Source organism: Vanellus vanellus (assembly GCF_965231255.1).
Source record: "Vanellus vanellus genome assembly, chromosome: 3".
NCBI classification, from domain to species: domain Eukaryota; kingdom Metazoa; phylum Chordata; class Aves; order Charadriiformes; family Charadriidae; genus Vanellus; species Vanellus vanellus.
This window is the reverse complement of record NC_138907.1, coordinates 47691801-47823245: the sequence shown is the minus strand read 5'-3', so window position 1 is coordinate 47823245 and position 131445 is coordinate 47691801. Positions and strand designations below refer to the sequence as shown.

At 43.5% G+C, this 131445-nt stretch overlaps 1 protein-coding gene across 1 annotated transcript; it reads left to right on the top strand.

Annotated features, from left to right (window-relative positions):
• Positions 1–52623: 52623 nt before the first annotated feature.
• Positions 52624–120599, top strand: PGBD5 (piggyBac transposable element derived 5; the record flags this gene model as incomplete). Its single annotated transcript, XM_082480832.1, has 7 exons — positions 52624–53080; positions 83373–83800; positions 92320–92454; positions 105473–105653; positions 112720–112917; positions 118766–118871; positions 120404–120599. The coding sequence occupies exons 1-7, from the start codon at positions 52636–52638 to the stop codon at positions 120597–120599; spliced, it is 1689 nt and encodes a 562-aa protein (XP_082336958.1). The 5' UTR covers positions 52624–52635.
• Positions 120600–131445: the final 10846 nt, after the last annotated feature.

Here is a 131445-nt window from a genome sequence, read left to right as displayed (position 1 = left end):
ATCTCATTCCTCACACGTACGTTTTATGGATTTAATTTTGTCATAGTGAGCTCAAACGAGGAGCGAGCCCAGCGCCTTACCAAACAGTTGTAAGGGCGCATCCGCTCTAGCTGTGCCAGTTGCTCCACTAACAAGAGTGGAGAACACCCCCCAGGTGTGATGGATGTCGGTCCACTGGTGCTGGGGTGGTACACGGAGCTGGAGACCATCAGAATTCCTGGGCAGCTATGGTTTTGGCAGGGCCAAGGCATACATCCCCACCTTACTGTGGCAGTGTCTCCGCAGAGCCTGGCTGGCCTGTAACAAGCAGTGATCTGTGCCAGTGATTCACAGCTGGCACGTGACTTCATTACGAATTCCCTAGGTTGTTGGAAGTATGAAGAGCCAAGCAGTTCAGTGATGACCACGGTGGGCACGTGCAGGTGCTGGCTGGCTCCTCATGTTACTAATTGCCCCTACTTGCTTTCACCCCATCCCTTTCAAAAGATTTCAAGACTGACATTGCATGGTGTCCAACCCTCTCAGACATCTCAAATGTTGGCAGGCATGGTTTATAGCCATCCTGTGTTATCAGCTAGAGAGCTGAAAAAATACACCCTCCACATAAATCCACACTGGCACTTTCTTGAGATAGCTATGACTATATGTATCAGATCAAAAAGGTTTTCTTATGTTCTGATACTGAAATGTCTACATTCTGGTACAGGAACAAAGCCACATTACTGCTCAGATGTCTTTAATGAGGTGGATGCTTCAAATTAAAATTCTAAACAGTTTTTAGTGTTAAGTCCTTAACAAAGGAGTTACACCTACTGTATTAGCTAAGACAAATCTTGCTATAAATAGACCTACTGTTGCCATTTATGTTTTTGTTTACAAAGCTCTTATTACAAAGTTCCTTGAGGAAATAAAAAGTATGCTTCCACTTGAATTCATTTATTGGTGAGCTCTTTACGCTCTTCGTGTTTATTGATGTCATTGTAAATAAAATATGAAGTTTGTGGAATTTAATAATTTTCCAATGGAAACTGTGATATAACAATTTCATTAAGTTAATACTAAATCCAGAACTAGGACTCGTGGGTTATTTCCACACTCTGTCCCTGAACAGCCATCTTCACCCGGGGCAGTGGTGCACAAAGTAAAGTTTCTCCAAGACAGAAGAGACTAACAAAGCACTGAGGGAATTAGCTGTTCCAAAGAGTCATACGAAGCTCTCTTTACTTCCACTATTTTTGTGCAAGGATTACTTAGTTCTTTTCTTCTACAAGCTGCTTCATCCCTTTCCTTTCCTGACTCTCATCACTGTTATTCCAAGATTTCCAGGCTTAGAAAACACAGGTTTGAACTCTTTTTCCCATCATCCTTTCCCAACCGCGAAGGCAGGGCACTTAATAATTTTGTGTGAAAACTGTAATCACTATTTAATCTGCAGGTTTCGGATAACATATCATTAATGGACTCATTAGATGAACAAAGAGAAAGCATCTAAAAGTCTGTCTCAGTATTGCTATTATCTGAATAGGGATGATGTAGGTGCCATAGAGTAGAAGAGCTACATTTAGCTCTTATGCGGGTGCTGAATTTTATTGGAATATTCCAGCATCCCATCTCATTCTCAAATAAAGAACGTTTCAAGGGATGTATAATGATATGACAAATGATGTTTAGTATAATTGTATCATCATTTTCCTGAAGGCTGCCAATGACTAATCCACTATCTTGGAAATACTTCCATTCCAGTATATATCAGTTAAATTGAAAGGAAAGCAGCTAAGTTTACGTCCCACCACATTCTTAAGATTTCTCTCTGGTTTTGTTATTTTAAAAAGCTGAAGGCATCGTGTACAATTTATGATAAAGGAGAAAAGCGTGACAGTGTGCAGCATGCAGGGACAAAGATACTAATATTAATTTTTAGTAGACACTCCAGGTACCAAGAACCTTCAGGAAATGTAGATAGTATTAGACTAACATGCCAGTGCTGATTATTTTTAGTATCTTGCTTTCCTAAAATTATATCTCCATCAATGTATCACTTGGTTGTCTGGTCTGCAAAATTGTGGAAGAAAAGTTCTGTGTTAGCTGCTTTCAGTAAATGTTGAAAACAATGAACACCAATTAAGAAATAGAAGTTCAAGGCAGGAAAGGGTGTTTTCCTCATATTGACATCTTACTGAGTGACTTTATTTTGTTTTCTTTTGGGAATGGAATTGCTTACATGAATAAAGGTAGAAGAGTTTATGTCCCTGGTTGCAGTCCTGAATACAGAAGTCAATAAGTGAATGCTGCTGATTTCTGTGATAACTGCCAGTCATCACAAGACGTGCCTGACTCCAAAGATGTAAATAATCCTACCGCAGCCAGTGAGGCTACAGTCATGCTTTAAAAAGCCTTGGTCCCAAATGAACAAGGTAAAGAAGTTGTTTGCTAATTCCTCAAGTGGTGGGTCTTGGAAGCCAAATCTAAAATGCAGTAATGCCATTGGTTTGTGATTATATTAAAATATGATTTATATGCATGGTATAAACAAACATACATCTTGACATAAGAAAGAATTTTTTTACGGTAGGAACAATCATTCACTGGAACAACCGCCTCAGGGACATGGTGGAGTCCCCATCACCAGAGGTTTTCAAGATGTGATTGAAAAGGGTGCTAGGTAATCTCATCTAGGCTCCCTTTCCCGTGAAAGGTTGGACCAGATGATCTTTGGAGGTGCCTTCCGAGCTGGGCTGTTCTATGATTCTATGATTCTGTGATAAGTGCTGTAAGATCTATAGTGAATGTATGTAAAATGTAGAACTGCAGTGTGAAAATGGACCAGCTTGAAATATGTTTTGAACATATATCATGTTAAAGTATTACAGAATCATCCCCTTTCCTTGATGTGTTAAGTACAGACTAATACTTTACATCAAAGTTATGTTGAGTACAGAGGGATGAGGGATGGAAGCGGCGGGGGGGGGGGGGGGGGGGACGGACAGGGAAGGAGGAAGCTTCAGCTCTCTCATGCTTGAGTTGCTGTGCCCAAATAAATCATGGCATAAAGGAGCTTCTTAACTTATGACATCCTACCTCAGTGCCCCAAATAATAACTAAAAAAAAGCTGCGGGTTACGCCTTCTCCTCCTCCTGACATGCTCATGATGACAGTGAGGAAAGCTCTCAAAATGGGACTTAATTATTTTGACTTCAACTGAAAATTTCTTCTGGATTGTTGAATTCTCAGCTGGCTAGTTGGAGGTTCAATGATATCTCAGGCAGCACAGAACTAGCAAAACTAAAACTGAGATAACTACCTATGTCTGATTCAGCAGACTCTCACCCAAAATTCAGGGTCTATCAACTTATTTCCATCAGGAAAGGAAACAGGTGAAGGTATTGTTTATTTCTTTGATAAAGTTCTTATTACAACAAAGTACAAAAGATTACCTTCTTTAAGACAAGAGAATTAGAACAACAGCACTATGTATTTGGAGATCCAAAAGTGCCTGTTACAGTATTCCAGAGGAGGGCCATGAAAATGGTCAGAGGGCTGGAACACCTCTCTGATGAAGAAAGGCTGAGAAAGTTGGGGTTTTTCAGCCTGGAGAACAGAAGGCTCTGGGGAGACCTTATTGCAGCCTCTCAATATGTAAATGGGGCTTATAAGAAAGATGGAGAGAGACTCCTGTAGCGACAGGACAAGAAGCAATGGTTTTAAACTGAAAGAGGGTAGATTTAGAATGTATAGAAGGAAGAATATTTTTACAATGAGAGTGGTGAGACACTGGAACGGGTTGCCCAGAGAAGTTGTGGATGCCCCACCGTTGGAAGTCTTCAAGGTCAGGTTGGACAGGACTCTGAGCAACCTGATGTAGTCAAAGATGTCCCTACTTATGGCAGGGGGGTTGGAATAGGTGATCTTTAAGGGTTCCTTCTGGCCCAAGCCATTCTTTAGTTCTGTGGTTCTATGATACTATGACTGTCCAGGAGATCACTGCTGTTGGTTTTCTGTTGATTTTCTTTCATTCTGTATTGTTTTTCAGCTTGTCTCACTCTGTCAGGCGCATAACTCCCTGGAAGACTACCTGGTGAAACTCGTATGTGTATCTGATTTATATTTCTCAGTGGTTTCATGTTTTGGTTTGTTTGTTTTGCATTGTGATCTGTATCTGTATTTTGTTTGGAGATGGCATGGTTTCACCCACCTAGTTTCCTAAGGAAGCTCTATAGTTTCTTACAGTGATCACAAAGGAAAGATGGCCTGTATCAATAATAGTGTGGCCAGCAGGACTAGGGAAGTGATTGTCGCACTGTTCTTGGCACTGGTGAGGCCACAACTCAAATACCGTGTTCAGTTTTGGGCCCCTCACTACAAGAAAGACACTGAGGTGCTGGAGCATGTCCAGAGAAGGGCAACAAAGCTGTTGAGGGGTCTGGAACACAAGTCTTATGAGGAGTGGTTGAGAGAACTGGGGTTGTTTAGCCTGGAGAAAAGGAGGATGAGGGGAGACCTTATTGCTCTCTACAGCTACCTGAAAGGAGGTTGTAGTGAGGTGGGTATCAGTCTCTTCTCCCAAGTAACAAGCGATAGGACAAGAGGAAAAAGCCTCAAGTTACACCAGGGGAGGTTTAGGATGGCTATTAGGAAAAATTTCTTCACCAGAAGAGGTTATCAAACATTGGAACAGGCTGCCTGGGGAAGTGGTGGAATGGCCACCCCTGGAGGTATTTAAAAGACAGGTAGATGTGGCACTTAGGGACATGGTTTAGTGGTGGTTTTGGCAGTGTTAGGTTGATGGTTGGACTTGATGATCTTAAAGGTGCCTTCCAACCTAGACGATTCTATGATTCTATGATAAGTTGCAAGTTCAGTGAGGTTTAATCAAATGCATGATAAGAACATGTTGTGGAAGAGCCAGGAAACACAAATTTTTCACCTCTCTCCTTTTCTAATAGCTAACTGTTAGAGAAAAAGATGGAAGAATTTTAGGTGTTCCTTGACATTAGGGGTTATGCAGCTTTAGCATTTGCATTTGTAGCCACTGGATGTCACTAATGGTTCACAGACACACAGAAATCTGTGCGCTTTTTCACGGCGGTAAAAAAATTACTTAAAGAGCACAAGGTTTGGAGAAGAAGCATTTCTATGTGAAATGGGAGCAAATTATATCAGTGTGCAGTAAGCATAGATCTGGTTGGGATCGCCAAGTTGTGTTGAACTTGGTGACTTTTTTAGGTAGCAAACTGATCTTCTATTATAAGACTCTGGGGAATAAAGCTCTCAAAGGTTTCTTGCGTAGCTCAGTTAAAAGACGTGAGCATAACCAAGTTGGAAGAGAAACTCTGCATGGGAAAATGTAAGCATGAGTGGTGATGTATGTATAATGGATATTGCACATAAGTGTACACTCCACACAGAGAGTCCACCTAATAACACCACAAGAGAGGAAATAATGAAAAAGGCTCAGATGTGCCATTATTGTATAAACTAATTAAGAGGAAAAATACACATCTGAGGGTTTTTATAAGCGTACTTTAAGATGGCAAAGCATCTTCTGGTCAACATCACCGTATAGCTGCCACTACTGCTCTGTCTTTTGCACTGCAAGTCTTAAGAAGACAACATACCAAATGACTTAATGCTGCTGTGATTTTTGCACTAAATTAGCAATCACTAGCATACCTGCTACAGATGTATGTAGGACTTCCAGACTTCTGTTCAAGAAATCCTAGAGAGAAATTTCTATTTACGCAGCACATATGCCAGATATCAGACATACTCCAGCTGTGTCAGATTTGCTGTGAATGTACAGATCAGCTGTGCAGCCGCTATGCAAGCGACAGCTGTCTACTGCAGTCCAGGCAAGAGTTTTGGTCAGGTCCACTGCCTTCAGATGGAATCCTGTTGCCTGGAATGCCATGAATTTCCTGACATATCCAGTCAATCTGCTCGTGCACCACCAGCCATCTGCCAGGGACTGCCTGGTTTCTAGAAATGCCAGAAAAATAACCAGACTCTGCTTTTTCTTCTTGGACATACACTGCAGGAAGTAAAAGAGGGCATGCCTGTCTAAAAATATATCTATAACAAAGCATACAGAGAGCAGAAGTAAAGGTACACTATAAATACGGTATAATCACTGCCGTCTGGGGACTGGCCCACATGCTAAGGCAAGTTGTCCTTATATCTGAACACATATCTGATCAAATTATCATTTCATTCTTTGTTCTTTTGCTGTCTCTGTTTTGGATACTATTATTTTTCACTTTGTCCACTGTCCATTCCTTCCATTTCCATTTTCATCCCTGTTTCTAAGTTGTAGTCATGTTAATGTTTGTGTGCTCATTAAAGCACAGGCATAACTGAAAGTGTTAGTGGCAGTGATATATGCAAGGTGTGAATTTTATGGTATGGGATACAAAAAACCTACTATAAAACAGACTATAATGAGGCTCAATGTACTAGTCACCTTGGTATAACTCTTACGACTTCGGATGGATTATACCAATAAAACACAAATGTACTTTCTTAATATGAGCAAAAAGACATGCAACATCGGTCAATGGCAGCCGAATGTAAGAGAGACATCTGCATTTTTAAGGGGCTGATCATTCATCGACAGCATACCCATATCTCTCTCTTATCAGTGCTTGGGCCAAGGACAGATGCTTACAAGATGTGCTATCAGTTCCTTTGTGGGACTGCATCCTGGTCTAAGACCTTGGAGAGCTGAAAATCTAATCTTGGCTCTGACATTAAGTTCCTTTTTGATCAGGGGCACGTGCTTAACCTTTACTTGACTCCATTCCTCCACATTTTAAAAAAATGATTGCATGGCTGGAAACTTTGAGTGATATTATTTTTTTTAAAAAAATCCTAAACTCTATTTAAGTTAAGCTTACCCAAAGGTTCAGAAAAAATGTCTTTTATAAGAAAAGCTGTATTTGATTGGAATTAATTTTGCCCCTTCCTATCAGGACACTGTCAGGCTGCATCGTTTTCTTCTGAGAAGAATTCTTAATCCTCATGCAGATGGGAAGTAACAATAAACACCATCTGCTGCAAATTAGGTTACTCTCTTAGCAACGAGTGAGATCAGGCTCCGTCTCAGCCTCCCATTTTCTGTGCTGAAGTACGCACTGGCACTTCAGCCTGTAACAGAGCAAGCGATCAGAAACAAAGTGGAAATGAGAAATGAAAAATCTTTAATACTCCCCTTCTGGCGAGATCCTTCCCGTCCCTGCCAACCCCACAGTTTTTATTGCTATATGCCAAAGAGGCCGAGCTCTGCTCCTCACCCCACCTTCCTTCAGCTCCCAGTTTCTCCCGGGGGAGTGGGAGCAGCATCATGAAACGTTGGCAACCTCTCACGGCTGCTAGGTGCTGGGAGCCAGCCCAAAAAGTAAATGGGATCAGAAGGGGACGGCTACGTACCAGTTGAGAGGAGATTTAAAGCTGTCTCTGCCGCTGGCAGAGCTCACAGGGAATAGGGCCAGTGAGGCACTCGATTGCTATCTGGCTTCCCCTGGCAGGACCCGTCCCCTGCCCTGTGGCTGCCCCATGGGTGCCATTTGCCAGCCCAGCCAGCCATCAGCCTTCTCCTGCCTGGCTTCACCCCGGGACTGCTCAATGATCACAGCGTGTCAAGTTGTTTAGGACAGCAGGTGTCTGAGCAGACGCTTGTCATCAACTTGGTATGGCATCTCTCCACGCAACGCTCCCTCAAGGTGATTTTAAAAGAGAATGGTCTGTTTTTTCCATCATTTCATGTGGTGCCTGATCAGCACTCTCTGTTGGTGATGTCCACAACGTCTCAGCCAGATCCAGGCGGCCCTTAATTCAAGAGCTGTGCAGGTCACAGATTCATATGCACTCTCAGGCGATAGAAATTCACAGTCTTCAAAAGTGATTTAACGCATCTTTCTGATGCAGCTATATAAGGAAATGTTATCTTTGCCCTGAAATCACCAAAAATACACTTGTAGATAAAGGACTTGAATTTGACTCACTGCCAGGGAAAAGATCTCTCTACTCTTTATTCAAATATTTGTGAAAAAATTTGCACATCTTGACAGTTTCAAGAACTCCTCATGGAAATAGTGTATGTGTCATTCCTTTTTCATATTTGTCATGCTACGGTTTCCAGTTAACGTGCCGGTAGATGAGCGTTGGCATGATTAGTCACCAGGAACCAACCTTTTTAATCTGCTCAGAAAATTTTACTGCCTGTGTATTGTATTTGTTAAATTAACTCATGTGATGCTCCGTAAATTGTAAGATTCAGCTAATTGCAATGAGCCATATAGAATATTTAATGCTTCTAGGATATGTCACACTCTACTGAGTGTGTACACATGTGCTAATCACCTGATGCTCCCGAGAAGGGTAGGGTTTATGAGCACATGCGCTAAACCATCTGCATGTGTTGGTCCTGCGGGTCAAGTGCTGTACGTCTGATCTATTGATCCTCTGAGGGGAAATCCCAGCTTTCCAGACATACAATAGCCTGGTTGGAGCTAGTGAGAAATAATGCCAGCTGCCCAGAAATCATGGGCAAATATGAAAGATCCTCTCATTCTGCCCAGGCAAAATTTTTGAGTGGAAAGAGACTATATCTGAGACATATGGTAGCCTGAACTACACATAAGGCTGTGAGTCACTGTCATTGTCTAATGCTGTACGGTTGGAGCTGGGAAAAAAACCCAAGGTTATGATTTGAAATCCTCATTCTGTCCTTAGGCCAGCTTTGTCAGTTTCTCACTTAGGCTACCAATTAATTTACACATGGCAATAATTGATCGGACATGAGCCCATATTTTCTGTTGATTCCACCATTTTCTGCTTGTCCCCTGCCGCCTAAACTTAATTAATAGCTCTTGTCAGGACACTTGTGCTGCCAAGTGCCTTCGTTGGAATAAGTTCCCCCTGACCTCAGCTACAGTATAGAAAGATATTGTAATTGCAGATGAAATTTTCAATCAACCAGTTTTATGGTGCTTTTAGTTCAGATAGTTTATAACACTTCGAAGGGACCACATATTGAAAAGCCATGCTTGAGGCTTCTTAAGAATCAGATCCCTGCAAGATGGATTGCATTCTGCATCTGACGAGGAAGGCAGGCAAAATCATGAGTCATTTATTAAAAAAGTAGAACGTATCTGTGCTTTACCAGTGGTGTAATTATGTGCACTAGGTTAAGAAAGCTCTTTTTATTAAAAAGAATTTTTAGCATGCACCCTCCTGAGATATAGGCAAAGAAATTAGCAATAGAAATTACCTGTTTGGTCATTAAGTCCATCCCTTCACAGCAGGATAATTGCTGTGCAATAAAGAATACAAATAGCTCAAATAAGCTTGAATTTCTTATGGAGAAGACTGAAGGCAAGATATGACTTCTTTGTACACATTAAAAGGACTTGCCTTGATGAAGTGTTCAGTGTTTATTATAAAAAAAAAAAAAAGAATCATTGTGCCAAGAAGACAATGCCCAACCTGACCCAGTTTCTGAAAAGCAAAAACCATGGTTTCATCTTTTCTGCCCTCTTTGAACATATGGTTCCTGTGAGATGTGCTATGAGGACTGATTAGAAAGAGGAGTTCTAGGTACCATTTGCCGTGAAGAACTTCTCCCATTCCTCCCTTACTGATCAGCATTATTGGCCATTCTCCGCTCTCTGAACAAACACGTGTTATCCTATTCTGTAAGTCTTGCAGGAGTGGTGTTGGATATACAGTGTACTCTGCTGGGGTTCCCTGGGTTCCCCCCCCTCCCCCCCCCCCCCCTTGTTAAATGTAAAGGTGGAGGGCCGGGTGCCGGGCTGCACACACATTACCGGTGACCCTATCTGCTAAACTCAGAGAGGCAGCTACCCCTGAGTCACCCCACCGTGGGGGAGCTGCCGGTGCGAGGGAGGCATTTATGTCAGCTGCTCGCAGGGCTCCCACACATGCTGCTTGCTGGTAATTTTTAGTATAAGTCTCACAATACATCACTTGTTTCCTTGAGTTGCTATTTCACTTTTCTTCGCCATCGCCAAATGGCAGAGTGGACAACAGCTGTTTTTCAGTAGTTGGATGAATCCTTGGGGACATGTAGAGGGGACAAGGCACGGGCATTTGACAGACAGACAAGTCAGGAGCACTTCCCAGCCGGAGATCAGAGCTTCACACCTCCCAGATATGGGGTGCAGCCTGGAGTTGGACTGACAGGTGTTTTGGGGAGTGCTCCTTGGGTTGCTCCCTTTAAAAGGTTGTGGCACCGAGGAAGCCCAAATACTTTGCATTTTAGCATATTTGCATCTCCACTAAGGAGCACAAGAGAGCAAAAACAGAGGAAGAAAGATGAAGGATCCAGAGTGGTCTGAACTTAGCTAGTAAACCTATATACAGGTGCTGCTAAGATGCCCAAGAGTGCTGTGTGAAGTATTTGAAGTAAAGAAACTGCAGGAAATGAACCTGGAATAGTTTACAGGACATCTGGGTAGGCTGAAAAGAGTGGATTGGACTCAAGGGAAGGGGTAGCTTCTGTCTGAATGATGGGAGAGGCTCTCAAGGAAAACAACGAGGCTGTAATACTCAAGCCTTATGGAAGCCCACCTCTAAGTTGTAGCCTTAGAAATCCTTGGCAGCGCTGAGTCATCTGGTGCTCTATGATCACAATTTTCCTTGCTGTTCACAGCTTGATTGCACTTGACCAGGTACCTCCAGATCTATCTCCATCACCTGATTGGTTTTGTATCCATTTGAAGTTTCATAAGCTGTATTTCACGTGGCTATAGTAAGTGTTTCCCAGCTGGGTACGTTGCCGTCCACAACAACAACATTGTTTGAAAAAGAGAGAAAAAAGCCTGGGAGAATTTTCAAGGTTGAGGTACATTTCGAGTAGATATAAATAGACTAAAGCTATCATCACACCTGCTTCTCTTCTCTAACAGTCCCGCAGATCACAGGCTCTAAGTGTCACATTCGGCAAGGACAGGAGAATACAGAAGAGAGAAAGGAGTATTGCTGGCAGTATAAAAAATACAAGGTTTAAATTTATTTCTGGCTTTCAGGCCCTAAACCATGACTATTTTGTGCAAGTTGTGAGTTCAACCATGAAAGCACTTTGGGTCACCTTGCTACGAATATAACTCACTGCTATTTTCTCTCTGTCTCATAAAGTATGGCAAGCGAGGGTTCAGTTCTGCTTTACTGTGCCAGCTCTCTCCCCTTCTGCAACATCCCTCTTCTTAAATGGTTTCTCTAGTCCCCTCTGCAAATTAAAAATGTTTCCAACTCAGCTTTGGGGTTTGGGGTTTTTTTTTTTGTTTTTTTTTTTTTAAGATGATAGCTGTTGCTACAGAAAGTCTGATTGACAGCTCAGCTGGCCCCACATGCTATCTTTGGTGGTGTCTAAAAACAACAAAGGATACTTATTGAATCTCTGAAAGATACTCTACTGAAATCTCTCCCTAGATAATTGTCAAAAGGGCTCAGATGCCTGAAAGTAAATTAACAACCTGGGATGTCAAAAAAATCTCTTCTTATCCCAAACAGTGATGCAGTGTCCCCATTAATGAAACAAAAGACTAAGACTTAGGCTTGCAGTTAGAACTAGCTTCAGGCATAAATATTCCAATGACCACCATGACCGTGTGCTTACACAGACCTTGCCATGTGCCACCCTGCCCAGTCCTGCATCCTATGAAGCCACCCCTCTGCAGCAACTGCTGATGTGTGGGCTTTAATTCAGGATAACTGAAGGCCTCTTTCCCTGTGGAGGAAAGACAGCTTCATGTGCACTGTGGCACAAGGTAGTTGTGATGCCGGGAGCAACAGATGTGTTCTTGTGGGAGGTGGTTGGTGTGCAGCTCCCAGATCTCTTCTACTGTGCTCTGTGCAAAGACTGAGCTGGTGTTAGGACCTGCACTGCCCTGTGAGAGCAGTGGTGAAGCTTGGGAAGCAGTGTAAGGGGTGGGGTGAGGCACTGGAGGTGAGCAGAGAGAACGTGGGAGAGGTGGAAAGGATGAAGGCAGCCATCGGGTGGGCTCTCACCATGTGTAGGACAGTAAATGTGCTTATTTTAGAACAACTTAGAGCCCTGAATCCAAGTTTGGCAGGTGGCCCAGTTTTATTTCAAGCCAGTCTTTACAGCACACATTCACTCCTCACCAGAGAAGGAGGAGAGTTTTCTTCACAACATCTGAGCTGACAGGACCAGCTGGAAGCAGGCAGAGTTGAAAAGGGAAGGGGGACTTTGAACTGGTCTTCACTGGCCTGGTTGATGGCAATAATTTAATTTGTTCCTTCAGCTCAGAGGCTCTGCAGAAAGCAGTGTCTCATCAGCATCCCGATTTGTCTTTATGACCCTAGGGCAGAAATCTGTGCTGGTATTTTTGCATTGACCTCTCAGATTATTTTTTTTTTTTAATTTTTATTTTTAAGAGAGGGCACAGGAAATTCCGTGTGGTCTAACAACATTTGCTGTTTGTTATCCTCCGTCTCATTCAGATCATGGCTTGCAGCTTCTGCACACTGGGGAAGTCTGCATCATAGTTTCAGTTCACTTGTTAACAGTAATTATTTTTTCCAGCCTCTCTTTTGATGTAGGCTGAATAGCTTGGCCTCTAAGAGATGTAATTAGTGATTCCTGCAGTTTGCTATGGAATAGGGCAATTGCATCATTAATTTCAAGATAAGTCTTAACTTGGTGTTTGAGGCACTCACATAATATGTTATGCAACAAGGGAATAAAAGCTACACGGTCCTGCCCTTAAGAACTTTGCCCCAGTTATTTCTGCCTCTCCACAGCTTTAATGCAGAGAGAGAAAACACAGATTTACCATTGCAGATGAAGGGATATCAGCTGCCCAGATAGCATCAGCTGGCATATCGTTGGCTTGTGTGACATGGGGTGAAGCAGTCCATCTCCCCCCACTCCTCTCACCCTTTTGGCTATGCAGCTAACAGAGTCTGGATATAATGTGCAGCAGCGAAGATGAGAATCGATACTAACTCAAGAGAAACAAAAAAAAAACCCAACAGTCCCAACTTATTTGGAATAGATGGTATCTGGGAAAGTCAGGTCAATCATTCAAGAGTATTATCATTTACTGTTTTCTCTCGGCTTGTTGATTGTCTTCTGTGGAAACCCGGTTACTGTAATAACAACACTTGATTTTTTTTAGCACTTGCTATCAGTGGATCTGGAAAATCCTAATGTTATTTAAGCCTCATCTCATTCCTGTAAAGTAATCATGATGTTATTAATAGGAATACCTACTCATTAACTCATAGGGAAGCCAAGGCGCAGAAACTATAATGTTATCTGTGTATGGCAGTGCATAGAATAAGTGGTAGAGTGAAGAACTGATCGCTAGTATCATGCAGCTTTACCAGTTCCCTACCTGCCTGTTTTATCCCGGTAACAAAATAATTCAGGAAGAAAATCCTATCACAGGTAGAAAATTATAATTTTATTTAGTAATATTGAAATCTACTCTTTAAAATATTAGTTACTATTTTCATTTTATTCAGCCCCCTTCTTTACAGATAACTACGGTTGATTTTAAGGTAATGATTCCTGATGTTTATATATAATCTCCTTAAAAATATCCCTGCTTTGGGACTGTCCTTTCCTCAAAGTCATATGGCAACCCTGTGACAAGACAGTGTTGTACCTGCACACAGAAATCCTAATACCGCCACGATGATTGATAGGACACTTCCACATAGGAGACAGGAGCACATTTTTAACAAATTGCAGTCCTGTCTTAGGATCAGAACTGCAGGACACTCAAAAGAAGTGACAACTACACCGGAACTCATCACTTTTATTTGTCTCCCCTGCCCTGAAAGCTAATGCATAGCTGGATGGGTGTCTCCAGTATTTCTTTTCAAACCATCAGTTGTTCAAACCATGCAAAACATATATAGTCATTCTTTGGCTATTCCCTGAAATGCACCAACATACTTCCATTCTACAGTTTTACTAGGGCTAATGCCTTGTCCCTCTGACATTACCAGAAAGCAGAGAGAGCACTGAATAGAAATGTTCTCTTCTTTCATTATGTTGCCTTTCCCCACTTTTTTTAGTGTAGTGTATCTCTTGCCTACATACATATTTTGAGATTCCCTAATTGTCTCTTTTTTCACCTTCTTATCTGTTTTCCAACAGTTTCCACTCCTTTTTCTCTCCACTCTTTCATTCCAATTCTTCACTTTAACATTCTTAGAAGAATATCACAGATATCCCAATGGATCCTGTGAGTACTGGGCCAGATCTAGAATCCATTTTAACCAAAGGAAATCTCTCCATTTCAGCTATAGACAAAAATAGCATAACAAGAACTGGAGTTTGGCATATCTGTTGTCTTCTTCCAAAGCACAGATCACACATTGGAATTTGGCAGCTCTGTTCCATATGTTGTTTTTTAACTTTGCGGAGATACAGTCCATTAGAAGGCCTTGTGCATGTTTCCCCATTTCTGAATTAGACAGAGGTCTTTTAATTTTAACACCCAGACTCTCATAAACGTCTCTTATGACAGCAGTATCAGTATTTCCTTGAAGATAATATCCATTGCATTTTTGGCTTTCTTGGACAAGCTATGTCTTGCCTAAAACCTGGAAGCAATTTTTGAAGATGTCTTTTTACACTCAATTATTTGTCTAGTGTATCTCATGTATCAGATATTTAATTCCTTGTGCTTGCTGTGGCCAATAGGCAACACAAACATATAATTTCTCTAAAACTTGCTACCACAGGGATCAAGCCCAAGGATGATTTACGGGATATGCCTGGCTGTACTCAGGTGGCTGATCCTCTGTTTCTCTTCCCCACCACCATCTCTCCAACTGATGGATGCACATTCTTGGGATCTGTGATGTGAGAAGGACTATGCAGTAGATCTTTTCCCAACTTTGGTTCACATGATCCTTCTAATCCATCAAGGTTTGTCAAAGAGAAAAATAACAACAGGTGGAAATCTCTGATTAAGCTGGAAGCAGAGGCTGTCCTAGTGACATATGTGAAGAGCAGCTCCCCTTGCATTCCCAGGAAGCTCAGCTACCAATAAATGTTAATTAGTTCATTAGCGTCCCCATTAGTGTCTGACAGCATGTGATTAAGCTGCGTAGAGCACAATGGGGAAGCCAGTCAACCAGCTAGGAGGAACTCAAAGTCACTCTGAAGAACTCTGCCAGCAGCAGAGCATTGGAGGATATCACTCTACAGTGTCCACACAAGTCACAATGACTTCTGCAGGAGTGAAAGGGAATGGAGGTCCCACCATATGTGAGGGATCATGAGGCAAGCGTTGTTTGCTGTGAAAAGGTTGATTGGGATACTCTTTTCTTTCTCAATCTCTTCTTTCACCATGAACTGAAGGACTTGCAGCTCTGAGCAGAGTAGCGGGGCATGAATACAGACTGATGTTCAGCAGAGCTGGCCCACAGCAGAGTTGGCACAAGAAGAGTATGACAGACAATGGAAGTGTGACTGCCCTATTGTTTTGGTGTTTTCAGTCCTGTGGCTGTTGTAAGCTGTCATATTACCCTAGGATCACCCAGCACAGGTTTCTATGTTTTTATAAAGGCTTCTGTAAAATAACTGGATAGGGAGTTTTTTGAAAGCACAGCTGTGGGGATTGTTCATCCATTCATTGCTAATGCAGCACTTTCTTACACCTGTATCGTTTCTTGCATTAGCATAATTTTGTTAGTACAAGTACTATTTCTTCCATTTTTTGTTCTCTTTTATGTGATGAACTGCGTTGCTAATGGAAAACACATGTCTCCTTATCTATGATATAGATTCGGTGCATTAGCTATGCATCCTTACAGGCAATATCCTTGACCACCGGACTAGAAAATAGTCTGGACTTCTTTTTCGCAGAGAGGGAAAGGTGTATGATTGTTTGCCTTATAGTTCCTCTGTTTCCTAGCACCTGCAAGGTACTAGGAAATGCAGGGTACCCTCCTTGCATGGGAGGTGGGCAGGAGCATTGCTTTTGTGTGTGCAGGCGGTTCTGCCTTGAACGGATGCTCCATACCCAGGACTCGGAGGTGAAGATGTGCAGAGGTTGCAGATGACACCGGCAACTGGCTGGTCAGGGCCCACTTGCTCAGGCACTTGCACCAGCCACTCTCTGCCCTGCCTAGTTGATTAGTCCCTCACAAAGCCTCCGGGAAAAAGAGCTTAAGAAATACCTGAACCCCTGTTCTGGTTATTACCGTTTCCCACTCCTTCTCAAAGGCAGAGGGCATCACCTTCCAGGTCAATGCACGTGGAGAGCCAAATCCAAAGGGTGGCATGCCAAAATCCTCGGTGTCCCTTTAGGACAATAGAGCTGCTAAAAACACCTCCTCCACAATAGCTACAGATTGTTTTGTAGGAGTGATTTTACAATGACCTAGGGAAATAACTTCTCCGTTCATTGACTACTGCAATGACTTTGCAGTTTGTGAGAAGCCTGGGCTTTACTGATTTGAGTGATTCGTTACAGTATCCTCACCTCTTAATTTTTAATAAAATAGCTTGAGAAAGTTCTAGTAGCTATGTTATAGACATTTTTTTCCAATGTGGCTTAGGTGCTATTTTTTGTGCGGTTTCCTTGCTCTGATGAGGAGCATAATTCGTCAGTTTTATAGTACTGTACTAGGGATACATCCTTCAAAAATGTGAGAAAGAAGCCAATTACTATAGAAATTATTTTGGATAGCCAAAGAAAGCTGCCTTTGCATGCCAGGCTTTGCTTTCTTGACAAGTCATTAATATTATGTTGGCAAACCCTTTTGCTTTCTTTTTAATTTATATTTTTTAACTTGGCGTCCCCATTGATTTTACAGAAGACTAATACTGGACTAATACAACCCATGTAAAATCAGGGCGCAAAGTTACACAGAGAAAACGATAAAAAGGAGAAGAAACATGAAAGAGCATATTGTGGCAGGGACTGAGTTCCTATCATTGCCTGCAAGTAAGGCTGCCTGACACTTCCCAGATAAGACTGCTTTCTGTTGACTGTAATTATATAACTCTTTAGCTGTTCAGGATTAAACTTGCTGGGTGCCTGCTGCAGACAGATTTTTTTTATTATTATTATTATTATTTTAATGCCAACTAAATACCCAGTGACAGAAGAGAAACCCTGGGGAAACTTTCCCTGATATTCACCATCTGGAAGAGTAAATTCCAGAATGGCATCCTATGAACCAAGACTGTCCAGAAACGCCTCCTTAATGGATTATGATATATATGGCTATTAGCATAAGCAAATAGAAAAGCTGCCTGCTTCTTTACCCTAAGAAGCAATGCCCTGGCCTCGGAAACCCCAGCCTCTTTCAGGGACCTACCCATTTTAAGAGACCACTGCTCTGTGTTGGGATGCGACAACTTCTCAGTTTCACAAGGCAGTGCAGTACATCAGATCTATTTTTATGAAACTGAGAAACGCAAAGGTGAGCAGCTTTGCCATTAATGAAGAAAAGAGAGTAAACTTCTATATGTATGTTCGCCCTTGCAAGAGACAGCTGTAGTCAATGTTGGGAACTGCAAGTGCAGTAGCATATTTTTGGTTGAAGAGGCAGCCAGTCTTTGCATGTTAGCTTTACAAGGTGACGGTTCCTTTGTGCTTCAAGACCGGTGTTCCAAAAGTGCTTTCTGACTTCACCTGTCAATGGCTCAGATCCCATCTCTCCTATGTAGGAGGCTGAACCGTGTAAAGGCTATCACTCTACCCTAAGCCTTTCCATCCCTTTCCTCAGCCATCACCCCCATGTGTACTCACATTCATTAAGGTTTGTGTTCATCGTTCGGTTCATCCGTATCCACTCTTGGTTCATTGTGAAGGACGGATCCTTCCTGTTGCTGTAAACGCTGCCCACATCCCTTAGCTTTGGCTCCCTCTGCGGAAAGCAAATAACAAGAATATTTGCCCCAGGGATCTGTGATTGGTGACCTGCCTCGGCAGGGCAGCTTCAGCTCTGCAACGTATGACAGACCTGGACCTCATTTCCAGTGAATAGAGAGTGCCCGATGGACCCGCCTGAGGCACGCAACCCAGAGATAAGCCACGGCAGCCTTAGGGACTGGTCCTCACTTCTCTGAAGTGTTTATGGGTTATGTAAGTGTATAAAGGACACACTGAATTTGGAAGAGATGCTCACACCTCCTTTTTATTAAAACCTGAGGAAATTAATCATGACACAGGTAAACTTACTAAAGCACTATTTTTTCTAAGCATGACTTCTGAAGCTAAAGAGATGCTGAGATTTCTTTTTGCATTCTCAAGGGATTCTTCTGCAACAACTGGGAGTCAAAACCACCAGGTTTGTCCTTGTATGATGTAGAAAACATTTCCTTTTTGCATTCTGATATCCTGGTCAAAGTCATATTTTTAATATGACATACAGTGGTGAAACTGCTTGTACGCACACTGTTGCCAGTTCTACCAAATCAACTACGTAAAGCTGAGAAATCAGTCAGTCGTAGCCAAATTCAGAATGCTGGTCAATAAATACACGCTGAGCTGAAATTTCTGTTACTGATAGGAGTGGTAAGAGTTGCCAGATTTTTAATAATTTTGCAGCTTCTGCCTTCAAATCTTTATTTGATACTGAACTTTTGGACATAAAAACTTTGAAATAGATGGCTTAAAAACATTCATCTGTTACTTTGATTATCTGAATTTACATGTCGCCTACTTTTGCATTTTCTTTTTTATTATTGGGCACTTAGAAACCTCATCAATTTCCAAGCTTCTGGTAGCATTCCTTCCAGAAGAAGTTGTGCTTTCTTAACTCTTTGGGTGAATGGAAGTAGAATGAATGTCGTTTTCATAACAAGGCAGTTGATGAAATTTCCAAACTTTGCAGTACTTTAGAGAGATTGTTCATTGTGATTCAGTAGCAAAGTGGAAGATTAACTTTTCCATCTGACATGACATGCCCCACCATTCAAAGTCTCATTTCATGATCTTTCACTGCACCCTTTCAAAACAGACTGTACCAAATAGCTTTGGAAAGTAGAGCCAATGCCTTCACACAGACAGTTCCTCTCGTTGGATTAAAGTTGTGTGTGGCTGATGCTGTGACTAACACTTTCCACCTTATGTCCTGAAATGCAGCATCCTGTTTGGATCATTTCTTGCTTCCTTTTTCTTCCCCCTGTAGTTATGTAAATAGCTTTTGGCCTGTCTTTTATGGTGGTTTTGGCTTGTTGCGTTCAGAGCATGCCCGTGGCAATAAATACGTGTAGCTCATATTTCCTTCTGTTGCCATCTGCTTTCTACGCCTGACACAAAGCCTGGCCTACTAGCAAAATCATCATTGTGCACGCTCTATTTTTCCTCCGCGAGAAATTGTTGTTGTTGTTCCTCATAATAGCTCATCTCAATCACATCCATCGTGTGACTTGTTTATTTAATGCCCTTCAGTTTATTTACAGCTCATTTGAAATCATCATCAGCTCCTCCCTCATGCAGCAGAGTATTTGATCGTGTAAGCTGCTTCACAAAATTGCCCTGAGCAGGATGGCTTGCACAGGCATTTATGTTAATCCTGCATCAAAATATCTGGGCAATGCAAGATCTGAGCAAGACTCTTCCTTGCCTAGAATTTTCCTTGGATGGTTCGTCACTGGAAATGCACTTTCTACACCTCCCAATATCATTGCTGTCTGTGTAATCCCTTTGGAGAGTCTATTGATTGCATATTGGAAGTACCTGAGCTGGACATTGTGTTTACTTCTTTTCATTCAATCTATAAAGGCGCTTTTGGTCAACAGTTTCTGTATAGCCTTTTGTCCTCAACTGCAGTAGAATGCCCATACTGGGTCAGAACAAAGACTCCTTTAACTTGGCATCGCGTCTCCAATACTGGCCAATAGCAGATAGTTGGAAGAAGACAGTGAGAAAAAGAGCAAATATAAAACAATCTTTCTTCTATTTCTTGATACCTCAGCTGTTGAGTCATCAACAGCTGGAGGTGTTTGGACCAGGAGGTTTTCTTCACCTCCAAGACTTAACTGGACCATATGTCAAATAACCCTTGGTGGAATTCTGCATTAATGAATACGTCTAGCAGTTTTTTTAACACGTTCATGCTTTAGTCTCCTCGACATTGTGGCAGAGTTCCATGGTTTAACTACCTGCTGTACAAAAAAGCACTTCTTTTTGTCTTATTTATATTTGCTGCCAGCTATTTTGCTTTGGTGCTCTTTCATTCTTTCATTATGAGAAATGGTGAAGATTTGTTGTCCTTTTCCAAACCGTTATCATTTCATAAACCTTCATCATATTTTCCCTCAGTCATGTCTTTTCCAAGTTAAAAGAATCTAAGCTATTTCCCTAGCTTTGAACACTTGCTTCCTTTGTTCATATCTTTCCTGAAAAAAAAAGAAAATTTTTTCTCTGAAAAAAAATGTGTGCACACAGTGTATTTATCTAATTAATGATTGTTTCTATTTGTGATTCCCATTCTTTTTTTTCCCCAATGTCAATAGCTAAATTAGACCCCATTCACTTTTATATATGCTTAGAAGTGTTTTTCCTGTATGTGATGCAATGATCTTAACCTTATGTTTCATCTGCCATCTTATCTTGCTATTCAGCATTGTGAAAGCCCTCAGCCACTTTTTGCAGTCAGTTTTAGAACTTATTTTACTAAATCATTTTTTATCATCACAAAAAGTTTGTCACCTACACATGCACCTCCTTTTCCTGTCATTTGTAACTATTTCACAAGTCCCAGCACATAACCTATGGGATTCTTGGTGGTAATTTCCCTTCATTATTAAAAGTGACCATTTGTTCGTGTCCTCTTTCCCTTATGACATAAGCAGTTTTTAATGACAAGAGCTCCTTCTTTCCCATGTCATGATAACTGTATTCCTTTAAAAGCTTTCTGTGAGAGAGCTTACTGAAAGCTTAGAAAGGAGCCGTGGAGCAGAGGTGACCTTTGAGAGCTGGGGATTCAGATTTCAGCAGCAAAACACCTGGGTCAGCTGGAGGGAGCTCGAGATGCTGAAGGTCATGACAAAACAGCTGGAGAAAATATTAAGGAGACCTAAAACTAGGTCTGGTTGAGAGAAAACAGGTTGGAGAGGCTAAATGATCAGCCCATATCAGATCTTGCTCAGAAAGTTAATTCATATTAAGCCATGCTATGTGAATGCAAAGAATTATATTAAATCATGTCACAGATAAAGGATTAGATCACTTGAGGGAGAGGCTGTATGTCTCATTCCTATTTGACTGTCAGTTTAAATCCAGATCAGGGCTGTGTTGCTCAACACTTAATTAGCATCTTGTGGCCCATCTAAGTACAGTATGAATCTCTATTTGCAAGCACTAGTCATTCAAATGGGGGCAACACAGAATTGCGTCTGGATGTCTGCTCCATCCTTGGGCCAGTTCTCATGACCACGCCTGTTAGTGTGCATGGATGGCACTTTGTCCTAAAATGCCCTATTAGAAACTGTTCCTTTTTGGGTGGCCATTAATTCAGAGGGGGAATAGCTCTTCGGAGAGATAGTGGAGGGGGGTATACTAGTTTGTCCCACAATAAATATTGAGGAGTCAGAGCCAAAGCTGGTTTTCTCATTAGTCTGTTAGAGATGAAGGGTGCCAGCAGAGAACCCAAAGACTGACTGGGTAGGAGGAAAAACCTCATTCCCAGCCCACCAGCAAATCCATTTCCAATGGGCTTGTACTGATGACTGAAGACACACAATTTTTGGTTGGTGAGATCTTTCACTCAGCCTACTCTGTTGTCTCTTTATGTCACTGCTTGCCTCTGACCCAGCTGATTTATGTTGCATCATTTTGAGATAGAGGTTGAAAATAGGTTTTTGAAAATATTTGGACTTGCGTCTTCATTATCTAGCCTTAGCTTTTTGGATGTGCTGCATGCCCAATCCCTCTTTCTTTCCAAGGGTACATGGAGCCTACCGCCACCAGATTGTCCTTCTCAGTAAATAAAATTGTGGTATTTAATGGACTGTATTGTTATTCCCCAGACTTTCATTCACTCAAACTGCTCCTTCTGCAGTGTTAATATACGTTTTAAAAAGGCAAGGAAACAAAAATACTACATGATCTATTTGAAGCAAAGTAATGGCTTACAAGGAACTTGAGTTTGTAAAAAAAAAGTTTTAGTTGATTGAGATAGGGCTCTAAACATGTATCAGAAAATTCCTTCAACAATGTGTGTTGTTATGTGACCAACAGAATTCCAGGGAAAAGAGCTAGCATTTCTTTGTAGAGTCTTATCATATTTCATCACAGAAATGCATGTGGTTCATCACTGAAGGAATTGTTTTGTTGCATGACAAGACAGAGTTCATTATGATATGTTGGTGTGCTGTGCCAGAGGTGACTTTTGTTATTGTCATGCACACAGCCAAAACCTCTTTCAGTCTGCATGACTTCAATTTAAATTTCAGGTTACAAAGGGAAAAAAACCAAAACATTACCATGTCAGAGACAGTACAGTGTGTGTCTCTTCTCTTCAGACTATTGTGAACTCCCAGAGGGTTATTAGCTTGAAAAGTTAAATACATACAGCCATGAATCTCAGCAGTTGTCTCCATTGCCTGGGTCTAAATTAATATTTCAATTCAGACAAGTAGCGAGGTTTTCAAGAGAATTCCGTGATTGTCTCCACTTATCACCTGTTGGTTTGATTCACCAAGTGGCATCTATGCACAGGAACTGGATTTGCTTCAGAGAAAACTAAATGGGAAGCTCTGCTCCAGCTGTTCACCAAGTGTCCTCCCATCCTTACTGGGAAACATAAAGGTCTGGAACAGTTATTGGTCCTTGGGACAGATTTGAACCACAGACATGATAGACTCATCAAGTCTAAGGGCCCACTGAGTAAAGGTAGTTCAAGACTCGGGTGTAATGTAGACAGAGGAGCCTCATCTAATCTGATCCAGTCACCCCAAATTAGATGCTCATGCTGACAGCTGCTGGGTACCCCAGTCCACAGTCAGGAGTTGAGTACTGCAGAACGGGCAAAGCCAGACATCTTCCAAAGATAAATTAACTCTGTTTAACTAAGACTTGGTGGCATGGACAGGAGGAGCAGACCATGGATACCTCACTGTGTCACTGGGCACTACTCTGCTTACTGACTGGAGATCAAATAAATCATCCTCAAAGTTCAGGGGAGAAGTTGTCCTCTGGTCTCAAATACCTGCTTCCCATGTGGAGTCAGGCCGCGTTTCCAATGAAAAAAATTTTCAATAATAAGACATGCTTTCAGCTGAAGGCATTGTATTTCCAGGCAAAAATTGTCTAGAACATCTTTGTCCCACACTTTCCAGCCTAGTAAAAAGACCTTCAAAAACCTCCTTGCCATCTTCTCTGCCTTTACCCCAACACGTTTGCTGATCAGTTTTCATTGGGAACTCGACTCCAAGATGGCTGAAATTGAAGACATCCATTCTGGAAATATCCTTTCGCTCCCACCCGTTGTCCATTCACTCACACTTTCCAGGCAAAAAGAGAAAAAGAAAAGCTTTGTATTTGGGTGGATGTGGGTGGGTGTGAGTTAGTGGAGTAAGTGGAAGGCGAGCGAGACAAACTGACAGAGGAAAAAAAGATGTTTGAAACAGCGGGTAACCATTAAAAGGAAAAAAATAAATGTGAGTTTAAGTGTTTGAAAAAAAGGACAGAGAAAAGCAAAAATGTTAGAACTAAAGGATAAAAGGAGGAAAGGAAAATCAGTGTTCAGACAGAAGGAAAGAATAAAACTGTAGGGGAAAAATAATAAAAGGGATGAAAGCCTAGACGAATGGTACTAAAAAACCCTGTATTTTCATGATGAGAAAGCAATTTGGTTTTATGCCGATGCGTTAGTGATCGAAGCTGGCTGTGGTGCCAATTAGTTTCTGAAGGCTTACAACTTGTCCTCATTTTTCACTGCACTTTTCCCCTCATCTCAGCTGCAGTTTCATTTCACGAGCACAGCTGTAAGTCTCTTCTCTCTTATTGGAGCTCCGGGAACCACGACCTGCCGTGCCACCGGCATCTCACTGGATGTGCCTGGAAAGCTGCGGGGGCCGTCACAAGCAGGACAGATGGCGGCTGTCTTTAGACAGAGCTTCTTCAGCACCCGCGCAGGTTCCTCAGCATAAAACCCAGACTCGTCAGGGTCCAGCTTTGTCTTTGCAGCTGCTGACAGGTTCTCAAATGGCATTACTGCAATCCGGGGCTTCAGAAATTATTCATTTGGGGGACTGTTTGCTCTTGCTGTCTAGCCCTTTAAGGTAGAAATGTACTATTTTTCAGAGGAGTTGATGTGCTTTCTACAGCAGTTTAAAATTCTGGGGAAGGCATCATTTTTCAGTGAAAGTTATGTGCCTTCTACAATTAATTTCAATTGAACTCCATTTAGACACTTGAGTACTCTCTTGTTCCTAGAGGTCACTCAGAGGAGAGGTCTTCCTAAGGCCACAGGATGTTGTGCAGAAGGACAACAGGAGCAGCAGTTCTGGAATAATTTTTTGGCATAAGGAATAAGAAGAAAGTTTTAACCAAAGAAAGGAGAAACCTTTCACATTTCCAGCCACACAAAACATAACAGCCATTTCCAGAGCTCCCTGGAAGAAGTGGAGAGCTTTACTTTTACTCTGTATGTGCCACAGTGCTGTCTCTCAGCCCTCCTTTTAATCTGAAAGCAAGGTACCCTATGACTAATTTGTTTAGCAACAAAACCTCCTTAATTCCTCATACACTGTAAAATATCAAAATTTGTGGAGGAACAACAGCGCAGAAAGTTTCATTAAAAAAAAAAATAAAAAATGGATAAAAGTGTAGCAGTTTCCTTGTGCCTGAATACTCCAGCAAGAGACTTTCTGGAGAGCATTTTCATTAACAGCAATAATAAGAGTAAGAGTAATAATAATAATGATGGCAAAAATGAAGACATACATTTGGCATTTATACAAAGGAATAATTTATCTAGAAATTTGCTTCCAAAAGTGATATTCTTCCAGTCCAGGGACATGCACTTGCCATGTTACATCTATATCTAATTAAATCTAGGCAACAATCCTCCAATTTCAGACACCTTATATTTTTAATAAACTGTGCAAGAATAAAATCCATCTGACAATAGCATGAAGATCTTTCAGACGCAGGCCTTATTAATCTTTATTCCTGCCGATGAGCACTTAGTCACATGGGGAATCCTACTTAAATGAATGAGAGAATAGTGTGGAACTTCTGCACCTCCATATATAATTAATCATCACTGGGAAGAATTTTTATCAATGCTGTCTTTGTCCTTTCTCTAACCGAAAGGGATGGCTGACCAAGACATTTATAAGTCACATATCCAGATTGGTAAACAATGTCTGGAATGAAGATTTTAAAGTCACCTTCTGTTGGTTTTGATCCAATTTTGGGGTGTGCATGGTAAACTTGCCTGTTAATTTAACCCTTGTGTTGACTCCAGCTACTAACATAGAATGCATTCTGCTTATTAATAATAAAATGCTTTCCCTTGCATTAGTGGGAAACGGCCATGTAGTATCAAATTTGCATGGTATAATCCTGAGTCTATATTTCCCCTCTGACTTTGAGCCCCTCAGAGGTCCCTTAATGAATCAAATGGTGAATATACGTTACAAGTTCTGTGTTCCTTCATTGACTACTACTACTGCTACTACTACTACTACTACTACTACTACTGCCACTACTACTACTAATAATAATAATAATAATATATACTGTGCTTCCTTCTTCAGTGTGTTTGTCCATTGACAAGAAGAATGGATGTGGCAAGTTTAACAGAAAATTTCTAAAGTCCATCTTTATACAATGATTTATATCTCCGTTCACTCCTTATTGCCCTTGCCTTTTTTTAGATTTAGGGAAGGTAATGATTAATCATTATGCTGATCGCTGAAAACAACAATAACATCAAAATCCTTTGATTATCTTGATCATGTAGTAAATCCTTGTATTTTGATAGTTTTCCGGTGTAAATCAAATTCTGCTCAAAACTAACTGTCAATTTCTTTTTAGATTGTAACCGTGCAGGTATTACACAGGGTTGGTTTGGGTTTTTTTCTATTCTGGAGAAGTTTAGATACCTGCCTTTTCCTTCATTGATTTGCCTCTGGCATTTCAGTGCTTATCTCAGCAGAATTATTGACTTAAGCTAAGTCAACCGCAACAAACATATGCAAAGCTACACACCCACACAGCAATTTCTGCCTGCCATCATACACAAATGACAAATGCTCTTTTGCCTATTTATGCCAATCACCTAAATTCTTCTCACCAATTTGAAGGCTATCATCATTTTTCCTTTCATCGGGTAACCCCAACAACGTCTCCATTGCTGCAACAATTTAAAGAAGTGCACTTGCTCACCCATCATTGCTCAGACTCATTTTGAGTGGGCGCATATGCTCATGTGGAGATGTGAGTGGATGTAAGTCTCAAACAGGAGTTTTCTGGTAGCAGTTCTCCTACCTGAGACAGATTTTACATGGGCCACAAGAACATAGATTGAAAGCTCCTCCTCTAACTTGATTTTACACATTTTCTCTACTTTTCCAGCATACGGTTGTAGGCAGGCATCAGTAGCATCTACGAAGGATGTCACGACTCCAATAAGGCAAAAGAAAGTAGTTAGGAAGGACATTTGAAAGTCGGTAAACTATCTCTAAAGAGAAGGTTCAAATTTTGCGGCATCCACTCATCAGCACTTACAAAGGACTTGTAAATGAATACTAGATATTCATTTTAAAAGCTAGCTCAAAATTTGCCCCAAATATCTGTTCCTTAAGCATGCTTGCATGCTTTCTTTTGAAACATCCCTGGTGAGCAAAAGGAAATCTGATGAAAACAATGATTTTGCCTTCTCATTTGACTAGCACATTACCTGCATTCAAGCCCAGGGACTGTTCACCATCTGAATTTTGTTGCTCAAAGCCATCTTGATTTTGTGTTCAAAAAACATTTACAGATGGAGCCAAGAAGCACTTTTCCTGCAGCGAACAGTCCTTTTTCTCTGCTGCTGTCTTGTTTTCTTCGCAGTGATTTTTCCTTCTTTTCAGGGACAGACAGCATTTAGCGCTGAGCATTACCATAATGTTTTCTAAAAGCACTTTCCATGATTGAAGAGGCCACTGCTGGATTCCTCACAGGCCCACTTGGTAGCCTTGTGACAAGCTGAAAAAGAAAATAAATGTGGAGTAATGAGAGAAATCTGCAAACTGACATAATTCCCCACATTTAATAAATATTTCAAGTCATCCCACTAATGCTGCGATTTTCTAAGAATACCCAGAACCTTTCGTTAATGACCTCTGCTAATGTCTTTTACTGGCTAGAGTTGTTCCTCTCAGTCACACTAATAGCAACATGACAGACAGGCCAGTAATGGCATCCTGGGGGCTGCAGCCACCACAGCCCAACCGGGGCCTTGCAGTGGTGAGAGTGGGCTGGAGGAAGCCGTGCCGTTCCCCTTGTGATGTCCAGGGGGTTGCTATCAGTCAGGGATGCCTCTGCCGGGGTCAGTTGGCAAAGGAGTGGTGCCCGTGGCAGAGCTGGGATGCTCCAGAGAAAGAGAAATGTAGGGCAGCCCATGAGCTGCTCTGAATTATGTGGGGGACTGAGCTCGCCCATGGCCGCTTCAGTAACTGGGAAAAACAGTGGAAGAAGGTTGTAAAAATCCACTTTGTCCCCCCACCTTAGTTGCTGCACTCAGGAACATCGTCCAACATTTTTACCATAGTATTTACCTTTGATGTTAATATTCCCGCAGCAACATCTCCTAAAAGTACAGGGAACTAAGAGCAAATGCTATCTGTGTCACAAAGATAAAAAAGCATCTAGAGTTTGGTAATTATCACTCGTTCATAATTTCAGTCTCTCTATATAAATAAGTGAATTCTGAACTCTTCCCATGGAACATTTCTCATGCATTTTTCTGCTATCTGTTGAAAACGTAGGTATGTTCCCACCCCCACGGAGGCCACTGAAAAGTGGAAACTGTCATCATCTGACTCCGGGGAGGAAAATGCTGTTGCTGTCGGGTGGTCTGGGACACGTTCATGTGGACCAGAGGGGGAGGAAAAGGCTGAGAGCTAGAACAGCCCCCTGAGTAGGTCCGTGCCTGTCACTGAGTCTGGCAGAGGGCCCTTTGAGAGGGCCTTTTACTCTTTAGGAGCTCATTCTGCCACCAGCACAGCACTGGCTGCCGCACACAGCCTTCTCTGTGCACCCAGGAACACAACTCATCAGTGTTTCTTTCTAAAGGGCCTTGCCCAATTTTCACTAGCCAGCTTGCCAGGGGAGACTTTAGGGTCACCGCTGACATCGGGACTCGCAGGTCTGCCAACACACACACATATTGTCAGCCATTCCCCAAACTACCGTTCCCCTGAGAGGGGCCGCGGGTTAGATCCTGTGCTGCACTGCCCGTGCATGGCCGTTGCAGGAGGGCGCTGGCTCTTCGCTGTGCTTGGGCTGGTCCCAAGCATACGTCGTATTAGGTCAGCAAACTGATGGAGAGCAACAGCGATCTCCGAATCCTTGCTTGCAGCAGAAATATCTAAGCTGCCTGTGTGTGCAGGAGACAAACATGACACTCCTGGTAACATTTTCCAGCATTATCTCTGTCATGCAGGAAATTATTGACAAATAGCTTCAAGTTATGCGATACAAATGCACCTGGTGTGCACCTCGTGCTGTAGTGCCTTTCATCCATTCACCATATCGGTATCTTTTCAGACAGATGCCAAACAGCTGTTGCAGGGGTGATTTTTTCAAAGAGGCTTCTGGTGTGAACATCTTTTCTTGGTTCTCCAAATGAAAAAAACAGATCTATAGCTCAGCATGATCAGTTTCCTTCCCCAACTTACAGTCCTCAAAATAGCTCAGAAGCAAAGAATTTTAAAAACCGAGTAAACTGAGTTTTTCCTCCATGTTCTCCTTAAACATGCAGAGTTAAGAGAGAAGCTGAAGGACCACAGTTTAGTCAAATGTAATGCAATACGACAGGTGCTTTTGACAGAGATGTCAGACATGCCTAACATCAAATCGAGGTGAAACCAGCTTTGCTGCTGTATTGCATATTGAAGGGAGGAAGAGATTTCTAATCTTAAGATAACTGAAAGACATCTTTTTTGCTTACTCTATACTGAACAACTTTGGGGCTTTAACACACGTTTTGGGTACAGACAGGACAGCAAACCATAAGGAACATCAAGGGTGAGAAATCAGAAATGCAGAGCTCACTTTCTTTGCAAGCATGTGATTCAAAACAGTGGGCCGCATCTGCAGCTGATAAAATTAATTTCATCGTAACCTGAGGGCACCACTGCTCGGTTCGCCTACAGGATATAGCTAACACTGTTTCCTACACATTCTTGAGCAATGCACTAGAGAATGTCACAGACTATCACTTCCATTGCAGCTTTGACTTAATACCTTACAGTATGCAAAGTGTCTACCTCTCAGGGGGATCAACAAAAAAGTCAGGACAGGAAAAGTTCTCGTTAGTGAGTTTCAAATGTTCCACTTTTAGATACATAATTTGACAAAAATGCTACCTTTAAATCCCTCTGAAGTGCTAAATAAAAGTAACTTCCTTCTTGATTTTGAAATAAAAAGTATTAATGAGTTGTTTTTCTTTAAATACTGTCCTTGGTGAAGAGACTATTACCTTGCAGCAGCCTTAATCTGGAGGTTTTTGTAAAACCTTGAGCTATAGCAGTTTCTCCACTGGGTGAACTCTAAACGTTTAATAAACGTTCGTAAAATAGCCTCAGCACAAGGATAGGGGATGCTGGATGTGCCAGGGTCAGTGGAAGGACCAGCTGTGGTTGTGATTCCTGACTGCCTCCCATCCCTCCAGAGGCCAAGTTCCTTACCATTCCTCTTCCCCCATGCTGCTGTGAGCCTAGGGGCATTTTGTATCAAAAGAGGGACTCACCTTCACGTCTAGCATTTCAGAGAGCAGCACGCATGGTCAGTCCAAATTTGGATCCACCTAAAAGCATAATCAAAGAGCTCTTCACACATAGGAATGTTTCCACTGTAAACTACCGGTATTTTTTTGAAAGCCGATCTAGTTGTCCTCCAAGTATATTTAGTGCCTTAGCTCTTAAAAGAGATATTTGGGCTCAACCAAGTACCAGAAAGCAAGTTCTTTTCTATCCATTGCCGAGTAATTCATGCAGCTAATTTCTAAATTGATTTCTCTTAAATTACATACAGCTGAAGAACTCAAATGGCCAAAGAAATCCTGTTGAAGCTGAAAAACTGTCAAATTGGGCTGAGACTGAGAAATCAGATTTCACATCCCCCCAAAATTAGTTGATCAAAATTGTGATGCCTGAATTAAATAAGAAAAATGTATTTCTAACATATGACAGAGACTTTTTAAAGAGTTTTTTAACAGTCAAAATTTATGCATTTAAGAAAGGGACTAGATGGAAGTAAACTCTCCTAAAGAATTCTCAGGCCAAATTTGCTCTTGGTGAAAGATGGTAGAAATCTTTTGCACCAAAGCGTTACAATGGATGATGCCTGTGATGCATTTGGCCCTGCACATGAAGCTTTGGACCACCAAGGTAATTTTCAGCAAGCAGGTTTCCTATGGAATAATGCTGACTTATTCAAGCTGAAACCATTTGCAGAAAAGTGTCAGTTCTGGCAATATTTCACCATCAAAAATTTTCAAAACTCTTTAAAAAAAATTTCAACGTAACTTATTTTCTAATTTCAGCATATTTCCATTTTGTTTAGAGGGTTTCCCTATGTTGAAACAGGATCTGTGGTTTGAGTAAGATAATTGTGAAAATTAGGTGGAAGTATTTAAAAAATTTTGAAACAAAAAAATTGACACAAATTAAGTTTCTTTCTTTATTTACACACACAGACAAATCCCAGGATTTGACCTCTTGGTCTATAGAAAAATGGAATTGTTTGTATGCTTTGTTTCTCCTAAGAAAAGTCTATGAGAATCTATCTATATCTAGTACATACGTTAGCCAGAAATAACAGTTTTGAAACACTGACTAATATCTCCATTGTACCTTTTTTGTTCCCCAAAAGAGCCTGATTACGTTGTGAAGGAAACCAACCTCTTAAAGTTCAGCACCATAAGGAAATTACAGATGGTGAATCAAACCCATGAGAGACTCTCTATCAGAAGGGAATAGGCCTGTAGCTTATAAAAACACAATAAAGGTCTAAAAATTCCAGTGTGAATTCTATAGGCTGTTCTCAACCCTCCAGCAAAAATTAGCACCATGGAAATTTCTGCAGTCGAAAGCTTCAAGACCAGTCTCAAGTTACACTATTAAATATTAGTATCTGTGGTCATACTGTATAGTACCTCCAAAAGACCTCTCACTGACTAAACATAACCCGTTAATAAAAAGTTATCTGTTATGTTGATGCACATCCTTATCTCTGCAGTTAGAGGATGAGTTTGTGTCATTCAACCATTTTTTGTTCCAAGGTAGCATCAGGTCAATTCCGCCCCCTCATGCACATCGGCACATTGAGCCCCAAGAACAAGTTGTCATAGTTTGGATGTAGGTATCTGTCTTCTAGAAACAAAAGGTGGCCTGGAGTGTGTTCTTACATGGCCACATGTTTATTGATGTGGTGTCTCTTGGTCCTGAGAACACTAGCTTTAAAACACAGGCACATATATGACAGCCATATATGACAGTCACATACATGTTCCTGCGATGACCCACAAGGCAGTATTCATTTCTGCTTGGCTTAGAAGCTAATTTTAGTCACAACTGGGCAACTCCAGTAGCGTTACAGAGGTAAGAAAGGCATAACCAAGACTGAATTCATCTCCATTTGTAATTTCCCTTCTCACCCTGGCGCCTTAAGCTACTATATTTTGTGTTATATCGGTATATTTGTATTCTCAGCATCTTTAACAAGCATCTTTAACATTCAGCTGGTTGCCTTGTTAGAAACAGCAAGATGGCAAACAGACACAACCCGAGACCATCCCTGCAGGTGAAGAGGACCCGTCTCTTCCCGAAGGACCTCCGTTCAGCCCCACTATTCTGTTAAACATATTGATCCGCAAGCCGCTACCTGGGTTTCAATACGATCGGATATCATCCTTCCTCGGTGGCCTTGTGCCAAGGCTTGATTTGGTTTCCTGAGAGAACGGGTATTTCCCCACCTCCCTGGGCTGTCCTCAGCAAGACGGATGATCAATGCTTGCACACTGACAACCCGGTGACAAAATGGCCTCTTGTCTCCCTCACTTTCCTGTCTATAATTTGTTACTGTCCGTGTCTGTTTAGCGATGCATTTTACAGTGGAAGCTGATTCATTCGAGCTTAATAAAGCAGCCAAGCTGCTTTCTGGCATTATCCCAGCATAACCACTGTAATTCCTTCTGTTTCCAATATAGGTCAAGTTCTGCCCGATTCAATAAAATATCATTTTTAAGCAAGCATCATTCATCTTAGGGTGCATTAGTCTATTTCATTTTGGTAATTGGTCTCTATCATTTTTGTTTGCTTTTTCAGATTTTCCTTGCTCTTTAATTCTCTGATCACACGATGGATTATTAAAATGCTGAATCCCTGTTAAATAAGGTGACCATAGACAGAATTTTTTTGCAGTTCAGTTTCCATTCTTTCAGGCTTCAGCATTCATGCTGTCTTGGAGTGGGGCAAAGAAGTGAGGACTTCTGATTTTCAATTATAGCCACAGAAAAGAAGAGGAAAGAAAGGCTCTAGTTGTAGTCAAATCTGAAATTGAATAGAAGTGGAAGTCATTTTAAAAATAACTGGAGTAACTGAGAAGATTTAGGGGGTCCAGGGGCTGGAAATCTGATATTTTCTCGTGTGGCGTATGATAGCTTTTGGAATGTGGAAAACATCACTGATGTTGAAGAGGGAGAGAGACAGCTGGAGGGATATGAGATTGTACTTCACTTTATTATTAGATGTCTGAGCCCATACTCCAATATGACAGATGTGCAAGTCAAAGAGATCAGTAATCAAAAAATTAAAAAAGAACACTAATAGCTTTTGTTATTATAAGTGGCTTCAGCCTAAAAGGTGCCTCTCTGTCACAGGCAGAGGCTCCTCAGCAGATGAAGTTCCCAAATGTAAAGGCTTACATTCAGAGGAAGCAGTTTTTCACAAAGTTGCCAACATCCACGGAAAGGACGCATGATAAAAATTGGCCAGAACTTCAATTTCTTTTGGCAGGTACAAAGTACACAGTTGTAAAAAGTTGTAAAAAGTACAAAGTGGTAAACAGAGGTTTTATTTTCTATCAAAATGAAATTTAATTAAATTAATAAAAATATAAATTCAGAATTTAGATGAATTAAAATGTTAAATACTTTATTCTCATTCTACTGAAACACTTCAGTATTGTTGAAGCATTATGAAATATAAATATATTTAGTACATGTCCTGATAAATATAACATTCTATGTAGCATAGTATTAATATTTTAATATGAGTCAAAATTAGGGGAACAAAACCAATGCAATCTGAATGAAATTATCAAGAAAAGACAAAACCAAGCTATTTATGACTGTTCCCTGTTGCACATGTGAAAGAAATTGGCATATTTCTCTGAAATTTTTAGGGGGAAATAGCATTTTTAGGGGAAATATATAGATATATAGATGTTTTTTCAACTAGCTGTGTTTCCAGCAGACGTTTTTGTATAACACTCTGCTCACTGTCTGATGACAGTTGAGAATTTAGCTTATGCCATGCAAACAAATGAATGCTGAAAGTAATTGTAATTATTATATATTATTTATTCTTGTATGCCTGGTGCACTTGCAACTCCCTAGACCCAGCAGAAGCGGTGGTGCCTTTCCAGAAGAGCAGCTGGAAGGTTTTGATCTATGACAACCTTCCCACTCCTTCCAATAAAATGAACATAGAGCAGAGGTCTCCCTTCTTCTTATGTTCTGCAGAGAAACAATGGTGCATCCTGCCCATTTTGAAAGTCTCGAACCGAATTACCATTGAGACGTGTGTGAAAAAGGAAAAAAAAATTAACACATCATGTGCACTTTGCAGCTCTTGAGAAGGCTGGATGCGCTGCAGCTCCCGGACCAAGGTGGTCTGAGTGGCACCAAATGCACCACAAACACAGATGGAGAACTCAGATTAGGCAGTCTTTTATGTATGTCTACGCATATGCATATCGAGGACATCGATATTTATGCTTGGGGAAGCAGACAATAGTGGTTGGGAGAATGTTCTCAGCAGGCCAGTCACTCCATAATTATCTCTTGTACCTGCCTCTCATCCTGGGCACCGTCTCTGGATAGGTGGACCCCCAAAGAGGAGGGCATGTGTGTATGCAAGGGAGCAAGCAGGGGCTGGCACCTCATGTCCCCTTCCCTCAGTCCCCTTCCTCCTCCCTTTACAAGCCAAGGCTGTTTACCGACGTCTTACAGGAAAGGAGCAGAGTCCTTTTCCCGAGCCCTAGCAATGTTTGGGGCATTAGAAAGAGTTGTCAAGCACAATCGCTCTCCTGAGCCACCACTTCTTGCCCGTGTGTCTCTGTATCCAAAAAATAACTCAGCCTGTCAGCACAGCTAGCAAGCCTGAGGAACCGAGCTTTGCCTCCCTTCCCACGCTCCTCAGGCAGCTCCTGCCCGCCTGCTCCGCACTTCTACCTACAGCTAAGGAGGAAGGGCATGGGGTGGCAGTGAGAGGGACAAGAAGGAGTGGGGCAGAGAAAGGAAGTCATGCAAAGAAATGGGGGTGCATGTTTCTGAGCATTAATGATCTGACCCAGCTCCTGCGGGAGCCTCCTCGTGGTATTCTAAACTTATATACAGGTATTTCTGACAGTTAGGACAGGAAACAAAGGGTAGATAGTGATCTAAGTCAAGCATAGGGCTTTAAACTCTTACAATTCTTTACAAAAAGCAAGGAAAATATGCTTTTTTCTCAGGACAGAATGTAAAATCACTGGAAGCGGTTCTGTTTTGGACTGAACACAGTGTAGTAAATGCAGGCTGTCTCAGCTCAGCCACCTGTTTGAATTTCTCCTGCTCTAACAGAGTTTTTGCCATTTTTCAGGTAAGACTTAGCAGCTGTAGAAGGGGCTGTCTGTTTCTAAAGTGGATCACCTCTTCTTTTTTGGCTAGGGCCAGGAGGCTAAGGTACAACAAGTCCTGCATTACACACCTCTCTGCACTTGGTCCTGTCCCTCTGAGCGCACGGACACCAGGACAAAGAGTCTGTAGCTCTTCCTTTGAGTTGTAAACCTTGCCCCTTTTGGCTCTACTGTTGGGCAGCAGGCTGCCAGCACCACTGGGCTGGTGCAGAATATGGAGGCTGCCTGGGAGCCTTCAACACCCGTTCTCCAGGACCCACAGCAGATGAGAAACCTTAGGTAATGTCAGTAATCCCAGGGATCTATCACTTAGCAATTATAATCCCAGGGCAAACTGCTTCCCTAACTCTGCCCTACATTGCCTAGATTGTCATTCACCATGCTTTGATGCTCTTTTGAGCCTTTTGTTCAGCCAAATAAGCCTAATAAGGCTCCTGGTTCAGAGGTCAGAAACGCTTGTGTTCATTTCTACACCATCACCTGGAATCACTGCTCAAAGTTTCTCCAGACATCATCCCATCCCCTAACATCCAAAAAGGCTGTCCACAGTGTATTGATCATTGCAACAAAATGGATGAGAAAAATATTTTAAATTAATGAATTCTGCAGACTGTCACAGATGATTCACCCTGGTTTAATTCCATTTACTTCAGTGGACTAATATCAGTGATCATTTGGCCGATACCTTTTGGATCTGTGAAGTAAATAGCTATTAAATTCCATACATGAAGTCAGAGCTGTCAGTGTGCCAAACAAAATTAATACAAGTCTTGTCTGATTTGACATTTTTTCCTGGGTTGGTCTAGAAGAGACTTTTGCCACACTGAAGAGCAATTCAGGATGATGTGATTTCTTACACTGATTAAGTCTTTGACATGACTTCTTGAGAGATCTACTCTTTTGGAGATAATAACTGTTTTATGTAAGTGTGCTGTGATTTCCAAGTGCATCCATGTGGAAAAAAAAAGGCAAATTCCTCTCTATCAGGGACAGCAATTAGGGTTGTGAGTTGCTGAACCAGCAGCCACTAGCTTTTAGTTACCATAGAGGATGACTGAAATCAGAATATGAAGAGAGGTTGCTGTGCAAGAGGTCACTTTAAAAGTAGTCAAGGCATGATTCAAATAACAAGCGAAGTGGAAAGAGAGCTGTCTTGAGGAAAAGAAAGCCTTGAGCTTCAGACTTTCCCTAGCGTTTTATTTTATGCACTCCAATTCATGAAGGCGCAAGAGACTTCATAATTTCTCCAGGGTCTCTGCTGGTGTAGTGGAGATTTTGTAAGTGGCAACAGCTTCTTGTTCTGGACACAGAGTCTGACCTGAGGCACTGGAGGAGAAGGAGGCAGATTTTCTCTGCTGTTTCACTGCCATTCTTAATAGTGGGCGTGACTGGTGCTCCAAGGTATCAAAAACTTTGTCTACAACATCGGTTAAACATGGAGGCTAGCCCGGTTTCCAGATCAGACTCATCCAGCACAGACATATTTATATTGGCCTGAAGATGCCCCCTCTGCCAGGGTGACAGGGCACTCCAAACGGGAAGCAGAAATACCCAGGCTTGCTGGATGCTTTAGCCTGTACCCAACATCTCGTTTGGGTGCACTGGGTGACCTCAGCACTGGCAGAGCTGAGCGTGCACCAGCCCAGTCCACCCATCCTGAGTGGAGCTCTGCTGAAGTCTGAGGAGAAGCTCCCAACCATGGCCAGCCATGGCTGGCCGCAGGGACTGCTACAGTGGTGCAGTGCTAGTGTTTCGCAATGCTTAGGGACAGCAAGGCACACCATGTTGTCTTTGTTGTTCTCACCAGAGGGAAAGAAGAAAAACTGCCAGCAAGGCACAATAGGTTTTCCTCTTCTAAGATTTTCCATCTCTGGTGCCTGGGGGACACCACCAGAGGACTAAAAGGGCCGTTCATTATCTCTGTGCAAGACCTCTAGTGAAATAGTGGGACAAGTCAGATGCTCTTCAAACCCTGGGGAAACCTGCTGTAATTCTGCACCATTTCTGGATAACAGCATGTTGTTTGCTTGTGCTTGGAAGAAGCTGCCTCTTTCCACTCTGACCTGTTTATATAAAGGGACAGAATAAACCAGTTTCCAAAAATGCTGTTACTACCTAGACTTCTTCAGCGCTGGCTTCTTTCCCCCATTCAAATCTGCTTTTAATATGCTTTAAAGTCTGCTAATGAGTACATTCATTACAATTCCCAAATATCTTTTTGGTAAACTTGATAGTTCTGGAAATTGCCACATTACACTACATTACAACGGTTCTTTTAAAGCAAGATAGCTGGAAAAAAGTACATTTATTTCTGTAAGACTGTACACTTTTCTTCAGACTTCCCAGATTTTTTTTTTCCTTAGACTTCAAAATAACCAAGAGTAACTAACTGAAGTCAAATCAATTAGTTTTAGTTAAAAATAATAAATGAGGAAAAATCAGATTTATAACTAAATAGGGAGAAACTGTCCGGTCTCCATCCTGTTCCTAGTCTAGTAACATTTTTTACTACAGTAATCAGGAGAAAAACAGGTTAATTTAGCCATCTAGACATTCATGGGGTCAACAGAGAAGTATAAAAATCACTTTGACTGATGGTCATCTCCTTGAAAAGGACTGAAATGATTAAACTATTCAGAGAGTATAAAGCCAACGTATGTGCACCATAATCCCCTAGGTGCAATAAAGAGTAATAATGCTTGGAGCACATGAATTTTCACATAAAATATTCTAAGACAGAAGTGGTGGAAGCCTCTTAAGGCAATAATAGCTGTAAATTCATATGTAATTCATTAACAGAGCCAGTATATTACATGTAAAGAACCTTGTTGTCACTAAGCGTGTGGGAAATTTTAATCGAAATAATTCTTTTCATCCATTCATTGCATGTTTTCACAATTTAAGAAATAACAGAAAGGGAACTTGGGACTAGTCTTCCAGTTTTGCATTTATCGTTAGCGGTACTGTGTGCTCAGTACAGGCAGCAGTGCAATAGTCGAAATGAGGCTGTTTATCCTACCAGCTGCTGACGTTCACCCCCTGCTTCCCGTCTTCCTAGGCTGCACCAGTGGTTCCTGGTGCAGTTGTGTGCTGAATAGCTACGTCATTTCTTCTCTCATCTTTCCATCTCCCCCTGTCTCCACTGAAATGTCATAATTTTCACAATTGCAGCATCTTTGATTATTTTCTGTCCTCATCAGGAAGTACACTAAATGCTGTTATTCCTCATTGATAATGTCTTCTTCATCCAAACGTGAAAAGCAAGGTTGTATGGTCCATATCTTGGTCACTTCTTACCTCTCACGCTGCAACTTGCTTCTCTGTAGCTTCCTCTCATCCAGCTACCTGTTCCTTCTGAAGATGAGCTGAGGAAAAAAAGTCTGTATCATTTATCATTCATCTGAATTTACACATCCTTGTTTCCTTTTTCACATTTTTGTCTCTAGTTTTACATTAGATTAAAGCACTTCAGTTCTGAAGTTCTGCATCTCATTATGTTCCAATCAGCAACTATTATTCATGAAACAGAAACTGGATTTTTTTTCTGGATAATTCCTGAAAATATCAGTTCATATTCAGCATCCATGAAAAAGGAAGGCTAAAAACTAGAAAGAAAGGAGTAGAAAATAGAATAGAAAATATCGATAGGTCATTGCCAAAGTCTGTAATGCGCTCACACCTAGAAAACTTAGTGCAGTTTTGATTAATCAGTCTTTAAAAGTGTATGGTAAAACTACAAAAGAATATAAAGAACATAAAATTGTATAAAAAGAAAATAAAATTATATACATATATATATATATGAAATCATGAACACCACAGAGAAAATGAATGGGGAATAATTATTGACTGTTTCTCACAATGCAAGAACTGAGAGACATCAAATGAAATTATGGAAGGTTAAAAACAAAGGAAATACTTTACAAGCTGTTTTAAATTGTGGAATTCATAGCCACAGCGTGCTGCGAAGGGTGTTGAGAAAGCCAAAAGTACAAGTCTGCCCAAAAAGCAATTAGAAAAATGATTGGAAATAAAGCCTACCAAGGCCATTAGATGGAGAGATGTAGCCATCTCTGAAAGTTCCTAAGCAGATGGGAGCTCAAGGCTGCGGGATAACAGTGGTAGCATGATGGCACTGTCCCGTTAGGCTTTTCCTCTAAGCTTCTGCTACCAGCTCTTGACAGATAAAGTATGTAGACAAGAGAGACCTTCAATCTGCCCCAGAATTATCATTCTTATTTTCTTCCTTTCCCTCTCACTGGGGCCCTTTTTCTCTTGGTCTTCCCCTCCAGCAGGCCACTTTTCCTATTGTAAACCTCCCATACCCTCCACCTCTTTCACAGGAATTCCTGGGTACTGAGTCATCCGGAAAACACATCATGATTAACCTCATACCTTTAGTGTGTGTGTCATAACCTGAACTGAAACATCAACTGATCTTGGAAGGTGTCATCTTTTTTTAACATTTGCAGATTGCTGAGAATGCCTTCAGGGATGAAGAAATGTCACTGTATCTTCCAGCTTCATAATATGCCCACATCTGCAGAGATCAATAGGAAAACAGACATAGGAGATTTATATCAAGTTTTGCTTCTGCATTAATGCAGAAAAAGATAAGACAGTGCTGGAGACATCTGAAATCCTGCCCAGCAGAGCCTTCACGGAAAAGGGGCTCCATGCTCATGCCAGAGAGGGATGCTTCCGATGGAGGGCCCATAAATGTGGCCCATCTCCTGGCTTGTGACAGAACGTACACATGGCATCTGGGCATGGCATCTGGCTCTCTCCATCAAGCAGCCTGACACAAACCCATCACCCAGTGGCAGCACCGATCTCTTAATTAACGTGATGGGCATACATCCAGTCACTTGGAGCTGGCTGTCACTGCTGGAACAACTGGTACAGTCAACAGCTAGCTCTCTGCTGTGTCTGAAGAGCCTTTCTGAAAGAACATGGCAGAGCCTTTGCGAAGGAAGAAATGAAACAAATAAGGTGGATCTTGTCAGTGGCTCATGGGATCTGGGCTGTGAGCCCCGTGAGCCTGCATTTCTGTGCTGCTCCCCATGCTGTGCACGAGGCAGAGGAGGGGAAAACCTGCAAACATAAGCACTGAAAAATAAGGAACTTCCTCAACATGATCAGCATACATCTTATGGCCAGATAAGGCTAATACGGCTGAATATTATTGAAACAGACAGTTACAGCCCCAGATTATTTGGCCTAACCTATTGATCGATCTTACGTAGTACCTGCTGCAAACTCATATCCTCATCCACAACATTGACATGGCAAATGTTAAATATAGGACGTTTATGTGATGAAAGAGTAGCCAGATTTTCCTTAAAACGTGAATGCATTTTCCACAATTGTGTAAATTCAGGTACATGCCCTTATTCCTGAAGAAGTGCAGATATACAGTCAGCTATTTTGTCAGTAGCCTTTACTTATTATTTTCTCTCAGTGGAATCAATGTCTCTTTACTTAAACCACCAGACAAAAGGTGCCCAGTACTGAACAGATCTGTTTAACAAGCTTTGCAAGATAAATCTTTCAGAATATATATTTGGAAAGACATTTCCAAGACAGCTAAATGCTCAGGTTTTTCTTCTAGCTTTCAGTCTGCTTTTGTGTATCTCAAGATCAAGGAGATTTATGCTCACTGAACTAGCAGAAGGGGGACAGCGTTACAGCCAACAGCTGATGATTTGACCTCTGCTCATCTTTGTCGAGTGTCTGCTTGGAAAAAGGAACTGAAATGAAACAAAGCTGACTTAAAAGTATAAATCCAGCTCCATTCATCACACAGTACATTTAAGGCTGTGAAATGACTGAACATTCAAAAATAACCCTAGTAAGTGTCCTTGGAAAATAATTGTATCAAATTATTAATCTTCACTAAATAAATTGGTTTGACTTGTACCGCAGCTGTCTGCAGCAAATGTCTATTTTACTAAGTCCAAGGCTCCAGAGAAATGTAATTTACATACCAATCTTTAAGTGCTGCTAAGACTAATTGTCTTTGGGAGGGGACAGTATGTTTCTGAGGTACCACCTTGCTAGTAGGTGTTGATGCTGTTGAAGACATCCAGGATGAGAAAGAGGTTGAGAAGTTTTCCTGCAGAAGACAGAAGTCAGAGAAGACACCTAGTAGCGGTAACTGAGGGTGGGAATAAATCGTGAAGTAGATTTTGCCTTCTCTCTGGAAGGAAATGACATAGGTTATGTAGGAGAACATAGGAAAACAGAGCCCCAGGAAGGGCAGGTGCAAATTTACCCCGGGATGGAGAAAGGAGAGAAGCTACAGGGACTATAGCCGCGTCACTAGGTTAACAGCATGCCCATGGCATTTCTTGGTGGCCCGGTGGCTGTGCAGTCCTTACCTGTGGGAAGGGTAAGCTATTGAAGAGTACAGCTTGTGAAGGAAGGCTGTGTCTATAGAGCAGCATGATTTCCCCTCTTTAATGGGTAAGGAAACACAGTCAGATGAGAATGCTCCCTCTGTAGTTGTAGCAACACACTAATAAGGATGACCGGGGTGAAAATCAATCTATGCACCCTTTTTTTAAGAGTAATGACTATAAATCAAGAAAACCCACAAGATATTTTTATGTCAGTTAGGTCAGTTAAATGTAATGTACTATTTCCTCATCACTCCCCAAATAGTTACGAGGCGGTGATATTAATTCTTATTTCTTTGCTATATTTTGGGCATGGAGGGGAAGAGAATTTAGAAAAACCAGTGAGCCACTGTGGGAAAAGACATCTAAAATAAAAAATTCAACCAGGGGAACCTTACAAGGAAGATTAAGTCACGAACCTACGCTCAGTTAAATCAATGACAAAAACTCCTACGGGTCCTGATGAGATGGGTGACCAAATGAGATCAGGGAGAGCAATTCAGCGCTGTGTGTAAGGGAAACGCAGGGAACCAGTACATCCTCAGCCTACAGACTGCGAAGGAGGCTCTCATCTGTGACAGCAGGCTTCCCATAGGAGCAAGCAATGGTTGTATACAGCGGAGAAGATGAAGAAAGATGCAGATGATGTTTAAATCAGCAGAGTAATGCCATACTTACATATGTTATTTGTGTAATCTCTTCCACAGACTAATCTTACAATGAAGAGCTTTGAAAAGGCAGGTGACCCAAGTGAAGTAAAGTAAGTGGGCACTGCAAGTGAACAAACGAGTAGTTTGATAGCATGATGCTAGAATATCTTGCATAATATCTGTTTTAAGCTTCAATAACTAATCTGGCATTCAGAAGGGTTTCTTTTCTTTCTTTTTTTTTCTAGACTCTTTATGTTACAGAGAAACTTTGAAGGACTAATAGTTAAGTAGCTGACAAATATCAATGTCAATCCAGAATTTAGTGCAGACCCAGTGCCTTTACCCACTGTGGTTTCTCATTTACTTCATGAAAGTAAGCAGACTCAGATGTGACACATGAAGCACTGTCAGATTTACAGTGGTAGCTGAATTTCCATGCTTTCAGCATACATAGCATTGCCAAAAAAAAAAAAAAAAAACAATCTCAGCAAAGCAGTGCTCACCTAGCAGGATTTTTTTTAAAAAAAGAACATGAAAAAAGATGTGTTTTCTTTGTCCCTTTTTTGAGAAAGCAGACAACAGAGAAGGCTTATACTCTGTTGTCAGAGAATGTGTCTATTCAAATCCAGACCAAAGTGCCAGTGCTTGATCTTTATATAGTTGTGGTAGCTGGTTGATGTTCTGACTGAAACACAGTGGTGATACTCCCAGGAAACTACAACTCAAGTGTCTGACCAGTGCCAGAATGGTTACAAAGACTGAAGTGATCTCTACAAGCAGTGTCTGCCAATTTAAGAAGAGTAATCCCCAAACAAAGCCAATATGACAATGGTTGACATGCTGGAGGAAAGGGATGCCATCCACAGGGACCTGGACAGGCTGGAAAGGTGCACCTGTGTAAACCTCATGAAGTTCAACATGGACAAGTGCAAGGTCCTACACGTGGGCCAGGGCAATCCCATGCACAAATACAGGCTGGGCAGAGAATGGATTGAGAGCAGCCATGAGGAGAAGGACTTGAGGGTGTTGGCTGATGAGAAGCTCAACATGACCCAGCAATGTGCACTCACAGACCAGATAGCCAACCGTGTCCTGGGCTGCATCAAAAGAAGTGTGGCCAGCAGGTCGAGGGAGGTGATTCTGCCCCTCTACTCCACTCTGGTGAGACCCCACCTGGAGTACTGCATCCAGCTCTGGAGCCCTCAACATAAGAAGGACATGGACCTGTTGGAGTGAGTCCAGAGGAGGGCCATGAAGGTGATCAGAGGGCTGGAGCACCTTTCCTATGAAGACAGGCTGAGAGAGTTGGGGTTGTTCAGCCTAGAGAAGAGAAGGCTCCAGGAAGACCTTATAGCAGCTTTCCAGTATCTGAAGGGGGCCTACAAGAAAGCTGAAGAGAGACTTTTTTGTCATAGGACAAGGGGTAATGGCTTTTAACTGGAAGAGGGGAGATTTAGAATGGGTATTAGGAGGAAATTTTTCACTCTGAGGGTGGTGAGGCACTGGAACAGGTTGCCCAGGGAAGTTCTGGAGGCCCCATCCCTGGAAGTGTTCAAGGCCAGGCTGGACGGGGCTTTGAGCAACCTGGTCTAGTGGGAGGTGTCCCTGCCCATGGCAGGGGGGTTGGAACTGGATGATCTTTAAGGTCCCTTCCAACCTAAACCATTCTGATTCTATGAAATGTTCCAGGGTCTGAGGACCGGACTGTTCAGCCATGAAGTCTGAATGAGCAGCAAGTAGCTCCATACCATGGGTCAACATGCTATGATAAACTGAGGTACAACAAGAAACCGTGGCTTTATAACTCATAGGTGGGATTTAATCCGCAGATTGGTAGTGTCTGGAAGAAGACAATGCAATATCTGGGGCGTTGCCAGCAGCTCTCTGCAACGGTGATTCATTCAGCGATCCACCGTGTAGCAGTAATATGCCATACATGAAAGAGGAATGTTCTGGCTTGTGAGTTAGCTGCAGCTGGTCACCAGCATTGCTTTAATGCCTCTCAGACCACATCATCTCCCTGAAAAAAAGGATTGGAGTAGGATTCCCTCACGTAACAATGTTTTCACATGTTTTCTTAAGATAGCGGGACCAGGCTTTTTAAAGAAAATTTTAAGCTTCTCTTGAAAGAAGAGAACACACACAAGGTTGCCAAACTGTGAAAAAGCAAGTTAGAGCATGCCCATCTGAATGAAAGTAACAGGCATTAACCAAATTATCTAAGCTACACAAAAGCAAAAAAAAAAAAAAATCAAAACAAAGGAAGAACATGAATCTGACACAAAAGCTGATTTGTATTATTTTTTTAATTTTTGTAAAATTATTTTCAGCATCACACAGAGGGAACTTCCAAAAGTGCATTTCAGTTAATAGTTTTCTCCATCTCGCAGTACCAAGAAGTCTGATTTTTATCTTGTCAGTGCTCTTTGGAAATGTTCCTCTTTCGAATCCTCACTGCATATTTGGAGAAAAACTGGCATGCAAATAAACCATTTCTGACAGAGGATCACAAGCCTTTTTTCCAGATGTCTTTTAAATATCCTATTTCTAACAACATTACAAGCTATTTAGAGACTACAGCTTCTGGAATTGGTAGCTTCCAGTGGTGCGTCTCAGAATAGAAAGTCAGAGAGTGCCGAGCCAGCAGTCATTGATGTGCCCGGAAAGGACCATTTGATGGGCCAAATCCTGAGAGCTGGGAAGTGTTTGTACGTTTCATTCACTGCCGCAGATGTTCAATTACCCTCAAGTGCAAAGCCCACTTATTTTGTGATGGTTGAACTTTCAGCCTTTGCTTGGAAAAAGAAATTATCTCCTACGGGGTAACAGATGTCAAGCAGAAGGTATTTTTGAGATTAACAATTATTTTTGCTAATGAAAATAGTCTCTCTCTCTTTCTTCTTCCCTGTTCCCTCACACATTTTCAATTTTGCTCCCTTTTATGATCAGATTTTGACTTCTGAAAGACTTCTTTTCCAGGAGCTAATTGGGAACTGGTCTCTTTCGTAGCTATATTGATTGAACAGAGTGGGTAAACTCTCTGAATTTAATGGTGACTAATAGCCATCTGCCATACTCTATGACTAACGTTACTCCGTTTTTGTGGGAAGATGTGATTCCATTTCAGATCCCAAAGCAATTCAAATCACCCTATACAGAAGATATTTTGCCTTTTCAGCCTTTTTTTTTTTTATCTCTGGACAGAAGTTGAATCCCCTAAAAAATGCAATCCAAGGGGGCTGCTTTTAACCAAAACATAAATGAATGTTTAGCATCTGATGAAATGCAACAGAGTGTCAGTCTAAGCGTACTTTGCTAACCTGTACTGCTTTGCAAGGACTACCCATTTCGATAGGATTATAATTGTCTGACAAGTTACTAGCACAAAAGAAAAAAAGAGGTAATCTCTTATGAGACGGTTTAGCATAGGTTGTTGATGGATTGGAGCCTATTTAAATAACACTAATCAATGCGTCTTGGCAACTGCCAGATGGGATACTGGTGGATTCAAAGAGCATTTTAGAAAAAGGTGCTAAACAACCAGAATGCACTTAAGCATAGAAAAGGAAAGTGGTGGTAGATGGCAAGGCTAAACAACTCGAGGAACTGGTTTGGGGCATTGTGGCTCTTCTACCTACTTATGGGCTATGTTTTTTTTTGTCCAAGAAGAGGTGTTCATAATATTAGTTTATCTTTGGGGCCACTTTTCACTAGCATCTTACACTTATTTTATGATATTATTATTCTAAAGTTTAATAGTTTGTTAATAATATTGATAAGGTAGTTATTAACTAATCATTAATTATCAACTATTTATTATCAAAGATTAGTGTCTGTAATAATTAATTATATTACCACTCTACTTCTGTGTTGAAAAAGTAAATTTACAAGCTGACAAACAAAGAGAATGAGCAAATTCTGCAGCTGAATAACCCTCCAGTTTGAGCTGCAACGGGAAGCACAGATGCTGGTGTAGCCTGGAGAGCAAATAGACAGGATATGGCTGTACCCATTCGCTCAGCCAGGCAGGCACCTGACTTGGCAGCTGAAGCATCCTTCTAGGAAGGTCTCAAGAAGGTGAGCTTGGAAATCTGCAGAGCAGTGGTTATAAAGCGAGGATGGACATGGCAAAGTAAATGCTGTGCAAGACAGCAAACGAGGATAGGATCCTGTTCTCCAGTCGCCTCCTTCATGTGTTGCCACAGCATGGCTTTCTCTGAACAAGCTTTTATGTTTTTACTGAGCTAATGAACAAATAGGATAAGACCAGAAATTACCATTTATAGCAAACAGGGCTGTAGACGGTAGAAATGCAGGTATGTTTTATTGTGTTATTTGCACAATAAGCAGTGAACATGTTACCACAGACCTGACTGTGAGTTGTAGGTCCAGAAGAGCAAAGTTTCTGTCACTAGCTGTTGGTGTCATGCCCGGCAAACTTTATGATCCTGTGGTGGGTTTTAATAGAATTAACTAGCTAAGCAAAGAGCCTCCAGATGCTACCCAGCTCCAAATCCCAGGGACTTTCTGGATTCCACTACCATGTTAATCAAAAGCTGAACATGATTTATACTGTAGGGGACACTGGCTGTTGTGGAGCATCGGCTTAATGACTGCAGCCTTTAACAGCACTCCCATGAGGCTCTGCCTTACTGGGTCAGGTCTTACTGTGAAGAGTGAGCATGGGGTCAGCCCTTCAAAAAGTGTATTTCAAAACTGCGTGGTTTTCACCGGAAAAATAAGTGAAGCATTAGAGCACTCTGATTTTTAAGAGACAGCGCGGTTCTGTGCTTCTGGCCCATTGGATATAGCTTCTGCTCCATCAATGCACCAGAGAGCTAGACAAGGCTTTTGCGGACCATTGCAGTATACTTTATGGACCCTCCATAAATTATTGATGAAACAGCTAATCTTCCATGCACGCATGAACAACACACCTTATCTTTCTCTTTGGAGCTTAGGTGAGAGTTGTTTGTAATACAGCTTTGGCTAAAAATGTACCCTGCATGCACAGAACATGGTTTGCAAAGGCTCTTAAGCCAAACAGATCAAAAGTGTTCATCACCGAAACACTCAAATTTCTCTGCTAAATTTTAAATTTCAGCCCGCACCTGTGTTAGAAGTGTCAAAAATCACCTCTCCTGTTTATATTATGAGAAAAAATATATTTGTTCCCTTTCTCTCACTTGAAAACAGCAACTTGCTTTTTCCCTTGAGCTTTGAGTTAATATCATATTTGGGCAATGTAAAATATCAGTCCAAGAAACAGAGGGTTCAAACACTACTAAGAAGTTGAAAACCAGAAAGCAAAATGGAAATATCTGGACCAGCATTGTTATTGTTGTCAACATCTCATATGCTGTAAATACCTGATGAGTTTAAAAGAAAAAAACCCCACCTATTATCAATGTTACATCGAACAGGAGAACTGTAGGGAGGAGAAGAAAGAGCTCCACAACTCCCTATGTGGAGTAAGTATGTTACACAGGGCAGCGCAGTGGCAAATCAAGCCCCACAGAGCTGCTTTTCCCTGTGCCACACAGCCAGGCACGGAAGAGAAGCCTTTATTGTAGAGCACGGAGACGATGTAACATGACTGATTGTGGTTGTATAGATTTCTTCCCTGTGAAGTAGGGACATCACGTGGTGATGTGCTGAGAAACATCCCAATCCATGATCTCTCCCAAGGGTGGGACAGCTCTCCCTGCCTCTTCTCAGGGGCTTGGTAAGAATCCGTACATTGGCTCTAAGTCATCGCTGTTTTCAGTCTTGATGAAGCCTTTTCCCCAAGTTTTTCTGTTCACCTGAGACAGTAAAATAATGGAAGAGGGAGCTACAACCTATTGACCTCGCGATGGATGAACAAATGGACTCTGACTCTACAGACTCCTTTTAGGAGGGCATTGACATGGAAGACAGTTTGAAATTCAGATTCTGGGCTACGCTTGCAGAACAGGGGATTAGAAAAGAATAATTTTGTAACCTGATTAAATATTATTCCATCTTGATGCATTTGTGCTGTGAAAGCACTAGGCACACACCAGGGCTTAGGTCTACAAACTCTGTGAAATCAATAGGAACTGAGGAAGCTTAGGTAGGAGATAGAATGTCAATATTCTGTTGGATCTGGGCCAAGGTTTGACAGTGTAAAGTACTGTGCAAAGACAGCACAAGACCCTTCCTCAAAGAGCACGATGTCTAAATATGAAGAGTAAGTTACTGAGAAGTAAGAAATTCAGGACTTCCCACTACAGGCACAAGGCCTCACTTTCCTTATCCTATTAAGGTTTAAAACCCATCACATTGCACATTGGTTTAACGGACCTGCTCAAACTAGCCCACAATGCTTTTCTTGTAGCACGTGTGTCTTCTGTGAGACACCTCCTGAAACACACAGAATAGCAGTACAAGGAAAACCCTGATACACTTCTAGCTATCTTTAAACACTGTAAAGGGAAGTGGTTAGAGGAGGAGAGTTCCTATGATTTGCCATCTTTCAGTGGTTCCGTTTCTCAGCAAGAGCTCTTCAGAGAGCCCACAGTTGATTTATGGGAGCTACAGAACCACCAAAGCAGGCAAATGTGAAACTGAAGTGGTCTTCTTCAGCAACCTGACCCAGAAACTAAATAAGAGCCCAATCCCACTCCTAGCAGAGACCACACTGATCAAGGCAATGGGATTATGGGACCTTTGGCTGCAGCAGAAGCAGGATGAGGTTTGGAACTGTGCAAGGTGAATACAAAGATCCATCATGTTTTAAAGATGGAGTCTCCTGCCATGCACACTTGTGAGCCTTTTGTTGGCGGAACTTTCCGCTCTTTCAGCCTAGTCTGTACAAAGACAAGTAGCTCTTCTGCCTGTCCACAGGCAGAGAGACCGCTTTAGTCTCTCATGCACGCATGGGTCATAAGGTCACTGTTCTGAGACAGGACTATAGAGGCTCCCACACAAGGCTGTGCACCTAGGGTTTTGGCTTGCCTCATGGTTTAAGACATAGCTGTGCACATGTTCCTCTCAGACCAGCCATACAAAGTGCTCATTAGGCTACTGTAACTCAAAATGAGGGTTCTGGATTGTGAAAATTGCCATGTGTGACATGCTAGTAATGATTTGATCTGAAATGATTGTGGAGAGGCAGAGATAGGACAGGTGGCTCTAAAAATGTTTTCATGAACAGTCGAGAAAAAGGGCACTAGTGGTGGTTTGCAGTTGAAGAACTAATTATACAAACCTAATGGAACATCATAAACATAGCTGGGCTTTCTCCCTGATCACTTATACTTGTATTTAGCTGCTAGAAAGCACTAGTAGAGTAAACGGACTTTTGTATCCATGGCAACCTGTGGATCCACTTTTAATTTGCCTGCAGAGAAAATGTTTGTGTATTTTTCCTTGAAGTTTTCTGGTTTTATTGCAATAGCTATGGTGTCTTCTGTCTGCTCCTTGTGACCCTGCCAACCTTCAACATTAAGACTATGATAGGCCTGAGCTTCTCATCTTGCACAAGAAGTCACTGAAGTCTTTAACGCTTCCCTTGCAGCCCCAGTGGCCAACTGTCAGTGGCTGATTCCTTAAATTATCTTTCAACCAAGTGATAAAATATTTTGAGGAAGACACACGTTGGATCACATCATGCACAGCAGAGCCCACTGAGCAGTGTCGGCACAAGTGGCAAGGCTCTGTCCTGCCTCTCTCTGTTGATGTTGTAGTGGTCTCCTCCCAGAGCTCTTGCGTCCAGCGTTCCCTTCAAAAGAAGGGTAGCTGAAGTTCCGACATCTGGCATGCCACTGAGTAGGAAGGTCCTGGCAGTGCGCCTCAGCCAGCTGCAATGGGAAACAGCTTTTGGAATGAAGTGTGCAAGAGTTGGGAGAAATTGTCTTTGCTGCAACCAGCAGCTGGAGAAGTCTGGGTGGGTTTCTTCAGCCTCTGGACTGTTTCTGTGAATATTTTTACTGGGGACCCATTCTGATAAACCTTCTTTTTCCCACTGTTGTGTTTTACCCCAAAATAGCAAGTTTAAAGACATCTCAGTGTCCATGGATGCTCTCACAGAACCTGGATGCTGAGGTGAATTCTGGATTGGAGATATCCATCCATCCACAAATCAAAAGTTTATTTCAATGGCTCTAGTACAAAGAACCTTTCAACATCTTTAAAGTATTTTTTTAGTCTTAAAAACCATTGTATAAGAAGGTTGACACAGGGCACCACTATTTTTTGTTTCATGGGTACTACATATAAAACAATGTTTGTGAAGAGTAATCTGTGGTCTTCTACATGCCAACCCAGCAAACTGGATTCATGTGGTTCAAGCTGGTCACTCTTCATTACCAGCAAGAAAAATTCTGCAAAGTCCAGTCATGCTTTCCCGTCAGGGTATTCTGAAGACACAGGGTGGCATGGATGCGATTAAAAGGATAGTTTAGCCTACAGAGCTATGATTTCTGGTGAGCAGGGAGATGAAATGAAGCCAGCGTGATGCCCAAGTTACAGGCTAAGTTGGCAGAGCTTGCAATAAAAAAAAAAAAAAATCCATTTGTATATAAACTTAGTAACTTTTTAATATAATCAATAAGACACTTATGAAAGTTTTCAAAGTAGAAATATGGCTTAAATCTCACCTCTCAAATTACACTGGGCTTTTCTGTTTGCTTAAGGATGCACAGGAGATGGATTCTTTTCTCTGGACTTGCCTGTATGCACTGCATAGAACTTTAAAGTTTTAATGAAGTCATTGCAATTTAAAACTATCCAAATAGAACATAAGATTAGTCTTTTAAATACTTACACAGACCAGCTTTTGGCATATTCCAGGTTGTGCTAGAGTCCTTGAGGACCATCAGAAGGGCATTAATCTTTGGTTTTTAAAGACAGAAACATTCAGTATTATAAAATTTGTGAAATCTGTAGCATGAACAGATCTTCAAACCAACCTATGCTTAAAGTTTGCATCAAAAAATGCAAATAATATGCCTCTCCTAGCTGTAATCAATCAATCCACAGAATCCAATTGCTGTTTATTTTGCAAAGACTCTGCTGTGAGAGGGTAGGCTCGATAGCTGCCGTTGCTGTCGGTGAGAAGAGAGGCAGGGACTGTCTTTTTAATGAGTGTTTGTACAGTAACTGGCACAGTGGGATGCCAATAGTAATAATAATAAACCTTGATCAGAGATTTCAAACATTCCTGTAACATCAGACAGACCGTTCTGACTGCTGCACAACCAGGGGCTTCAGCTGCTGTATGAAATCCTTAGATTACTCCAGGGATACTTCTGAATCACATTTAACTAACCCAGTCCAGGCATGGGTATTTTCACTTTGCTCATTCTTCTTGTGCCACCATATCGCTTTTAAATCAGCAGCAATTTTGGAAGAATGGCTACTTCACACCATACTCACCCGAGAAACCAAACCCCACACCGCAAACCCCACACCCCGCAGTGTGCTCTGTGCTGCATCCAGCAATGGGCCGACACGCACGCGTGCCACCCCAGGCCCACGCAAACCCTCCCCGGAGCCTCATAGCAGGCCCGGCAGCAGCGAGCACCTGGCTGGTGGGGCCCAGCTGCCAGCTGCCCCGCAGCCCTGTGCTCCAGCACCTTCCCTGCTTTGCGTCAAGGGCCGCCCCAGCACTGCCCTTTTTTGGGACGGTGGCACCAGGGCCCCGACTGCCATGTCCCTGCACACGCTCCCCTGCCTGCCGCGAAGCCACGACAAGTTGGGGTGGCCCCAGCCATGCCGTCGAGGCCTCGACTCACCTGGGCCCTACCTCAGCGCCTCTCTCCTCCCTGGGGAGGCCTCGGCTGTAGGGGGGTGCCCGGCAGCCAGCCCCCGCCAACGGCCCCTTGCCCGCGGGAGCCCTTCACCCACCCTCCCGGCACACCGGGCGCTACCGACGGGCCTGTAAGCACCCAGGCCAGCGCTCCCGCCTCTGCCCTGCCCGGCTCCAGCACTGCGGGCCGGCGGACAGCTCCGGCCGGGGCCGGGGCCGGGGCCGGGGCCGGGGCCGGGGCCGGGGCCGGGGCCGGGGCCGGGGCCGGGGCCGGGGCCGGGGCCGGGGCCGGGCGCGGCGCAGGGTCCCCCCTTCCGGCGGCGGCGCGCAGCGGCGGCCCCGCTGCTGCCGGCTCTGTGGTTTTAAATGGGCGGAGCGGCGGCGGGCGGCAGGGCGGGCGGTGGGCGGTCCGCGCTGGCCCGCGGCGCCCATATAACCCCACCTCCCGGGCGCGGATTGCCGCGGTAATTGGCTGGATGTGGTACTTGGAGATGTTGAGCTGGCTCCTTCCCCCCATGTCCCTGCACACACACAGGGGCGGGTGGTGCGGGCGGGAGCGGGAGGCAGGGCTCAGCCCCGGCGGCGGCGGTGGTGGTAGTGGCGGGGCTCCCCCCAGTCCCTGCCTGCCCGCCGCCGTGCCCGAGCCCCTCCTGCTGCTGGGCTGCTGCCTGCGGCCGCAGGACCCGGCCGAGCCGGGCCGAGGGGAGCGCGGGCGGCTGCTGGCGGCGGCCGAGATGATGGCGGAGGGCGGCGGCGGCGGGCCGGGGCGGAGGAAGGCGCTGTCGCTGCTGGAGGCGGCCCGCTCCCGCTACGAGAGCCTGCAAATCTCCGACGACGTCTTCGGGGAGTCGGGCCAGGACAGCAGCGGGAACCCCTTCTACAGCACCTCGGCCGACTCCCGCTCCCCCGCCTCTTCCCAGGACGAGGAGGACGACGAGGAGGAGGACGAGGGGCGCCCGGAGGGGCCGGGCCCGCGGGGCAGGGCGGCCCGGCGCCGCGCCCCCAGGGCAGCGGCCACCCCGGCGGAGCGGCGGCGGCAGCGGCAGTTCGGCGGCGGCAGTGCCGTGCCGGGCGGCCCCGGCCCTATGGAGGAGGAGGAGGAGGAGGAGGAAGCGGAGAAGGGGGGCTGGACCCGGTCGCTGCGAGACGTCCCACCCCCTCACTTCAAGGATGGCAGCGGTACGGCGGAGGGCGGGCTGCCGGGGCAGGCGGCGGTGGGGCCGGGCGGCTCCGGGCGGCCCTCGGGAGCGGGGCTGCCCCGCGGGGGTTGCCCGGAGCGTGGCGCCGAGGCCTGGGTCGCGGCGCAGCCGTGGACGGCGGCGCCGGGAAGCGGGGAGAGCCCCTGCGGGCCCGGCCGTCGGCCTGGGCTGGTGCCCGGCCCCTGGCTTCGGGGAGGCGGGGGGAAGGCAGGTGCCCCCTGCCCGGTACCCTCTCGGGAACGGCCCGGCTGGTGCGGGGAGAGCCTGGCGGGGGCAGGGAGCGGGCGGGCGAGGGGAGGGGAGGCCGCGTGTGCTTAGTCACAGGCATCCCCTCCCCGGCGCTGTAGCGGTGGCCCCGAGCGGCCGCAGCTCCGGGGATGCCCACGGGGAGCGGGCAGGCTCGCCCCGCAGCGGGGTGCGCAGCGCAGGCCCCGGGTTTGGCAGCGCTCTGCTGTGGCAGGTGGCTCCTCGCCCCTGCTCGCAGGTGGGGAAAGCCGCGGGTCTGGGCGCTGCAGGTGACCTGGCTGCGCGGGAGGGTCACACTGGAATGGGACAGGGGTTCCCACTGGCCGCAAGGCTTTCTGCGCGGCCGTCCCTGAGCTTAAGCCTTCTTGCACGGCTTTTCGCCAGAGTGAAAACCAAGAGAGCGGTGAACTGATGTGACGTGAGACGCAGCAGCGCACAGCGTTGGGATCTCTGGGGACTGGCTTGTATAGCAAGTTGTACCACCAGTCTTCCTACGGAGCCATTATAACATATCTGTCTGCAGGCCTCAACAACCAAGTTGACTGTGTAGCAAGCAGCAAGGCTTTGCTAGAAAAAATTAATGGTTATGAAGAGCTGGGACGTGAAAAAAAAAAAAACCCAACCGTTTGCATCTCAGAACAGGATGTGATGGTTGCTGTCATCCTTAACTGAGCTGATGGCTTGCCCGTCTTAAGGTTGCTTGTCTTCACTATTTTTTTGTGTGTAGTGCTTAATTCCTTCATTTTGCTATGAAAAGGTAAATGCAGGAGACTGCTGCTAGACTTGGTGTAGTGCACTGAAATTTATGCGGTGGAACAGGCCGAAACCTCTTTGAGGAAGGAGCTTGGGATGGGGTATAAGGTAGCACCAGAGCCCAGAGAAAGTTCTGTCATGCTTCTGACAGATGTGCGAATAGAAGTTGCATCTACCTCTAGAAATAGATAGACACTGTGAAAATATTTAAATATCAAGCTGATGTGCCTCTTTTAAGAACTCTGCAAGTTTTATTGATGATTCTAATTCCTAAGCATTTCTAAAATCAGGTTCTGGACTGTAGGCTTCATGGTGTGACGCTATTTCAGCATCAACTCTCACTTAATTTCTCTGCCTTTGCTGGTTTATTCCTTCATATCATTATTTTATAGTAATACCATTTTAACATAGATGGAACTGGGATTATTGTTTTAATGGTGGTTTGGAAAAGAATTAAGCTGATGACCTATTAATTCAGGAATTCATATTTCCTTTGAAATAAATGAGTCTCATTTATGGTTGTCAGAAATAGATGCAGATAACTCTTGATGAAGGTGCATGGTTATCGCTGTGAATATTTCCTCCTAGTAGATGGAGAAGAGGTTGCTGCTGCCCTTTCATTCTTTTGATCATGGTGATAGATGCTGCATGCTCTTCATAGCACGGTGATTTGGTTTAGCTGAAGTTCAGTTAGTGTTGCGCTTCAATATGTGTGAAACATGTACCCTCTGTTGTATGTTTTTCTTTGACTACTCAAATTCCAAGCATTGTATATAACTAAACTCCTATAATCCTAGTTTGTAGATGGACTGGGTTTAGGCTGTGCATCTATCACAACTGGAGTTGCACTAAGCATACTTGTACTGGGAGGATTGTCACTTCATTGGACACTGTTCTGACCTAAGAGTTTGGATCCATGCCCACTGAACTAAAGGTCTCCACTGAAGTGAAGACAGGTGTCCCTTACAGTGACAGCACATCTTTCAGTCACTAATGGAGTACGAGCAAGAAATGCGGGGTCAGACATGGAGCACTAACAAAGCTGTAGTCTCAGTTCAGATGTGGTGGATTTAAGAATCCTTTCTTTCTAGGCTCTGAGCTTAAAAGGAAGAGGTGTTCATGAGACTGAGATAAAACTTATCTTTGGGTAGCATCAAAACTTCCAAGTGCAGCCTTTGGGTCAAAACCTCAAGAGAAGAATCCTAGTGGCAATACCTGACATCATCTGATGCCAGAAGACAAATGTCCTTGTGGACTGAAGTCTCAAGAGACTTCAGCTACGTCAATGCTGGAAATAAATCCTTGAATCAGACTAGGGTCAAATCTAGTGTCAAGCTGTTAGGTTTGGGAGACTGCCCCTTCATGAAAGGGAAGGTGCAGAGGAGAATCACAGAATTATCAGAGTGGGAAGGGACCTCTAGAGATCATCTAGTCCAACTCCCCTGCTAAAGCAGGGTTGCCTAGAGCACATTACTCAGGACTGCATCCAGGCGCGTCTTGAAAATCTCCAGGGAAGGGGACTCCACAACCTCCCTGGGCAGCCTGTGCCAGTGCTCTGTCACCCTCACCGTAAAGAAGTGTTTCCGTGTATTTGAACGGAACTTCCTGTGTTCTAACTTGTGCCCATTGCCCCTCGTCCTGTTACTTGGAACCATTGAAAAGAGTCTGGCTCCATCCTCCTTCAACCCAGCCTTTAGATACTTGTACGCCATAATAAGGTCTCCCCTCAGCCTTCTCTTCTCCAGGCTAAAGAGTCCCAGCTCTCTCAGCCTTTCCTCATAAGGGAGATGCTCCAAGCCCTTAATCATCTTAGTTGCCCTTCGCTGGACTCGCTCCAGCAGTTCCCTGTCCCTCTTGAACTGGGGAGCCCAAAATTGGACACGGTATTCCAGTTGTGGCCTCACCAGTGCAGAGTAGAGGGGCAGAATGACCTCCCTCGACCTACTGGCCACACTCTTCCCTATGCAGCCCAGGATTCCATTGGCCTTTTTGGCAACAAGGGCACATTGCTGGGCCATGGATAATTTACTGTCTACAACAGAAGAGAAAAAGGTTTAAATTAGTTAACAAGAATGAGTTAAAGCTCCCAAGAATAAAATGAAGAGCCGCTTAAACTCTTGAGGACTTTTTAACTAGAAATAGACAATGCCATCACTTTGTTTTTTGGGTTGGGGTTTTTTGAGGTGGTGGTTGTTGTTGTTGTAAATTACTGAATACTGTCTTTCCCTTCCCATCCTCAATATTAAACTGATGTCTTAAAAGCATATTGTATCCATCTGTAGAATTAGTCCAGAGGACAGACAGGCTAACTGATACTTCATCTCAAAAATATACTAGAAGCCCAGATGTGCTGGGGACTGCTGGCAGTGTTAGATGGTTCAGTATGATGGTTCAGATGGTTCAGTCACTGCGTGTGTTCGTGATGACACCTGCCTTGCCCATGTGTTCTGACAAACTGGGAAAAGTCTGGATTGACTTTTGTGTCAGGAGAGAAGTGACTGGATGGAATAGCTATGCAACACTCTGCTGCTTGTGTCCCTGACTTTTTTTTTTTTCTGGCCCTTTTTCAGGGATCTCCACTTACTGTTGTTTCTGTTCCATTTAATAAAAATAGAGGGTGCTTAGACTCCCTGGAGGGGGAAGAAACCAAATCATGAATAGCTTTAGCTGACTTCCTTTGTGGAAATCCAAAATAGCTGTTAACTTTAACACAGAGGTTAGAACAGATGGCTTGCTGGCACTTCATGTTATTTCCAGTGAAGCTACTCTGTGAAATCATTCCCTTTAGTTACTGAGAAAAATCCCAACCATATTGTGATGACCTGATTTTTAAACTGGTGACTAGTGTCACTGTGTAGTTCTGATTAAAATAGGTTGAGGAAATGAGGGAGCTCAAGTGTCTATGACAATTATCAAAGCAGTAATGTGAGTTCTGAAGTACTGGGATACGAGCAGTGGCTAGGAGATCATAGAATGGTTTAGGTTGGCAGGGACACCTCCCACTAGACTGGGTTGCTCAAGGCCCCATCCAACCTGGCCTTGAACACCTCCAGGGATGGGGCATCCACAACTTCTCTGGGCAGCCTGTACCAGTGTCTGACCACCCTCACAGTAAAGAATTTCTTCCTAATATTTAATCTAAATCTACCTTCTTTCAGTTTGAAGCCATTCCCCCTCATCCTATCACTGCACTCCCTGATAAAGAGTTCCTCCCCATCCCTCCTGTAGGCCCCCTTTAAGTATGGCAACGCCGCTATAAGGTCCCCAGGGAGTCTTTTCTTCTCCAGGCTGAGCAACCCCAAGTCTCTCAGCCTGTCTTCATAGTTGCTCCAGCCCTCGGATCACCTTCGTGGTTCTCCTCTGGACTCACTCCAACAGGTCCATGTCCTTCTTATGTTGGGGGCTCCAGAGCTGGATGCAGTACTCCAGGTGGGATCTCACCAGAGTGGAGTAGAGGGGCAGATTCACCTCCCTCGACCTGCTGGCCACACTTCTTTTGATGCAGCCCAGGACACAGTTGGCTATCTGGTCTGTGAGCGCACATTGCTGGGTCATGTTGAGCTTCTCATCAACCAATGCCCCCAAGTCCTTCTCCTCATGGCTGCTCTCAATCCATTCTCTGCCCACCCTGTATTTGTGCATGGGATTGCCCTGACCCACGTGCAGGACCTTGCACTTGTCCATGTTGAACTTCATGAGATTTGCACAGGCCCACTTCTCCAGCCTGTCCAGGTCCTTCTGGATGACATCCCTTCCTGTCAGTGTGTCAACCACTCCACACAGCTTGGTGTTGTTGGCAGACTTGCTGAGGATGCACTCAATCCCACTCTCCATATCACTGACAAAGATGTTAAACAGCACTGGTCCCACTCTTGGAGGCAGTTGCTGAAATGTATTCCCTGAATGCTTGGCTACAGCAGGTCCATGGGTAGGTCAACATGTGTGTATAAAAGTATGATGATGTCCAGCATCAAATGTTGTATCCAGGCACGTTTTGGCTTCTCCCTTCTCATTTTCTCCAAACTTCCCTGTGAAGGGGAAGCAGAATTGATTTGTTGGGAAGTGAACATACAAATAGATAGGGTTCTAGGGAAGGAGGTCTGACCTTGGCCCAAATAGTACTTTAATTCTGGAAGGAGGGATAGCTGGGGCTCCCCTGGCTTCCCTTCCTCTGAGGGCAGGACAGAGCTACTTGTGGAAGTGCAGAAAGAATAAGAGAACAAAGTGCTGCTAGGATAGGGAAAGCATAATTGAAATGGACACAACAAGCGAGCAACTATTATTACTTTAGTGACAAGCTAGTAAATGCCAATAACTCAACACAAACTCTTTATTTCTGGTCGCTCCTGCCTCAGACTTAATTGGTGTGCTCTTCCTTCCTTCAAGAGCGGGGTGGCTCTGAATGGTGCTTTCCCTTGTTAGCTCATTTATCTGGCCAGGAAATGTTCCGTAACACGCAGAGGCACTATTGGTTCTGGCCTTTCATTGTGTAGGGTATTAGAAGGTGCAAATACCCTGGTATCACTGCAGCTTGATGTTCCTGAATTGGGGTAGCTGGCGTTCTCTTCCTAGAGTCCAATGGTTCCTATATCCATATAGTTCAGTGACCAGAAAACTGGACCTCAGATGTAAGAGCACTTCCTATTGTTAGGGATAATATTTTAGGGTTCAGCAATAGCAGAGAAGTCTGAGCAAAAGTTAATGCTGAAGTCCTCAAAGTTACAGCCAATCAATGTGACTGTGTTCTTTTATTTTTTATGCACTCCAAACCCTGTTCTTAAGCCTAGACCTGAGGACAAAATGTTAAAAATGTTCCTTGTTGAAAGAGCATAGCAGCTCCTCTTCAAGTTGCATTTACAGAGTGTAACTAGCTTTTTATGGATTTCCAGAGTATTTCTCTGAGACACTAAGCGTGTTGTAAGTTACCATCTTTGAAGAACACGCTCCAGTAGAACAGCATGGTCTCAGGGAGAAGTTGCATAGACGAAGTCTAGCAAGCACGCTCTCCTTGTCACCTTGAAGAGGTTTAAATAAGTATTTAAAGTAGTTTTAAATTTTTTTTTAAATGAGAGTTTCTTTTTCCGGAAAGACCAGGGTATGGGAAACAGTCATTTATTCCATTGTGGCTGCCACACGAGAGATGATCTTCTGCACGAGGGAGAGTATGTTATCTGAGGGATGAAATGAGCCTGCATGTTCCAGATAAAGCCAAGGAAGCAAGGCACAGCTTTAAATTACAGGTTGTGACCACCCTCACAGTAAAAAGATTTTTCTTATGTTTAATCACAAGTGTCTGTTTGCATGTCAGCTGATAAGACTTCACTCTTGATTGGATTTTTTTCAGTAGCTTTGTTATTTTATGAATAAGGAAAACTAATTTAGTTCCTTCAAGTTAGTCTCCAGTAAATCATATGATACAATATATATTGATATAGCATGGAGTTGTTGATTTGACCTGTGTTCTAAACAGTTTTAGCAGAGCTAAAGTTCTGTTAAAGTTAAATAATCAAAGGAGGGGAAAGTGATACAGGTAAGGGGAGAAAGGCTTTCAATTGTTATTTGAATGGCTATAATCATAACTGGGCAGAGAGTTGTGGAAAGTCTTTGTAGGAGGTAGGAGGAGATCCAATGCACATACTTTTCCCGAAAGCATGGAAATGCAGATGGGAAGGCAGCATTGCAGCAGCAGGGAGCCTGGGGGAAGAGCTCTTGGGTCAGGCTGGGCCGTAAAAGAAGGCCATATACATATCACCATCTTACAGTGGTGGTGATCTTGGTTCAAGTCCTGAATTGAATCTGAAGGCTTTAGTCTTATTAGATTGAGGTCAATACTTAGAGATTCCAGAGGTGGAAGAAAAGCTATGAAAGCTCCTTAGTCGCTTATGGCAGATTCTGCTTCAGAAATATCTAGGCCGCATTCTCTGACTGTAAGTGGATAAAGCGCTGCTGATGTGACTTGTTCTTGCTTACTTATGTCATCAGAGAAATTAGCTGCTTTTGACTTGCATAACCATGGGAGATACTGGGGAAAAAAACTGTGTATATGTATAATCTGCTCTGGCATTCTAAGTAGAAATTACTTATATCTTTCTAGAAGTGTTGTGGTGCTGTCATTATGATAAGTACCTCACAAAGATGCACACTACTACTTTGCAGATCCTTTATAGGATGACTTAAAGGTTTGAAGTTTTACTAAATAAGTGAATTATGCAAAGACTTAGTATCTCATGTCTTACGAAATCTAAATGTGCTCTTCAGGTGGCTTTACTGGGTTTAAAGCACATTTTTCTCCTTCCATCATCACTGAAGTGATGCAAGTGCATGACATGACAGCCTTATTGATTCTAAAATTTAGTGCAACTTAGCTATATCTGGGTTCCCTTCCTTCTTTTGCCCATACCTCTGGTATTGAACATGCATTTGGAGAATAACCCAGTGTTGATAAACCTCATGGAAAAAACTGTTGTTCTGCATTTATACAGAGAACCAGTTTTGGTCAGTACTTGAGAGATGAAAGTATATAAACACTGCAGATCAACATCTTCTCCATAGACACCATCTAGCCTTTTACAGAGAAAAAGCATATTTACTTCTAGATCTGTCACTGTATCAAGTGGGTCTTTTCCCCTTGCAGCTATTGATGGGGTTATTTAAAAGGGGAAGTTTAGTTCCTACAGTTACTCATGTCCTTTTGTCAACATCACAGAAACAGTACAGCAAACAATTTCCTTGTCTGCATACCTCCAAGTCAACCTGGGGACGAAATTAGCTTCTCTGCGGAGTCTAATGAGGATGCTAATAGTGGAATTGACTTGCTGGTTCTGTATAGACTGCTAGGTCACAGGAAGCTGTCCTGGATGCCATAGACTTAAAAGAAGCTGGAAACTTCTCTTGGGTGTGCTTGTTCATGTAGGTGTTTTCTTTCCCTGCCATGCTCAAGCTTCCAAAATTTTGGAGCAGATAGATTTAGCAGTTTGGAAATACAAGGTGCTTCCCAAAGGGAAGGTAATCATGGATACAGCTACACATCTTATCTAGAGGTCAGTGGAATGTAACCCCTAAAACACTTCATCCTTCTGAATAGTGCCAAAGATTGGGCATGTTACTAGAAAGCAGAACAGATGGGCTCAAAAGGAATGCATGGCTAAGACAAGTGCATGAGAATACTAGCATTTGACATCTCACTTCCTTGTGGCAAGGCATCCTTTCTTGGAGCTTATCCAAGCTCCCACTTCGTATTCCTTAAAGAACAGGATGTTAATCAGTCATTGGCTCTATCTGAAAATGAACGGCCACATAACTGAGTGGGTCCTTAAAAACAAAGCCAGAGCTGCTTGATTGAGAGGCTGCAGGGAAATAGGCCTGGAAGGCTCCTTAGCTTATTTTGGCTCTGTATAAATTACTCCTGGATTATCTCCTGATTTTCTGTGAAGACAACTGGTATTAATGGCACGTGATAGAAAACATGCTTTCAATTCTGCTTTCTTGGACTGCATGAGGGATTCATATGACCTATATTGACAAACTATGTTTGCCATTGAGAAGGACAAAGAACAAAACCAAGTAACTTCTATTCAGCAAGCAATACAAAGCAGTGGCTGTTGAAAACTGGGCTAACTGAAGTGTAGTTGATCAGGCTCACTGTAAGGATGCAAAAAATCACATCAGATTTGGGTACACAGGAGACGCTGAAGCAAAGAATATTGTGTATGTCTGTGTGCATGGGGGGAATTAGCTGTGGGTTGGACAGGAAGATGAGTGGACTGAGATAAAACATACAGTGAGCCCATCAGTGGGCACAAATGGAAGGGTTATTTCTAGTGAAGAAGAAGCAGAAAACAGACTTAAAGTAGCTGCTGTTATAACTGTGATTCATTTCTGATTACATATGGCAGAGAGGTGGGCGTGTATGAAAGATTAAATTGGAGCAAAAAATGAGAATATCTTTCTTTTTTTGAGTTAGTTACAAAATTCACTGTTGTGGAAAGTCTGACTCTCCAGTGTGTATAGTCATCTCTGCTTTTTTTTGAAAGGTAGATGCTGGCTAACTTCCCGGTGGGTAGCACCTGTAGGTGTGTAGTGTGTGGCTGTGGGCATGTGGCTGTTCCCATTGGTGTCATGGTGCTGTCTGCTGCTGGATGCACCCTGCTGATACAGGGCTTGAGCAATGGTATTCTTGTCAGTTCGTGCCCTGAAAAACTACTTTGAAGAGGTTATATGTATTGAAACTCATGCATGTATGCACTTATGCATACGGCATTTGAGATGGGGATCTAGGATTACTTACTCTGCCCCCATACAGGGAAAAGGGTTCAACTGGACTGCATGGCAGGAGGTAGCCAGCCTTCCCCAGAGGGCAGGGTGGTGGTTCATAAACCTTTGCTTGCTGCAGTGGCCTGGCGAAAACGAACTACCTTTGGTTTGCAGCCAGAAATTCCCAAGATGACCTTGAAAAATGTAAGATGCTCTTAACATCTGTCATGCTGGATATGTTGCATTATGGATATAAATACATAGGTGGATAGAAATTCTTATTTAGTCTTTCAAAGGGGTTCCAGTTTGCTGTTCTGTATTCCTGAATGGGATCACTAAATGAGAAGACCCCCTTAAACTGAAGACTTTTCCCTATTTCTTGGGCTTTGTAGTTATTCCTTAGTTCTAAACTTGTCCTATTATGTAGTAAAATACAATGTCTGAAGGTTTATACTTGTGAGATCTGCATTAATTCCCTCTTGTCATTGACTTTGAGATTAAAAGAAATTAAGCACTAAGACTTGGAGTGCCTTTGAGTGATCTGTAGCTATTTTCATGGTGCTAACGTTGCTGGAAATAGTCTCAGACCTTTCTTTTAAGGGTAAGGAAGGGAGGCAGCTTTAAGCATATCACGCATCTACCCCATTGGGAAAAGAGTGATGGGTTTTGGAGTAAACGACGTTCTGCTCTTTCCACTTGACAGGGTTGTACTTGATAAATAAGGAATGACCCTCTCAAAAAAGCCCTTTCTTCATCTGCCTCTGCACTACTGGGTAATGACTCACACTTAAACTGACATCAGAGATGGTCTAAAACAGCTTGTCAAACCCCTACAGCAGCCCTGTCATTGTGCCCCATGGGTCTGGGGGCTCCCCAAGGGGGTCCATCAGAGCAAGGCTTGGCAGCCAGGGCCTGCCCTACCACCCCAGCCAGGGCAATTGCAGCCGAGGGCACCGGGGCAGCCTCGGCCATCGGGCACCTCCCTGGGGACAGGCAGAGGCAGGGTCAGGGTGGCTGGGCCCATGGCTGGGCAGGGCTGTGGGAAGCTGGTGGCTGGCCCTCATGGAGCAAGGGCTGACGGTCCCAGGGGCCAGCATGGGGTCCTGGGCCAAGGGGGCCGAGCAGGGACAGTCAGGCATGGTGGTGCCCCTGGGGCAGTGGCAGCAGCTCTTTGAAACAAGCTCTTTGGCAAAAGCTGTGACTTCCTATAATGTCTTTTCCACAAAAAAAGGTTGAGAAAGAATTCGGCAGTGCTTGTTTGGGCCACCTTTCCAGCCCACTTCCCAGTGGCTCGAGGCTCTCCTTACCCTGTCCCTACAACTCTGGCTTTTGGTAGCCAGCCCTCCCGTCGGCCATGGAGAGCCTGGCTGCTGCCACAGAGCGGCTGTGAGACAGCACTGTCTTCTCGTTACCTTTCTATTTCGTATGTGCCCTGCAAGTTCCTTTTGGTTCAAATAACCTTTGGTGTTTATTTCTCATATGTGAAACAAGGTACCAGCTTGTGGTGGCTTTGGTGCCTGGAGCGGTTGTGTGTAGTTAGGAGCTATCTGAGCCTTGCAGAGGCCCGCCATAATCACTGCGTTCCCCGTCAGACTTCTCTCCTTGTTTTCTACACTGAATCGGGGGCAAATTCTTGAGGCAGGAACCATCTCTGCATTACTAGCTCTGAGTTTCACATTGTGTTTTGCATTACTCTATATCTGTTGCAATAAACCTTGCAGAGATTAAAATATATATAGGGGGGAGAAGCAGGCAGATGCAGAAACATCTGGCTGAATAAATACCATCTACTCCCTGTCAGGTATTCTCACTCAAATTGTCATTACTGCAAATGTCTGTTTCTGTCTCCGTTTGAATTCGATAAGGTCTGGCCCAGTATATTCAAAAATGTGTTGCATAAAGATCTGGCAAAAGCTTAATGTTCTGATGGAATAAAGTTGGTTTTGGTTTTTTTTTTTTCATTTAATGAGAATTTGAAACCACCTTCCTGAATGGAGGTGGACTTACTGAATTTGTTTATTAAACTTTTAGATAACATGAAGTTGAGAGTGACTCCATGTACACTGGAGGACAGGCTGAGAATTTGCAAGGTTCTTGACAGCCTGAAATAGCCCAGGGGGAGAAAAAGGGCATGGTGCAAGAGAGAAGTGCTTAGTGTGAAGGCAGCAGTGACTAACAGCAGAGGTGGAAAATGGAGGGGAAGGGGAAGAACTGTTTAGGTGGAAAAGGAACCGGAGGTTGAAGCTAAACACGAGACAAATGTGACTCAGTGTCATATTGTTGTGAAAAGGCAAACATCTTCCCCAGATATTTAAGCAGATTGTACAAGACTTGCAATGAGACTGGCTTGCCATTTAGGAGAGAGAGTCTAGGTCACCAACCCAGGTGAGAAGCAAATAGTCAAATGTGAAGAGAAAGCACTGAAAGGAGAAAATATACTAACTGGACCACCTTTCAGTATTTGGTTTTTAAGCTAAGTGGCCATATGGTTAAGTAAGGGCTCTTATAGGAGAGGGAATAATTTGCCTTACCTGCTCTGAAAACTGAATATAAGGAATAACAGGTATAAACTGAATTGATGGATTGTTAAATCAGACATGATAGAAACTCTCAAACAGACAGTGCAGTGCTGCAGAAGACATGAGGTGTGTCACTGGAAGCGTAAGGACAAGTGGTGCTAACCTGTTGTAGCAGACTGACACCCGGTATGTGGGCTGAATGGGGATAGAGGCCTGGACTAAAGGACTTCCTGAGGTCCCTTCCAGCACTTTTCTCCTGTGTTTTAGATTGGTTAAGATAAATGCAAAGACTAGGGAAGCTGCTTAGTGGCAAGTTGTATGTTGGAGTGCTACGCAAAAGGCTTGCTACTTGCATCCCTTGCGTCAGCTTTGGGAGCTGGGAGAAAGCTGTATAGCTTGTGGGAAGGAGCTGCGTGCTTGCAGAAGACTTCCTGATCCATTAAGGTGAAACTCCTTCCTTCCCTTTGCCCTGGTAAAGTGGCCCAGGCACACCTGACAGTTACTTGGGGTATTGTTCTCACCCTCACTTCTATGGTAATGAGTTGTGTGTCCATGAATCTTGTATATCTACTCAAATGACTAATTCTGAGCCTCCTTCTGTATGTCAAAAACACTAATCTTCTTAGGCCAGGGATGCCTGATACAACACTACCCAAATACTTGTGAGATTAGCAATGCTACCCTTGGGAGGCACTTGGTTACTGCATCATCCGGTGGTGCCTAGGTTTGTACTTGTCTTTGTCCGTGACTCTTTTTGAGATGTGAAGAGCCTCCTTGCAGCTGAATCCCAACACAAACCTCTTTAGACCATGAGGATGGATGTGTGGAGGAAGAAAAGCACAGGTCTGGAATAGCCCCAGCTAAGTCATACTCCAGACACCTGCAATAACTGATGACCTTATAACAGATGTCTTGGCAAGAAGGGACAACAGAATGCCTACTCCATGTTTCTCCAGTTCATGGACTGGGTATCAGAAGGGTGTTTCTTCACTTCTTTGTGAGCATTGCAAATCTGTTTCATCTTGCAAAGAGCACTATTGGCACTTAGGTCTTCTCTTTTCCTGATATTCACTTCAAATATATTTAAGAGATTTGCTTCTTTTTTATTTTTTTCCTCCTTAGGCTAAAAATGAGAAAGTAACAGGTTTCTTCACAACCTTCCTTCACAACCTTCCCTTGCAAGAATACACCCCTACTTCTTGTAGTAGTACTCTATCTTTCCCAGCTTAGGGTCAATTCTTTGTTGGCAAAGTGCTCAGGGTTCCAAGTAAGATCTTATAGTTCCTTGTTTAAAGGTACTAATATATCACTATCTGCGCTAAAGATAATGAAAAACCTGCCTAACGCTACCTAGAAAACTGCTGGTGTAGAAGTCAGTTGTGCATCACTTTTCTGCATAATGAGAGACTGTCTCCGATTTGAGCAGATAATTAGAGAAAAACTTTCATTATTTGTCTGTAAGATTTATTTTGGCCAACAAATCCAGCTATTATATAGTAAGATGATCAGCCCTGCATTGCCAGTTAGTGTCTTGATCATACACTCAGTTCTAGTTCCATGTTTTAGTAAAAAATGAAACGTTCTCTTTCTGAAAGTCACCTACCTTCATCCAGGCAACTCCTCTCTCAGTCAAGGATCTGGGTAAAGAGGAGACAGAGGTACCTAATCCTACAATCCCACTAGACTGGGATAAATACAAACCACATTGAGCTCTTGTCAAGCGCAAATTATAGTGCAAGCACCTACTTGCTTTTTGGGACAGATGGTGGGTGTAAAATACTCAGCTATGGATATTTTTGAATTGGTACTGTCAAAGTGGGTACTGAATATGAAATTGTTCTAGGAATATGAAATGGACTCGACACTGTTAGTGTTTTGTTGAGATTGTACCAGTGTTTAACTCCTATTCTTTTCCTTTTGGCTGTTGGCTATCACTCCCTGAATCAATGAAAGGAAACTAAGTGAGCATTAGTTTCTTTCTAAAAGTAGCCATTTGTACTGTATGCTGAAGCAGAAACATTTGATAGCATTTTATGGGCAGATATTGCAGTTGAGTGAGTGAAATGTTAAAATACAAACCGCACCTTTTCTTCAGGTCTTTTGCTGAAAGGCTGACTCAAAAGGGGTCTGAGTATTGACCTGGGGCGGCTTGACATCGAGCAGTGCGCTACCAATTGTTCTGATGTCAGCTTTCTTCCTAGGATAAAAAGGAGATGGGATTCTTTCTTTTTAAGCTGAAATGGGCAGCTAAAGGGAGAATGCTTCAGCACAATACTTTAATCAGAAAAGGAGAAAGAAACAAGTATAACAAAAGCTGTTCGAAACTTTACTTTGAAGCTTTCTGTTTCTACTGAATCCTTTTAATCTGTACTATAACCTTTTCCTAACCTGCTCTTCTCTGCTACAGCATTTAGTTTCTCTAATTGTATTTTGCTTCCTAGAATCCTTTGCTGTCATAAAAACGAATGTTTCTCTTATATCTTAATATAGATACCACCGATACTCCAGATTTTAACTTCAGGTTCTTAGTCCCTATGAAACTTCCTTTTTTTTTATTCTTCTAGACTCCGCTGGACACCATGTCTCCATTGTACCTGTTAAAATTGCAGGTAGTCTGGAGCAGGGGTTCATTGTTCAAGTTTTGCTGCTTAGTAAGCCAGGCTTTTTGCAGTTTTGCTCTGCCCCCTGTGCCCAGGTCCATTCCTGTGGGAGGAGAAGGTAAAGGTCTTCCAGGTATTGAGTTGTCATCTACTTTAGGCAAAAATAGCTGATGAGGGTGTGATAGCCTTTTGAATTGCCCTTGCTGAAAGATAGCTTGCTCGAGTTCAATCCGTATTAGACAGCACGTTTGCAGTGAGAAGAGCCTACAGGTTCTAAGACCATCTCCTGCGATGAAAAAGCTAGTCAATGTTGAGAGACAAGGCCATGTGAAACCAGACTCTGCCTGTTCTTGCATTCATAGTGTCACATAAAGATGACAGCTGGTACTTCTAACACACCAAAGTGATGGCCAGATGCCCCTGACCATGCTGCTCACCCACACCCACTACAGCTGATATTCCAGATCTGAGTGTGTAGGAGACGGGGTATGTGGACAACTGCCACACCCACCACAACATCAAACTTAGTGTTAAAAAGCTGGAAGGAATGCAGTGTGCAGTTCAACAAAATTTCAGTTTCAGATTTAATGAGTGATGCTTATCTATGGGTTTGGTTATGCCATGATTAATCAACCTTCTGCTGGGATGAAGGTTGCACTTTGGGGTTGTCAGCTGCCCCTGCACAGAGTTTTGAGTGAGCATTTTAATGGGACTGAGGTGTGAATGCGTCTGTGCTCCTGCTGCCTAGGGGAAGTTTAGAGGCTAATGTACTGAGTAATGGGCCCTATTCTTTACGTTTAAAAAATATTCTCCCTTCTCTTCCCTCAACTCTGTCATTGGGGATGGGAATTGGGTCTCCTATGTCTGGTGCTTCCCTCACTTGCATGGTGTATCCTAGAGCCTATTCTCGCCCAGACGTTGGTTATAGAGGCAGGAGGATGTGGCCAAAACCAAGTGATAATTTCTATAAATAAAACAAAATGTTAGGTTTGTTTAAGTAGTTTTGGTGTGGCTATTGCATTTCTTTTCCTCTTTGAGACTAGCTGAACTCGCTGTTCTGCATACTAGTGGAGCTCGAACGCTTCTTAAAGAAAGGAGACACACAGACAGATTTTAAGTTTTGCTTTCTGTGACTGCTGGTGTAGACAGCCATTGTAAGTTGCCTTGTCTGTAATTTAGAAGAGGGAGGAGAAAGTAAGCAGGCTTTTTAACTCAAGTAAAAAGTCTTCAAGTGCCTCTTTTGTTGTGTCTTTAGTGACTCTGTACTATACTCACTACTCGTTCTTTTATAGTTGTTCCTGGTTTTGTACAGACTGTATCCCTTGACATTGTAGGATTTCTACTGCTAACTTGTTTGGAGCAACCTGGGCTATAAGAAAGATGCGTAATCTCACTTCAAAAACAGGCACTTCGGTGTAGTGTTGCACTGGTACCCAAGAATAATTTGATCACTGTAGCTGAAGTCTGAGTATCTGCCTCAAATGCTCTCTGCTGGACTGGAGCCTAGGAGACCCTGAAAGAGTTGAGTGTTGTCAGCTAATTCCCAAACTGTAGCCTCAAAAATTTCTTAAGAAATCCTTTTTGATGTTTGTTGAAAAGTACAACATGTTTGCTTTGACAAAGGAGCTTAATTGCCCGACACTGTTATGTGCCTAAAACTCAATGGCAAGCTGTGTGACTGGATTGCTCCCTAAACATAGCATTTAATTAGCTTTTGAGAAACATTTTATATACTTACAACAGTAATAAGTTTGCTATCAGATCTGAGTATAAGTGGTAGAAACTAACATTAAGACCCCTGATGAAAAGGAAGATCCCACGTTCCCTGAAGAACACGAATTGCGACTTGCTTGCCAAGGTTTGAGGAAAAAGGACCAGAATCTATTGAGTGATAGTCATAAGGCCCTGAAGGGAGGACCAGGGGCTGGAGGAGAGACTGCAGAGGATTTTTATGATAAAAAGACTTTTCCCTCCTTTCCTACCACTATGCATATTACAGACTTGGTCTTGCTTATAGGACTAATAATTTGCAAGGTTGACTGCGCAGTGAGTGTGTGCTCTGGAAACTTATTTCCACTGGAGGAAAAACACCAGACTGTTAAACATCCTTTTGACTTGTGAGTGACACAAATTAAAAACCTCAAAGGTGAGTGCTGAGGAATGTTAATATAGTACACTATCCTTTGAATCCAGCCAGGCCTATAAGCACATGCTTAAATAAATGCATATGTGGTACTGCTTTAATGATGTAGTCCAGTAACACGCTAATAGCAGAATGATACACCAATACAAAAGTAACTGTGGCTGATACCACCACTCTCCTGTTCTTCTAAGAAGAACAGTTTTCTAGGGAGGGCAAAGGGAAATGACTCCTCTTTAAAGCAAACTGGTTACGCTGATATAAAACCTACAGGTAGATCAGCTCAAGATTATAGGATTCAAGTGCACACTCGGCTCGCTACTGAAGTGCGGGTGGACTGTGTCTGCTAGGCTGCTTTAGTCCCAAATGCTATTACTGATGAACTCCAGGGCAGTGTTCTCCAAACATTTTTGATCGTACACCCCTATCAGTAGAAGTTTTTTGAGCAGCTACCCCCAATCTATGTATATGTATAAATTACATACATGTACTGCTGTGCTAATATACTACGTATGATATAAAACATACACACAAATAGAAATTTTAAAAGGATGAGGTAAAGATGAAATAAACACTACTTAAAAATTTTATTTTATTTCTTAACAGTACAAAAAATACTTTCTTCCAGCACCCCAACAGATTGTTTTGTGCACTCCCTGGGGTGGGAGCACCCCACGTTGGAGACCACTGCACTAGGGGCTATGAAAGGATCTTGATACGAAGTTCATATGTGGGCAAGCAGAGAGTGCCTGGCAAGCAGGACTGTGGTCATTCGTGTCCAATTTTGCCAGACCACTTCAGTCCCAGCCCAGAGAGAGAATTTCTGCACAGCAGCTTGCCTTTCTCTGCCAAGCATACTACCAGACCCAGATCTAGCATTTAGCTGTGATGGAAAGTGGTATGTTCACCTGCTTCCTCTGTCTTCTCTCTCCCTTCTCCCTCCTCCCCAAATAAATAACATTCTAGCTTGCCTAGCGGGCTTGAGGTTTTGAAGACACTGGGTTATAAAAATTCCAGGCCCAGCCTTGCTAATAATCTCAAGACACTCTTTCTTTTTTTTTTTTCCCCCCCCTCCCCCACTAAAACCTTGATGGGTCATAGCACTTAAGGACCTCGTTGAATCTGGCCCTAGGGGAGGAATGTAATCAATTCTTGATATGGAATGGAAAATGCTCCCTATTCAGGGCTGTTCACAGTTAGTGAGGAGGAAAGGAGCCAGATCAGAAATGATGGAAGACACTGATGGGGTTGAATGAGATGCAGCAGGTCTCTTTACTTTTCTTAATTTTATTTTATGAGGCAGTCAACATAAATAAAGAATAAATGGAGAGAAATGTTGTTTAAATGAGAGACCTTTGTGAACATAGCAACATGCAGCTGAGGAAGTGGAAGGGCAATACAAAGGAGCAAATCTGTCTGTAATAAAAAACCAGCTTTAGCAGTTAAATCTGGAAGGCTTAGGAAGCAGGAGGCTCCCTGGGGAGATACATATTCTTCTTCTGTATTTGCCTTGCTATTCCTGCACACAGAATCAAGAGAGCCAAGGAGAGACTTAGCAATCAAAACTTGAGGTTCTCAGATATTCCTTTTCCTGCGGGATTCCATATTCAAATAGTGCTTAAAAAACAAATCAGAAAGTGAAAGGGGGTTTGGAAAGAGATGAGCATTCTTGACGCCAGAGCTGCAATGCTGTTATCCTGGCTGGAGCAGCGGCATATCTCTCCTGGAGAGCAGGTTGACACTGGGGTTTCTGATAAATGAACGCTGACTGAGGCAGTGTTTCAGGACATGAAGGGAGGTCTCAGCTTTCTAGAAAACACAGTGGTAAAAAGGCAGAGATGCTTTGTGGTCAGTAGCAATAAAAGGAAGAAGAGTGGTGCCATGTGAGAGCAGTGACTTGCTTAAATAACCCTTAATTGTTTGTTATTTAAGTGGAGGCTGTGAGGCATTTAGAGAATTGAGTTTTCCTTATAGAAAATGTTGTGGTCCTAAATAAACACTGATGCGCACCACATAGATGTGGAGCACTTCCTTGCCAGCAGGGACTGGCCAAGGCAAGAAAAGGACTTGCAACAGCAGCTCTATGTGAGTTGTTTCACATCTGCTATGAAATTATGTTGATTTTGGTGGGCTGGCTGGCTGGTCTATGTAGAAGAGCACATTTCTCCCTTTGCTCACTTGCAGAAATATGTACGTCACCCTTTTGGTGTTTTGTTTTTAAGCCCACAGAATTTGAAGCCACACTTTAAGATTTTTGAATGCTTCATCCATTATGTTCAGAATGATTGAAGAGGGTGTAGGTGTGGCATGCTCATACCGGTGGATTGTAGGAAAAGAGTCAGGGAATACAACTTTCAATGCTTTAATGTAACATTACTGTCTTCAAAATGAAAGAGAAAAATCATCAGCGGCAGACCTCCTTCACCAGTAGTTATGGTATTTGATCTGTGCTTACCTGCTAATTAGGTATTCCTTGCCAGAAAAGGTTTAATGGAAAAATGATGTATGAAAGTCTGAGCGTAGATGTCAGTACTGTGCTAATTCACATGGGCCAGTGCTTGGGAACAAGGAACCAGAAGTAGAACAGGAACCAGAGGATGTTGGAACATCTAATTTTTGTAATTGAGCAGCCGCAGGCTGGTCAGGCACAGGTGCAGGTCTTTGTTCTGTGACTTACAACTGAATAACATACAGTTGGACACACTCCTTACCACCTCTGACCCAGCTGACCACCTTCTGTACCTGACAGCTAATCCTTGTCTCAAAACATGTATCCTTGGAAACAGCAGTTGTGGACTTGAAGAATTCATATTAACATAAGCCTCATGTCATCAGTAAGATGCCAAGAGAGTGGGAAACTTTGAGGTATGGCAGCGTTTCAAAAATGCAGGAGGAAGGGTGGGGAAAGCAGCAGAGAAGTGGAGCCTGGGGAAGGTCAGGGTCAGATAATAGCAAGCAGCCGGGGAAGGCTGGGAATGTGCAGAATAGAGAAAAGGAAAACAGGGCATAGGTCCCAGTGCCAGCCTGAGACATGACTAAACTAGAAGCACGGGTGATATGATTAGCCTAAGATAGCAGAGCGTATCAGTCACAGAGTAAAAATATTCAGGGAGGCTGACTCCCAGTTCCTGAACTCAGGAAATACTTGCTCTGGTTTGGTGGGCAGGAAGTTTGGAAGGGAAGCACCACTTTGTCTTTGAGCAGCAGTCAAAATTCACAGCCCTTATTTAAATGGGAACTTTTCCAGTTACTCGTCACCAAGTAAATACACTCCTCCATATCATGAAATCATAAGCCAGCCTGATATGAAAACAGCAGCTTACATATTTTTCCCTTTAAGAAAATCAATCTATAAGTAGATAACAGCATGCAGGACAGGACATGGGGCCAGAATTTACAGAGGAAAAAACATACTAAGAAACTTCCTTATTAGTATGTTAGTAAAACATTACCTTAAGCATGCCGCTGACTCTGTCTAGGGCCTCTAATCAGTCACAGGCTTTTGTTCCAGACAGATTTTTCCAAATGGTGGAGAATTTAGCTCTGGTATAGCAATCCGAGATCTGTGCTGAAACCTACTGCGAAGACTGTGTGCGTCTTCTATAAGAAGAATATAGCTAAGAAATGTGAAGCTCCAGTCATTGAGGTTTCGCACTATAAATGTCCTAATCTGTGCTTACAGAATGGGAGGCTATTATTTCTGTTGTGATAATGTCCAGAAGCCTCTATAGGAATCCTTAATGTGAAGTGCTTGTCACTTTGCAAGCAGAAGGACACACATTTTGGTGGTTGTTCTCATGTTGCTAATTTAAATTTACCTGCAGGTGCACCTTGTATAATTATACCTGCAGATTCGAGGAACTGGTGTTTGGGCCTGGTTTTTATATAGCAGAAAGATTTATTTGCTTTGTCTTCCACTCTGCTGCTTAATACGACCCACATGTCATACAAGCTACTTCCTCCTTTTATAAGCTGAGGTATGTCCTTACAGTGATTAAATCCTACGGAGTCTTTCAGCTTTTATTGGTTCATATGTTGGCAGCCCCCAAGAAGAGTGGAGAAGATGATCTCTAAGTGAAGCTGTGATCTGGTCTGATGGATGGCTACCAGTAAGCAGCGCCTGTCTGGTGGCCTCAAGTACTTTCCCTGCCTGATCTCACGAGTACGGCATACTAAGACTGTGCTTGAGGAGATGTACCCGGTGCCAAAGTAGCAAAGCATCTCTCCCGAAGGAGAGAAGCACCTTCCTGTGGAGGAAGACACGTGATGCTGCTCTTTGCAAACCTAGTTCCATTGCCTGGTTCCTGCCTGCTTGTGCCCTGGCAGCTGTGCAGCGCGGTGGAGGCCGTGGGGGGACCTGGCCGCCGGGTGCTGAGCAGTTCCCTTGGCTGCGCACAGTAGCTGGGCAGAGGTTGCAGGAGCAGAGCTGTGTGGCTGAGGGACTGCTATTTCTAGATCCCGCTCTGACTTCAAGGCACTGTTTAGCTCCAAGTTGTGCTTCGGGCTCGCTCTCTGCGCATACAACACCCTGAAAGCCTTCCCTGGGGGTACAGTGGTTTGTAAATGCGTCTGCGTCACCCTGGAATTAACACAAGCAGTACAAGTAGGAAATCCACCTTTTTGCACAGATGATTGCATTTTTAATTTTTTTTTTTTTTTTTTTTACAATTTGTAGGTGAAGAAATGCTCTGATTTCTTAAAACTGAGAAGTTGAGGGTTTTTACGAGTTATTTGGAAGCCTAAGCAGTTGGAGTGCTGTGGAGTGTGTCATGTATGCTACATGTGGTAAGAGGATTAGGGATGTTGATGTGCATGGTATATAGAAGTCATTTATTGAACTTTCCATCCATTTGGCTGTTTTGAGTTCGGATGTTCAGCCAGCCTGTGGCACTGGTCACTTCAAAGGACAGGCAGAACAAGGATGGGAAAAGGCAGTCTAACAAGAGGGGCAGGAGTAAAAGAGCAAAAAGGACACAGAAAGCGCACAAAGTGATACTGTACATGTGTAAAGGAGCCCCGGCCCTAGCAAAGATTGCAAATACATGACGTCCACTTGCATCTTTTTAGCTCTCCTAAGAAAATACTTAGACTTTATTCTTCCTCTAAGCCTAATGCACCAGCAAGGAACATGTGGTTTGCAACTGTTTGTCCCAAGGTTTTTGAGGGTGTTGGGGAGGAACATGGAGAATATGCAGTGGGACAATTACAAGTTAAAAAGCAGCTGTGTAAATGCAGGTGTGTTATGATTTTCTCTGATAGAGATAGTGCAGCCTTCAAATGAGGGTGCCTGTGACTGAAGTGTTGATTTATTTTATTATGATGATGATCTCTAAAGTGATGAGAGTTCCTTTGTCTCCCAGTCTATGGTGAGCACAGCAGAGATACCTTGTCTTACTGGGCAGTTTGTGAAGCTCACCTAGAAATGTATGTGCATGCTTTCCTACAGAGAGTGGTAAAATCCAAAGGGGGCTGGTACAGCCCAAAGGAAGCAAGTTTGGAAAAATAGCCTGAATATCATTCCCATAGAGCTTCTGGCACCAGCTTCCTTGGGTGGATTCTGGGTTTTGGGCTATTCTAGCTGGGCTGCAGCAAGAGTGCCTTGCTTGTCACCCTCTCCCAAGTGGGTGCAGCAGCAGGTGCTTAATTCTGTGTGTGGGAAGTAGCATCGAACGCTTTAGGGACTATGTGCTTACCCTAACAACTATTCTCCATCTTCTCCAGGAAGAGGCTGTAGCTGCCAGGAAGCAATTGCAGAGACCAGTGCCGTAGCCACCTTAGACTCATGTGGGATGGAGAGGAATCAATAGGAGAGCCTGTACTGAAACAAATGTTCTTGCATGAAAAGCTTGTCTCTAATGCTTTAGGGAACTGTCTGGATTTCCAGTTGATAAATTATTTCTCTTTTTTTTTAATAATCAATTTTTGAACAAAGAAGAAAAACATTTCCTCATGAGACTTACTCAAAAACAAGAGGTTTATTTTTCAGTGGCATATGCGTTGCATGTAAATGCAGGAGTTGACAAGAAGGCTTTCAGCATCTCATTAGTTGGGTCACTTGCTTGTTGACTTTTATTTACAAAAGATAAATTAAATGTCCTGATGATTTGCCTGGAAAACATACTAGGCTATTTTTTCTTCTTCAGACGCAAAATCCCTCCCTTTGGAGGCAGAGTCCTGATATCAAATATTGCTAATGCTTATACAGGTGGATTTTTATTTTAAATTGCCAGAAAGGAGCAAGTTGCATGTGGGTAATGGTATTTGTGAACAGCATGCACTAGAACAGACCAGGGGTCCAGGAGGGAAAGATGTGAAGATGGATTGCATCGACAAGAGTTGCTTGTGCTGGGAGGCTCCCCCATGGGACCATCCCAAAGCAGCCTCTGGGATTTAGTTATGAGGGTCACCCTGCTGGTAGTGGAAGTTGTGCTGACAAAACTATCTATGCTGCTTTGTAGAGTTATTTCATAAATGTGCACAGCTGTGCCTACGGCCAGATGTGTAACTGCTCTGTGATCTACCAAAAGCTGTATTACAGATGATGTATGAAGTCAGCATGCTGATGGTTGTCTCTAACCTGCTAGATATGCTCGGTGCCAGCTGGACAGTCAAGAGCAGCCAATCTGCTGTGATGGTTGAGGGCAGTAAAATGTTAATAGAAAGTGCAGTGGACTATTGCCATAGAAGATGCTGCAGCAGGAATTCCCCTGATGAGGGACAAGCGTTTTCAGTCCCCCAGCCAAATGCATAATGTGCAAAAGATTATGTAAGCTGACACGATATGGTACTGTTTCAGCATTGACTCTGCTGCTTTAAGGTGTTTGGCTTTTTAAAATTATTCTAACCATAAGACCTTGTACCAGTGTTTGGGAGGTTCTGTTAGATGTTGAAAACGATGATTGGCAGGTTGTAAGTTCTCACCACAGAAATGAAGTTAAGTAAATAATTAAAGGTGTCAACATTACCTTCAGTGGGCTTTTTATTCTTTCTACTTCACTTGTCACAGCTTGAAGGCTTTGTAGGTTTAAAGCATGATGGTAAACACAAATAAATACTCTCTTAATTGTTTTTTTGAGCATGGCTTAAATCTACAACAAGCCACGCTTCCATGGAAGACTACCACAACATCTCTCAAATGTTCTCATTCTTGGACCAGTGCTGTTGGTGGTACGGCACACATTTGGTCAGTGGGAAAGGTGTAAGACCCACCTGCTTGGTCCCCTGAAAATGCCCAGAAATTTAACTATTTTCATACAGTGTCTTATCACACGTGCTAACCTGCTTAGTGACAGCCAAAATTCTTTACCCTTGGCATCCCAGTCTTGTTTGTGATGCCCCACTGAAGTTCTTCACCTTGTCCAGGCTGAACTGCCAGCTAATGCACAGCAGCATGAGGCAGGAGGAATGAGCAAGGCACCTTGGTTATCACCCTGGGCCTTGGGAGGCCACAGTCATGATGAGTGGGAAGGCCGTCTTATATTGGGTAGGAACAGGTACATTACTTGTCCCTCGCCTACACCAGGTTGAAGTTAGAGTGCAATGTGTGGATCGCTTTCGCTGGTGTTGTGAGGAAAACAGTCCTTTTTAATGCTGGGAGGGGCGAAGAAGGAAGCCTGTCACGGAAGCTGTTTGGAACAATTTTTGTCACTATGGTTATCATGTGCAGATGTGGAGTCATTGTCAAAGGCTTACTTATGGAGGGTGGAAAATTGCAGTCAAATCACGCTTTGCTAAGTAGCTTGGAATAACTTAACTGAAACTAAATGCGGAGCAAAAATGTGCTACTAAGCACCCGGGCAAGGGTATGAAGTAAGTTTCTGGGGGAAGGTGACCTAGTAAAAACTTACCCAGAAGCATGGGTTGCTGAGAGCGCCCTTATGCTCTAAGAAAACTGTATCTTTGGAAGGACTACATCCAGTTTCTTCTTTCTCAAATAAGAAAGCCAATATAGTGTCTGTTTGGGAGTTGTGGGGTTTTTTTTTATTGTATCTGTGTAGGTTGGCTCTGAGCTACAGGCAACTCCACAGTATGGATCATGTTTTGATCATTTATATAGAATTCTTGTGCTAGGCAGTCCTAAAGGCAAGTGAGATTCATCTACCAAAATAGCAAATGCAAGCATCTACTTGCCCTGGAATATTGGTCAGAACCACAGCTAGTATAAATTAGGAAGACTCCTTTGACTTGGCAAAGTAGACTTGTCACTGGAGCTTTAGCTGCTTTTTTTTTTTTTTTGAAGATGAAAAAAATATATGCAGCAGAATATCTTGCATTAAAGACCTGAATACTTGCTGCCCAGTTCTACAGGAGAGCAGTATATGAAATAAACTGGAATAAAACGCAGAAGAGAACTGTTACATGCACTTACTTCAAGCTGTCTTGACAGGCTTGTCATAAGGCCGTCAAAGTGGCTATGGTTTGAGAATGGTCTGATGTACATTTCTTCCAGGCCATTAAGAATAGAGGTGATATGAAAACTGATTTTCTGGCAAGCCAGATAAGCTCCAGTGCTTCCAAAGCTTACGTGGGGGAACTTAGTGTGAAACCAAAATTCTGAAAAATCTCACTTGCAAAATATTAAATATCAGTTTTGATTTTGTTGCTAATTTTTCAGCTCTTTCTATTGGTCTCTACTCCTGGAGAAAGATGAAAAATTGTTTAAACTGTCTGTCATATTTCATCAATTGACACTTTCTGTGAAAACATCATGATTTTTTTGATGAATGTGTATTTTCTGACGGAACTCTTCCATCAGCAACTTTTTATGTTCTCTAAATAAGACCCAGAAATCATGTTGTGTACTTTTGGAAAGGTGACTTCTCGGGAATATAAAGCAGTCTCTAATTGCTTGGACTTGGGAAGAAGGAATTAATTGTCTTTTCAAACCCTGGTCTTTGAAAGCTGTGCTGTATGTCAGAGGAGAAAATACTTCCTGAGTGCCAAAAAATAACACATTCTGGATAGATTTTTCTTAAGTATGTATCTGTATATAATACACCTAAATGTGCTATCTTCATGCGTGACTATAAATTGTTAGATTTTTGCGCAAAGAGAACAATAAAATGACTTTTAAATTCTTAGACTGATGCTTTTACCACTTCTGTGCCTTATTCAGGACTCTGCCCAGTTGCTAATGAAGTTAATATCAACGTCAACCCTGGATTAGCTCTGTACAAGATTCGTTTCCAAACCATGCGATTTGGATTGGCATGTGTATGGTAATACCTGAGCGTACCAAAGTAATGGGATATTTTATCATGAACTTCAGTTACACTTTGAGTGAGAGCACTAAGTCTTTTGCACAGCAGAGCAAAAGGAGAGTTTTCTTCCACTGCATTTTCTTCTTACACATCTGATTTATCCTGTCCAAAATGACAATGCTTTTGACCTCCTTAAGATTTGTATATTATGTTGTAAGCACCCATAGATTATGGTAGGTTTTGAAACTTTCCATCTTTCATTCTGAGTCTGTGAACTCTGAGCTACTAAATAACGGGTTGGTCATCAGAACAGGAAAAACGGAAAAGGATAACTTAACCTATTAAAAATGTGCTCAATTACTTAGTCCTGCAAACCAGTTAAGTAAGGGAAAAGCAGTTAATTCACTTGGAATTCTTTTTTTCTCTTTTTTTTCTCCTAACATGCTGCTCAGTAGGGAAGGCTGGAAACACTGGTGGGGTTGGAGCAGGGGGAAGAATGTGACTGGTGGGGGCCCAGAGAGAGAAGACCAGAGATTGTAGGAGGACGCGCAGGGGCTGCCTGAAGGGTGGTCACACGGAAGTTTTACGTGAACTTTTTCTTAAATCTTCCTGGGTTTTCTGCAATGTGCATGTTTGCTGAGAAGTTGAGCGTGCAGCCTGCTCCCTCGCTAGGCATTGGACCCAGCAAGGCTGCTGCAGTTTGCCCTGAGCTGAGCCAAACTGGGCTCTGAGGAGCGCGCAGTCTGAGGGCGAGGTGCCAGCCTTCATTCCACAGTCGTATCTCCAGTACGAAACACAAATGGCTTTCCCTGCTTAGCTTCTTCGTTTATTTTGGATCTATTCTTACAATTTGAATAGCTGTGTCTCTGGAGGATACTTTTACTTTTCTTCTGAGCACAAACCAGAAAATGGAACGAACCTGGTCAAAATACATTCCAGTCACCGTAGTGGCTTGCAAGGTAATTGCTGGTGATTGCACGTGCTAGTATGTGCTGGTAGACAGGGTGAGAAGGAAGAAGGAGAGTTTGCGTGTGCACGTGGTATCATAACAGAGGAAGTTTATGTTATTTTACATGTTCTGCAAAGTCGCTTAAGCAAGCCTGAAGTGCTAGTGCTGGCGTGTGTGCTGCCCAGCCAGAGATGACTTGGTAGAGCTCTGTCCCCCCCGGGTGTGCACAGACCACAGGGACTAGCTGCGTGGTTGGAAGCTCCAAGAGTTCTCTTGTGGTCTGACTCTATAACTTATATTGGAAAGCCTGATTGGTTTTTAAAGCAAAAAACCCTATATAAATAAATATATTCTCCATACCCACACTTTAGGGCAGAGGAGAGAGAAGAATCTGAATTTTACAGTCATAATCGTATATTCATTCTGAGAATGGAAGACTAGGCAAAGCCACTATTTCATTAGACTAAGTAAAGCTTTGAAAGGTGAAGGGTGCCTCTATGGAGCACTGAACACTTTTCATACCAGTATTTTCTGGTAGATGCTATTTAAGTCAATGTAAAAATCCTTAAAAAGTGCAAATTCACTATTTAGGTTTCTTACGCAGTTAAGCTCTATATATGGGATATATTTGTGTACTTAGATAAAGTCATATTTAAATAATTTATTTTTGACTAATCATTACCTATGCAAACCCCAACTCGTTAAAAATTCAGTTATCTTCCTACAGAAATTCAACGTCATTCTTGTTTTATTGCATATCAGTAAATTATGAATCAATTGTGCTGGCTTTGCCAATAAAGGCTATTTTTTAAGACAATGAGATTATACAGGGGCTTTCAGAATTATATTTAGTCAACAATTAGGTTGATGTTTGAGTCAGAAAGTGATTCAGCTCACTTTTTTAGAGCTGTGTGGGTTCTGCATCGTGAATGGGATACAAATCTTGTATATTTATTTCAAGGAGGAGAGCAGATAGGAGGTTCTGTGTGGCTGGAGCAGGTCTGCTGGGTAAGAAAGGATTGTCCTGTCCAGTATACCTGGCAGTTTTCCATAATTACTTCTCAAGGTAAACTTGTGCAACTACTGAAAAATTAAATGACATACAGAAGTACCTTTTTGTGCTTCTGGTTGCTCTTGACTTCCTAAAGATGGAGTCCAGCCTATTGTCCGTATCCACCTGTCTCAAGACTGATGTATTTCAGTTCGTAAAACTTAATGCTTTATGGATGCATTTTGGTTGCTGTGGGCAAGATTTGAAAAGTTACTCGCATTCCCAACTCCAGCTTCTAAAGGCAAAAATTTAAAAACTACTTCTGTGCTCTACTTGGAAGGTTACCTGGGCAGTGGAGTTGTGTTCCATAGCTACTCAAGGCTTCCTGTATAAGTAGGAATACCCGCTGTGCAGTGTGGTGTTATCAGAAAGACATATCTGCTGTAGAATGTCAAAACTTGATTAAGTTGTGTGGAAGGAGGAAGTGATGTACTGTAAGTCATTCGTACAGAATCAGTTGTAGAGCATTTTATGTCAGCTATAACAGTCTAGTGGGTGCTAGCGGAATATAAATCTCCTGATCAGAAGAAGAGAGCTCTTTGTTAAGAGGCTTATGATTGCAATAGCAGTTAAGGTTAAGTAAGTATATCTATACTAGCCCCATAGTTTTCACTTGATAATGAAAACCTTTTATCATTTAAGCTGAAATCTTCTGCTCTGTTCTTACCAGAACATGGTTTGTGTGAGGCTCTTTGCTCTGGTCTTGCTGTATAGAGGGATGTGCTTTCAACTGAACTGTTTCACTTCCAGTTTCTCAATCTCACAAGCTAAAATTGGAAAGTAATCTTTAAATATGCGTTACTTTTCCCACTGCACTTGGAAAAAAAAATAACCACTTTTGTTTGCTTTTTTGGTGTTTTTTGCAATCTGAAGATCCGCTGTTTCAATGTCGTGGTGCTATTCTTGCTGTCCTTCTAATAGCTTGAGTTCACCAGAGTGCACCCAAGCTTTAAAGCTTAAGAGCGAGTCCAACCACAGTACTTGTGGAATTCCTTGTAGTAAAGTTTCATGCAAAATTTCTGCAAACTGTAGTCGTTGCTGTAACTAAGGATGTGAGCTGAGATACAGGGGTAACGGATAATGCAACCTGACCAATACATTAGTGGATCTCTGCAGAGCCAGATCACCGAATGGCAAGGCAGAACTTCAAATGAGAAGCTGCAGGCCTCCTGCATTTGGTCAGGAAGAGTATTTTTCAAGCAGTCCCAAGGCTGTTAAACTAAGGCACAGTAATTACTGGATCCAACTCTTAGTTTGGGGTTACAGTCATGACACTGGCTTTTGCACAGGGATGTAGAACTGCTCTTAACCACTGCCTGGTCCATTGGGTTTGTCCATGCTGCCCTTCTCAGGTATATTGGTTTTCACTGCTTCTGTAGGAGAATAGAGAATGTCCCTGTCTGCATAGCCCTTACCTGGTGACTAAAGCACCGCCACGGGGTGGGAGCATGAAAAACACTACTTTTAAAATGGAGCTTAATTAGTTTATGGAAGGGATTAGAGGAGAGAGGGCTGTAAGGACTGGTGCCTGCGTCCCTGGTATTGCAGGCTCGATGTTCCTAATTTGGCTTAATGTAATCTGGTGTCTGACAGAATAACCTTGTTACACTGATACAGTGCTGCCAACCCTTAGAGCCTCCCTTCTCTCCCCCTCTCCCCTTCTCCCTCCTCCCCCCCTTCTTATGGAATAGTTGAAACTGGCAGAGAAGGTGCAAGATCTGTGAAAAGTTAGAGCAATGACAGCGTGGGACTGCAGGGCTTATTACGTTATGGGAGGAAGAGGACCAGCGTATGCACTATAATGCTAAAAATATTCCCTGTGACATAGGACAGCGACATGAGCCACGTGGTGTCTTTGACGCGTTCTGGTAATGTGCTCTCATGGGGATGTCAGAGTGCAGGATAAGGCTGCAATGTGGTGGCAGGGACACGGAACTCAAAAGCGCATAGACATGATCTGCGTGGCTCTGTGTGGGGAGCAGAAGCAGATTTGAAAAGTCACAGCGTTAATGACCGTGAACTGGGCAGGAATCGGAGGTGCAAAAGAAAGGTGGGATCGGGTTCTAGAGCCCAGGAATTATGTCAGCTGGGATGGGGGCAGCACTCTCTCTGGTGGGCTCAAGACACCTTCCTTCTGGGCTGTTTTGAGGAAGGCACTGCTTTGACATGCTTATGGACAAATAAAAGACTATCCAGAAAGAGGCCAGAACAGCTGCTGAGGGTAAAAGGTACAGATAGTGTATAAGTGGAAAAATGAAATGCATGTTGCCTCACAGACCTGCGTGCTACAGACTAATGGGTGTGCAGAGCAGAGGAAGAAACTATTCAGATTGTGTTGTATTTGTGTCACATAGGAGGAAGACAGAGAATACAGGGGGGAAGTTTCCTGATGAGATCTGTCAGACAGGGGGTGCACTTTCAAAGGAATTAGCTGACATGCTATCACTCTGGCCTTGTTTTCCTGCTCTAGGAAAGTTAATCCTGCTTTAAACTGCTGTAGTTGTGACATGCCTTGCGATGATCAGGAGTGAGCTTATCTTCTCTTCTTGCTTTTGTCCTAGGTCCAACTCGAAAAATGCCTCTGACTGCCAGTGCCATGGACTTTTTTCAGCTCTTTGTCCCTGACAATGTACTAAAGAATATGGTGGTCCAAACCAACATGTATGCCAAGAAGTACCAGGAGAGGTTCGGTAGTGACGATGCCTGGATTGACGTCACCTTGACGGAAATGAAGGCCTTCTTAGGCTACATGATATCAACCAGCATCCACCACTGTGAGTCTGTTCTCAGCATCTGGAGCAGCGGCTTCTACAGCAACAAGAGCATTGCACTTATCATGACACAATCACGGTTTGAGAAGATCCTGAAGTACTTCCATATTGTGGCCTTCCGCTCGAGCCAGACAACGCATGGCCTCTACAAAATCCAGCCTTTTCTGGACTCTCTGCAGAATGGCTTTGACTCCGCTTTTAGACCTTCACAAGCCCAGGTAAGAGTTAAGCTGTTGTCAGGGAACATCTAACCTACATGCTCTAGGTTGTCCTGCTATGACTGGAAGTGTAGAGCACAGCTGCCTGAAAAAAAGAGCCGGGGCTTCACAGAGAAGCCGTGCTGCAGTGCCTCCATGAAGCATGAGAGAAAGCACCACTGTCCTGTGTGAGTGCTCAGCAATGTCTGACTCACAGCTCTGCAGTGCAGGTACATGGCATCTTTCAATAGGAATGATGGTCTCTGAGCTGGGGCTGTTTGCTTTAGTGGTCTAAACAAGCCTGGAGACTCCTCAGTGAGGTTGGCACCGCTAAGTTTTGCTGCCCTGAGGATGGGAGGTTGCCGGCTGCTCCGGTGAGGGAAAGTGGAAAGCGCAGAGCTGGGGCAGCTGGGCTGGAGCGAAAACCTGTAGCTGCTCCTGCTGCTGGCTGAGGGTTGGATGCAGCAGCTGAGCTTGCTAGGAGCAGCCATCTGAGACCTTAGCAGTAGGTGCTTGCCGTATGGTCCAGCAGCCCATCTACCTCCTCACGACTGGGCTAAGGGAAAATAAGCAGGGGGACCTTTGCTCGCTGCAGTTGTCAGCTGCCCTCAGCAGCACCGCCCGCGCCTCATGCCAGTCCTGGTTTTTGAAGATAGGTGATGCTCCTATGGAAAAACTTATTGATGTGTGGATTTGTGACCAAAGTGCCAATGAACTGGAAATATTTCTAGCCTACCAGGAGTAAAAGTGAACAGGGCTGCCATGACTTTTCATTTGCAGATACAATTAGGGGTAGAGCAGAATGCCATTCTGTAGGGAGACTGCTCCGTGGATGGGGCAGACAATGTAAGGAACTAAATATAGACACTTATGTAGCTGGTGGTTGTCTGACTACAGCTATAAAGTAGAATAATTTATTTTTTTTAAGAAGTGCAAGGATATCTTTTCTTAATATTCATCATATGCTATTTAAAGTTTGTTCGAGTATAATTGATCTCCTTTTGGGGCTGTTGCTACTGGTCATGTTCAGAAGACTGCAAAGAAAAAGCAGTAAGCATGAAATATGTTACTGCTTGAAATAACTTTTCAATCAACTCTCTGTTTTCAGAATATAAAGATTTGACCTAGGCATTTGGAAAGGATGTTCTGTCCATTGTCTTCTTTTTCTTCCTGTTTCCCCTCTGAAGCATCACGTTTTTGCCCACTGCACAAAATTAATGAAGACATAGATACATCACATCGATTGAAGTGTGCCTAAAATAAATCAGGAGTGATTACAGGGTTTTTTTCTATTTTATAGGCAATAAAAATCATACTTGTATAATACAGGACGACACAGCTGTCTAAAAAGCTGTTATAGTGGAGGAGTTAGGAGTGTTCTCACTAAGCGGTGCCAGCAAGGTGCATTTCCATCAAGACAAAACAGGCAGTGAGAGAAGTGGTATTGTTGGGACCGAGCTCTCATTAAGATATGAAATCTAATCCTCATGGCCACTGACTTCAATGGGTGGAAGATAAAGGCTTCAGAAATGTGATCACTGTGTCTAATGTAAATGCTTATAATGGTGTGCTGTGGGACATGCTGTGAGTGCAAATCCATTAAAGGATAAAATTTGATTTGCATGTATATCCCTTCTCCCTTTCCCCCTCCCAAGCAAGGTTTGAGAACTGAATTGACAAAATCAGTGTCCTATTTGTAGTGGCAAAACATCTAAATCTCTACAAGCAAAATGTATGCTTGTGCTGAGCTTTGTAAGGAGATGCAACTTAAAAAAAAAAAAAAAAAAAAGAGGGGGGGAAGAAGTAATGACAGCCCAATTCTCTTCTGTCTCTTCCTTCCCCCTCCACTTCTCTGCTCCCTTGTCAGTGTTTACGTCAGTGATTTCTATAGAGCATGTTTCAGGGGTATTGAGCAGAACAAAAAGCACTAAAATACAGCTTCAAAAATAACTCTGTGAGAAAGAAAAAGGTTTTGAATCTGTTGTTAAAAATACTCTAGTGTAGCGCCGGTCGCCTACTGGGGGATGTTCCAAGCCTTGTCCCGAAAGGAGCCTTGTGCCTGACATCCTCCTGGGTGCCATCAGGCAGGGCTGCACACTACCTGCCTCGAGATGTGGACCCCATCTGTTAAAACAGCAGGAAAGCCCTTTCTCTAGAAATTGTCTTGAGTGCAGATTAGCAGCCTGCAGTGAACATCAAATCCAGAATGTCAGGCCCAGTGAGAAATAATACAAATAATTAAAAATAATAACCCAGTTGCACAGACCCAAAGGAAAAAGGCAAGGGGAAGACCCATTCAGATGGGCTTTTGGATGTGCTGCCTCTGAAAGTGGTTTGGGAGGAGAGGCCCAGGTTTCCGTAATCAGGGATACCTGGAATTCCAAGTTCAAAATGGATTTGTGGCTTAAGGTACACCTGTATCTTAAACATGAGACTTGTGGGATCCGGGTGGCTTGTGCCTGAGCCGTGATTTATGCTAAAGCTTTAGGCAAATGTCTTGTAAATGGCAACAAGCAGAGGAACGACTCGGGCTCTTTGCTGTTGAATGCAGCAAGGCCGTTCAGACTCGTAGGTAGACTTGTTACTGACTTTCTTCCTCTGGTGGTGTGGACTCACAGGACATGGGTAAGGAAGATGCCATGTTTAACTCGCCCCTATGGACAGAGCAGTCAGTCTGCATCCAACAGGCAGTGCAACATCTGCCTTCACTGTTATTTCTTCTACAGACTTGATCTTTTCTTTTTTGGAGAGCTGGCAAAGATTCTTCAAGTGGAATTTTTGTCAGAAAATATTCAGTTTTTTTTTTTTCTCATGTGTAACCCTCCGCTCAAAAATTACACCACAGTTTCTATGAAAGGAAACAGAGAGAGAGAGAACTATGCCAATATACCAAAACAAAGAAAACAATCTAGTGAATTATAATTATTTTGCTAAATATACTGAACAAACAAAAGGAACTAATTACTCTTCAGCTTATGAAGGTATTGAAAGCCCAGAACATTATAATTGTGTATCAGCAGCGCTAGCTTCAATTTCCGAAGTAAAAAAAAAATGTTCTGACCTAGATTGGATAGGAATGACAGGAATATTCTCTGCATCCTATCCCTCCCCAGCATCTTCTGTATAAATAACTGCTGGCTCTACCTGAGCAACAAGAGGTGGAGTTTTGGGGTCTGTTCCTGGAATCAGTGTCATCTCTTTGCTGTTTAGTTTTGTAGCTGTGCTGCTGTCTACAGTACAGTGCTGCCGTGGAAGCCTGAAGACAGGGAGGATGCCCTGCCTGAGCTCTGGAGGTATACTGCAGTAAATTCAAGGGTACTCACCTGCCAAGGGTATACACTGAATTCCAGAAACCAGAGGAGCTCAGGAAGATAACATCACTGCTCAAATATCCTTCTGCGCCTGCTGAGTATTTATATGCTTGTCAGCGGGATGTGACTAGACAGGAATGCTGTCTCTGGCTGCCCCTGACTGGCACGGGAGAGGTCAGGAGCACAGCTCCGAGCACTCTCCCCTTTCCTCTTCCTCCAGAGTACCTTTTCTTTGGCATCTTGAAACCAAACAGTGTTGCATCTGCCCAGTGAAGAGTCAGCTGGGAACAGTCAGCGTAAGTCCTTACCTCAGGTAGTCGTGAACTCCCTGGCAAAAAGAGACACATAACTCCAACCTCTTGCTTCAAGGGCATGGTGCTAAAGTTTGGCCAGTTACTAGGGGGCTTGTTTGTGTTTTGCTTTTGGTGGTATCATAGGGTACAGCTAAGCAGGTTCAACATAGCTCTTCCAAACCAGCTCGCAGCATTAGATGACAGCTTCTCTGAAAACAGAGGGGCAAAACCAGGCTGATCAACTTGTAGCTCTTTTGCATGCTCATGATTAAATGTTGCTTTGGTATTGGGCATTTCTGAATTATAAGATCTTGCTCAAGTTTTCCTGTTTTCAAAATGATGCTTTGTGAGTGAGGTTGCTGATCCCAAGCCAGGACTCTTCTGTCTGAGGGCTTCTGTGAGTGTAACACAAAGATGCAAGTATTCAGATAACATTGGCCACATATAAGACATGGAGCAAGAGAAAGACAGAGGAGCAATAAGACTATTGAATCGCAAGGTAAATTTCTGATGTCCTGTAACTCTTGGCCAGTTGATCATCTGGTGAAGCCAGATTTTAGGGAGAGTTTGACAGCAGAAAATGATGAACCTTTACGGCTATTTTTAAATTATCTAATGGTAATGGAGTGCTGTAAAAACTGATTTTTTTTTCTTTAAAGAGAGTCAGTTGAAGAGTGAACAAATGGGTAGAGGAGCATGAAATCATAGCTCCATTGGAGGTGGAAGTTAACCTTTGAATGATGGTAGAGGATCAGTAAAATGTGGATAGGCCAAACAGAACTTTAAAAGTAAAGAGAAAGAATCCTTCTGATATATTGCAGAAGAAGAGTTATCAGAGAGAAAGAAAGAAAAGCGGTGTTACCAGTGTGATGGACTAGAATGGCTTTCCATCAGCAATCTGTAGGGCAGGATTGTCTTTTGTTGAGGCTAAAAGGAAAACTGTTGAAGGATGGCTATGGGCTTGGATGAAAACTTGACTGGGTGGGGGGGTTGTTACTCTGAAATGAGTAACATTTTAGAGCTGTTACTCAGAAAGCATGGAAAATGCAGGCACTGCCTGGCTCAGAAGACCTTGCAAGGTCAACCTCAAGTTGGAGGTAAAGGCTTAGATTCAGATTCACTGGCCGGTGAGATCTGCAGCAGGAGGAGAGGGATGTGTGCAATGACCCAAAAAGGAATTAGTAAGGGGTTATCTGAAGGGGAGGGAGATGCTCCTAAATGTGGCATAATAAAATCAGAACTGACAGATATGCAAGCAGAGATGTCAGATACCAGCAGAGAATTTAGTCTAGATGGGAGCAGCTTTGGAGCAAAGAAGCAGAAGCACAAGCTACTGTTGCAGAAGCAATGGCTGAATCAGTGCATACAGGTGCAGTTACCCAGGGGACTCCATGACTGGGTGGTACGCACCAAAAGCCAGAGAGAAGGCAAGCTGAGGCAGTTTCTCCAGGAGACAGGCTGAAGAGACAGCCTGTATTGGGGATGGCCATGGAGCTAAGAGGAGATGAGCTATCTCAAGGACATCTTGGTTCATTTTCTAAGGCAATGGAGTGCAGGAAGTCCAGGTACAAAACAGTTGGTGGTTCTGGGCTTTGCCTACAAGCCTATTTGGGCTGTGGTAAGAGCAGGATGGGTGGAACTGTGTAGTTCTGGAGATGATCTAAAATGGAGAAGAAAGGCAGACACTCTTGGCAGTGGCTGTTTTGTTCAGTGAATGAAAGGTGTTGTGACATGGAGCAATTGCTAGAGGGGCAAGACTTCAAGATGGGACTCCAACGCTTGGAGTGTGTGTACTTATTGAGGGGAAAACAAAGAGTGAAAGCTTGGCAAGAAGATCAAGCAGGGATGAGGTTGGCTATAAAGAAGAGGAAAAAAACCCACAGCTGTTGGGGAGCAAAGCAACTAGATGAGGAGTTTCTTAGACCTGAACAAACTGGGGATTTAAGGGAAGAAAACGGGGACGATTTCTATTAAAAATCAACAAGATAGCTTGCATCAAAGGAAGTCAGAATAGGAAGATGGGAGGGCTTGGGGAATGAGTCAAAGATGATGAAGAGGCGGCCAGGAATACGTGTAGGAGTCAATTAAGCCTGAAAGTGGATTTTTAACTAGGAAGATGAGAAGCAGGAAGGAATATGCCACGGGGGCAATAAGCTCACTCCTGGAAAAGCGAGTACTGCAGTGACAGCAGGAATGGGGAAGGAGCAAATACCACCACTTCTCACGGGGATTTGGCAAAGAGATGGATTTGAGATTACAGGAGGAGCAAGGAGACTGAGAATGGAGGAGGGTGAACAAACTCATAGGACTGGCCAGTGGCAACAGGGGTAACCTTTGTCATAAGAAAACGATGTCAATGCCAGGAGCAACAAATTTCCCCCTTTGAAAACAAGATGAAGATCAGCTGTCCCAGCAGCAGGCACAGTCCATACAGTGCCTTACTTGCAAAGTTGAAGCAGTGGTTGCATATAGAGGAGCGATGACACTTGTCTCCCCTCTGGAGGAAGCAAGAAGAGCAAGCTCCAGGGTGTTCATTCGGTTCCCTGCCTGTCCACATTACCTCTTTGCAGCAACAGCAAATCTCGCCCTACTCTGTTTCCATTTTCGTTCCCTTTTCCCAGCAGTTTAGTAGGGACTTTGGTGGAGCATTAGTTGTCTTATGGAGAAATGGGAATGACTTAAACATTTGGGATAGGGGAAAGGAGGGGAAGCTCTGGGTCCTAGGGGAGGTCAAGGCTGACCGTGGGCAGGGAGAAGAGGAAGATGGGTTTTCAAGATTCAGAATTGCTTTCTAAATTTAAGGCTGACAGGCCTTGCTGTGTCTTAGAGGGCAGAAAGAGTGAGCACGAAGGGTAAGCAGGATGCAGTAGAGCTGCTGTGAGGAGGGCTGATGCTGTGATGCAGAGGAGGGAGCTGAGCTAATGACAAAGGGTAAAAAATGCCCTCGAGTGATTTTTATACAGCCTTTTCTTTCTGCTGTTCTCCATCCTACAGCAGGGGAGATTGTAACAGTTGAACCACACCACTCTGGGATCTGGCAGGTAAGAGGGCTGAGGAATTCTTAATGGTATATCCAACCGTATCCCAAGGGATGTGGTCCTCCCCTCTGCGCGGAAGAAGCAAGAAAGGCAAAAGCAAATGAGGGGACGATTAATATTTGCAAAATGCTGTCAGAATTCCCTGAGGTGGAAGTGTCAGAATTCCCTGAGGTGGAAGTGTCAGAATTCCCTGAGGTGGAAGTGTCAGAATTCCCTGAGGTGGAAGTGTGAAATGCCCCAGGTGGCCTTTGGAAAGGAAGAGTGGCGCTTTGTGTGGACCTTGAGAGAGGAAGAGCCTTTGGCTCCAGTGGGGAAACAGGGCAGCTGCAGCTTTAAGAACAAATAGCTTTGTGTGCAGCTCTCCTTGCTCGCATCTGCATTTTGGTGTATAATTTGAACATTTCACAAGAGTGCTTTCAGATGGTCCTGTGAATGTTTTATGAGCCGTTAAGAAGTGGAGTGCGTATAAATGAAAGTCTGCAGCCGCCACTGCGTGGGGAGGGCACGGGGTGCCTATTTTGGGCTGACAGAGTGATGTTCAACAAACGTCTTGGATTGAGGAGGCCAGCAGCTGCTCATCGCTGGTGCTTAACTGCTTACCCACCACATCTCTCCTACAAGCACTGCTCCCAGGTTTAATGTAGCTTTGTTCTCGTTTCCACCACCGGCTGCGTGCAGATGTGCACAAAAGTAGCACCCATGCTGACGTGGAAAGGGTTGGTCTGAGGGTGAGCGCCTCTGCATTGTGGATACATCTGAGCCTGCATCCTGGGAGGATGGTCACTGGAAAAGAATGGGCTCCTTTAGATCATAACCCATCTTTAAAAGGGTATGAATTTTGGCCTGCCAGGACTGCTTTCCCCTTGTGTAGTCGGAGGGGAGCCTGCAGTGACTTGCTCTGATTTAGATGTAGATGTCTGAATTTGGTCAGCATTCATCAGCTGAGACCCTCCAACAGTTTCCAAACATTTATACTCTTCACAAGTGACTTGCTAGACAACTCACACACCGTGCAGTCAGGGGTGCGTATGTCATACGCAGCTACCTGTGAGCTGCAAGGAGGTAGTAGTGCTTTTCTGTAGGGGGGATCTATAGTGTAAAACTTAACAAATTTGCTACAGAATTAATGGAGAGAAGTGTAACAAAACAGCTATAAGGAACAGGGAACCACTGGATGCAGAAATCACTTAACTTTCACAGATTTTCATTACTTGCTCCAGTCTGCCTTATCTTTTTCTATTCCTGCTTCTGGTCCTTTATCTTTCTGTCCTCTTTTTGTCAAATTTTTCAGCTCCTGAGGCAGGAGAGGCTTCCCAGAAGCTGCTGCCACCAGGAAAAATGTTTTCTGTCTCTTCACCACCTCCTTAAGTGGCAGCAGAAAATATCTTTTTCTCCCTTAACTTCCTCTCTTTGCTGTGTGTTTTCCTTTGCTGTAACCAAGGAGTGTACTTTACAACATATTGTAGGGGATGTTTGGGTGGAAGACATTCTGCCAAACAAGATGAAGCTCATGGTGAAGCTTGGAGGAGGATGCTGCTAACAATCCCCACCCCACACCTCATTTCAGAGGGATGTTGAACTGTAGCTGATAGTGAGAGGTAGAGGCCACGTTTCAGATGGCTGTTAAACTCTTAACTGATAGTGAGAAGTGAGAGCCATGCCTTGCAGTGTTTGCAAACCACGTGTAGAGCTGCCATCCACAATGGAGTGTGCCTGGCCAAGCTTTGGTTTTTGTTGGATTGTAGCACTGAACAAAAGTGGGTTTGCTCTTTTGTATGAGGTGATGTGCGCAAGCACAATGCAAGAATTGTATTTCCTTGGAAGAGTTCAAAGGACCATTTTGTTCAGTAATCATGTATTCTTCCATTTCTTCTCACCTCTTTTCTTGCCAATTGCAGGTACTACATGAGCCCCTGATTGACGAGGATCCCGTTTTCATTGCCACGTGCACGGAGAGGGAGCTGCGCAAGAGGAAAAAGAGGAAATTCAGTCTCTGGGTTCGGCAGTGCTCATCCACTGGTTTCATCTGCCAGGTGGGTTTCAACTCTTCAGATGTCTTGCTTCAGTTCCATCAGGCCCTTAAATGTGTTGTGGGACCAAAGGTAACAGTCACTTCTCTTCATTGCCTTGTCGGGGGCTGCAATCTGAATGCAGACTCTGACTCCCACAGATACTAGATCCAAAAGCCGGTGATGACAAGTTCCTGGTGCTTTGTTTGCTGTATGATTTCACTGAGGGAGCCTGTCTCTGATACTGTCCATCTGGCTGCCAGCCCTAAGCTAATTAAATTGAAATGGAGTTAAAAGGTCTGTCTGTTCGTACATTCTAAGTTTATCTAAACATCTAGGTACTGTAACCTCTGTCATTTTTAATGTGTCAGCTTTTCTCTCTAAGTATAACCCTGCATCTGCGATAACCAGCGGTGTCCACTAGACTAAATCAATATGGTATTAAGATGTCCATTTTTCTGTGAGAAACATATTAGCGGAGTTTCCTATTACATCTCTTTTCACACCTCTACTTCTCTACCAAAGAAATAAAATCTGATGTGACTTCAAGGTGAGATATGAGCCTGAGTGGGAGATGTCTTAAAGGGTTTGTTTTTAGTGTTGTAAAGCATTGGGGACAACTCTTCAAATTCTCAGATTCCTCAATTGCTGATGTATTTTGAGAGCTCTTGAAAAATCTGGCCGTTTATTTTGATACCTAGAGGTGAGGGAGCAGATGTTTTCTGATATTTCTTTTTCCCAAGAGCTTCTGCAAACATGTGGTGTCCTGCGTGTTCCAGAGCAGCGGTTCAGAGGTGCAGGTAGGACACGCAGACTGCCTGCTCAGGCTGAATGCCTGTCGAAACTTCAGGACCTTTGGATTTGCTGCGGTTGAATATTTGTTCACAGTAAAATTTGATCCGTGAATCACTATGACTGTTTGAGTAGCTGTGCTAGAAAAGAGGCTCACTGGGAACAGGGGTTTGCATTTTCAGCAATGCTATCCACTCTGAGAAGAAAATTAGGATCATACATCTTCCACCCAGGTTTTAAAGCAGTTTTTTTGTCCGATACGAAATAGATTCACCTTGTGAAGCATCCTTGGAAGTTTCCGCTCTCAAGGCTTTTTGGAAAGTCATGTGCTACGTAGAGGCAGTGTCCTTAATCTCCAAGGTGAACTCCACCAGTCCCACACGCAGCTTATGACTGAAGCGTAATGGGTACAGTGAGCACAAAGTTTGCTGATCTGTCTTGCCATGCTCCCCCCAGCCAACTGCCACCAAACTGCTAAGTCTTCAGACATGCCAGAGGTTTCAGATTCTGATCTATAATTAAGTTGCACTTCCCGTCCTGTCCATTGAGAGAGTAAATTAATGGAATGTCAAATGAAACAGAATAGATGCTCAGCACCACCCTAATCCTCCTGCTCCCTTAATAAATTAGATACTCATGCTTCACTTGCATCCGGATGACGTCCGGCATCATCTAACCAGCCGCTTTCTATTTTCATTCCATGACTTGGCTGTAATTATCATCATGCTAAAATGATTGGGTGAGAGGGACCTTAGGGAAGGGTGAAAAAGAGTATACAGGAACATGAAAAACCTAGTCTGGGGAGGGTGGGGATCTTCAACTATGGTATGTTTGAAATGCTACGTTCAGTTATGTGTCACACTTATGTGGGACCTTGCAGAATCCAAAGCGCTTATTTGGTTGTTGTTTGGTTTATTTTCTGTATTAAAGCAGAGGGTTTTTTTTATTGTGTTTAACATAGGGAGAGAATTGATCTAAACAAGAAGGAAATCCAAGGTTTTCCCTCTTCATGTGCACACCTTCACCTCCATCTCTTGTGAAACTGCCATCATGAAGGAAGGACTTGTTGCCTGATAGTTAAGGACTGACTGGTCTATCACCTGTCTGCTGTCAGAAAAACCTTACAGCCCCCACTTGGAAATATGTAGATATTCTGTAATACTGTCTAGATGAATTCTCTCCCTCATTGTTTCCACATGATGACATCGAGGTCATTTTATTCAGGATAAAATATGACTATAAACACTTCATAAGTCAGGCTAATTCAGTTTCAAAAGTCTGAATAATATATAGCTATAAAAAGGTGAGGCAGCCCAGGCAGAAGAGGGAAGTGAGATACATACAACTGGCTCTCAGGAGTGGAAGGAACCTCAAGAGGTCTGTGATACTCCTGGCCAAAAGCGAGGTCCTCTAAACTTGAACGATGAGCCTGATGTTAAAAAAATCTCCATTTGGGGACATCTTAGTTTTCCCAGTGATTTGCTTTTCCTACAATGAAAAGAGTTGGTTGGTATATTTTCCTAAGGTAAAACTGATATCAGTGTTTTGAAGCCACATGCTGAGCTGCTCTGTGAAGAGCTCCTGGTTGGCAGCTCACTGGGCAGTTGTTAATGTTAGGAGTTTTAGTTGTTGACTCCCCGGATTCCTCTGTCTGCTTGTTTTCATCAAAAAAACTGAATCAGTTTTTTGTGTATGAGTAAATACTCCTGCTTGATGGGTCATCATTTGCTTTTTTAAGCAAATGATATTTGGTTAGAAATCCAGCCCAATAAGCCATTCATGGAACAGAAGTGGCATAAAAAACAAATATAATGTGCGTAGGCATTATATGCATAATGTAAATAATATATATATATATACATATATATATTAGACTACTTTTCTGTCTTCTGTAGTACAGATAACCTGACTCCACCCGATAGTTAAGTCTCTGTTTTAAGATGGATGCACAATTTCAGATCATATCTCTGCTTCGGAATTTCTCAAGCAAAGCATCTTGTTGCAGTGAATAGCTGCTTTACTGAGTATCTTTTCACGGTCAGCTGGCCAAGTGGGGACATGCAGGAAGGACACATCATTCAAACAAAGTAAGTATACATCCACAGCAGCTGGGAACACGAACAAAACCTTCCAGAGGGTTAGAAGGGCTCCAGGAGGGCTGACTTTGGCAACGTAGGCAGCAAAACTGCCCTGATACTGTTGCTTTTTTCACCCATCCTTGATGCTGGGCATCAAGGGAGCAGCAGCTGCTGCTGCAGCAGAGGGCTTGGGGCCTTCTCATTTCTTCTTTCTTTCTAGTTCAAAGAGAACAGCAAACTCAGCTTGCGGGACCCCAGGTGTCCTTCTCTGTTCCATCTTCTCCCTGCTTTCTTCATTTCCCTCCAATATATTTCCCTACATATGTGTTACCACTAAGGCACTTTTCAAAACGATATTTTAATATCTTGATTGCAGTTTAAATGACCACAGGGGCTTAGAAGTGTTTGTTTCTTTCTTAGAGTATTTGCTGAGTAAGTCATCCTATTTAAATCAGAACTCTAGTTTCAGTTTTTATTTCTCTCATTTTCTTTCGCAAAGTCTGGAACACTTCCTTGTAAAAGATGTACATAAATATGATTAGTAGGACTCTCTTTCATTTTAGATATAGCAATAGAGCTCATCAAAAATTGCTGACAGTTCCCAAATACCTGATCAGGGCTAGTTATTTTGTCCTGGTAGGACACATCATGCTCTCTCTGTCCTTTTCTTGTATGGCTCATAAGGTATGAACGTGGTCATGAGTAACTTTTACTTAGCGAATCTTAGTCCTTGCATAGCTCCTCCTGCACAAGAAGGTTTTCTGGTCATTTTGCAGGAGGAGAAGGAAGCAGAGGAAGCTGGTGCCGTGCACCGAACCCCGTGGGGAGACAGGCAGGACGAGGTATTCCCATAGTGCCTCATCCTGGACCACAGGCCCGTGGGACAAACATAACCCTAAAGACAGTCCCTGACCCAAAAAGCCGTTAATCAACAAAATGGAAGGCAGAGTGGTAGAGAGCACTGCAAAGGGATGGTGAGGCAATATTAATCACTATGATAGTTGGTAATGGAATTAGCTCATCGACCTAATTATTCGCTTAAAAAAATGTGATATCGTGGTGGAGAAGAGATGACTTCATGGATGTGTGCATCCTTTCCTACTCCTTGGGATGAAATTTGTTCTCTGAGGCTATTGTGGACACTCTTCCCTTCCCACACCTCCTCCCCGCCCCCATCTATATAGGCTCTGCACTTGTTTTTATTCACTGGCAGAAAGTTCTTGCAACAATGCACTTTCATTAATGTCCCTGTGAAACATGTCACTAAGATTTATGAAGTCCTTTAGATCCTTGTGGTGGGACTGAATTTGAGGTTCCACTTTCCACTGCTTACCCCGAAGAACCATTTAAGGAAAAGGCCTGTGTCTCTGCAGCTTGAGTCTTCCCACATTACTGAACGATCAGCGACTTGCGCTATAGTGGTATTCAAGGAGTGCAGCCTGGATCAGGGTGGCCCCACCGTGGCAGGGTAAGAAATCACTCTCTCCCTGAAGAGCAGCTGTCTCAGTGAAGTGAGATATCTGAGGTCACTCCACAGATTAGTGGCAGAGCTGGGAATAACCTCAGCTCGCTCGACTGAAATGGCAGTGCCTCATCTGCTGCTTCTGTTGCTTTTCCTGCTGCATCGTCTTCTTTTCTTATAAATAATGTAAACATGCTGTAGTTCATTCTTGATTTCAAACAGGGTAAGTCAGGTCAGCTCGAATACTTCATAACCCTGCTGAGTTTATAGAGTAAGAACTTACTTCCAGAATTTAGGGAAACTGAGATGGTGCCCCAAAGAATTTCTAATTTTGTAACACACCACGTAAGTCTATTCAGTCACTGGGAAAGGGAGGAGTAAATAAGCCTGCAGTGAGTTTTGTTTTCAAGGTCAGAGTTGCAGGAGAGTTAGCCATCTGTGCATTTGTTTAATAAAGCTGCTTGGAAACGTTGGTATTTCATCTTGTTTAAGTTCTGTTTAGAGATTAGTCTGAGCCCTTGGGTTTCTTTAAACGGTGCCCTGATAATTTCTCTGTTGCTGGAACAGTTGCATCTGGAACGCACAGATGTAGTGGCTGCTCTGAGGAGGTTCTCAAGGTCAGGCTTTGGCTGGGAGGGGATCCCAGGAAATCTGATCGCCTTCATTTATTAGTCGCTGGTGGCTGGAAAATCCTGTCTGCTTTCTTCCTCTGGCTCCCACCAGGCTCTGGCTTTTTAATGCACGCGGTTCTGTATTGTCAGCGTCTGAGAATCTCAAATCTCAATTAAAAGTCAGTTATCCGCTTCCTTGCCGGTATTAAGTGGGAAGGTAGTTTTGCAGATGCGTGATGGGCCATCCCCATTCATTTCTGTGAGTTTACAATCTTACCATGTTCCTAGATGAATGGGAAAACCAAACATCTAAATGAGACCTAAGGCAAAGATCTCTCCCAGAGTTTACCGACAGTCCTAGTGTCTATTTGCAGGTGGGAATTAAGGTTATTTTTTAAGTTCCCATCTGCAGTGCTTGGAGTTTCTGATGATAAAACTACCCGCGTGGTTGTCTCCTTTCTACAGCTGTTCTCACTCACTGGGGAAGGAGGATAAAAGCCCCAGAGCTTCTTCTCTTCCTCACTTAATAGTTTTGCCATAGGAACGCCCCTTGCAGATCCCGTGCCTTTTTGCTGGGTGCTGTTGGCAGAACAAGAAGGCAGTCCCTGCCCTAGCAAGTCTAGCAAGTCTAGCATCTAAATGCAAGATGGAGGCATAACATAAGCTTCCCACAGCGAGTCACTTTAGTTCAGGCACCTTTCGGCTGCCTTGAGACTCTGCAAGCAGGATGGGTTCAGCAGGGTTTACTGGGTAATGTGCACAGCGGAGCGCTGGGACCAGCATACTGCTAGGTACTGGTATGCTCCCTGCTCCCAGGGAACCTGCAGGCATTCATCAGCCTTGTTGCTCCTTGGAAGGGAGCTGGGTCCTCTGATGTTACTGAATTGTCATCTTCTCATTTTTCCTTAAGTTTTTATAGCTTTTTCTGTTAAGTATTTTCCTCCTTGAGCTACTACATATTATCCTCTCAACTGTTACAGCACTTTTGATAGTTTTTACTTTTCTTATCTTGCATCGCTTATATACCTTCTCACTTACAGTTATTCTCACTTATACACATGCTCATGGCTCACCAGTAATTTTCGTAGACAAGCTAGAGCCAAGGCAATTGTATGGCACCAGAGAGGCCTCGATCATGCACCTTAGCTGGGCTGCCAGTTACACCGAGGGAGCCCGACAAAGCAGCGCTAAGCAGGTAGCAGCAGCAATGCATAGATTAGCAATTGTGTTTTGAGGATTGCATCCTTTCTAAGAAAGGCACAGAAGAGCAAAAGGAAAGAGCTTCGCAGAGGTTAGCGGTGATTTCCAACCATACAGGAGAAAGGCAGCATGGAAAGAAGCAAACGTGGCCTTGTTTGGCATCAGTGGTTGGATGCCTGGCTTCACAGGGCGAACACAGGCAGGAATCAGTATACTGAAAAGGTACAGGAAGAGCTCAAAAGGGAGGGCCGAACCGCAAAGGCCCGAACCCGTTTTCCAGCCCTGCTTCCATTTGATGCTGCGAAGAAGAGGGAACTGGCAGAAGGCTGACACGGTCAAAGCAAAGGGTTAGGGAAGTGAACTCTGGGGCGGAGCACAGTCTGGATGTCAAGATACATGTAAGCAAGGCCAAAGGAAAGAAGGATGATTGCAGTAATTGAGAGGAGAGCCAGGCAGTTCTTAAGTATTTGAAAGTACAGGAAATGCTTTATCATGGAGGTGTTACAGATAATGAATCTGCCTGACGTAGATGTGGCTGGCCTGGGAGAAGCTACAGAGAAAATCTGCATTTGGTGATCCACAGGCTGTTGGTCCCCCATACAGGTAAGATGTCATAGTGTCCGCAGTGATAAAGAAATCACTTGGAAGAGGGATATCATGGGAAGGAAAACAAAGAGCTTTATTTTAAGCTGACGACTTGCGTTGTCAAGTCTACCGGGATCTTTCTGGCAGTCTCACGAAGATCTTGTTAGAAACTTTGAAGAACATGTGCAGGCAAAACAGGGATGTGCCATTCCTCAGCATGAAGATGTTAGCTGGGTCTGTGTGTTAATGCAGATTGAAATCATTCAAAATAGGAGGCAGAGGGAGAAGAGAGGGGCACCAAGGAAAGAGCTTTGTAGGGAACCCCAAGAGCTAGCTGGGAACAGATTGGGAAAGCTGCGTGTCCCTTGCATGCTATTTTCAAAGTAACCTTTAGAGGAGTAGGAAGAGAATGAAGAGAGGCTCAAACCAATGAAAAGGTCCGGTCTCAGTAAGAGCACCATCAGTGGTGCCAAGAGCTGCTGAGGAAAAGCTTAGACCTAAGAGCTGGCTGAGAAGAGGGCATTAAAGAAGGGGGGAATACGGGCTGCAGATGGTTTGGGGTGAGACTGGAGGTGAAGTGGGTCTCCCAACAGCAGTGGAAACAGCCACAGTTAGAGGTGGGGTTTAGGATGAGAGGGGAAGACAGAGTAAGGCAGGATTTAGAGTAGTGCTCAGAATGAGTAGTTGAGTATTCAACTGTGAAGTCTATAGAAAAATTGAGTTATTTTTTCATAACTATTCAGGATCCAAAAAGTATGATAGTACTGTTCTTTGTTCTCTTGCTTTTATAACTGTGTCAGCTAAAAACTTGGTTTCCGTTTTGTGGTTGTTTGGGGTCTGCCCTTTGTGAGATATTTTGCACAATGTAGTCTTCAAAATCTTCCTCCTGTTTATTACTACCCCTGCCCTTTTTTTCTTCTTCCAAATGTCATCTATTTCATTTGAGAATTGTACCCTGGGGTGTTTCAATTATGTATGAATGTGGAGTATTTGGGATGAGCTATTCACAAGTGCTTTCAATTTGCCATCTGAGCTTTGAATATGAGCAGAATCGCCAATATTTTAGTTTCTAGGGCACTCTTAAATGTGCAGTCAAGATGCAGCTTTTGTTCCTAAGTGCTCAGTTTTTTACCCTCTTTCAAGCAAGACCATAAGAACTTTCCACATGAATTTTCCATAGAGTAAATTGCAAGCACAGAGCAAGAAAATTCCTGTTGGCTTGTAGCACGGATGTCTACTGTGAGATCTTCCTTCCTCCGGTAGCACTCTCTCTAGCAGTCTGCCTCTGCAGCCTAACATACTTGGTTTGAGTTTCTGAATGACAGGTGATGGACTTGCCTCTCTCATCTGTCAACATGTGAAATCTCCTGCTCAGAAATGTGATGTCTTTTCTGATTGCCTCTGTGTAGGCAAATGGTCTTTCCAGAACGTTTGGTGCTGTTTTTCTTGATTTGGAGGAGCTCAGCACAGTCTTCACCCATACCCTGTCGCTCTGGCATTCAGGTATATTGATTGATGCCTACTTTTGTGTTTGTGATGGGAGGAGGCAGAAGCAGCTGTAGGTGGAAGGAAAGAGGAGCCAGAGACTGTGAAGGTCTTTTCTTACTGTCAGGTTTTTAAAGGGAAGAGACCATTAGGGTGCTGCGTGGAACCTGAGGGCAGAAGAGAGGAGGTTTTGAGGGATGAGTTAAAGTGTGTGCGTAGAGAGAGCTGATACTGTGTGCAGGGGAGAAAAAAACACGTTGGATTAAAAGTATCTGGTGCGGTACCGCTGCACTAGATAGAAAGATGGCAGAACTGAACATGTAGCTGTTTTGATAAGAAAAGAAGAATTGCAGGATGACGAGAGGAAGCTCCTGCTCTGTCTCAGCATTGCAGAAGAAAGACCTTCAGCCTGTGGTTGGCTTCTAAGACAAATGATGTTACATCTGTAGAAGTTATCCCATTTGGTGCTATAGATCAAATGGATCAGTAGCCACTAGAAAAAGATACACAGTAAAAGTCATCTCTGCAGATATGTGAGAAGCGTTGCTTTGACTGTCACCCGCAGAAGCAGAGGATGTTGCTGCCAACATCTCCATCTGTTGTCCAGCAGCAGTTGTTGAGCTTATATTTCTGACGACATTTTGCTGTTGGAATGTGTGGAAAGGGAACAAAGCTCTAATGCTGTCACAGGGCAAACCAGAAGCTCTGGTGAATAGTTGAAACATTTCTGGGGAGCAGCTTCTGACTGTGCCTGTGAAGGTCTTGCAGCCAGTTTCTGGCAACTCTGCTTTTTCTGCAGACCGCTGACTGTTAAATACCACTTCTAATGCATTACAGAACAGGAGGGAATGCTGTGGGCTTCAGTAGGCAGGATCCTAGTGATTTGAGGTAGAATAAGATGGATGAGAGGACAGGGAGAGGGAAAATAAAGGCCATGTGGGATCTTAGGCACTTGCAAGGGTATTTGAAGCTATGCCTTTGCCAGTTGTCTGTATCCAGCCGCTGTTTTGCAGCAGCCTTAATGACTTCCAACATTATGCTGCCGTCACCCATCTTCCCGACAGAGCTGAGCATGATAGAGCTTTGAATGATGCTTCTCCAAAACAAGAAAAATTGTGCCAAGAATAAAGGCTGTGCTTGGATAGTCAAGAAAATGCCCAAGGAGAAAAAAGGTGGATATATTTAACACTGGAGGAGGAGGGAAGGGTCAGTAGTGGGTACGGATGTTTTGGTAAAGAGCACTGGGGAGGTGAACAGAGTAGAGGGGGTGACAATCACAAGGTGGCTGTTACAAGGACCCTCGAGATAGAGGGGAACGCAGAGGGAGGGTGCCAGGTGCGCAGGGAACTCTGCTAACAAAACCTACGGAGTATGTAGCATCCCGGTAGGAAAATAGCGATATCTCAGTAGACAGTTGCATGGTGGGCGTGCACTTTAAAGTAGCTGCTTGCAGACCCAAACCAGCTCATGGTGAGGGACCAATCAGCTCACCAGCAGACTGTCTCATCCCTTGGGGGATACTCTAAGAGGAGCAAAAAGCGAGCACTTTCCTAGTGGAGACTTCCCTAGACTTAAGAGATTCCTGCTTTGTTTTCATCTCAACTGCTAATCCAAGGCCAAATGTCTGCATCTTTTGTCTCTGCTGCCTTGTCTGTAGATTTTTAAGGGCTTGGTGTGTGGTCTCTGTGCTGACATACTAGTAACTTAATTTCGATGCCAATAATCATGAAATACCTTTGCTGTAATTTGGAACAATCTGCCCTTTGAATGCATTTCACTGTTAAGCTGCTCTCTTGAGCCCTGATTAATAACCTAAATGACTTACCATAATTAGCTAGTTCTCAGCCTTAGCACTGGGGAAAGCACAAATTTTGACAGCTTTCAAAAGTGAAGTGGAGCGTGGTCAGGGAGTCTACAAACGTTCCTGCTTTTGTCCTCATCTGGAAACTGTTTCTATCAAAAAAAGGGATTTTTTAAATTTTTTTTTTAAGATAAATAATGTCTATTTAAGACTTCCTTTTAACATGTGCTGTACTTCTTTTTGGAATTAGCATGTATTCAACCTTGCACCAACTTTGTTCTTTAGCATGTCAATCTCGGTCCAATTTTGTTTAATATATTCATTAATGACCTGGATGAGGGGACAGAGTGTATCCTCAGCAAGTTTGCTGATGATACCAAACTGGGTGGGGTGGCTGACACCCCAGAGGGCCGTGCTGCCATCCAGCGTGACCTGGACAGGCTGGAGAGCTGGGCAGAGAAGAACCTAATGAGGTTCAACAAAACCAAGTGCAAGGTCCTGCACCTGGGGAGGAAGAATGCTAGGCACCAGTATAGGTTAGGGGCGGACCTGCTGGGAAGTAGCTCTGAGGAGAAGGATCTGGGGGTCGTGGTAGACGGTAAATTATCCATGGCCCAGCAATGTGCCCTTGTCGCCAAAAAGGCCAATGGAATCCTGGGCTGCATAGGGAAGAGTGTGGCCAGTAGGTCGAGGGAGGTCATTCTCCCCTCTACTCTGCACTGGTGAGGCCACAACTGGAATACTGTGTCCAGTTTTGGGCTCCCCAGTTCAAGAGGGACAGGGAACTGCTGGAGCGAGTCCAGCAAAGGGCAACTAAGATGATTAAGGGCTTGGAGCATCTGCCTTATGAGGAAAGGCTGAGAGAGCTGGGACTCTTTAGCCTGGAGAAGAGAAGGCTGAGGGGAGACCTTATTATGGCGTACAAGTATCTAAAGGGTGGGTTGAAGGAGGATGGAGCCAGGCTCTTTTCAATGGTTCCAAGTGGCAGGACGAGGGGCAATGGGCACAAGTTAGAACACAGGAAGTTCCGTTCAAATACACGGAAAAACTTCTTTACAGTGAGGGTGACAGAGCACTGGAAGAGGCTGCCCAGGGAGGTTGTGGAGTCCCCTTCCCTGGAGATTTTCAAGACGCGCCTGGATGCAGTCCTGAGTAATGTGCTCTGGGCAATCCTGCTTTAGCAGGGGAGTTGGACTAGATGATCTCTAGAGGTCCCTTCCAACTCTGATAATTCTGTGATTCTGTGAATTACTGCAATATACAAAATATGTCTAACTTTTCAGAGACTTCATAAGTAACACACTCCTCTGGGGTCTGGTCCATGATGCATGAATTCCTAGGGAATATTGCAATAATGTGTCTAGAATACCAGTGCTGGAGGTACACCATCTAAAAGAGGGAGAAGCTGTTTACTTGAATTTTGTTCCCCTCTAAGGTCATTGAGATACAAATTCCTGGGAGCACTACTGCAAATGTGTGAGCATTTTTGTTCTCTGAGCATTGTAGTGAACTTTCCTTTATGAAGGAGTGTGTTGGTGAGAGAAACAGATGCATATATAAGCAAGGAACGCTGCGTGTTCTGGATGGTTGAGGTCTCAAGCAAGTTTAACAAAAGCTTGTTGTGGATACATCGCTCCAACAAACAAGGCAAAATTCCTTTTCCCTGACCCTGAATACTGAGCACATTTCAACTTCCTCTCTGACGGGTAAAATTTTATGGAATTCCTAAAAGATTTAAGTATTTCAGAGCCAAAGTCTTGAAGGCAGGCCTTTGAGGAAAAAATGAATTTTTTCAGAAAATTTGCATTTGTGTGTGTTTTTAAATCTTTGCAAGTTCCATGGTGTTACACTACTGTTTGAGTGACTGAGCACGGTGTCTGCTTCTCATTTCTCTTTCCAGCAGGTTATTTCTGCTGACTTTTAGAAGATGAAGGTCAGATGCCTAGTTGATTTTAATAGATCTTCAACTTTGGTGAAAGTTATGCTTGTAAAATGCTGTCAGTGAAACAAAATTGAAGGCTTGTGTACAAAGCAAGGGGTTTGTGCTTTCTCACTCTGCATGACAATGCAGAAGACTCCTCTTCTAGAGGGATCATTTGTAGGAATGAAGGAATAGCTTTACTTCAGTGCTCTTTCAGTCAGCGGGTATACTAGCCGGACTGTGTTCGGTTAATTATAGTCATATTACTGAGGGATAAATGTTCCTACACTCTAACACAAACGTGTATGTCCACCTACAGATAATGGTGACGGCTCTCTTGAAATGCATAGCGTTGTGGACTGCACAGTAGCAGGCTACAGGCTGAAGCTAGTGCAGCCTGCTACGAATGAGCCAGGCATTTCCCTAATAACAGCAGCGTATTGCTCTGTACCCTGCTCCTTGGTTCAGTGTGTTTTGGTGGGTTGTCTCCAAATCATGATCGAAGTAAAGGATCTAAGAATTAGCTCTGCGCCTGGAGAGTTTGATGAGGATGTTCTGGTTGATTGGGTATGTGTGTTGCTGGCTCCTCTCATTTATGGGGATGCACACGCGCTTGTGTCGCAGCCTAATGGTTGCTGCCAGCGGAAATAAATCTGAACGTTACTGCAGTGAAGCTAATGCGCCGTTTCCTTCTGGCCGTCTTGTAGGGGCCTTTTTTGAAACTAAAGTGCTCATGCTCTCCTTTTGCTGGCAGCATTGAAGCCCATGCAGATTCAGTACAACACGTAATCTCAGTTATGACTGAAGTCTTTTCCTGCCAAGCAAACAATCTTCAAACTGCACAACAGTGACAAAAACCTCAGGAAGCCCTTAAGCTGAGGCGAAGGACACTGTATTTATAGGTAGCTGCGCCAGCTAACCTGAGGGGGTTTTAAAGCAACAGCCCCTTGAAAGGGACTTTAGATTAATTAGCAGTTTATAAAAAGTATCTGCTGCCTTGATTCTCAGCTTGTCTCCAGTTGAGCTGAGCAGCTGTGTTAGCGATTGCATTTGCTCCCTCTGGATTCCTTATAACCTTCTGACTTTTCTTACCATTTCTCATTTAAGATTTATGTCCATCTCAAAGAAGGGAGTGGTGCTGACGGGCTGGATGCTTTGAAGAACAAACCGCAGCTTCACAGTATGGTGGCCAAAAGCCTTTGTCAGAACGCCTCTGGGAAGAACTACATCATCTTCACTGGCCCAAGCATTACCAGCCTGAATCTCTTTGAAGAATTCGAGAAGCAAGGTGTGTATCGGGTGACTCACTCTGTTTTAATGATGACAGACCTCAGGACCTCCTGCCACTAAGTTAAAAAACACCCAAAAGGCTTCACTGGTATTTCAATTCCTTGTATAGATAAGTTGGTCATCTCTAAGATCTCATTCATGAAAAGGACTTTCTAAGCTGCTCTTTAAATCTTCTTAAAGTTTAAAATGAGGATGTAGAAACATTTTAAATAAGGTTATTTAAAGCACTTGCTTTTGTTCTTTGCCTTGGAAATGTGAGGTCTAACCTCCTATATGGCCTGGGGAACTTTTCCAGGGATTTCCTTGCTGCCTGTGATTTTTCTGTTTCCATTGTGAAAAACTAGGGATGGGATGAATCCTTAAAGGTGTGCCTTAGAAGTCCTCGCTGGTTTAATATCTGTTAAAGATGTGACTTCTCTAGATGACATTTTATGCCGTTGCAAAAGCCATAGCAAAGTTTGCTTTTTTTTTTTGCTGGTATCAACATGCCGCGGTAGGACAGTTTTTACTTTTGAAAGCATGATAAACTCTGCATTAGCAAAAGCACGCTTGCCAGCAGAATGTCTGTTGATATGGCTCTCCCAGCTAGTTTCTTGCTAGTGCAGAGAGTAATCCCAGAACGTCCTCTCTGTCAAATGCCCCCTCGCCTTGGGTGTGGAAAAGCCATGTGTTACTTTGCTTTCAGAAACGCTGAGGACTTGTGACTCCCCTTAAATTACTGTCTCCTGCACTGCTGACAGTCACTTATACAACTCATCTCAGTGTAATCTTGGCTCATTCTTCAGTCATCACGGCCATTCAGAGTTGGCATGGTGCGTAGAACGGATCCTTCATAGCAGTAAGACTAGAGGCTGCCATTATGCATCACGTGCAAGGAGGCTGCAGGGCCATTTCCCTTTTCAACACACCACTGATGACTGAGTTTTGCTTTTGGCATGTTTTTTAGGCATTGCAGAAAATTGAACTCACTTGGGGCATTATATTAATGAAACATGGCCCAAAGCAGGGGGAAAGACTGGGATTTGAGACAGTATCTTGATTCTCATTTAAAGTGAGAACGCCAGTGAGCTGCACCAGTGCTGTAGCTGAGCACTTCAGACTCTGATGGCACTGAGGGCTGTCTCTGTCGAGGTCCGTGCTCAGGACTTCACTCCTACATTATTTTAGGTAAGCTAGAAGCTCACAGAGTACAGTGGAATATCACCATATTCTCGCAAAAGAGTCATGGTTTCCCAAATGCTGCAAACAACCAAATGGGAAAGAAGTCAAGCATATTTATAGCGCGTTGGAGTTTTTCCTTTGAGCAGAGACTGTTCTTTAGTAACCAACTCTTTTCACAGCTGATTATAAACGTTACATTTTAAGACTACGAAAGCAATGATGCAAAATGGAAGTTCAAAGAATTTAGAGGATAACCCATGTACTCCTAGTACCTGAGATGTGTCAGGTTTAAATACAGAGACTGACAGACAAAAACTTGACTGCTGAGTTGCACCCTTTACGCTCAGCTGGGGAAGGATAAAATCAATATGGCGTGACCCAGTTGGTCCATAACCCTGGTGAAGAAGATGCATGGCTACCAAACCAGCTGAGTGCTTATTACTTACAAATAATTCAGATTGTTCACAGGGGTGAATTATTCATGGGCTTTACATTGAACAGGTCATTCAAATTAACAGTTTCCAGCAGGTAGCAAATTCAGTAATGTCTTTTAAAGCATGCAATTTTGATTTAGTATCTGATCAGATATGCTAATGCTGTACTGGGTTTTCAGTTTGGTTCATGATTTGTTTTATGGCTCCATAAGACTTTTTATTATATTTGACAGCTGCTTCCAAAATTAGATTTCTGATCTGGTACACGCTATCACCTTCCTAGGGATGAAGCTATGGGTTGGACACTTAGATAGCAGGTTTATTTGCTTTGCACAGTAGTGTGGCACCCCTATATAAAGAAGATTATGCGGAGAACACTGAAATTTCTTCTGTTTAATAAGGCCATGGGGTTGTCTGTGTCTGCCATAGGGCACTAGGGGTTAGTTCACAGGTTTGGCAGGGAGATATTGAACTGGAAGGACTACGAGACACTGGGAGAGGTAAGATGCTAAAGATGTCAAGCAGTGGTGAAGTTGGTAAGAGCCCTGGGAGGAGAAGGCGTTTACTGACTCTGCTGCAAAGCAGCTAATGTATTGCCAGCACCTGCTGGGATCCTACTGCATTGGCAGGACATCTGGGGAGACGCAGGCAGAGGAGCCTGAACAGAGGAGCCTGAACAGCAGAGAGATCTCTCCTCATGTATCACACAGTCATTCTCAGCAAAGACCTTAATGCTTTTTTGGTCTATGGCCAACTAAAGCTGAACAGGGCCACACCATAACTAAGAAGTGTCACAAAAACCTGTCAAAGAACATCTGCGCTCAGGTGCTCATGACAGTTTAAGACCCTTTCTTAAACTGACAAATTTACTTTTCTTGTTCAAGAAAATTTTGTTTCTGGGCTAAAGCAGGATCAGTGGTGGAAAGAGAACTAAAAACAAAAAGATATTAGAATTGATCTTAACTGCTTTATGTTGTTTGGGGTTTTTTTGTAACTATCAACAGAGAAATGGGGGGAGATTTAAATAAGCTAATGCTTAGAAACTGTAAACTTTTGGGGAAGCTAAACTGACATTTAAGGGAACTAAAGGAAATTCTGGAAAATCTAGAAACAGGCACCCACCAAAATGCATTCGTTCCTCTCAAAATTCTTGATGAAAAGGACCTGAGGGTCTTGGTAGCTAGCAAGTTGAAGATGAGTCAGCAGCATGCCTTGACAGCAAAGATGGTCAACACTGTCCTGGGCTGTGTTAACAGGACTGTAGCCTGTAGACTGAGGGAGGTGATTATTGCCTCCTACTCAGCACAATTTTGGACAACATCCCCCCAGTATAGGAAAGGTATCAATAAACTGGAGTAAGTTCAGCAGAGGGCCACCAACCTCACCAGGGGCTGGACCACATGCTCCACTATGGGAAGGGAATGGCGCTTGTTCAGCCTGAGAAGAGAAGGCTTCAGGGGGACCCAACAGCAGCCTTACACTACCCTGAGGAGGTTATTGAGAGAATGGAGCTGGCTTTTCACGGTGGTGCATCGTGAAAGGATGAAAAACAACAGAGAAGCTGAAACAAAAGAAGTAGTTCAGACTAGCTGTAAGGTTTTTCCTTAGAGTGGAGCAGGATGCCCATACTGGTTGTGCAGTCTCTGTCCTTGGAGGTTTTCAAGCCCAGACAAGATAAAGCCCTGAACAGCGCTGTCTGACCTTAGAGCTCACCCTCTAGGCAGGAGATGGGACTAAAGGCCTCCCGAGTTGCCTACCAACCTGAATTATCCTTTAATCCATAGGATCCTGTGATCCTATGAAGACTTTTGTGGAACCTTAACTATTGTTTGCTTTTTCTAACCCTAAATCACACGTGCATTACTGCAAAAAACAGTGTTCTTTATTGAAAGCCTGCTGTGTAGCACCTTCACTGTATCACAGTAGAGGATATGTGCCTAGTAATATAAAGGGAAGTCAGTGAACATAATTCTACAAGCTATGAAGACACCAAGAACTGAGAAAACTTCAGAAAATAAGACAGGGCACTTTGATCTTTTTCAAAACCAAAAACCTGAACAGACCTCTCTTCAGGGGACACGCAAAGCATTTCTCTCTCTGGCTTCTGAATAGAACTGGAAACCTGCACTGAAATGCCGCAAATTCTCTGTTCTGCGAGCAGGCAGCTGTCATTGTTATTTGCTGTGACATTTATTCATAGCGCCCATCTCTTTTTTTCCCCTTTAAGCATTGGTGTTGTCCATTACAGAGGATAGCACCTCCTAAAGTCCTGTGTCCCGTGCTTCCCATAAACATGTGATCCCCGAAAGTCCCTTTTGCACTTGCTGAACCAGCAGGAGCTGCTGTCCTGCAGAGCGGGTTGGCAAAGCTGCAGGAGTTGCCGGCCTGGGCGACCACGGCACTCCCACAAGCTTTGCAGGATCCTGCAACTCCAGCACACGGAGTAAAGCAAGCTCTCATCTCCTTCCCACAACAGGCCCACCAGTTGCCCTAGCTCTGATTTGACCTAGCGTTGCACACAGGATAAATGATTGCAGAATGTGCATTTTTGCCTGAACGTTATAACTCGAGCCTGGCTGCCTTTGCAAATGGTACTAATAAAGATGTGGTGAAACAGACTTCAGCACAAGCTGTCTGGGGCCTGGAGACCCTGAGAATGAATCTTGGGTGACTGCACCACATTTCCTCATCTTTGCTAAGCTAGTTTAGGTGTATGCATTTATATTGCGGTTACGGCTTAAGAAGACCAGAGGAGGACACCCTGTATCTGCTGGCTTCTGTGTATGTAGCAAACACCTGTTGTGATTCTGATTTAATTACACACAAAAACTTCATTGAGCCAGATGGGCATGATTTTTATTGCTTCTATTGCTATAGTAACTGGGTGGTTTTAAAAAACTCTACAGATTAAGGGTGTCATCCACAATGAGAGACGCTAGTAAATCTGCAGAAGTGCTGCACTTTTCTAGGCTATACAGCAGGAAGGTTCCGCAGTGTGTTCCAGAGAGGAAATGGTTCCCATTATTCTGTGTGAGGAGTGAAACGTCTGCTGGAAGCTTTCTGCAGGCTTATTGCCTGAGCTAAAAGAAAACCTACAATTAATTATTATGGGCATCTCAGAGGTGGCTGTTGCTATTTTGAAACTCTAGCACAATAATGTAGTTATTAGCTTGGTTTTATACCATTGCAGTCTCCTGGAGAGAGTATCACCCTTTATTGAGTCATAAACTTTAGGCAGCTAAGGAAATTTTTCTCAGGCTTTCTTGTTATCAGAGCAGGAAGATCTTAATATTGACTAGAAGAAAGCTTTCTAAAAGTTCACTATGTTAATGCCAAAGTTTGCAAGTACGTGACTTACACTGTGTACCTTTTAGCAAGACAAGAAATTGCAAAAAAAAAAAAAAGCCTTCCACTAGAGGTGCAGTTCCTTCTATATTGATTGTGAGCCTGTTGCCATCAGGTTTTTCTTGTCTTTTGTGAAAGAAACTTACCAGGGGCTGATTCATTCATTAGAAATAACTGATGGAGTATGGATTTCTGCCTTCAGAATTAAGTTGCCCCATTGCTGTGTTGGTTGACCTTCTTAGAATCATAGAACAGTTTAGGTTGGAAGGGACCTTGAAGATCATCGAGTTCCAACCCCCCTGCCATTGGCAGGGACACCTTCCACTAGACCAGGTTGCTCAAAGCCCCATCCAGCCTGGCCTTGAACACTTCCAGGGATGGGGCCTCCACAACTTCCCTGGGCAGCCTGTTCCAGTGCCTCACCACCCTCATAGTGAAAAACTTTTTCCTAATACCCATTCTAAATCTCCCCTCTTTCAGTTTGAAGCCATTACCCCTCATCTTATCACTACATGCCTTTTTACAAAGTCCCTCTCCGGCCTTCTTGTGACATGAGCATCTCAGATTTCTGATGGAAGAGCCTTAGCTCCTTGTAGACCTGCCCACAGCAACTGGACCAATTCATGATTATTAGCAATTGTTATATTAGTGTTCCTGTAGTATTTGTTTGCTGTTGAGGGGATGCTCAGCATGCCAGGCACTGTATGAACCAAGGACAAAGGCTGCACCTGCACTCAAGAGCTTAGGTCATTCCAGAAAGACAGAGGCAGAAGACCCCAAGAGCAGAGGTGACATGCTCAGGGGAAGCCAGACACTGTAGTCTGACTTAGTATTTTCCCTGTAAGGGTATCAAGTTATCCAATGTGCAAAATCCAGCATGATGAAAAATTTGATCAAGCAGACGTAGCTGACAGATGAGCTTTAAACTACCACAAGTCTTTGCTGCCATATGAAAGTCCTGCACAGATGTCACCTGCTTCTATGTCTGTAATTTTTTTCCACTTGGGTGGATTAACACAAAACCTAGGGAGACTGAGGAAATTTCCGTCCAAGGTTTCCTTGAGTTCAATTAATTTGATCAAGAAGATCTGCTTCTCTTGGACTAACAGAATTATTATTTCACAGCCTAATGACAAATTCAAGTGTTGCCGTTATTAATGTTGTTTCCAAATCTTGTTTGTGCCCACCTGGCTTCACTGAGACATGTTTTGTGGTGTTAGATTTTATTCATTGCCTCTTTCACATATGAAAAGGCCAAGAAGCTATGAGCAGCAGAATGTGTCACCTGTGGAGCCTCTGGTGTCTGAGCAGGACAAGATCAGTGCTCACTCAACTAGCACACTGTTTGGTTTATCTCCTTTCCCTAAAATCCATTTTTGTTAAACTTGTATTTCCATCTTATCTGTCCTTCTGACACATGCATTTTTTTTAAATCAACCAGTGGTTTCAGTGGTTCTTAATTGCTTAAGCAGCATTTCCTTAACAAAACAGATGATGCAGGTGCAAGGAGTCGTGAGCTGAAAATCAAGAACTGGGCAGCACAGTCAAGCAGTAGATTAAACCAGAGTTTGTCAGCTATGTATATTGTGATTAAAAGCATCATGGGAGGCATGTAGGAGAATTTATTTCGGTTAACATCTAAGACGCTGTAGCTTCCTCTACCTCCCTGCTCCCTCCACAATTTATTCTTGTAGTTAAACATCAAAGACTCTTGGATCATAAATTCAGGTTTGTTCCATAATGCATATCACCTTTGGGGGTTTTTTTCAGCCCAATTTTAAACATGGTGTAAAGACTGTTGTGCAGATCACAGATGTTATTGTTGGGAAGATACTCTGAATTCTTCTTGTCATTTCATCATGACTGTGCAGGAGGTGTCGATGCATTTCATCTAGAGAGCAGGCTTTCTGCACTTGTCTCAGTTTCCAGAGACATTCATCTTTGGTATTACAGGAGACAAATCTTTGGTATTGCAGAAGGCCGGTTGGCTAACATATCTGTTGGACCAGAAAGTTGTAGGACAAGCTCTTTCTCTAGTCAGGTCATTCAGATTTGCTCCATTGCTCTTGCTTTCTGTGTCCACGCAATGGCTTGCTAACAGGCAGTGTTTTTGTTCACGTGCAGAGATTTACTGCTGTGGGTTGCTGAGCACCAGGAAGAGTGACTGCACAGGCCTACCTCCATCCATGCTGAACAACCCTGAAACTCCCCAGTCCAGAGGGCAGTACAGAATAAGAATGAAGGGAAACATGTCTTTGATCTGCTGGTACAATAAAGGGCACTTTCGTTTTCTGACCAATGCCTATTCACCGGTTCAACAAGGTAAGCAATATTCCTACTGCTCATCGCGAAAGTGCGCATGCTTTATGTGACAAGGCAAAATGAGTCACTGAGCTTGATAATAAGCCTGAACAAAGAGCTTGATCATAATATCCCAGATAAACAGTAGCAGTAGTGATTACTTCCCTTTTGTGTCTTCCTACAGCTATTTTTCCCCCATACAAAGGTTAAAAGCCTACTGCTAATGCAGACTCTTTTGCCTGAGCTGGTGGAGGCAGTATCCTTTTACGTATAAAGATTATATCTTTGCTGATGGTCAGAAAAGGGAAGATGGTTGTTGTATAATACTATATTAGCCCCATTTGCAAAACGTCTTGTAGGATTACTGCTACAGAAAAATTAATAAACGTCATGATGTACTTAGAACTCTGAGCAGATCACAATTCATTTATCTTATCCGGTAAAATCTTAGTCACAAACAAACGTCTTGTTGCCAGAAGTGAATATGATTAGGGCTTCCTGTTGTATGTTAAATTGATTTTAGCAGTTGATGAGAAGAAACCAAAACACCATGATAACTTGGATAGTTCAAATAATTGCAAAGAGCTTCTTGATACTGAAATCTTTTCCTTTTTGCAAGTATACAGATGGTTTTAAGAAGGTTTGGAAGCTTCTGTAAGATGCAATATCTGTAACTCTGAAATTCATCTTTCAGTGAAAATACTGTTTCAGTTTCTTTTTGTTTTTATTATTCAAATATATGTATAACTGCCTAAGAGAAATAAGAATAACCTAAACCTTTAGACGTAAAGCCACCAATTCAAAGGCGTCTTGTACACTCATGTTTTGAATCCTGAGTGACTCTCACATGTGTGTACGGGCTACAGAAGCGAAGTTAAGGCCTTGAATTACTGTACGGTGAGCTGAGAAGTTGACTTAAGGGTGTTGTTCAGTGCCTTGCCAGAAGGCTCATTACTTTTGCAAGGAATTCTGCCAGGCACCCCAGCAGAGCGAGGACTTGGTAACTCGGATGGACTGGTGTCTGAGCACAGATGCTGAAAATATGTATGTGAAGGAAATATGACACTTCGGGGACCCTGCTGAAGCCAGTCCCTGGAGCAGCGTTGCTGCCTATTGAGGGGTGTTCACCATCAGGATTTGTGGTGTTCTTTGCTGGGTTTAGGTTATTCAGCTGCAGTAACTGGACAAGAGTTACCACTACATGTCACCTGTTTTTTATAGGCTAGTAGGGAGCATTTGGTTATAATTAATAAATATTACTATAAAAATATTCTGTAAATGTCAGTATTAACTGCCCTGTTAAAAGAGGGAGCAGAAGTAGACCCTGTGCTGGCAGCATCCTTTACAAGCAGCACACTGAGATGTGAACTGTTGTGCTTATGATTGACCGTGGGTCTGTTTTGGCATAAATGGGATTGTAGGTTGCGTGTGTGAGGTATTTTAATGTCCACTGATTAGGACCTGTATGTGTGATGGGCAAGATTTGCCCAACACATTGCTCACCAAATGCTGGCTGGGACAGTTGACATAGTTCATGGTGAATCAGAGCAGAAAACAGAGACTGGCTTTTTAAAGACTGATGCTGGGGCGAAGAGAGTCTCTAGTGGAGAGCTGGGAACAGATGGAGACTCGGCAGGAAGGCAGGAAACCAGACTGCCTGCCTCTGATTTGGCATCTCTGAAGTCAGTGCAGCAAAGCTAGTTTAAACCAACTTGAAGATGGACCACCAAAGTCTCCTCTAAGGCATGTAAATAGAGAGGAAGAGGAGGAATCTGTTCTCCTTGAGGCAGCCTGTAGAACATGTGTTATACGGGAGAGGAGGTAGGGACAAAGGGGATAAAACCCACGCACAATAGTTGGACAGAGACTGGCACCAGTGGGATTGCCTGACAATGCACAGTGCCTGTTTGCACTTGGTTGAGCGTAAATGTTGATGGGGGTGGAGGAGGCCATGAAGAGAAAAACTTAAAAGCAGAAGGCAAGAGATGGTCAACCCAAAACTTAGGATGACAAAAGAGGTGGATGTAGCTAATAATGAGCTATTTATTGCAATTTAAAGGAAAGTTGAGAAGGTAAATCTTGCCTGTACTTGGACTTCAAATCCCACTCGATCCAGAGGCACCAGGAGGGCAGTACACTTGTCAGAGCTGATCTATGAATAATATTCTTAGATGCAGCAGTTTATTTATTATGGACGTTTTGAACTAACGTGTCATAATACATCATCTCAGATGGTGAAGGGTAAGTCTTATTCCTTTAGTTTTGCAAAAATGTCCTGCTTACTCTGCTATCAACTATGAACTTTCTGCCCATAACAAAATTCAGTGGGGTTTTAAATTTGCCTTAAGCTTTAACTTGAGTTTAATTTTTCCTTGTGCCTGTATTATAGAAGAACTGAGAAACCAAAAGAGATTGGGACCCCCAGAGAGTAAAGTTACCCTTATTCTAAAGCAGGTGATGTATGTGCTGGCTCAAACCTCCCCATATGTGGGACAAGGCTGCATTTTTGTTTTTACACTCTCCTTCTAGAGAGATCTAGATCTGGTGTCCACTTTCCCAGCATCTGCATTACTATGTTCTAGAAATAACTACAACCTTTTCTGTTTTTCATATGAAGCAGAATAGAGCAGGCAACAACCTTACTTGCTGCACAGCAGGATGACCAGAATGACATCTTTACCAAAAACTTGTTGAACCCAAGATCTTTTTAAGAAGTAGCTTGTTTCTGGGAAGAGCTTTCACAGCTGCTTTTCACCAACCAGCTCTACTTAAAAGCTAAATGGACAATAGCTAAGGATAGCAAACAGAGCTTGGGCCACATATGCAAGGACTTAAGAGCTGCAAATGGCATGTTGCTATCTCACAAGTGACTTGTGAGAAGATGGGAGATGTTGTGGAGGTATCGCAATTGTATGAAGCAGTTGTATAAGTCCCTGTGTGGTTCGTAGCGCAGGAGAAGCTGGAGTGAGGAGTGTCTGGTGACAATCTAGTTTCCTGAAAAAAATCAGCTTGTGAGATTTGCCCAGAACTGGAAAGTCTGAGCCAAGAAGCATAATGTTAAAAATTATGTTTCAGGACGGGGAAGCTTAGGGTTTTTACTTAAAATTTCCATGTGTCCTTTGTGAGACTACATTCAGAGGGTTGTGTCCAAGTATGGTGAGAATGTGGATGGGGCAGGAGGACTCTGATGGGAAGACCTTGAACATTAGACCTTGTACAATGCTGACACTCTGCAATTCTGATAAAGAACCGTAACAAATCGAAGTCCTGATAAGAAGCCATACAGCACTTGGAACATGCAGTGCCCCCTCTGTTATATTATGTTATGCAAGCTCAATGTTTGCCAAGGTGGATGCAAGTGCTAATATTACCGAGACACCATTTTTAAAAAAACATGATTCTAGCTCCTAAGATTGGCTTAGAATAACTGTTTTGAGGAAGCAAACATATGTACACCTTTGTCTTTCTGCTTGTTTCATTTGGGGTGGTATTTCCCAAGCTTTGCTTGACAAGCATACAGCTTGAAAACTTAAAAATAAAAAAAATTTTAAAAATGCTAAAAAAAAAAACCCAACAGACTCAAAAAGCTGATGCCTGTCCCCCGTGGCAGCATGGAGGCCAGCAGCCAGCACCCCTTCCAGCACGCAGGCAAAGGCAGGCTGCAGCGCAGGCGGTGCGTTCCCTGGAGTGCTGCCAGGGATGGGAACACAGAGATGCTGGGGGAGGACCAGGACGGGAAATAGCTCATCCAATGTGCCAGTGAGTCAGCTGGCTTGGGACCGCTTGCCACAGAGACCTGCAGCTAGGAGTGACCCAGCTCCGGCAGTCGTCTTCCCTGGAGAGGTGGCCTGTGGCTACAAAACAAGCCTAGGAAAGGCTGTAAAAATAATGTGCCAATAAAGCTATTTATATTCTCAAACCAGAGGAATTTTATGTGGAATATAATAGAAAGTGAGAGGGAGTATATGGTATCCACGTAGCTGCCGCTGCAATGCCTTTTTTAAGGATCCTGAATACAAAGCAAGTTGGAGAGGAAATATAAATCCTCCAAAGGAAGAGAGAGGGAAGAAAGAGAAAAGAGGAGAGCAAGAGGAGAAAGAAGGGGATTTTTTTGTAAAATGCTGGCACTACAAACATACTTATTCTTTCCTGACCTGCCCAGGTGGGATGGCAAGTGATTTTGCAGCACTGATGCAGTAGGCTGGTGGTATATCAACCCTTTTTACCTCATGCTGGCTAGATTTTTGTAGGCCTCATTAAAAGGATCAAAAACGCAGTATAATAAGTATGTGAATGTAATGAAGGGTTTATTTATTTGGTTGGGTTTATCCCCTTCCCTTGGGCTACATTTACACCCAGCTTGAGGAGGCAGAGGTGAAAGGAGAGTGTATTGAACAATTTAGAGGTGGTATCATTTTGGACTCTTGAAAAATCAGACTTTAAAGACTCCAAATAGATTGCTGCATGGCTCAGCTGTAACGTGACATTTAGTATGTGTCGTAAGTCTTGCTTCAAAATAGAGCCTGCTAGCTAGGACAGCACAGGGAGCTTGACAGAGATAATGGATGGAATGAGACTTCCAGCTGAAGGAATGAAATGGTGAAGTCTGTAATCAAAACGTGAGGAGCATTTTAGGGATGATTGTAAACGAGTTGGCAGAAGGAAGGCAATGAGAGTTTGAAGGCATGAGAAAGCCCAGAATTGTGCCTGTACCGAAACAATGCTGAGAAAGGATGCAACCAAACCTGTGCTCCTCTAGACCTGGAGAAAAATAGTGTTGTGCCTGGGAGAGAATAGGGATCCTCACTAGACAGTGTGCCATAGACATGAAGAAAGAGGTGGTCCGTACCCCGGAGCGCTGACTATCAAACCCTGTGGGGACATAAAGTCAAAAGTTAGGGAACGGATTACGATACTATAAGTTTGCTTTACTCATCCTTCCCTCCTGCAGAGAGCTTCCCCTGGATAGGGAAAACACGGAAGACAGGAGGAAGAAATCAGAGAAGAGCTGGGAGCATTCTTGGGAGAGCGTCGGACTCATAAATACTGTTTAGTGTTGGAGAAGGCCAGGTCAAAGATGCACCATGTGAGGGAACGGGGCCTGTTCTTGGAGTAACCTGCTCTAGCCACCACATCTTTGTCTATGCAGGGGGTGGTTGGTAGGTAGCTCCAGGGGACTTGTTGTCTTACCACAGATTTCTGCAGTAGGCAGGATAATCAGCTCCCATGAGGAACTGCATTATCTAGCCAGCTGACCAGGCACGGCAGGAAGCATCACTCACAGGCAGAGAAATGCGTGCTTAGCTCTACTGAGCCACCGAAGCCACATCTGAGCTCTGGCTCCCCACAGCAGCAAATCGGGCTGCTCACCTCTGTCTTGACTGGGTTTAGCCAGTTGGCTACTTCTTATTGTATTTTCTCTTCTTTGTAAATTAGCACCCAGTGGAGTGGAGGTACTGTTGCTCTTGGCTTCCCATGGCTGGAGTTAAGCAAAGGGTTTAATTTCAAAGGACTCACTTGGGACCTTCAGAACTCAAAGCATAAAATAGCAAATCACAGCTCTAGAGGAGACACCCATACTGTCTGTAGGGGGCTACTGGGGGACTATGGCAATGTGTGGGTTTTTTTCTGAACATATGGTAAAAGTATTTGCGTCTAACACCTTTTTATTTCCAACTGAAAAATGATCCCTACTCTTCCCCTTCCACTCTCTCAATGTATTGCATCTCTGTTACAGATAACTTCCTAGATTTAGGGCAGAAAATGTCAATGAGATTTATTTTATAATAAACCGTACATAGAAACCGTATCTTTTAATTGCTAGACCTATGATGTGAATTTAAACCTGTCATGTTTCTAATTGATGCAGGAGTTATAATTAAGAGAAAAAGCGGAGAAATTCCATGCCCGTTGGCAGTTGAAGCCTTTGCTGCTCACCTTAGCTATATCTGCAAATATGATGACAAATACAGCAAGTAAGTAAGAATGTGTGTCTGTGTGTGTGTATTTCTTTCACTCCTCTGTTGCTGCAATGTTTGAGCTCTCCATGTTGAGCTGCAGCTGAGGCCCCAGTTTCAAAATTCCAATTTCATGGAATTAATCTCTGACAAAACCGTTTCAAAGATCAGAAGCTGGCTCTGCACAAGGACAAGAGCTGCATTGCTATTCTTGTTTTGGCTCTATCTGCCCATCCACCACTCAAAAAAACCCCGAGACTTATGTCCTTAGTGTCTTGTAAATGACTCTTAAGATGTGTGGGGAAGATGAGCCAGCAAGCTGATGTTCTTGGCTATATCAAATTGAAAGCTAAAGAGAGAATTCAACAGGGGTCTACCAGCCCCACAAGTCTCTCAGGCTAGCTCAGCTTTCCATCCCTGTCAGCAAATGGTGTTTAGATGATTATCTGTGATAATCTTGATACATGTGATACTTGTGTTACCTGGATCCAGAAGAAAAGTACGTTCCTTTATGGATGTAAAGCTGATCTAGATGATCTGGGAGAGCAGCATGTAGGTCCTTCTAGCTCCTGAATTCCAGTTGGTGTCCTCAGTGTTAGGTCTCACTGTAGCAGGGAGAAACAGAAACAACTAAGTATAGCAGTGGTAAAGTTTGGCTGTGGGAATTAGTGATGAGGTGCAGAAGAATTTCAAGAACTAAAAATTGAGGAGAGAGGAAAAGCAGCAGGGATTTTCCAAGCCAGTTCTGGGCAAGGCAGCAAGAATTCGGTAGAAGAGATGAAAGAGGAGGAGGTGATTGCTGGAAACCGATGCTGGGATCTGATTTGAAGAAATCAATGTGAAAAAGAGGTGAGGTAGTAGATTTAAATGGTTACTAAAAAAAATGAAAGTAGGAAAGTGGGAAGTCTTATGACTGAAGAGCGAATTTTTTGGCAGTCCTAGAGTTAGTCAGAACCTAAATATAAGGATGTCGGTCTTTTCTAGTTCTGACTTATGGAGAGTTGCTCCACATACCAGCACTGCACGCTCTGGCTCTACCCCCACATCCTCCCACCTACTGTTGACAGCAGCAGAAATCATTCTTTGCTCGCAATAGAGATAAACAAGAGGAGAAACATCAGCAATCTTCTCTAAACTGTAATGTAACGTGCCTGAGGCTTTTTTTAGTCACAAATTGAAGGGATTCAGACCCACAGCTCCCATCACATGCGTTTTTGTCACAGGTAAGCTGGAGGAGTCTGTATCGGTACTCTTACTTATGTGGAGTGGTACAGAGGTGAGAGTGTTGCTGAGGTTTTGCTTCTGAGAGCAAGGAAGTCTGTTCTTTTAGACACTACTAGAAATTTCCAAAATGGTGCAACTTAACTGTAAATGACTGTCAGATACATTGTACAAAATTTCTTAAGATGGTACTTGCACTAGGTATTATGTTCTGGGCCTGCTTCCCCTTTGGGACCGCAGAATCTTTGTCTGGGGTTATTTCTTGCATCCCAGCTGCGAGTATTTGGCTGAACAGTGCTTTTCCCTCCTCTTCTCTCTTGGCTTTTTAGGTATTTCATTTCTCACAAACCAAACAAGACCTGGCAACAAGTATTCTGGTTTGCCATCAGCATCGCGATAAACAATGCCTACATCCTCTACAAAATGTCAGAGGCCTACCACGTGACAAGGTATAGCCGTGCACAGTTTGGTGAAAGACTTGTAAAGGAGCTTCTGGGCTTGGAAGACACCTCACCCTCCCATTGATGCATTGTTCTTGGTGGCGTAGGCAGGGGGTGGAGGGTAAGCAGATGAAGATACCACACCTGGAACGGCAAAGCAAGGAACTTGTGACACCACCAGTGCTGTCCTTATCCAAAAATGCCAAGTGATGCCAGTAGAGAGGTGGAAACTTTGTTCCTAGTAGCAGCTGGATGTAAACGTGTCCTGCAGAAAGTGCCAGTGGAAAAGCTGACACAAAATTGCATACGTGAATGCCCTGTGGGAATCTGTACACCAGAAACAGACTTAAGTTAGTTGTCATCTCAATACTATTTGTTGCGCAGGGTCATCTTGTAAAGTTCCTCTTGGGCTAAGAGCTTGTCAGAAGCTGACAGAGCTCCGCAGTCCTAGGCGGGCATTACAGAAAACTCTATACCTTACTTGGAGTAGTTCAGTTCTGGGACGAGCAACGTAAGTCTGCACCATGGGCTGTGGTTGAGAGTGCCTGCCACCCTGTGAGGCATCGCTGCTGTCCTCCCCGTGTGCTAAACGAAGCAGTTGAGACACACAGACACTGAAGCGAGCATACTGACAAACAAAACCTTCACAGGCAGGCAGCCAGCAACTGAGGACCAGTTAAGACTTTTTCTTTCTGTCTTTTTTTTTTTTCCTTTCCTTTTATTAAAGTGATGTAAGGCAATTTGATCCCAGGTAGAACACAGAAAAATTAGGAGAAACCAAATACATTAGTGAATTTAAAATGGAAAATACATTACATTGATTTTCTTTTTTAACCAGGATGAAACGTTTTATATACAAACAGTGAGTAAAACTGTAAGTATTGACAGTGAGTAAACCAGTATGTAAATACTGCCTCACATCTTAACTGCCACGGTCAGTGTACAGGTGAGAAATCAGAGTATGATAATTATATTTTTTCTTGATTTCAACTGTATCTTAAATGTTGCTTAAAAATCTAATGTAATGGACTGTTAAGGTTTTAGGAACAACTATTTCTCTCATTTCCTTTTGTAACTGTCAAGACTTTTTTGGTCCATTTTAGAACTCCATTCAGCACACAGTTGGCAGGAAAAAAAATAAGTCACTAACAGCAGTGTGTTTCCCATTATCACTGCGGGGTGTTCTGTAGGAATTCTTCTTGTTAGAATTCAGGGCTTGTCACAGTAATTGTAATTAAGTAGATCACATGTTTAGCAAAATAACATAGCATTGCGTTTTACAAAAAGAAAGAAGTCCAGTTGCAACCATACCTTAAACCTCACTAAAACAGAAGCAGCCCAAAGAGTTCTCCTGTTCTGAACAACACTGTAGAGGACAAGCATCATCATGAGCTGGTGCCCATGGCTGAAACGCCATGTTTTGGTGCTGGTGGAACCTGAAGGCCACTGAAGCTTTGGAAAAAAATGCCCAGAGAGAGAGAGATGTGATTGAAACAGGGGAGAATTGATACTGAGGTAAAATACTACCCTGCCCTCTATGCATTATTGATTTCAGTCCACAACTCGATCAGCAAAAAAATGTGTGTTCTAAAGGTTAGCAGTGATGGACACAAACAGAATTTTATTAACTTACAGGGCAGAAAACGTGTTGCTTAGAGGTCCAGCTGGTTTTCAGTCCCCAAGCCTGAAACATTATACCAAAAAATGACTTGGGTTGATTCAAGAGGAATGGAGTGAGTGAGTGATTTCCTTATCAGTGTAAACCTCACCGCTTACATGTATCCATCTGGCAAGAGACAATAGAGAGTAACCAGCATGAATGTGACAACTCCCCAGATTTCATCATGTGATGTGCGAATGCATAGCGTGGAAATCACGACAGAGGAAGACTCCAGCATGGGCTAGTAAATTACTGGCTAGCCCAAAGTGCATCCTTGCACTGACATCTTTCCACCAAAGTCTTATTTTTTTTGGAGTAGATTTAGAGGCAAAGCTCAGCTGGTTGCAGGGAAATTAAGGGGGTGGCCAACTCCATGGTGGTTCTGCTTACAAGACAGCCTGGAGGCTGTCCCACACGTCCTGCTCTGCCTGCCAGCTGTGGGTGTCCTAAGCATCCCTTTTCACTTCTCAGTCCACAAGGTCTCCACCCAGGAAACATGGGAAAAAGGACAAAACCCTTGTGCACTGAGGCCTCCTAGCCTCAAAAAGAAGGAGAGGATTTGTACCACTCTGGTCACTGGCACTGCCAAGCTGCGCAGGAGCCCAAGGATGAGTTCAAAACTTCTCGGCGTTGCAGAGAACCGAGACCACCCCTCTACAGACTGAGCGTGTGGGGCAGCTGGTTTGTGTCAGTCTTGTAAGTATTCCAAGAGGGAGAAGAGCTAGCGTGAGGCATGAAAAAGAAATCTTTAGCAATATAAGCCCACAGTTTCCTTTTTTGAGGGAATTCCGCAGAGGGTGCCTGAAGGCAAATGGTATTCTTATTGCTCCCAGCTTCAGACAATGCCAGCCTCTAACTGCAACAGGAAGAGTAGCTACAAGTTCATTATGTCCTGTAAATTTATACGGTAGTCAAAATTGGGGCAGTAAGGAAAGGTCTGGCTGGAGCTTTGGTGATAGGACAGCTGGAATGAGCAGCAGCTGCTGGGAGTCCAGCTTCCTGGCATGCCCCTGCAATGCCACAGCGTTTGCAAGGTGCACGTGCCTCCAGCAGAGGTTTGCAGGACCTCCTCAGAGCCACTTGGCACTTCTGAGGAGTAAGCACAGCACTCTCCAGCTATGTTGTAGCCCCCTGAGATAGATCTGGAGCCCTTGGCCAATTGTTACGTTACTGCATACGTTTAACACTTGGATCTAGGCCATCCCGTACAGAAAATGACTTTTCTTTTACAGGTGGCAGTAGGTCCAAGGCCTTGGAATGTTTAATTTTCCACTAATTTATGCTGTTAATTATGTGGATTACTTGAGCTAAAATCATGAGGTCCTAGCTTTTTGCCTCAGGGACTGGGTCCTGAGTAGTTTTCCCTAGAATTGGTGTTGATGGGGGATTACACAGTGGCTGACTATTACAGGGAAGATGCTTTAGTCTCCTTTGTGAAGGAGAAAAATGAAGACAAAATTATAGCTTTGCAATGAATTTCATTTTCTTAGCCTTAAGCGTCCCTCATCATTTTGAACTGGTGCCCTACATATGCACAAACATTCCATAAGTAAGCAAAAATATTTATATATATTTATACGTACAAAATGCCTGAATTTTGGCTCTTGAAGCCAACACGCAAAAGCCACCAAAGCATAGTCTGTATCCACAGAGGACTATTCCACCTCATCATCTCCATTTATTGACTGCGAGCGGATAGAGTTGGGGAAAGTTAAGATTTCTCCTTGTTGAAAAAGCATCTTGCACTTTCTCTATGTTACTTAAACGAGGCAAAGTAATTAAGGAAGAAATTGAATCATTTTAAAAAGGCGAGTTTATTAACTGCAGTTCAGCTTCTGTAGCATTTCCTTTACTGCAAACTGGCTTACTCAGATTTGCTTCCCCACCTGCTTGTAACAGTAAAGTTTCTCCCTAGTTAAAGAGAAAAAAAAAAGGGGGTGGTTAGTCTCAAAGTAGAGCAAGAAGGCTAGTTAGTGTGTGTGTGTGTATGTGTTAATTGTGCAATTGCTTGTGAAACAATAGCACATTTGGATTGCTTGGGGTTTGTTTGTTTGGTTTTTTTGTAGCCTTGAGACAATCTAGGTAAGAGATTTTAAGCTCAGCAGTAGCTAAAATGCAGTGGAGATGCCAACCAGGGCACAGAGGGACATCTCTAATTTTTTCTGGGGAAAAAAAAAAAAAATTTGAAGCTGAAGTAGAGAAGGGAGCAGCAAGGCTCATTTCTCTCCTGCTGAACTGAATTTTCATTCACACATACTTCTGAAAACTGAAAATTACTTATTTACGGTATGCAAACTTTGTTTGAAAGAACTGAGACCATCAGCAAGACATACTGACCATCTTCTATGCACAGTACTTCTTTCAAGAAATGTCTATTGTGCCACGATCCATTCTTGGAAAACACTTATTTTCCCAGTGTGTAATACAACACTCACTAGAGCTTAGAAGCCACTGTGACATGGTTTCCACTGCTGTTGTCTCAGTTGAAAAACATTTCAAGGGCTTGCAGAAACTCTGCTACTTTTTGCTTCAGCCCATTTGTGCACTTGACACTAGGGTACAATTTAAAGAAGTCTCATCTCAGTTTTCCATTTCTATTCCCTGCCCCAACCCTTATACATTTACAAGGTAGTCCAAGAATCCCAATTTATAGAAGTCGCAGTGTCCCTAACGGGTACAACTTTGTTTTCTTCAGACAATCCCTAGAGAAAAGTAGTGTAGCTGTTTCCAAACTGACATTAAGGACAGCAACTCAAAGTAACATTCCCATTGTTTACCTCCAGCTACACTTCTGTGGCTTTTGTGGGTTTGGGGTTTTTTGGCCAAAGAGGTTCTTTCCTTCTAACATTTATTTAGCGGTCTGTCTTGAGCTGGTGAGTAGTGAAAGAAGGCTCCAATATCTCAGTCTTACACGTCTTAGTCCCCTAGTCCTGGAGCTGATTTTAGTGATGAATAGGGGATTATGCTGCACTGATAATTCTGCGCATCTGTGCTACTTTCCATGCAAGGATTGCAAAGTGCTTTAACAACCTCAGCACTCATGAGACATCATTAGCTCCTTGAATAGGAGCTTCCCCTTCCCTAATCAGACACCGAGGCACAGCACAGGTAAGGGGGTGATGAAACTGTAAAGTGGAGTTCGCACTCCTGCTGATTAAGTCCATGTTCTGCATTACCAGTGACTTGGTTCTTGTTCAAATGCACTTTTCCAAACTAGAAATGAAAGCACGCCAAGTAAGGGCTGTGGGACTTTGTCAGCACAGGTTTCTTACTCCAGTAAGGCCAGTATGCGTCAAAACCAAGTCGCACTGAAGGTAAGAGAAAACTGGATAAAACATAGCTCCTGTGTAGAGGAGCCTAGAGGAGATAAATGGAGAATCTCTGGAGATAAATGGAGAAGCTCTGCTATAGTCCAGTAACCAATGTGAAATTCAGACAAATCATTACTAAGACTGACTTGAGAAAAGTCATGGAGGCTTAGATGGAATATGAAGTCTTCCATCCATCCCTGTTGTGGAGTTTGCCATGGCACTTTCTTGTCGCTAGGACCAATGTAAGATTAGTTGTTTGTAAAACAAGAGCTCATCTCGATCTGTTTGAGAACATTCAAGTGTCAAAGGACTGTTAGCAACTTTTCACAAAAGCAAGGAACTCTAAGCTCAAAACACACACACACACACACACACACACACATATATATATATATTTGGCCTGTCATTAAATAGGCTATTTTGCACAGACAGATCACGTAATCATCTGCTCAAATGCAAGCCTACCACCAGTGCTAGTCGGTATGTATTCCTTCTTGTAGCAGTTCTTCCCAAACCTACCTTTGTTTCCAGAAGCATTATGAACTGGAAAAGCTCCCGCATCATCATCCCACTCTTGGGGCACAGTGAAGAATTTTTGTACTTTGTACAAAAGAGGTCTTTTCCTCTTCTTTTGAGAGATGGCTCTGTGTCTTCAGCAGTCTAGCCCTGGAGAAGTTTCCTGCCCTACACTTTCCTTTGCTTCCTTCATTCCATGGATTTAGAGCACATCCAAATCATCCCACAGGTTCTTGGTCAGTCTGGAAGAGGTGACAACACAGAGTTAGCCTTTCAGTTCACTTTTATAGTATTACTTTGCTGATCCTTTCTGCTACTTTGCAAATCTCAGATGGAACAGGGTAATTGTTTCTGAAGCCTATGCTGTAATTGCAATCACTGTGAAGGTGCTGTCTGCTTTGCCCCATTAGTGCTGCCTGTCAGGTTTGGATGGACCCAAAACAGGTATCAGCATCACCACACCCACTGCTCCCATTAGAATGGCTGTAACATTCCTCAGCTCTGGATCGCTGCCAAAGAGGGTCCTTTGACAGGGTCTGGAGAGTTTTTCGCTGGTTTGGTTTGGTTTGTTTTTTTTTTTTAAACTCTTCCACGCTGATGGGTCTGGTGAACAGCAGTTGTTAGATATCACGAAAAGGCCTTAAGTGGTAAATCCCTTTTGTATCATTCTTCTGAAGTAATAATTGCTTATATTAGATGTCAAGGTGGTCCACACGATGTGTAGTGCAAAAAATCTTATCCATGAAAACATCACTCTGCAAAAGCGCTCATTTGATGTAACTGCAACAACCCTTGAATGCCTGGGGGACCTGGATGAAGAACCTAGTGGGAAAGGACCGTAACGCCGTCCTGTAGGGCCACGATGTGCAGGACCTGATTGGATAAACAACGAGGGGAGAGATGAGTGCAATTCGGTACCCAAGCTCCTCGAACAGACTTCAGAGTCGAGCTGGTCTTGGAAGTTTTACTAGGGAAGGGAAGATACCTGGCCCATAGAGTTTGCTCCCAGCCTGGCAACTCTGTTTCTAAAATAAAGCAGCAGGCGAATGCTTTCAACTCCAAGTATTTACAGCGTGCTCTGGACTTCAGATAGAGTGTTTTGTCCAATTTTCACTAGTTACCAAAAAAAGCCTAGAAACCGAAAAGCAAAGCCCAGTACGCTAGGTTCATCTGTCCAGAACCCCAACCCACTTGGTGTCAAAGTAACTTTGTGGTCTTGTTCTCCAATTAATCATCTGTGTCAAGGTGTATGCAAAACGTGACTGCTGAACAATTCACACCTCTCTATGAAAGGGAGTTGCTCATTTGATGGAAAACAAATTGCAGGTCTCACGGACTTAACTTCTGCAACCTGGATTTTTCTTCTAGTTGTAAGCCAATTCTTTGCCTGGCATTTCAGGACTGAAATAAAATATAAGTTGACCCCATGGTCTGGGGTGAGATTAGAGATAGCAAAACTCAGATTTATGCCAGAGATTAATTTGATCCCATATAGGTGAGGCTAATCAGCACAGTCTGTTAGAAGGAGGAGTTCAAGGGGAGCAGCAGGTTTGAGGAGGCAGAGGAAAGTTCGGAGGTCGGGCATGCAGAGGGAGAGGCTCCAGGTGATCCCTTCTAACTCATCTTTCCAGCACGTGTACCCCCCCCTCCCCTGCTGCCTTTGAATTAGAAAGAAAAGGCTGATGTTTAACACAGCCAGTCTGCACAGCTGCTTTAGCGACACAGGCCCTGCGGTAGCTGCCTGGCTGGCCTCGCTCCATGCCCTTCCGTATACTGTACGTGTTCGGTAGTCGGCAACCCTGGAGTCAAAGCGCTGCCGCATGTCAGCACAGCATGGAAGCGACAGTCTGAGGAAGCGCCACGGTAGAAACGGGAGCAATGGGGATTCTGGAAAAGGAATCTCCCCCTCTACGTTTCGTTTTCACTTATTTTCAGTATGTGCAACTTACATTCCATCAAATGCAGTGACAGTACCAAAAGCAAAGGGGGGCCTTAGCTGGCCCAGTGCTTTCAAGACGACTCCATCGGGCTGTGCTCACAACATCAGCCACTGCAGTTCTGTTGCAAAGCTCCATATTCTTTATAATTCTAAAGATTTCCATTGAAAATGTAAATTCCAGAGGTAAAGCGTACACTGAAATTGCTGCTTTTTTTTTTTTTTTTGCCTTTTTTTTTTGTTTTAAAAACTTCTCAGAGCAATTTTGTAACAGCCAAGTCTTTCAGGAAATGCAGGTGTGGCCTCTTCGCGGTAAGAGATACACAACTGTGTTTCTGCGTGGGACAGGGAACTACTTTTGTGACACCGGTTTTGTTCTACACAAAGGCACGCTTGCAATAAATTTTTACAAGTTTTGTACACCATGAGCTGAATTCTGAGTTCCAAAAATGTGAAGTGTGGCAACAATAACAAAATGGATTTATAGTATCACTCTGATATCTTGTCATGTGATTTTATTTCTTCAACAAAGTTTGTTTACAATCAACAACTTTGAAATACAGTCAGATATATTACCGGTTGCTTTTCTGTCTCGTTCTTTTCTGGAATAGAGGGGAAAGATATTTGGTAGTCCTCTGCCTGTGTAGGTGAAAGGACATGGAGAAAACACTGCTCGAGAACCTTTAATTTATCTGAAAGACCATTAGAGGCAAAAGCCTGTCATCTTGATCCAGCCGTTGAGTACAAAGGCATTTTCTTTTAAGAACGAACCCAGTTTAAAAAGCTTTTCAACGTGGTCTGCACACAGCCATAGAAAAGGGGACTTCTGCCCCCCCTCATGCCCTCCCACCCCCCCCAGAGGGATGCTTCCCAGCCCCCTCAGGGCAGGGGGGGTGGACTCAAGGACACCGGCAGCTGTCCCCAGCTCTCAGAGGTATCTCTGCTGAACGGTACCAGCCCTTCATCCTGACCGCTCTAACTCCTCCTGGCAAGGCTTGTCTGTACCACCAATGGTGCCCACCGAAACCGTGACCTGCATGACAAATAAGTGGCATCTGCAGGCAGAACCAGACATGCATCATCTGTGGGTGACCACCGTTTCACAGCTCCAAGCCAACAAGTTATTACAACCTGGTTTAAATCTTAATCCACAAAGGGAGCAGAAACCTTGCAGAAGAACATGTAAATGGGGTTACAGTGGGTCTCTGCCAACAACCACAGTAAAGATGATAGAGATGTCCCCCACGCCGTGGGCCTGCATCCCTCACTCCCCCATGGCCACAGAGCTGTCCGTTGAGGACCACGCTGCAGAGCATCCTCCAGGTATGTGCTAGTGTGGCTCAACACTGACCTCTTGCTGTGATCTGTCAGGTGTCTGCCGTGTTTAATTTGCTCAGGATCTTTCCTTGTAGTAACTTGTGTTTCCCACAGGAAGAAATCTAGTTTGCACCTAAATTATCCAAAGAAAAATCCAGATTTTCAGGGAAAATAAAACATTAGCAGAAGCAACCAGCAACGAGACCCTTCAATTATTTAATATCTTTATGGACCCAGTGTCTAGGAGGTGACTATTTATCTTAAGTTGCTCCGCTAGTATTAAATAAGGGGAGGGCAGGAGATTCTGGCACATTCAACACAGCCAAGCTCTCAGAAATCTTTTCAACATACAGGTAGCTGAACACCCCTTCACGTGCAGGTCTGAAAGACATTTTAGTGTGATCTAAAAGACAGTCTGGACCCGTCACACAATCAGCTCCTCCAAGAAACAGGTTCCTTTTCTCCCTTGCCTGGTATTTTTGGGGGGAACCCACAGGTTTCTACCTTGAGACATCAAATGCAAGATCAAGAAGTGACCCAACCGCAGGGTTTGCCTGCACGGTGGAGTCTGGCTCATCCCAAGTGAGTGCCGAGGCCGGAAACGTGTGGGTGCATCATCGGGGTGATGGATTGGCACAAACACAACCCGGCTGGTGGCAGGGCTCCACAAGATGCGAACAGCCACATGCAGCGCGGCACCTGCATCCATAGGTGGCTCCATACCTCACTCCATAGGCACGCAGAGGCAGGAGGGACCTAAGGAGATATTTACAAGCCCCTGCAGCGAGACCTGCCATGCACCAGTCGAGATAGTCAGCTGTGACATAAACCAAAGGAGAATTTCTGAGTCCACTGTCATGGTTGGAGAGCCATCCCCGGCAGCACATGGCTTTGCTCCCTGGTCCCTGGATGTGCCGTGACCAGAGCTGATCCTGTGTGTAATCAGGCTACACGATCAGAGGTGTGAGAAGCAAGACGAATCATCTTTAGCACACTAATTGAATAAAACAAGGAATTTAATTTGTGAAATTATGAAACCCAGGATCTAATTAACACCAAGACACACACACGTGCATAACCTCAGCGCTGTCATTTCAAACAATGCCATCCATTCAGATCAAATCTCCTGTGAAATTATTCTTAAGAGAATTTGCAATTAATAATTCCAACATCATACTCTTTCTTAATTAAGCCAAACTTAGTGTTCCATTTTGTGATGTTTTCCAATATCCTGTTCCACTTGCCCCTCCATCCCCAGAGGGGAGCAGAGAGAAACCAGTGCCAAGTCACAGACGCTGCAGAGAAGGGTACCCCCCAGCCATCACCAAGTCAAAGCACAGGCACTCTTAAAGCATCTTCATCTGAGACTTTACATGCAGTAATGAATGACATCTCATCAGACCCCTGCAAAGCAAAGCCATCTCAACTCTCCTCGGAGATCGTCTCCGCTCCGGTTTCCTTAGATTACAGCACAGGTCAGATGCAGAGCCAGCCAGTTTTGTCTTTGGGAAGGAGAGTTTAAGAAAACAAAAGGTGAGGAGAATTGAGGAGCCAGAGGCCTCTCTCCCTCTTCTGCTGTTCCCACATCCCCAGGTGAGGGCTTGGACAGAATTCCCCAGGAACACCTGCACCAGAGATGATGGCACAGGATTCAGATATTTGTCTTGCCTCCCCAGCCCCCGGATCTGTTTACTGTTACAGGTTTTGCCTGGGAACCTGCCATCCTTCCTTCACCCAAGAAGCAGGAGTGAAGCAGGTTCTCAGGCGCACGGGGACTTTGCCGTCCACAAAGCTGGATGAGAATAACCTCCCCTGAGCAGACCGGCTCACCTACCACAGCACAGCCCTTGCCCCACACTGGCCCAGAGGCAACTGGTACCAACTGCAACGTGAACATATCAAGGTGCAACAAGCCAAAATATGCTCCTTTTCATACTTCCATGACTCGAGGCTGGATTGCAACCTTAAGAGAAGGGCTAGATATTCCTTCTGCCAGATTCAGGCTCCCCAAGAACAACAAGGCAGGATTTAAAATCACAGCATTTTCTCATACCCTTTGGGGAAATAGCAAAGCAAACTACTTCAATCTCTTCTGGGCAGACACAAAACTAAAAAAAAAAACAAAACCAAAACCAAAAAAACACCACCCCCCCCAAAAAAACCCCAAACAAACAAAAAAAAACCAAACCAA